The following is a 143,861-nucleotide window of genomic DNA, read 5'->3' as shown; positions in this document are numbered from 1 at the left end:
CAACTACCTCAGAAAATACTGGGGACAACACCAAAAATTAAATGCTCCAATCGAAAATGGCACCCGAAATCACGTGCGTTAACCATTAGACTACATGAGAACACTAACAGCAATTAAAAATCAAAGAAACTATGGCAAATAGTAAAAACGATTACGCTCTTGAAGTTTAAATTTCATCCGGTAGATCCCAAAAGCTGGAGGATGAACTGCGATGTGTACCTTCTACTCCCTTTGTTTCAATAGCTACTTTAAAGTCATCGTTATCCGTTAAGAAGTTAACTGATCGACTCCATTAATGAACTCAGACAAGTTATCTATAGCAATAAACGATTTCAAAAATTCTCTTTCGTTCAACAATTTTCATGTGGAGTAATGCACGAACTGACAACACAATATTACCAGTCTCATTTGTGTGATCCTAATAAAAGTAACATTAGAGGCAAGAAAAATTATCCATGTTATATTCACATCTTATCTTTCTTGTGCGAAAAAATTGAGAAAATTAATGGACAAACTCTTCAAATATGTGAGGAACCTTCCCAGTATGTATATATCAAGCACCTTCTAGAAAAATCATGAAATACTTTCACGATATGCCTCATTGAAGAGCAGTTATTCGCCTAACCTTAAGATTCGTGCTGATATTTTAAATTATTACATTTAGTGAGGACCTGAACCCCAATTTTCTGCATATCGAGCGGATTCCGACATTATCGCACATTTACTAGTGCTAGATGAGAATATAATCAATAAAACTATTTTTGTATACAGTGCATCTTAAAGCACGAGCAATCGAAATAGTCATTGTAGTTAATTACATACACAAATGACAGCCACACACAAAAGACATTAGTTTATGGCCTGAGAGATAACGTATCAAAAACATAAAAACTGTATCGCTGATAGCTCAGTAGACAAAAACATAAACCCTATTCAGATTGTTTGGGAAACACGGACAGAATAGTCAATACTACTAGGGCAGGGCACGGAATTTCAGGTCTAAATCCAGCAGCCAGATCGAAGAGTTCGGTCGTCACTTTTTCCAAGCTAAACAAATTAAAGGTCAAATACACAAATGCGTGGATCAACAAAAGAGAACTTTTAACATAAGTATAAAGAAAAAGACTGAATAAGTAGATGATGAATTACGAAAAGTTGGGGAAAGAAATGTAAACTGGAAGTAATTAAGAAACAAATATTTAAGAAGAAATTGTATCTTCACAGATGTGGTCACAAGGAAGGAAAGAATATTGAAATTAACAGACTATTTCTAAATTTGCAGCGAATTATTTGCCTGTGATGGCTAAATATTTACGGTAATGACTTGTATTGAAGTATTTCAAATGAACTGATTAACAGTATTGCGATACTCTGACAAAAAATAACCAACTCAATGTTGTTCCCTTTATTACCAAAATCACCACATAATATACAGCATGCAGAAACCAAATGTATCCATGCGAGGAAAAGGGTTTTTGGTGTACCTACCTGAGTTTGAAAGTGGGTCAAGATTTTCCTACGAGCCTCCAGTACAGCGTTCTGTTTACCTGTCACAAGGAAAGTTAGTGACTGATCCTTGGAGGAAGAAATTTCAATGTGTGCCCCGGTCTCTTTCATGATGTCCAAGCAGGTTCTCATGGAATCACCTTCTCCAAATTTATCACTATGATCGAATTTTCGCTCTTCGAATGGGACTCGGAAAACCTTGCGTAAACAGAATACATCATATGTTAACCTACTACAACGATATAACCAAATTAAAAATACATAAGCACGTTCCCACACAATAGATACTTCAGGAATTTACATTACACACGCAGAGAGAGATGTTTGGTCCATACAACTTCAGTTGAAGTTATCTTGCAAGCTTGATAATGATTATTATGTAAATTACTTGCTGTGCTTACACTATATGGTTACGGATAAATGAAGTAAGACTACGTTAACAATTTCTCAGAATGTAAATATTATCAATAGTGTCTTCAATATTTCGGCTGAAAATCGTCAGCTATGACCATGAAGAAAGAATGAGTTCAATATCCTTAAAAAAAAAAAAAAAATCGAAAATGTTTAATACAAAAAGGAATACAAAAACACAGTTCATTTAACTCTCCATGTTCGATACATCTTTTCTTTGTAATCAAGGCTGTAGACACGCAGACGAGATATTGAAGACACTGTACTTAAAATACAAAAGATACAAGGAAAACACGTAAATTGTGATCAGTAGAATATTTATTACCTTTTTGGATATTTTTTAAGTTCAACTTTCAATAATTATGCTGCAGCAAAACTGCAATAGTTTAGAGATATATGTTGCTCGTTACAGAAATATACAAGTGGTAGGTACAAGGAAATCATACAATTAATTACAAAACACCACTCAAACGTAATATAATATGCATACATTTTTCTGTTTCCAAATCTTCGATATGAACACGATAACACAAAATACGCAAGATTTATTATTCAAAAATTTCGTCTGCTGATACTGAACTCGACACTTGTTTGTCAATGAACTTTGCCTTGTATTTAAAATGTGTTCAGTGTCTTGAATTTCAACTATTACTCTTTGCTCTTAAATTCAAGAAAACGGCGGAACAGTTACACATATCAAACCCAGGACAAGAAGAACCTTTCATGCAGTGATGTTGGCTACTCCAACCTGACTACTCTGTTACTTCTGTATTCTTACTCTTAACTTCTTTTACCGAAGTTTTATGGATGTTTTTATATAAACAGAGAACGTTTGTAATTTGGTATTGCCGAACATAAATGGTACTCAGCTGAGACGTAGTTTGTTTTAAAAAGTGGGTCAACTTTTCAGCTTAGAGGCACAATTTCCATTGAGACACAAAGAATAAGAACTTCGATTTATCATGGATCATGAACCGATTTTTATTATGTATTTCGGGTCTATGAAGGTAACTGGAAAAATGACACAACCGTTCAATGTAAACGGCATAGAGTATGTACTGCATTTTTTTTTTTTAATCTTTCTATTGCAGAGACATAGTTACGCAGATGTCGACCAGGAGACAGTTTAGTCAAAGTGAGCAATATGGCTTCTACAGGCCAGAGTGTTCTGTGGGATTGATTTTTATGCAACTAAGTCCATTGTGCAAATTTAACGGCATTTCTCTGGAAAATTTACGGTATTTGTGCCGCCACTTGCTACAACTGTGGTTGAATTGCGTGAGCGCATCACTGCAGCTGTGGCCGATATCAACCCTGACATGCTACGAAGAGTTTAGAAGGAACTTGGTCACAGACTAGCTGTGTGTCTTGCAACTCATGGATCGCATATTGAACATTTATAATATGTTAGAAAAAAACTTGGAGTTGATCAATCAATGTGTGTAATCTCTGTGTACATACGTTATTAAAAGCACAAAAATAATCACTGAAATCGGGAACATCATTTTGACTCACCCTGTATATAACGACAAGGGTTTATGTGCAACGTAAAATCGAAGCTCTTAATACATAGTGGCTGTACTTACTCCTGCCCCTCGTAAGGAGTTCTGTTGTGTACAATAATTACATACGTGAATATATAAACACTCTTCATTTACTTCCTTAATCTTCTAGACAAAAGTGTATGTTGGGCTTAAAACAGTAAAATTATCAGATGAAAATAACGAAATAATCGCCACGTATGGTAATTCTAAAAAAATTAAACCTAACTGATTGATCTCAAAAAGTGCGCAAGATAAGCTGGTTAGATTCAGTTCTTACCTGTGTTACCACAGATGATCCAATTCTCATTTTCGAGTTCCATTGTCCTAAAGGATTGACGTTGGTTTGTGTAACATTGATAGATTCAGGTAATGCTGGAAAGACTTCATCGTAGCTATACGTAGGAGGTTCATAGGCAGCTTCACCTTCCGTCACTGCTTGCTGCATTTTGGGAATGTCCTTATTCGCGCCAAGTCGTTACAGTAACACTGAAATAAAATATTTCACATTTACTAAGGAAACACTACAGACAGATACAGAAATTATGCAATGGACAGGTTAATAACGACGTATTTCCGCCATTATTTTCAGCGTCATTTGTTTCCGCTGAGCTGAAAACGATATGCGGAAGTTACAATGCTCCTGTTTTACTATGATTCAATATTGTAGCGAACGGGAGGGCAATATTTTTCTTTAAATTTCCGAAACTGTAAGCAGACGAAAGATAAGTACGTAAGAAAATATAGTGGAGTCACGGGTCAAGCACTTAATACCACTGTTCCTGAATCGAAATTATTTTTCCCATTGAAATTAATGTAAATGCAATTAATCTAGAGAGCTTCTATGAAACACGGTATTTTTTTTTTTTTTTTTTTTCATTTTCAAGTACTTTTATATGATGAAGAGTGTAGAATAAAAACATAGTTATCCCTTTTATAATTAAAACTAAAATTAGAAAATAAAACACAAAAAGAATTGCAAAAAAGGAGCAAAAAGCTGTTTTTCAACTTAGCACTGTGACAGATAATCTTCACGGTAAACGCACTGCTGGGTACGAGGACTTGTGGGATACAAGCGACGTTCGTACCCCGAAATATTAGTTGTAAGCAAAGGGAAATTTTTTGCACAAAACCCGCCCGTGAACCTAGTCTACTGTATATCTACATGAAAATAAATATTAAGCACTGGTGGAAACACGTTTACGAATATGCAGTAAGAATTATGGAATCTGGCCAAAAGTTGTTATACAAGCAAGAAAAATGATATTGGTCTCAACATGGCGCTCATGGGTCATAACGAGAATGCTAATATAAGGTTTACTAAAACAACGAGTATTCACCTCCTATCACAAGCATACAATGTAGTTGTTCAAGCAGGCAGCTGGTAGAACAGATGCTGAATCTTGGTCTGGGGTATGGTCTTCTCGTTGTAGCTGATCAGTGGTCATTGTTAGATCAGAGCTGGAAATCACACAGTCCCATACGTGCTCCGAAGACCCAACAGGTTTAGGTAGAAGGTCCATACGCACTAAAGCACGCTACTTTTCTCTTACTGTACAATGAGGGATACCGTAATGAGCCCAGACCTGATTGGCGACATCGCGAAAGTGCGACGCACCAATCGTATTACATTCCTTTAATGAAGACTAGAGGCGAACGAGATGATTAGGGACTGTAACCATACCAATGCAAGGGATGGATCTTGTGTGATGAGTGCGAATAAATGCTGGATATTCCAGCTGACATGTCTACAGATACACACAAAACTCAAGTGTGCAAGACATAATTCTCATGGCACTCCACCCACCTCGCCTTAATCTCTTACACTACCGAAGACATTCTGAAGAATGCACTTCCAACAATTTACTCGATATTCAAAGCACACGATCAACTTGAGGGCGCTACCGATCACAGTCTCGCCATTTAAGGCGGCATAAACGATGTTCTGTTCTTCAAGTGCTATCCTGAGAGTTGCGGAACATATCACCTGGTGGGTTGTTATTAGTTTAGCATCTCGCTGAGTACCGAAACTACATGGTTCGAACCACAGGACCTCCCCAAAGATCTACTGCTCCAAGGTTACGCACGTTAACTATATAGCCACGAGGGAGCCAATGAACTACTGAAACATCATACCTAAGCCAGGTTGGCTCTTCGAATGTGTCATTTAAATAAGCCCAGGAGGTGTTCTAACTATAAAAGTTGTATCGCATTTGCAAACAAATATCCTGTCATTACTATTACTAACAGGCTCTAGCCACAAACTGAATGCAATCAAGTTTTCGTACGCCCTATTCGTCATGATCCTTTTCAACATCGTCCATCACACACACATATATATATAATCTCACCTTGCCTAATTTTCCTTCCATCATTTAGGTACAAACTTATCTCTCTCTCTCTCTCTAAACTATTTGTCTTTTCATTCTTTCAATCACTTCCAATATGGCCCTTCCCTCCCTAACAGTGGCAGTCTGGGACAGAGTGTTCAGGCGGTGATTAATCATGGGGACCTCTCTCTCTCTCCATTCGTTCAAGGTTGACCGGGACTTTTATTTCTTCAGAGGAAACAGATAGCACAAGAAGCATCAAACTGTCAGCTTTTCAAAGTATCCTCCGTGCGAATCGAGGCACCGTAGCCATCGTTGTGGCAGATCCCTGATTCCTTTGGCGTAGAAAGAACTTGGTTGTTGTCGCAGCCACTGGAGGACATCATTCCACAGTGCTTCATCTGTCGTGAATTTCTTCCCTCCCAGATGGTCCTTAAAGGGTGCAAATTATAACCACTGGGGGGATAAATCTGGACTTTAGGGGAGATGGGGCAGTACTTCCCAGCGCATTTCGGCCACAGTTATCACGTTGGTCGTGTGAGGGCGGGCATTGTCATGAAGATGAATGACATTTCCAGACAACATCCCAGGTCTTTTCTTGCGAATGGACTTTCGTACAGCACCACTGAACAATGTGGAGCAAAACTGTTCACAGACCGTCATGTGTGTCCACTACTGATCAAATGTCAGCTGGCGAGGAATCCACCTTGCACAGATTTTGCGGAAGCGGAAGTGGTCGTGAATGATTTTCTCAACACTCCCGACACTGATATTCACCTCGGCAGCAATATCCCGCACTGTTACTCGCCGGTTCTCAAGAATCATATGCTCAACACGTGCGATATTCACTGGTGTGACTGCATTCGGGCGAATGTGTCCATGCGCTTCATTTGTCACCAGCGCCCGTCCTTCGCGAAACTGTTCACCATATTGTGCTTGAAATCTGAAAATCTCAGCTGGTTTAACTTTCTCATTCTCAAGAAATTTGATTACACACCGCTGCTCCACAGCCACAGACACACTGCTTGCCGCCATGTTCGCTGCAAGTGCTGCGCATGCGCCAAATACATCATGTCGGGCGCTAGTTACTCGAAAAGGAATACATTACGTCACCCGCAAGTTTAATCATGATCCGACTATTTATCGATTATTTACGTACGAAAATTCGGTCAACCTTGAACGACCCTTGTATATGCAGGGGATGCACGTGCACACTAACTAAAATGAGAAGCTCTAATAGCAACACTTTCCAAAAATTTCTGCTGTCATGTGATTCTGATGCTTCTTTTGCATGACACAAGTATCCATCATTATCCAAGTGTTCATGATTAGAGAAATTTCTGAGTGGATTTTAGTTTAGCGTCCCTTTCAGCAGCGAGGCTAAATGAGACATGGACCTACTGATTAACGTGGATTCCGAACCACATGAGCTCCCACCGGGAATCAAACCCGGGTCTCCCACGCCAAAGGCGCGTACGCTAATCACTTAGCCACGAGGGAGCTCAGAAAAATTTCTGATCTAAAGAATCAAATTAATTATACCATGTAAATTATCCGGATACAAAGCGGCCATGGCTCGGTAAATTTGGGAAGGGCCCCGTAATCAGGTGCTGAGTAACTTCATACAGCTGTATTCAATATACCCAATAAATATGAAGTAATGGCAGTTCTGTCCCTTGGGATTCATTCTTTTTAAAATGGACCATTAAAATTCGCCTGCCAAATTGAAATCCTGTTATCACTGGTGCATTTCTCAGAAAAGCGTAGGCAGGCACTCGATAAAACGAATAAGGGCTCATGTGGCCATGGCCGTACCCAAGGTATCCCCATCAAGATGAAGGGAGCCTTCTTGGGTTCTTCGCCTAGAATTAGTTCTCTTCAGTGGTAGTATGTGAAAATTCTTATTATTATTATAGACTCAAGGGGGCCCAGACGGAAATCCCCGCCTTCCCGCTAGGCCAGTCCGACCCTGCTACCTAACGTCTCCAATTACTGTCTCATCTAGTTAATCCCTCTCTTAAACTAATGGATTGGACTTCACTTTAACAGTATATCTCGTAGTCTTATATAATTTCATCGTTGAAAAGGAACATTAAGCTCAAGTCATTTAATCCTTATCTCCATTTCGAAGGCCCCGAGCAGTGATTAATTTTTGCATAACACTCCGTACTGAACGACCAAACTGAATATAACACAATTTAATGTGGTGATTTAGAAAATCTTAATATATTGTCTTTCCACATTCAAACCAATTGATGAAGCTTAGGAAAGTTCACAAAACGTGTAGCCTGACTAGCGCTATTGCATTCCTTAGTGATAGATTGCCTGTTTCACTGTAGTTTTAAAGTGCTTTAATGAAACGTGGAACTTGTGCAGAGTTCTTACTTTTTCGTGACCAGTAGATCTATTACCAGGAATTGCACATTCCATACAAGACTTTTTATGCCCATATTAACAGAATATAAATGGGTCATTCCATGTGAAATCAACAAAGCCCACAACCCGACCATCTTAGATTTTTACCAAATTTTAGTATTTCATAGGGATTGTCGAGATATGGAATTGTGCAAAGTTGTAGCTTCCTGTGTGGCGAAGTTTCTGAATTATGGGGGCTCAAAAATACGAAAAAATCGTCCACTTTGGTACATACTGGGAATTTTCGGACAACACTGCTCTTGATCTAATTGGCGTAGAGAGCTGATTCTTGTTTTGTTTGAAAGGGTATAAAATGAGCTTTCCAACATTATATCACATGCCTAGTTTTGGAAGAATATCTATTCAAGGTCACCCACGGTGACCTTTTGACCTTGAACTTTTGAGGATGCATATCTTCGATTTTTCTAAAACTCGCATATAATTTACACACAAGCTTACTCTATAACATAACGGTAATAGAAGTTGGGACGGCAATGGGAACTTTCAAAAATTTATTTTTAGTAACAGTTTTTTATCATACCAGACAGAGTTTTAATGTATAAAGCAGTTTGCAACACTGTAGCATTGCACAACAGCGTGATAGATTGCGCAATCATCTGCTACAGAAAGATTTGGAAGAATTGAGAGGTGTGCATATTATGTTGATAGAAGACTGAGTTAATACGTTCGAGTGTACGATTCAGCGTGTTCACGTGCTGGTACAGACTTTGTACTTGAAAACAGAAGGTTAATTGTGGTGTCTGTTAAGTCAGTGTTCCAATGGTCAGTTTATTTAACGAATTATTATTGTCAGAATAATGTCATCGTCAAGATTTAAGAAGACAGTGTGCTGCAATCCATTTAATATAGAAGGACATGGGAATGTCAAAAGAAATTTGAGAAATGTGTTGCCGTGGATGATTTCGAAGTGTACATCGTTAGAAAGTGGGTTTAAAATTTGTGATTCCTGTCGTAAGAAACTAGCAACAACTTGTGATGCGGGTGCGACTCCTGTAGTAATGAAGAATGTGATAAGTAGCAGCACCGATGCTGAAAACAGTGAAAGTGATATTAAGCAGTGTGTCAAAGAAAGTGCGTTAGAATCTCTGAACCGCAGTCTAAAAGATATAGGAGAATCACCAGTTAAAAAGAAAAGGCTCAGTGAAACAACATATCCTGCAAAGAAAATGATTAAAATACATTCAGCTATTGGAACAAAATTATTAGACATTTCTACAGAGCCCGGGGAGGAAAATGCAGCAGAAAGTGAAATTATATCGCAGTTAAAAGAAAAATTTCAAATAGCGAATAGAAGTATGAAAGTAACAATACTAACTGTACTTCCAAAAAGTTGGACTGTAACAAAAATTCAGCAAGAATTTCACTGCACTAACTACATGGCCCGTAAAGCAAAAGAACTTGTAAAGACCAATGGAATTTTAACCACACCTCACTTAAAACCTGGAAGGACTTTACCTCCCGCAACAGTGGATGTGATAAAACAGTTCTACAATAGTGATTCAGTTAGTCGAGTTTTGCCTGGGAAAAAGGATTTTGTTTCGATGAAAGTTAGTGGAAGTAGGGTGCATGTACAGAAACGATTAATCCTGAACAACTTAAAAGAAGTTTATGTCCATTTCAAAGAGGAAAATCCAGACATGCATGTGGGATTTTCGAAGTTTGCCGAATTGCGCCCGAAAAACTGTGTACTGGCTGGAAGTAGTGGCACACACATTGTCTGCGTGTGTACAATCCACCAAAATGTAAAATTGATGTTAGACGCGTGTAAGTCAGCTGGTATTTCAAAATCTTATGAAACGTATTTAAGTGCACTAGTGTGTAACCCAGCTCAACCGAAATGTTATTTTCGTTAGTGTCGTGAATGTCCAGGACCGCAAGGCATACGTGAACACGTCACATACAAACAGTGGATTGCGACAGACAGATCAACACTTGAAACGCTTACGAAGCCTACAGCAGAAATCTTAGATATTCTAGTGGAAAAACTTGTACACCTGGTCGAACATTCTTTCATTACTCATCAACAATCTTCATATCTTAAGGATCTGAAAGAAAATCTTCTTGATAAACAGTGCATTGTTCTTTGTGATTTTGCAGAAAATTATTCATTCGTTTTGCAAGAAGCGTCACAAGGTTTCCACTGGAATAATGGTCAAGCAACTATTCATCCGTTTTGCATATACTACAGAAATCCCCAGACGTCGACAGTTATTACTGACAATGTGATCGTCATATCTGATTGTCTCAAACATGATACAACTTTAGTGCACCTACTGCAGAAAATACTTATTACCTTTCTAAAAGACAAATTCGGTTCCCAAAATTTAACAAAATTATACTATTTCTCCGATGGAGCAGCAGCTCATTACAAAAATCGCAAGAACTTCATCAATATTAGCTATCATGAAAGTGACTTCTCTGTACCTGTTGAATGGCATTTTTTTGCGACCGCACATGGAAAAAGTCCGTGTGATGGACTAGGGGGAACTTTAAAGAGACTTGCTGCAAGAGCAAGTTTGCAAAGACCTTATAGTGACCAGATAATGACACCAAGACAATTATATGATTGGGCAAGGCAAAATATAAAACATATGAACTTTAAATATGTCACTAATAAAGAATACGAAGCGGAAGCGTCACTCCTGTGTGACCGTTTTTCTAAAGCTATTCCCATTCCTGGCACCCAAAAGATTCATGCTGTCATTCCTGTTACACAAGATGTTGTACATGTGAAACGTTATTCTATGTGTAGTGAATATACAGAACACATTTTGGTGGCTCATTCGGATTCCTTACACTTTCAAGAAATAAATGGATTTGTTACGTGTGTGTACAATAAACATTGGTGGCTCGGATGTGTATGTAGTGTATCTGAAGATACAGATGATGTAGAAATTAATTTCCTTCATCCTCATGGACCATCAGGATCTTTTGTATTTCCGCAACACCCAGATATTTGTTGGGTACGAAGGTGTGATGTTCTCGCAAAACTGGATCCTTGCACTGCCACAGGAAGAACATACACATTAACTTCAGAGGAAAGTACGGTCACAATGCAGCGGCTGGATGCATGGATACCTCTGAGGACTCACTGACTTACGTGGTACGTTATTTTTCAAATAAACTAACTCTTTTCCAGCTTGGACACGATAGATATAGCTTTTTATTAGTAGTACATTAAATGCAGTGTTGCAAACTGCTTTATAAATTAAAACTCTGTCTGGTACGAAAAAAAGTGTTACTGAAAAAACAATTTTATTGAAAGTTCCCATTACCGTCCCAACTTCTGTTTCCGTTATGCTATAGAGTAAGCTTGTGTGTAAATTGTATGCGAGTTTTAGAAAAATCGAAGGTATGCATCCTCAAAAGTTCAAGGTCAAAAGGTCACCGTCGGTGACCTTGAATAGATAGTCTTCCAAAACTAGGCATGCGATATATCGTTGGAAAGCTTATTTTATGCCCTTTCAAACAAAACAAGAATCAGCTCTCTACGTCAATTAGATCAAGAGCAGTGTTGTCCGAAAATTCCCAGTATGTACCAAAGTGGACGATTTTTTCGTATTTTTGAGCCCCCATAATTCAGAAACTTTGCCACACAGGAAGCTACAACTTTGCACAATTCCATATCTCGACCATCCCTACGAAATACCAAAATTTGGTAAAAATCTAAGATGGTCGGGTCAGAAATCCCTGTTTAATTTGTTGATTTCACATGGAATGACCCAAATGCATAATTTAGCACAAATTAAAATTCCTATTTATAATACTTCTATGGCGCGGTAAAAGAATATAATGCATCCACAGTCAGCGGAAATCTCCACAACTATCCATCATAATTAATATTGCTAAAAACAACATAATTGACAGCATCCAATGCGCTGACCACGCATTACTACTGTTAAATGCGTCTGTTCAATTGATCCGCGATTTTCCCAGAATGCAGCGCGACAATGTAATCTATGATATATTTACTTGTAGACGCTACAGGATACATATTTACTGAAATTTCTCATTTCAGTATCCTCCTGAAAAGACAACTTAATGATTTAAATATTATCTGGCTGTGTATTCTACATTTTGTATAATTACAGTTCTTCATAAGTTAACACATTAGTTGTGTACTTTTCTCAGCAACTCTTTGTTGATGTACTTTCAGTCAAAATTGAGACTACTCTGGAACTCGAAAAACTAAAAAAAAATGAGCGAAACATGGTCGCTTACTCTGAAGGAAGAACGCAAAGTATTTGAGAATAAAATCCTGAGACTAATATTCGGACCCAAGAGGAAGAGGAACACTCCGTACTGAACAACCAAACTGAATATAGGGTGTCTACTAAACTTCCAAAATGAAATTCCGTAACCTTTCTTTACGACATCAAAATTTCGTAACATTTTCAAGGGTGAATTTGGGTGCTAATTAGCACGAATTTTCACCCATGCGATACAAGCGTGCTTTGCTTGCAAATTTGGTAGCGTCTTAAGCCGACCATAGACAATTTTGGTGGTGAATTTTGACGTTTTAAAGAACAAAAGCTTCCAATCTGTACTTATATTTGTACAAATACAAAAATCGTGACCGAAAAGCCAAGTTTTGTGACTTTTTCTTGACTCACGACCGTTTTCTGATTTCGTGACCGATAGACACCCTGAATAAGAAACGGCGGAAACTTTATAACGAGGAAGTGCGTAATTTATACAGTTTAGCAAACACTGTTAGGGTCATGAAGTCTAGGAGGCTTAGATGGGCAGGTCATGTAGCCAGGATGGAAGAAAGTAGGAACGCTTTCAAAGTCTTAACTAGACGACGAATCGGATAACGACTATTAGGAAGATGTAGGCGCAGATGGGAGGATAATATTAAGATGGATCTCGCAGAAATAGGACTACAAAGTAGAAACTCATTCCAGTTGGCTAAGGACAGAAGTCAATTGAGATCTTGTGAACCTCCGGGTTCCATACGCCAATGAGTTAGTACGTAAGAAGTGGTGGGTTGTGCGAGTTCTCGTTCCTTAAGGAAACCAGGATTTACTCGTTTTATTCATCCGCATGGAACCTGCAATGGATTCAGCTGGCTATGTGAAGTAGATAGTTGTGTGGCTTTGGACAATGTTTTTTGTCAAGCATCTGTGTCAGCACGCTTCTTTTTTTCCTCTTATTGAATACGTGACATTACTACTTCAGATGTCCAATATGTTACATTGCTGTACACAATGAAAACTGACAATGATAGAATGGTAAGACACTGTTTCTTCCGTATTAAAAACCTACGCTATAGTGTAATTTCCTCCTCACTAACTTCATACATGTAGACAAAAATATGTTAAACATAACTTGCTCGTTTGTGTGCTTGATAATACGTACGGAAAGTTTTGTTTTAAATAATAGTAATAATAACAGGTTATATATACACTATTTGGCAAGCGGAGGGTACTGCTTGGCGCAAGCTTACCGCATGGAAAATACATTTATGAAAATCGAACATGCTATGCACGAATTCGCCCATAAGATACCTAGTAACCACATTATACAAAGTAAAGAGAAGTATCTGAAGTTAATGTGCAAACTCACGACGCGCAACAACAAAAATGTCTTAAGAGTTAAAGGATACACATAAGAGCGAAATTTACGTTATTAATGTGTTATGTTACATATCAGGATAATACTTATAACGTCTTTAGTAACCTACAACTATATAATTCAACACGTAAGGGAAGTAATTTTATACAGTATACTGCCATATATAGTAATTTTATACAGTACAAAATACTGCCATATACAGTATTTTGCGTTATCCTCGTTTGTTCTACCTACATTGCTCGGGACCCCATGCTGCGCTCTTGCACTGACTCGTTAAATAGCATTCATGCTTTCCTAGCACACGTTGATTAGCGTCTTCTGCAGAATACTTCTCATGCATGTACATTGAAAACCCTTAGACTGACTGTACAAAACATATTAACAGGAGGTAGAAAAAATTGTAACTTCTTTTTCAAAATAAAAGTCTTTTGGTTGAAAACCTGGCGAATGACCAACTTCGGAATAGATGTCCTTGAATTAAACGCACTCTCAATTCCTCTAATACAGAAACCTTCAGTGTGATTACGTAAATCTCTTAAATCTGCATAACGTTAATGCCACACCAAGCCAAATGAAATTTATTATAGCATACTTCCAAGTGTTATAGCAAAATGAATAAAATACTACCGAATTTGCTTTGAAAGCAATCCTGGGGTTTTGTCGCAATCAATTTTCAAAATGGTGGTTGCTTTTATTTAAAAACCTAATACAGACATTTTTTTCTAGGATAGATAACGTTCTGTACAATATACACGACCATAATGCCTTTCCATCAGAAACTACCCCACTTCTCTACATCTGTTTGTTGTTTATATTAATGAAAAAAAAAAATGAGTGATTGCGTGGCCATCAAGAGCTAACTTTCTCCTCCTACCATTAGTCCTTCCACTGCTTACTTTTCCCAAATATTTTGAGATTACTCACACATGACTGAGAAAAGATATATGCTAAGTCGAAAAAAATCACTGGCCACATGACAGTTTTCTACAACTTGCGTGATTTGAAATAGGAAGAACCAACTAGTAAGACATATTAATTGGGTTAAGTTCCAAAGTTGGGCGTCCGTTTCCAGCAAAATTTTTAAAATTTACAGGAAAGATCTGGTTAATTTGATCGTTTATGTGCTTGATAATATATAAGGGTCTCGAAAAATCTCTTTATTTGTTATGTATAAGCGGTTATAAACATGGGACTATACGGCGAGTGGAGGGAACTACTTGGCGCAAGGTAACCTAACAGTTGCATTGTGGGAAAGTAACGAGCATTTATGTTATCAATATGGTGAATGTACAAGGACAATGAACTAACAGTTTTAATATTTGTGAAGCAATACGTTGATAACGAGCAAAATCTTTTAAAAGTTTGTGAAGAGCACGGATTAATGAACCTAATAACAAACTGCAGAAAATGTGGAAAGGAGATAACAGCGAAAAAACATGGCGAAAGCGGACACCCAACTTCGGAATAAATGCCTATTAATCTGATGACTTTCTTTGTTATTTCTAGATTAAGACAGGAATTTAAGAACGCAAAACGGTATATTTCCTACTAACTTAATAACTACACAACCTGTTTGCCTTCAGTGATTCACCTACATCCTTATAACCCCTTCCAGTGTAGTGAAGTGTAAATTCCATACAAGCAATTTGTTTACCTTTCACCCTAAAATGTCAATTACACCGTCCTAACGAGAAAATTTTAGATAAATTATAATCTTTTCACATGAAACTTTCATAGTAACATGATCTCATTAGCAAGAAAACAGGCAGAAGATAAGAAATTACAAGTGAAATATTCCAACCTGTCCTGCATGTTAAGAAATTACGCAAATTAGGTCAACCTTTAAAACGTCCACAATTTTGTTGTTCTACTAATAAGCGAACTATAAACGTTCATTAACTCGATCCTAATAACTTCGGCATTACATTCAAATAAAACTGCAATCAACTTCATGGAAGACGTGATACGCACTAACTTCTATTTTATGTATCTCATTATTCAACATACAACTTTGAATCTTAGACAGTTCAAATGCTAATTTGCCGATAATTATTCAAGTAGTAAATTCAGTACATATATTACATTTCTAGCTCAACATGTCATCCAACAACGCAATATCTACTTATCGTTCACTTTAACATCTTAGGCGTCGACGTGTCACTCCTTATCGTTAACGTGTACAAAATGTGGTAGCCGTATTTTGTACTTACTGTACTGTATATAGAAGATCCGTCCTAGGAAATTCTTCCACCTCTTTCCAGCTCCAGCTTGACCGAATGTCTTCACCTGCAAAATAGAATATAATTACAATCCTATTCGAAAAATTTTCCGAAAATTTATAGCTCAAATTGTAACCCTACATCACTACTTACCGACGGTCAACCACGAAATGTTACGCTTTCGCTGATTCTCAATATTGCCAGTTCTTCATATCGATAATTGATCAATGTATCAGAGGCCTGATTCGTACCAGGCATAGCAAAATTTTGCAGACCATAATGTAAAGCAAAAGTGGGACCATCAATAGCACATGCTATATCGATTATAGCAAAGTAAGACACATGATTTGTGTTTTAATTTGTGATATATCCCATTATAATTATAATTATTTATGTTATTTGCGTCGCGTTGCGATGTGCAAACATTATGGAGTAATAAAAGAATGGACCACACAATTGAATATATGTTACGTTGTTTATTATCAGCCTTCGCAAAGGTAGAAGAACGTTACGCAACGCAAACATTTCAAAAATAAATTATAACTGCTATGCCTGTTACTATAAACCAGTAGCGTAGCTAGAATATTTTTTCAGGGGGGCCAATGAAGGTCCCAAGAAAATTTTGAGGGGACCATCTCCAATTAATAAATTTTTTTCTCACAATTATATATATATATATATATATATATATATATATATATATATATATATATATATATATATATATATATATATAATGTGTGTGTGTGTGTGTGTGTGTGTGTGTGTGAATGTTTTCATCTTTGTTGTTCATAATTTCACTCTTTTCAAAACAGTGAAAATTTACTAGCTTAAACAACTAGGATCCATTAATACAATTGATTTATAATACAAGCATGTAGTTATTTAATCACGGCGTTTAAAATATGTGTGGCTGGTTGATTTAAGTGGAAGCAGAGAAATACACTTACACAAGTAAAGAAAATAACCTTTATAGGTTTATGCCTCTACTTAGAAGAGAATGATCTTTCTATTCTTGTAAGCAGCACCAAACTTATCAACAACTTCTTCAAGATCTAACGATTTTGCAATTTTCTTCTCAATGTAAAGTTACCCTAAGTTTTTCAACCTATCATCAGTCATTGGATTGATTGCGTATATGTCTTTAATCTTTTCAAACGTGTGAATCCTTTCACACGTAGAACTAGAAACTGGTAGATACCTATCTTATAAGTTTCTAGGAATGCGTTTTTGTAGACACAAAAAGATCAATGAAATTATTAGGGAATCAACTTTGGTTTTCTCTCGCCTTCGTACAACTTAATTGTGTTTGGGAAGATTTTGACTTCGCAATTGAATATTTCCAAATCATTTCCATAATGCTGGGCCATATGCTCAACAATGCTGTAATTTAAAATGTTTTCACATTTTGAATGTAACACGGCGATTGATCAAATGATTTTGCTACATGATCAAAAGCGGTTTTCCATCTCAGTGATTGCGTTATCAATAGTGGACAAAAAATCTCTTAGTATATTATCTTTAGAAAATTTGTTTTCTACCTCCATTGAAGGAAGAGATTCATCCAAAATGAATTTGTGATATTTCGATGGCGAATATCTAGTTCGTTTCCACGAGGAACCCCTATAATCTATCTGTTTCCGGCTCTGGAATTTCAAGACCATTTTCTTTGCACATCTCCAAACATTCTTGATAAATTTGTTCGAATCTTCTTCGTTGACAATCGTATTCTCCAGATCTCATCTTGGACAGCGTTTGAACCAGTGAATCCACAAGAATCAAATCTTCTGACATGTCTGCATTTATTTGAGATAAGGCGAAGCTCTAAGTTACAATATGGCAGCAGTCATCTCAATTTTTAGCAGCCCGAAGACATTTCCTCTTGTACAGTTTACACTGTACAGATCATTCTCTTGTTTCGAATTGGCCGTAGTTCAATTAGTTTTGTTTACTTTTTCCCTTGAGTTCTAAAACTGAATAATGAATTTGCCTTTTCTTCATTAAAATGATAAAGTGAACACTCTTTGAAGCAAAGAGAGGAAATATGTTTTTCTTTTCCTAATATGAAACAGTGTTAGAAGAGACATTTTAATCGGGACTTCTTATAGCACAAGAAGTATACGTAGCCTTTTTCTTCCTTTCTTTCGTTTGATATCTTCTCCAGTTTTTAGAATTTGACGTAAATTCAAATACACAAAATCTTCACATCCACACCAAATAGCAAAAGCTCAGGTGTAGAACATCGACTTCAGATTCGGAAGATGGTGTGATCGATCCCTCGTGGGTAAATATTTCGAATTAGGAGTTTACCAAGATTTTTCCTCGGTGCACTAGGAAATGTTTATGGCCAAATTCACTCATTTCCCTCATTTCTATCCTCTGAGACTCGGATGTTACAGTCTTAAAATAAATTCACTACAGAACTATTCTGTAGTCGATGCTAAATTAATATTGTTAATTTTGAGATTAGAGTTGAAGGAGGAACATTAATTAGTATATCTTGTTGAAAATGCATGTCACCATTGATTTACTGTTCTGCATAATTCCTACAACGTAATTTTCTCAGAAATGCTTAATGCTTAATTTTCTCAAAAATGCATATTTTGACGAAGAAGAAATATAAATCTGCGACAAAATTGGGTGTTCACTGACTGAACTGACTGAATGAAATATCAGTAGGCCAGTCCCACAAAATCTGGTTACTAAACATCAGACAACGGGATGACACAACCTGGTCACGGTAATAACCCACTTTTTACACAAAATAACATTACTGGCGCTACCAAGTTGTATTATCTCGGTATCATACCTGATGATTATCAGGAGATCGTAACACTGACTCTGTGATAAACTTCGGAATTTCTCTACGTAATAGCATTTTTGGGATTAAGCTACAATTGAAATCGTTTAAAAGAAAATACCTCTGAACGATTTACTTACAAAGAATCATTGATTTTTACTACATTTCCCCAGGCTTTAGTTAGTAGTATAGGTCCACCAAGCGTTGACTCCGATTTACTTGGATATCGCTAGTATCGCTTGTTAACATCGTAGCAAAAGGTTTCTACAGAGTTGACAACGGCCAAGAGGGTTAGGAAACTAGATGTACTGGAGACAAGACCAGAAGATAGTCGAGAAGGAGAATCAGTATCAGTAGCATATAGTAGGTGTTGGTAGTATTCAATATTTTATTTTTCTCAAACAATTGGGATACGAATGACAGAGAGAATGACTATTTCAGAAATAATAAAAACTTTTGCTCTCTTCTTTTACTGTATATTAAACAAGACTATTCGATATTTAGATTCTTTGATAATAATAATAATAATAATAATAATAATAATAATAATAATAATAATAATAATAATAATAATAATAATAATAATAATAATAATAATAATACCAACTTATTTAAATGATGCTATGCATTTCTTCTACGTCGCCATAATCAATGAAAATTAATTACTTAGTGTATGAATTAATTACTTTGTGTATAATAAGTACTGTACGAAGACTTCTTTCGTCCAACGCACGTGTATTGTTTTACTGCAGTGTATGCTATTTGTAAATAAGCATCTTATATTTTAGTATGACTTTTAGTTTTAACACTCAAGCGAATGAGAATGTTGAGAGTTTTTTTTTTCTGGTTCTTTGGCGGAAACAAAGGAGATAACCAGAATTTAGGATTTAGATTTCTGGGCTTTCGGCATCTAAGGGCATTTAACCCGTCATGTTTGAGGGATGACGTCCCTCGGCGAGCAACTAGAAAAAATATCCGGGGAAAGGGAAGGAAGAAAGGATTGGGGAAGGAAGGAAGAGGCCTGGAAGCTATAAGTCAGGTACCACCCCGAATTTGCCTGGTGTGAATGAGGAAAACCCAGAAAAAACTCACTCAGGGTGATTGGCCTGAAAAGGCGCTTTACACTTTTTCGACTTAGTGCCCCCTGGGAATCGAACGCGGGACCGCTCGAACAGAACACGAGAGCGTTAGCGACTGCGCTACGCAGGGCCACTGGAGATAACCAGATAAGGGACAGAGATTAAAAGGATCATTCAAGTAGGGATGGTATCGAGACGAGACGAGACGAGACTTTGTACAGTCTCGTTCTCGTCTTGGTTGATAAGTAGCGATCTCGGTCTCGATCTCGTCTCGAGTCAAAAAACGCCGTCTCGGTCTCGGTCAACAGATACTTGTCTCGATCTCGATCTCGGTCTCGAAGGCCAAGTCTCGGGTCTCGTCTCGAAAGTCTCGAAATAAATACTATGAATTAAAATTGTGAAAGTATTATTATCGTACAGTCTGTCGTTTCCGCTTCTTACTTTTTGCCTTCATTCTTGGCTTAGGATTATGGTATGATGTACCTCTTCGTAGCTAATTTGCTAGCGCTAATGATTTCCATGTGTGTGTTCCAGGTTCAATCATCAGTGGGTATAACATACTTGGAATAAACCCCTAATAGTAACTCATATTTCAATTTCAGCAATAGACTTTGTCTCAAATAGTCTCAGTACTGCATATACAATTAAGCTCTATTAAATTAACTCCAGTACTATACAGTAGTTTATATCCTTCCTCTGAATCAGAATTGTTCAATACCTCCTAACGGATAATGCAACATATAACAGCACGAATGTATTTAATCGCGCCGAAATTGAAATTTTACAATTTCTCAGTTATTATCAAAAACATTCTGCTTTGATTGCCATTTTAAAAACAGTATATACAGTATAAAGCAGAGTAATTAACAAATAGAGTAAATTATTACTACCATATAATTTGTTTCAAATTGATCAAATGCTTTATTAACGTTTCACATCTCAGTGTTTAATTGACACTTTAAAACAGGCACTTCCTTAACCTTATGGTGGGAGCTACGGCACTCATCTTTGCTATCTGTGGTCTCGAGTTTGATCACCAAACAAGTTAGATTCAAAGTCTTATGTTTTGTATAGTTCGCGTCTCACTTTAAGTACATTCTGTTTCTTATACAAGTTTATAAGGTCGTAATGTATTATATAAGGATATATCCAGTGCCATAATATAGATTAAGCTTATTCCTGAGTTCTCAGCGGTGCATGTAAGTTCTTTACTCGAGAAAACTAATCATGCGTTCATTGCGCTGAAATTTTATATTGCTTGAAAATTACTTGCGAAACATGGACATACATATTATGTAAGTATATAGGTAATTCGAGCTATATGTATCTATTTTCTCTGTCCCGGCAAAACAAGTGATTCTTAACTTTCTAGTTTTCTTTTGTATTAATTTTCGTAGTTTTGCTGCAATATGATGGATCATTTTCTTTCGCTGTACGAATTTCGTTAAATTTTGGATCTGTTTTTGCCCTACCTTATCTAGTAAAAGTTATATATACGCATGAACTTTAGAGGTAAACTATGCTAAGTCATTTTTTGGTCGAAATTGAGTTAAGAATACATTATTAATAGACCATGTTCTTTCTAGTGGTGAACAATGTAAGTCTAAAAGCATTTTATTACTTTATATTTACTTAGTATAGTTTGAAAACAGTACTATAGGTCTTACTTAAGGAACTGGTTTTTCGCTTCTCTTGTAAAATTACGAAATTATGACTTGGTTTAGTTTACCTCTGAGGTCCAGATATAATAAAATCATAGCTATAATCATAATCAACCATTGTCAAGCCACTGCTGGATGAAGGTCTTTCCAAGTCTTCTCCACAACTATCTATCTTGAGCAGTTCTTTTTCAGGTTATTCCCCAGTTGTTCTTGATTTCGTCAAACCTTCTTGTATAAAGACGTTTCCTAGGCTGTATTTATCTCGTGGTATCCTGTCTAGAATTGTTTTTGTCTATCGATCATAATTTCTTGCAATATGTCCAGCACATTTTCCAGCCCATGTTAAAAAATATTCAATTAGTACCAGTCATTAGTTGCCAAACAATTCATTTCTATATATTTGGCCTACAAATAGTTTAAATCCGCTACTTTTTGATCTTCGAATCTGGCAACACTGACTCAATGATTTAAATCAACACAATGTGAGAACCTCCATTGGTCTAGCTGCTAGCACGCCTGACTTCGGTTCGGTGGTCCCGAATTCGATTTCCGGTGTGGGTACAGTTGAACGACCGAAGTGGTTCGGATTCCATTACAATCATTAGCTCCACGTCTCGTTTAGACGCCCTAGCATAATCATGGGACGTTAAACTAAAACAAACCAACCAAAAATCAACACAATGGGCCTTATGCAGAGTCGTTCTGACGATCGATTAGTGTCATACTAAAGTGTTATACTAACATATGTTTCCTGCAGTAGTCATGCATTTAGTATGACGCTAATCATATGTCAAAAGGACTCTGCATAAGACGGAATATGTTTTACTAACTGTAAGTCCTTTATTGCATATAGCTATATGGTATGGATCGAGATTGAGGTGGTTGGTGGTCAAACTAAAACCAGTGAAATGTAACTAGGGTGTATTTAGAACTTTTAATTAAGCACGGTTTTAATGTAAAATGTAGACCAGACCTAGGGTTTAGGGGGAACAACCAATATTACTGAAAAGTTATCAGTTACATTTAATTTCAGTTACAATTTGCATTTACATGTATTGCTGGAACGAAAACTTTCATATTAACATTATAAATAGCCCAAAAACTATGAAAAACGTCATCTTTTGAAAACATTCTTGCAGCATAAAATAATTTACGAGTTATTAAAATATTTTGTAGCTTACAAGGGACATCACCCAATTGTCCGGCTCCGATTTCAATGAAATTTTTATTGCTGATAGAGGACATGTATTCACTACTTGTGATGACAGAAATTTTTGCCATGGTGCATGTTTTCTATTTTTTAATAATTTTTAAAGGTTGTGATGTGGTTAATAGAGATTACTGCAGAAGTCCCTTACTACCCTTTGTAAACAGAGTGTTAATGAAAGAACAGCCATGTAGATACGTATAGGGTCTAGGGGAAAGTCGTATGGTACGTATGACCTTGACGGCAGCCATCTTGAAACCCGCCGTTTTGAATTAAGGTTAAATTTTTTAAATGGGAATAGGGTAATATGATACATAATTTCGGGCTAGAATTTAATCAGGAAGACAATGGTGAAGTTAGTTTTAAGATGCGCCCATTTGGTGAAAAGTTACAGGCATATTAATTGTTTATACTTACTATGTGTGTAAGTCCCTTACCTCCGCTTCTAACCCACGTATTAATTATAATAAGTGAATAAAGGTTTCGGTAACACATATGCCTAGAGGGAAGTGATACGATAAGGGTATTATTGACGGGAGCCATCCTGAAATCCGCCATTTTGAATTAAAGTGAAGTTTTGAAAACTGAAAACCATAGCATGTGGCACCAAATTTTAATAGTAAATTTTCCCCAAAAGCCAATGGTATGCTTATTTTTTGTTCTCTAGTTAACCAATATGAATTTATGACTCTTCTAATATGCCCGAAACGTCCATTATTCGATCTTTCAAATTGGCAACACTCCTAATTTTCATCGCATGTTTTAAGATTCCAACTGGCAGTTTGCAATTGTTTCCATGGCTCATGTTTTCTAAATTTATTTCCTTTTTTTTAAGAGTTGCGATTTGTCAGTTCATGGATATTGTTGGAATAAGCATCCAGCAATCTTTCTGAATTTTGAAGACTTGTCATGTAATTATTAATTTCATAGGCAATGTAATTATTTATTTCCTATACCTGCCCTTCAAAAATTCGTTTTCTGACATGAATCATCGCAGAACGAAAGAACTCCAACTTTGCATTCAGGTAATACCGGAGACGTAGCTTGTAATGGATAGTAGATGAGACGAGAAATAAGTTGAAAATTCACTTCAAAAAAGGAAACGAAATATGATTGTTGTGTAAATCAATGGTCTTTTGTTTTGTTTTATATTTATTTGTTTATTGTATATTTATTTATTTATTTATTTTCTATGGAAATATTTTAGCTAGTCATACAAAAAAGTCATTCGTTTTCTAGCGATTGTTATCGATAGTTCATGTTTGTAAGATTTATAATCAGTATTGATCGGGAACTCGATTAAGTTACACCTCTTTATAAACAAGTTACCTGTTTTCATATTTTGTTCACGGTACAAATAGTGTGTTGGGAACAGTCATATTATGTCTCTTTGATATTTTCTATCATTGCTGCTGTTTCTTCAAAGTTATAAAGTCGTATTTATTAAAAAAAAACTGTTTGTCGTTTGCGCAACATGTAGGCTACATTTCATGATAATTTTGAGTTCGTGATACACCAATTTCTTATAATTTCATTTGTATTTCTTCACACCACATAGGTCCATAGGTACCTCATGTACTCTGGGTTAAAATAAATAATTGCACTGCCTAGGAAATTAATAATTACATGGCAAGTCTTCAAAATTCAGAAAGATTGCTGGATGCTTATCCCAATACTATTCATGAACTGACAAATCGCAACTCTTAAAAAAATGTAATAAATTTAGAAAACATGAGCCATGGAAACAGTTGCAAAGTGCCAGTTGGAATCTTAAAACATGCGATGAAAATTAGGAGTGTCGCCAATTTGAAAGATCGAATAATGGACGTTTCGGGCATATTAGAAGAGTCATAAATTCATATTGGTTAACTATAGAACAAAAATAAGCATACCATTGGCTTTTGGGGAAAATTTACTATTAAAACTTGGTGCCACATGCTATGGTTTTCAGTTCTCAAAACTTCACTTTAATTCAAAATGGCGGATTTCAAGATGGCTCCCGTCAATAATACCCTTATCTTATCACTTCCCTCTAGGTATAGTATGTATTACCGAAACCTTTATCCACTTATTATCATTAATACGCGGGTTAGAAGCGGAGGTAAGGGACTTACACACATAGTAAGTACAAACAATTAATATGCCTGTAACTTTTCACCAAATGGGCGCATCTTAAAATTAACTTCACCATTGTTTTCCTAATAAAATTCTAGCCCGAAATTATGTATCATATTACCCTATTCCCATTTAAAAAACTTGACCTTAATTCAAAATGGCGGATTTCAAGATGGCTGCCGTCAAGGTCATACGTACCATACGACTTTCCCCTAGACCCTATACGTATCTACATGGCTGTTCTTTCATTAACACTCCGTTTACAAAGGGTAGTAAGGGACTTCTGCAGTAATCTCTATTAACCACATCACAACCTTTAAAAATTATTAAAAAATAGAAAACATGCACCATGGCAAAAATTTCTGTCATCACAAGTAATGAATACATGTCCTGTATCAGCAACAAAAATTTCATTGAAATCGGAGCCGGACAATTGGGTGATGTCCCTTGTTAGTTACATTGTTTGCACTATATTTAGAATAATATTTAGCAGTTTATTTAAGTTGGCAACACTGCTTAAAATAATGGAACTGCGACTTGTAATTAAAACCACCAAAAATATTGTTGTAATGTTATGGAAGCAACACAAATACGTTATTTTAAGCAGTATAACAATTACTATCCATGTGTTTGGTATCTCTGAAATGGTTTGAAATAACAATTGCTGTAAATGACATCATGATGACTTAAGTCTTTTGGAAATATCTACATGATGAGACGTGATATGTCAGCACGTTTTCGAAGTAAAGTCTTTAGAAAAAGTTAAATTTTTCATTTCTTGTAACTTTGTTCCTTCATTCATTCGAAATACATTATACCATAATCATAGTATTTGACGCTAAGATACAAATCATGCGCATTGCACCGTCTATGTTATTTGAGTTATAAGAGATCTCCAAAATGTTGATGTTAGTGATACTGTATTATCCTTTGTTACACTGAATAATGTATGTGGTATTGTGTTTATATTTAATATCTAAATTAGAAATAGGTAATAAATTACATAGTGCAATTTGAGAAAATACAACTTTATTTTGCGTTGGTAACACTGCTTGTTTATATATACGCGCGGATCCAAGGGAAGGGCTATAGGAGCTATATCCCCCGTTAATGCTCAGGTATACTATACACTGAATAAAATGAGCTTCAATCTTGCTTTACACTGAATAAAGAGGCAAAGTATGGTTTAGCCCCTCCCTTGATCATATCCTGGATCCGCGCCTATATATATATATATATATATATATATATATATATATATATATATATATATATATATATATATATATATATATATATATATACAGAGAGAAAGACTATATACAATGGCAGTGGATTTTGTTTCGGGAGAGGCTTGAGGAACGGGTAACAAACATTTGTATAGTACGTGCAATGCGAAAAAATGATTACATATTTATTTCGGGAGGGGCTTGAGCCCGATACTTACCCCCTAAATACGCTACTGTACATCAGTCAACCGTTCCCATATTATCTCATGCAGCAACGAAACAAATTTTGAGTAAAGGCAAAATAACTATCAATATTCGAGACGAGACCGAGACTTTCAAGACTGACCAAGGTCTCGGTCTCGTCTCGGAATGTAAAAGTCCGTCTCGGTCTCGTCTCGGTATATAAAAGTCCGTCTCGGTCTCGGTACCATCCCTACATTCAAGTAGTGAGGTCAATGCATGCACCTTACAGATTTCGATTAATAAGATATATATGTTATATAATATAAAAGATTCAAAACTCCACAAAATTTGTTTAGCGACTTTTCACCCAAAATTGGAGTCATCTTCTATTTAGCGACTTTTTGGATCAATTTGTCAATTTGTTGGCAACACTGATCAAAAGAAAGAAGAGAGAACAATAGCAGTGGCGTCTTGAGTGGGTGTTTAGCGGTTAGACACGGGTCTACGCAAAATTTTTGAATAATGTATAAACGCTAAAAGATACAATAAAGAGTAAATATATATTCCACTATTTATATTAATTGTATATAATTATTTAACAAGTAGCATCAATCACTACTGTAAAACTAATTTCCTACTATGAGTAAGCAATCAAACGTGTATAAGTATCCATAAGCGAGGGAGTGGACCTACCCTAAAATGCTAAAGCCGTCCCTGAACACTAGATGCATCAAAATTGAATATTTTTCCTTACAAAATCAGTCGCAGTTAACGCATCGCAAACTAGAGAGCATATTTTGAGTTTTAGTGGCTATGGGCCTTATGCAGAGTCGTTTTGACATATGATTAGTGACATACTAAAGAGTTCGACTAACATATGTCTCCTGCAGTAGTCAGGCCTTTAGTATGACACTAATCATATGTCAAAACGACTCTGCATAAGGCGGTATAGGATTTGTGCCCCTTTGCATTTAGTGATTTTCTAATTTTGACCTAGCACTAACCCCTAATTGTTGGCTGGCAACTCTGTACAGGCGGTAAAGAATCGCGGACAATTGCGGTGAAATTAGGTGCTGATTTTCACTTAGAATTTTCAAGTAGTTTACAAAGAATTCAAGAATTAGTGTTATTGATATTTTTGTATTCTGGCCTTTAAATCAAGAACTGAGTGGTATATTGTAATTGTTAGTTGCGTTTGTACAACAGTATATGTAATAATGGACGACGAAATTACTAGCTCGTTTTCGTTTGCTAAACTTGGAGGGCAGCGTGTTAATGGTACTTTTTTGTCACAATATTCAGACAAGCCTGTCTTCATATTGGGGACTATATCTAAGGTATGAAAATTATATTTAGTATAGATTTATAATACAACGTAGATTTTAATAATTACTAGATTGAGTATAGCCCGCTCCTCCCAGTGATTTTTAACGAATCATAGTGATTCTAACAATTCATATTAGTTCATAATGAATCGGAATCGCATGTTATAAAGATTTAAGATGTAAATCTTGTGGTGAGGAGGCTTCAGTATAAATTGTAGTAGTAGTGGTAGTTAGTAGCAATAGTAGTAATAGTACTAGTAGTAGTAGTAGGAACGAGCGTTTCATATTAGTTCATGACTCGGAATCGCATGTTATAAAGATTTTAAGATGTACATCTTGTGGTAAGGAAGCTTCAGTTGTAGTAGCAGTAGTGGTAGTTGTAGTAGTAAAAGTAGTAGTAGGAACGGGTTTGAAGCCCTGCAGGGGTTGGTTGGATTCTGTTCCCGATATAAGTAGTAGTAGTAGTGACTCGTCCAGTTCCGGTGACAAGGAACTGGGAGGAGCGGGCTACACACAAACCGCTAGGTAAATTAAATATTCAACTTTGGTACGGAAAGGGGTAATAGTTAAGAACAGCTACTTCTCATCTCCCGTGCACGAGGATACATCTTACTGTTGCACTACCTAAACACCCTAAGTACAAGGGCAAGAACTCAGTCTATTACCTACTTTTTAACATCCTGGATAGTCAATGAATAATTCCTGAAAGTATGGCGTTTCTCGTCCTTCCCTAAATGGGAAGTACGGCTCCTTAACTATAACCCGGAAGGGAACCAACTCTAAAGCTTTTAGCCAAAAAGTAACGGACGACGAACTTCGGAATTAATGCCTAATTACAGTGTAGGATGGCATTTAGAATCTTCCCCAATTCGTTTGATGGATCCAAAACCGAGTACTTTGTTTTTGTCTAAATTTTGATAAAGATAGGAAACAAATGAGCCCTGACGGGCTTTTAACCCCCTTCGCTCGGTGAGCTGTATTTTGTGAAGTAACACTGGAGATGTGCAAGATTGAGGGAGAAAGTAAAAGATACCCCGCGTCTGGACGAATGCAATAAGACAACCACCCTGTGTTAGACGGCCACTAAAAAAGATACCCCACGTCTGGACCAATGCAATAAGAAAACCACTCTGTGCTAGACGGCCACTAGAAAAGATACCCCACGTCTGGACGAATGCAATAAGAAAACCACCCTGTGCTAGACGGCCACTAAAAAAGATACCCCACGTCTGGACGAATGCAATAAGAAAACCACTCTGTGCAGACGGCCACTAAAAAGCACGGATGCAATCTAATACAGGGTGTCTATCAGTCACGAATTTCACAAAATCAGAAAACGGTCATGAAAGTCACGAAATTTAGCTTTTGGGTGACGATTTTTTTTAACTGTATAAATGCAAGTACAGATTGGAAAATTTTGTTCCATAAAACGTAAAAATCCACCACCAAAACTGTCTATGGTCAGGTTTAGACGTTACCAAATCGCAAGCAAAGTACGTGTCTATCGCATGGATGAAAATTCGACCTAATTCGCACTCAAATTCTCTCTTGAAAATGTTAGAAAATTTTATGATTTGATAAAGAAAAGGTCACTAAAAAGTCACGAAATTTCATTTTGGAATTTTAGTAGACATACTGTAATAGGACAGAGAGGCTCGCATATATAGGGAGCAGGTGCGTCAGTAATGGAGGAAGTGTGTACAGACAAGAATGGTGGAAAGAACATTTTTATCACATTGAAACAGCGCACTTTCATGATTTCACACTTGTAACTCTGCTTGTTGACATTAAATACACGTTCCGTATATTGTGCAAAATCACTCCGCCCATGGAGACTGTGTTACAAAATCATCTTTCGAATGAACTCACTTAGATCATACTATAACATTTGTAGTGGTTTGATACTTGTAAGCTTACTTTGTTAACATTTTTTATTTATTTATTTATTTATTTTTAAGTTCTTTAGTTCTCAGACTGGGGCGCTAAACTTAGTGTTTAAATCGCGAGATAAACTTTCTTGGTTCAGGTTGTGACTGTCGATCATAGTACGTGGTGTGTAATATGTTAATTTATAAATGAGTGAAGACTAGTGTGTAGGGAATTTATATATACATTTGTCATACTTATAACTAAAGTAATGAGGTAGGAATAGCGTTAATAGTGTAAGCATGATTGTCATGTAATACGAGAAACACTACGTACCTTGCAGTTCTGCGAACAGTTGTCCACTTTATCAAGTCATTTTAGTCAGTTCACTTGCTTTAGATTGTACCGTAATACATTTTAAAATATTGTTTTCTTGGCACACGTTCAAATCGTTCTGTAGAGATCGAGATATTGCTTTTAAATTGGTATGACATAAGAAACTATCGTGCAGATCAATTTTAAGTACACCACTTGAAATAATTGCGGGGATGCAAACCAGTCAGTAAAGGTCAATATTTTTGACGAAATTGTATTTAGTTAATTTCTTAGGCTCTTTGAAACATTAAACGAAAAAATTTTCGGCATTGATTAAGGATAGACCGTCAAAAAATAGTAATTATACGATTAACATCAGCAAATGCATATGAAAGAGGATTGTATAGGATGTTAACACGATGTAGGAAGCTAGTATTTTTTTATACGTGTAATGTTACAAGTGTGAAAACATTAGAAGATCTATAGTAGCTCTATATAAAAGACGACTGTGCAACGTACTAATCGCCGCGGGGTATTTCTACAGGATGTAGAGAAACCTAGCGTATATTTTATGTTTACATATATAGGATTACAACGTTAAATCGTTACAAGTGCTCTAACCTATATGGTTTAGCAATATGAGGTGTAGTTTGCTATATTCTTGTTCATTCGCATGCACTCCATCGCTGATGCGCCTGCTCTCTTGCTAAGGTAATGCGGATACACCCCCGCGTTACCACGCGTGCCTCCTGTATCTCTCCTGCCCTGGCTCAGATAACTTTCTCGCTTTTAGTCGCCACCTGGCACATATTGGTTTGTTTTCGCACGGTCATTTTTATTAGATATGTCCGAGAGCGTATTTATATATGTAACGGAAAGTCCTCTTTAAGTGAATCTGCAGCCATGAATGCAACTCCTACCCTGGAGAAACAATTTCTAAGGCACCAGAAGTTAATTTCACGATGAAATAATTTCATATAATAGGATAGCAGGTAACGGCAAGTAATCATTTCCAGGGCGCATCAGTTTACACACGCACATTACTAATCTGTACACAATTATTTGGGCATGTGCCGCGGTAGTAATTTCACCAAATTTTCAATTAATAATCTGCAGTTTAAATGCTAGTCTCAGTCAAATGATAAAGCATAATAATGACCGGCGCTTCTTTAGGTTTTTGATAGGCCTATGTTGTCGATTTACAATTATCTAGCAATAAAACTTAAACAAGATACTCTATACAAGGCTAGGGCCAGACATACCTCTTTCTTCTTTGAAGCAGTGGTTGAACTATGGCGTTACATGCCACAACTCAAGGAACCACATGCTCATGAACACGCAATAAAACAGAAGCATATGTTGGTTGGAAAGAACAATTTGAATTAGTCCAAGTTTATTTTGTTGTAAGCTGTGTTTTACTGTGTGTCTTTTCATTTATTTGTTAACACTGAGAAACTGAGTGTACGTCTATTAAATAAAATGCCCTCTGGACATGTGTTGAAATCTGTGAGATCAACAGCGGAAGTTACAATGGAAAAGCATTATTTTTCATCGTTTCTCAAATGACCCAACTATCTGCGGTATGAACAACAAAAGTGCAAACATTAAGACAGTTCTACATTTGTCTGCTCCCTTGCCTCCCCTGCTGTCGCCACTAATTAAATGAATTGTAGCTTGCACACTAGTCAATAATATAGCTTTGCACCTCATCCTGTACTACAAAATTATTATTTCCATCCATTTTACAGCAAGAACGGAAATAATAATAACGCATTACCTCAATAAATCATAACGTAACTGATGTAGCACTTTCACTGAGAATTCGAACTCTGTTTACCAAGGTAGTTTAGTTTTACTTTTTATTTTATTTTAATTATTTGTTTATTTATCAGTGTATTACTAGAAAACCTAACTATGCCAGTAATAGAGTATTTTTCAAAACATGGTTGAAGCCCCATTAAGTAACCAGAACAGAAACAAATTTATTTGTAGCTGTTTTATTGGTTACAGACTATCCATCATGATATTGTTTATAAGCTTTGTTTGCAGCTATGTTACAGATAAACTGAATCATACCTGACGACTGAAATAATTGAAGTGTGTGAATCCAATTAAATAAGCCGCTGATGAAAGTGTGTGTCTGTATGTGGCGGGGGCTTTGGAAATTTCAGCATTATTAAGTAGGCTATTTAGGCCCATTCCTGACTCTAATCTATATTATAAAATTGAAAGTGGCTATGTTTGTGACTTGAACCCGGACCGATCTTAATCAAGTTTTCAACATAGATGAGGTTCGGGACTGGGCTTATTTTTAATCATTTTACTTTGACGGTGCAACGGAGGGGAGAGGTAGGGGGAAAGACATTTAACAGGTTGTCTATTGGTCACGAAAGTCACAAAAAAAAAGGTCACGAAATCAGAAAACGATCATGAAAGTCAAGAAATTTAACTCATAGGTCACGAATTTATTTTTATCGTACAAATATAAGTACAAACTGAAAAATTTGTTCTATAAACCGTCAAAATTCACCGCCAAAAATGTCTGTGGTCGGCGCAAGCAAAGCACACTTCTATTGCATGCATGAAAATTCAGCCTCCAAATTCGCTCTTGAGGATGTTACAAAATTTTATGGTTTGGTGTTATATATATATATATATATATATATATATATATATATATATAAATCACGAAATTTTATTTTGTAATTTTAATAGACACACTGTTTACAAATGATCGAAAATGACCGATATTAATGTCGAATCTGTAGTTTTCGGGGTCGCTGAAGTGTAGGGTTGCCAGATTTAGTAAACGAGAAACTGGGACACCAATCTCAGGCTATGGTCTATATAAGGTCAAAGTTCCTACTCGTTTGGTCAGAATGAATTAATTACCTGTCTTTTCCAGGCTACTAGTCACAATTTTCCAATTTATTCTATACACAGTTAACGCAAACGAAGTCCTACAAGAGATGTATAAAGAATGTGAAAAGGTAACATAAGAAGAGCTGCCTGACGTCCTTTGTTCTTAATTCCAATTTGTTGTGTTTAACAGGTCCTAAATATTCCGCCAATTACGACAAACCCTCCCATTTATAATTGAAGAGAGACTTTTTTTTTTCTTTCTTTGTTGTATCGTCTCCTAGTGTGAAGCACTGCCTTAAAAGAAATATAAATTTAGCATTTAACAAGAAAAATTACATTTATGCTAAATGCAGAACGACAAACAAAAAGTAAATCTCTAAAGATTTACGCAGGCTCTCCCAAAGTTTGGCAATATATATATATATATATATATATATATATATATATATATCAAAATTAAATAAGACGTGTACCTTTATGTGTTTAACTGCCACGTTTTGTGCTAGAGCAAGTTGTTTTTACGGATTTTAATCTCAAAATTACTGAAAATTTTATTAGAGAAAGAAAGAAATATAATCCAAAATTATTGAATGCGTGAACAGTGTCTTGAAAAATATTTATTCACACATGGAAAAGTATATTAAAGACAACTTTAATTATTGAAGTGGGGTTTCAAATAGAACTTGATGTAAGACTACGGATCTAAATGCAACGGACACCCGGTAAGTTTCCGTAATATTCTTACAATACTAGCAGTGAATTGTTCGAAAAATGAAGCAAATTCTTCACATCAACTGTATAAAACACAAGAGATTTTTCGGATTCTTAGATTAATTTTTGAAAGTAATATAGCGAGCAAAAGCTTTAAATACCCCTTCGCAAGAACAGGCATTTTGCTATTACACAATATTTTTCCACTGGTGTAAATTTCTACTGGCAAAAATTATGGTTTTATTATTAAGATGTTCTAAATTCCCTTCCCTTGCTAAGGTAATGTTCGCGAAGTTCTTGAACTCTTTTTCCATTAGGTCGTGATGTGTGTGTGTATATACAGGCGTAGCTAGTATGATTTCCAAAACAAAAGTTCTGAAACTAACAATAGATTTTGTTACTGTAAGCCCTGCTTGAATATAATAATAAACTGGAAAAGTAAAAATAAAAGTGGAAATTTAAAACCAGGAGTCGGCATCTCTTTCAAGCTCGCCTTATAAGAAATGCTTGATGTAGTAGAACGGAGGTTTAAAACAATACGTTCAGTGAAGCTAAAATCGTCTTCTCTTAGGCCAATACCTTGACTTTTCCAGCTTCATACACTCTTTGTTTATATATATGGTAATACTGTCCACTATGTTATAAGAAACGCATGTATATGAGTTTTATTTTCAATCTAAAGAACGAAAACCGGGACGTCTGGTAACCGTACTGAGATGATCGATGACACTCCGATGCTGTTTAAATGCAAATTCAGTCCCGTAACTTTGGGGAGGAGGAAGATTCATTAAAATGATCAAAAATGACTAATATTAATGGCGAATCCATAGTTTTCAGGGTAGCTGAGATGAACAGTGGCACCTCTTATCCCGTTTAAATCCAAATTCAGTCCCGCAAATTGGAGGAGAGGGAAAGATATATAAAAATGATCGAAAGTGACAAATATCAGTGCCGAATCCATAGTTTTCAGGGTAACTGAGATGAGTAGCGACACTTCCGATGCCGTGCCCCGCAACATAGGGGAGGGGAGGGAAATATATATATATGGTATCGAAAATCCGTCTCTTTTAGCCTAGCCGGCATAACTGTGGAACGTAAAACTTAATTTAATTTTGATAATATCGAAAATGACCAATATTAGTGCCGAATCAATAGTTTTCGGGATCGCTGTGAAGAATAGTGACATTTCCGATGCTGGTTAAATCCACACTCAGGCATACAACAGTGGAGGAGGGGGGAGAAATATGAAAATAACCGATATCAGAGGCCACTTTACTAATAGTTAAAAGTGCTGACTAACGGAACATGTTACTATTTCTTTCTTAATTTAACCCAGCGAAACCGGTAATGGACGCTAGTTTAATATAAAATTCCATGTGGTTGATCGCATCATTTTGAATGGAGAGGGGAAAACTACGTTTTATTTGCTTAGTAATTATTATTTAATCATATGAAGTAAGAAAATCAATCATTTTTCTTTACGTCTTGTCTTCCGAAAGTGTAATTGCAATGGAAACTCAAAGTAATAAAAATTATGCTGTATCGTTCCCAAAGAAACCGCTTTTTATCCCTTACTTTTTTGCCTTGATACCTGTCGACAGAGGCACAAATGGACATAATCGTTCAATAAGACTTTTGATTATGTACAGGAACTAAATATCTAGAGTTAGGAACGGTAGTATTGTGGAAAGAGTTCTGATTTTTTTTCCCTCCCAATAGGTTGATCCCTCTGGCATGTCATTTGAGATGGTTACTACAGACAACAAGACTATAACTGTGAAACTAGAAGAACCAGCAAGTGAGCCATTAGGTGGGATGATTAAAGTTATTGGAGTAGCCAAAGGGAAGACAGTCATCTGCAAAGAATACTTGTTGCTGTCATCAGACATCACCGAAAATTTTGGTAAGATTAAATTTAATACAATAACATCTCTCGAGAAATCGGTTATTTTACTTTTATTTATTTATTTTATTTTTTTATTTTTCAAGTGGAATAGCATTACTCAGCTGATGTAAGCTAAGTTACAGTGTAGAATACTTAATTAAGCAAAGAATTAGTTATTTTTATTATAAAATGAAGTCGCCTGAGTTGTGTTCTATTTTTATTTTTAGTTGTTTAAATTTCGACAACTTTTCAGTTAGCCGTCTTCATCAAAGCCCTTAGAAAAGATGGGTTAGGAAGCTCAAGGTATTAAAAGGTAAAAAGAAATGAATAAAAAAACTTTGTTCCTCCTACGACTACAAGTGCTCCGTTTCAATCCTTTTTTGGCTTTTCTGTACTCTATTTATTTGATTATAAGTGCAGATATAAATGTATCCGAGCGTTGGTACACTCATGTCCAAAATGATTGTAGGATATCTATAACTGCCTTGTAAGAATATAATTTGATAATGATTGTGCAGAATACTTTTATAATACTGATACTATGTGTATAATCGGAAATGTATATTTGTGGTAAATTCCGTAGGAAGAGAATTATATTTAAAACACAGTTCCGACCAGAACAAAATTAATTATATTAATAACTATACTTTTTTTGTTACAGTTTCAAGGACCTAACGTCCTCTTCATCAGACATTTAGAAAAGACAGATGACAGCAAATCTTATATCTTGTATCTTTTCTAAATGTCTGATGAAGAGGACGTTAGGTCCTTGAAACTGTAACAAAAAAAGTATAGTTATTAATATAATTCATTGTGTTCTAGTCAGAACTGTGTTTTAAATGTTATTGTGATTATCCAGAACCATGGAGTTTGTTTATTAAGAGAATTATAAATACGAAAATTAGAATGAGTAAAACAAAATGTTGCTAAATGGACAAGACAGTTTTATTTTCGTTTTTTTGTTCTTATTTACTACTCTTTTGACATGAAATTTGCCACATACATGTCGTTGCCGATTATACACATACTAACATTATAAGAAATACCGGGTGAATTTGTTATCAAATTATATTCCTACAACAACGTATTTATAGACGTGTGACAATAATTTTGAACATGAGTGTACATTTACTATTGGCTTAAGCGCTACTGCAAAGATCCCAACTTGGAGGTCATTTTATTTTATTTTTTTTATGACTCCATGAACGGATATGTTTTTAAAAATATATATTGAATTCATCGTCCTCAAATTAGCATAAACAGCAAAATTAGATATTTATCCTAGTGTGGGAACTTTTTACTCGTGACATCATCATTACTTCTTTATTGATGAAGCAGAAAACGCATAAAAGAATAAATTTTCTCGTATTTCATTGTTTAGTCAGTCGGCAATATTAGATGCTTCAAATTCGTTACTTTATTCTTCATTGCCTTCGTACAGAGCATCGTTTTCTGTCCCCTCACGCTTTACACGTCCCCTAGACGTCAGCGTTCTACGTAGTCTTACCATGAATCCTGTTCTAAAGTTTTAAGTACATTGACAAAAGATGGTTAGATTTATTTTAATATTCTAATAACGTGAGAGTTACATGGATGCATTATGAACTAATTCAATTATTCAAAATTGCCACCATTAGCATGCACGCGGTCCTTAAGATTTTGTAACCACTTATCAATTGCATTATGCAACACATCAACAGGAAAATCTGCAGCTGCCTTTCCGAAGAGATCGCATTAAACTTCTTGGAAACCATCTGCTAAAGCTTGGACCACAATTTGTAGTCCAAAGGGTTTAGGTTCGGACTTGCAGAAGGCCAATCTAAAGTAGAAATGAAGTTCGGAACTTTTGCCTCCAGTCACTGTTGGGTTGTTCGTGCCTTGTGTGCTGGGGCTGAGTCCTGCTGGAAGCTCTAGTTCGGTCCATGGAAGAGGGTGTTGGTGTGATTCTTGACTACTCTCTCAAGCACTGTCTCGTAATACACTTTGGCTGACTTTTTGATTAGGGATGGCCACAAAGTTCCGGTTCCGGACTTGGATCCGAAATCCCGGTTCCAGACCTGGATCCGAAAAACCGGTCCCAAACCTGTTCTGGCCAACCCTAGTTTTGATCCTTTTTTCGCATCCGTTGTGCCCTCGTAGCTCACACCCCACCACTCCATGAGTGATGCAGGATGCTGACCTCTCTGAATCTTTGAAGTCTTTTCACCAGCTTCTTTAGAGGATGTGGTATATATCGTGTCATTTTGGACACTGAAAATCTTTTCATCAGTGAAAAGGATTCGACATTTGCTGCGTAACGCTTAAGTAAGCGCTTTGCTTTTACGAGCCTCTGGTCCTTCAGTTCATTTGTCAGATGTCATTTGCGTTGTTTGTAAGCAAGGAGTCCTATGTCACTGCTTAACATGCGAGATATAAATATATTTTATATTTTGATCTCACGAGCCATAATTGACTGTTTCTTAAGTGGATTTCGTCGGACATACGCCGCCACTGTTTTTTGAAAATTTCCCCTGGTGATTTGCGTACCGGTGCAATGCTATCACGGCCACACAGTTTTCATACTCACCCTATTCCATCTTGGAACACTTACAACTGACACCTTTATACTTCGGCTCATCCAGCAACAGGATTGGCTTGTTTAAACCAGCTGGATTTTTTAAAGAAAAAGTTTAAACAAACAAAACGAAAGATGTTTTAAATCGTGTGAACTACGTAGTGACGTTTCCACATATTAAACCATCTGTATTAGTTTTATCTGTTTTTCAGTTGTTAATCAAGGCATCCTATGTTCAATTCTTGGTCGAATCACAACCTTGTTTCAAGTGTAAACCAGGTAGTGGTTCGGATGTCACTTTAAGCGAAAGTCGTCTTCTTGGTAATCTCGGTATTACGTAATGTTAAGTCTAAACCTACGAAATGAAACCAAATTGTATATTTCTGCTTATATGAATGCCTGTTTTATAAAGAAGCAAAGGTTGCTTAAATATGTTAATAGAAATTGGCAAAATTTATCGACTGCCTACGTTGCTTCCAACATTAGCTTGGATTGGACTTTCAGTTTTAATTTTATTGAATGATATCTACATAGTGAACTTGTAATTTAATACCTCAGTTTTAGCGTAATGATTATGATACGTTTGACCGGAATTTTACATGCAAAGCAATAACGGGATTCTTCCGTTATTGTTTGCATTTAAAGTAATAACTGGATTTTCCTGGTGGTTAAGGCGAGAGTTTCCCGATTTAAGAAATTTACTGACTGGACCACCCAACTTTATAATAAAACGGGACAATCCTGATTTCCGAATAAGGGAATATCCTATTGATGTTGGAATGAAGTGGGTGGAGCTTCCATTCTGCTGTTCTAAGTCCAAAAAGGAGGACAAGTTCTCTCTAATATAAACCGAGAAGCGGTTTGAATTCCGCGTTAACCTTATGTGACTCCTTCCAGCACAACCCCGTTGTTGCGTAATAACACTAAGGCAAAACAAACTTATTTCTGTCCATGTGTAACATAAATACACAGAGCGAATTAATTAAACCAAAAAAAAAAAAAACTTTCTTTTTGTATTTTTTAAATGAAAACCTGTCCAGCAACGAGTCGTTTCACGATACCTCTCTTGATTCGCTTGTACGGGCGGAAGTACAACCACACTCAAAAATTGGGACAGTATTTATGGTAAGACTAGGTGTATCCTCTATGGTGAGCAAGTCTCTGTATATTTTCTTCTTGATGTTGATTGATTAGTTTGTGTTTAGCTTCAGTTTTAGCATCCTGTCTACATGAGACGTGCGTCTACAGTTCAACGTGGGATCCGAACCACATAAACTCTCACAGGGAACTGGAACTGCCTGGAATTACAGCCAAAATATCTGTTCAAATATGAAAAATATAAAACTTGTATTTCTTTCTTGATAAAAGTTATAATTAAATTCCGCTATAATTACAAAGAGATCTACTAATTTAACAGCACCGACTTTACATGATACTGGTAACGGCTGCTGGCGATTTTTTTTTTTTTTTTTAACTGAACTCCTATTGTGTCGTCTACTGTACCCGTTATTTCATTGCACTAACTCTAAGCCGAGGATCGCTTTTGAACTAAGAAAAAAATAGAATAAAAATATCAGTTTACAATCGGGCAAATACAAGGTTGACTCATAAGTTTCGAAATATTCCGGGGCACAACATACCTGTATTTATTACAGTTAACATTCTAAGTATAAGTTAGGACTATCTGCAGCCACCTTTCTACCAGTTCGAGGCAGAGAAGTTAGTCACTGCTGTTCCCATCTCCTGCAGGTTGGTGAATTATCGTGATTTCAGGAAGTGCACTATGAACCGAAACAGGTATAATCCGAAGGGGCAGGGTTAGGACTACATGCCAGGTGTGGCATCAGTTCGATTCCATCCAGTAATTGAATTTTTTGTTGACGGCTTTCGAACCGTGTTTGGTTTAATCTTAGGTTCCAACACGACGCTCTTTCGGTTCATTGATGCAGGATACTTTTGGGGCAGTGCAGCGTACATCCGCTCCAACTACTCTGTTCGGAATAAAGGTCAGCATTGATAATACGACCGTTAGAAACGAACTCGAAGTATATTACCCTCTCGTAGTTCCACCACACTTCTGTTGCTTGAAACGGCCCTGTTTGACGACCGGTTCTGAAAGGTGGATCTTGCTCAACTATTGTTTATGCGCATACCGATTTCAAAATAACACCCACTGACATTTCGTTTCAGAAAACACATATGATGCCGATTTTGCAGCAGTTGTCGGCACACATGTAATCTCTTCTGGGTGTGAGCCGGTGTCGACTCATTTGTTATAATGCTGCAGTTCCTGGTGGTTTTTACAAATTCAAGGTTACGCAGTACAGTGGGCTGGAACATGCCGAGTTGATTTGACACTTGTGTCCTGACGAATGGATTTTCTTCAATGGCGTGTCGTATGACCTCAGACTTCGGTACCCAAAGGCGGCTGGACCTTGGCTGATCTTTGACTTTACAACCTGCACGAAATTTAGAGCTCCTCCGTAGCTAACTGGTTAGCGTACGCGCCTTTGGCGTGGGAGATCCGGGTTCGATTCCCAGCGGGAGCTCATGTGGTTCGGATTCCACGTTAATCAGTAGGTCCTGTCTCCTATAGCCTCGCTGCTGAAAGGACGTTAAACTCAAAATCAACTCAACCTGCACGAAATTTCTGGAACGAGCTAGTTACCGTGCTTTGGTTTACTGCACCTTACCCGTTGGCATAACAAATGTTTTGGGTTGCTTCCGCAGCAATATGCTCGAGTTTGGACTCATACAGGCCTGAACACATATACACCTTTTACTACGTCTAAAATTGAGTTGTCCTTTGAGAATATAACAAGACGATATGTTAGTTTAAAGTAGAATCTGAATCACGGCGCGTTCGATACTCTTACAGAAAATCGTACCCAGGACACCGTATACCGAAAGTACACGCGTTAGTGATTAGACCAAGGAGAGGGACGGATACCTTGTTTTGAACGTTTAATTACAATACTGCTGAAGGAGTTGTTAAACTAGAAATTAAACAAGAAACGCGTACAACTTGTTGCATTTATGGGATTACTTAATTGTGAGTGAGTGAAATTAAGGTCATCAGATATATCGTGACCAAAAAGAATATATTGACATACATCAAGAGGAAAATGGAGACATTGGTTTCTTCATAACGAGAGAGTCTGTTAAGTCAGAGAAAACTGTTCATGATCTGAATGAAATGTTGAGCCAGGGTTTCTTCTAAAAAGATTCATTCACTGTTATCACCAAATGTGATTAATAATAATTTCTGAGGGTTTTAAAATATATATATGACAGTTCATTTTGATGTAACACACAGAAAGTATATAAAGCAACAATATTGGCGATTTAAAAAATACAGAGTATGTAAACCTCCAAAAGAGTATAATATTTTAAGAAGAGTAAATTTGATCGCCTCAGTAGAATACAGCTTTATATTTTAATTGTGGCAGCTATTTAGAATTCGATGTTGCAAAATTTTACATTCAGCTGTGGATCGAGTATAGCCTCCTGTTTTGTCTGATGTTTCTTCAGAAAGTGTAATGGCAGAGTAACTTATTTCGTAATGTGCTTATGTTCTTCCTTTCTGTCTTTCAGACTCTGCTTTATATAATGAGGTGATAAATCTCGTGAACACTGTTCCGAATCCATGGAGAATGGACTGATGAGTACGGCATAGGAGAAATTTACGAATAAAACCCAATAATTACTATGAAATTAAGGTGAGAGGATGTAGATTGAATTAGCACTAATATGTACTATTCAATGTAGAATAACTAAATACTATGTTTGATATTAAAATACTTAAATAATGTTATCAGTTGCATTGTCCTGTTCTAGATAATCTGTAATGTGATACTTCTTGTTTGAATTAGGAAATATTTTTCCTTTTATAATGCTTTTAATCTTCCTATGGCAGTGTAGTTCATAAATTATTCTTCCTTATAATTTGAAATTCAGTTTCGATTATCTAGTTTGTTTCTGGATAGTGTGTAGAGACATACTGTATAGTCAGATGATGATGTGAGATAACCTCCCTCTTTCTTTATTTATTATTTCTTTAACTTTCGTGTTATTATTCAGTTCAAAATCTTTTATCGTCGCGAATTCTGTCGATGAATTTAAAGCTTGTTGAATATAAAACGATTATCGTTCCTGTTGTGTTGTATGGTTGTGAAAGATGGTCGCTTACTCTAAAGGAAGAACGGAGACTGAATGTGTTTGAGAACAAGATCCTAAGACGAATATTCGGACCCAGGAGGAACGGAAATGGTGGAAACTTCATAACGAGGAACTGTATGATTTATACGGTTTACCAAACATAATTAGGGTCGTCAAGTGTAGGAGGCTCAGGCGGGCAGGTCATGTAGCCAGAATGGAAGAAAAGTAGGAACACTTTCAAAGTCTTAACTGGGATCCCAATCGGAAAACAACCGTTAGGAAGACCTAGGTGCAAATGGAAAAATAATATTAAGATGGATCTCGGCGAAATAGGAATGCAAAGTAGAAACTAGATCCAGTTGTCTAAGAATAGAAGACAATGGAGAGATTTTGTGAACGTGGCATTGAACCTCCGGGTTCCATAAGCCATAGAATTAGTTAGTTTTTAATTTTCGAGCGACGTAGGAGAGAAAAAAGTATAGTTATCGCGAAAAGACCGAATTCAAGATTTCAACGAATTTACACATTTCATGCCCTGTACGTACTGAAAAAGTGATTTTTTCGATGTCTGTCTGTTCGTCCGTCCGTTCGTGCAATGTAAATGTGTCCACACACCTAGGGAACATACCGCTGAACATATTTGCACCAAATTTTGAATTTATTGTTTTTTATAAGATTTCCTAGGAGCGTTTTCCGAATTTTTTTCCTACTCCCAAAATTAATGTTAGTTTCCCGAAGGGTAAAAATTGAAAATAGCTGTTTCCTCAAAAACAACTTAAACGATTTTGTCTAAATATCATACATCAATATTTCACTAATAATCTCATACTGTTGTATAAAACATTTCTCTGGAGAAAATCCAGAAAAGATAGTTTACTCTTAGAGGTTTTTTCTTTCTTTCTTTTTAAAGATGGTTTTTATATCAATTTGACTTGGGGGGGGGGGGGGAGATATTTAAAAATGATCGATATTAGTGTCAAATCCATAGTTTTCGGGGTCGCTGAGATGAACAGTGATCCTTCCGATGTCGTTTAAATCCATGTCAGTAAAAACAAAAATAATATATTTCACGGATACCAGCCACGTGTGATAAAGTGTTGCGCATTTAAAATTTTTATTTTAAACCAGCGAAGCGGCTAATCGTTGCTAGTACTTCATAAATACATATTTCGTTAGTAAACTGACAGTATGGCGTAGCTTATTTGTCCCGAAAATATAGTCAAGGGATAGGTTACTTTAGGGGGTGAATTTCTGAAAAACGACTCAGTCGATTTTATTCATATTTCATTAATAAATTCATAACGTGGCATAACTCATTTCTCCTGGAAAACTACACAAGTGGTAATTTATTCGTATGACATAGTGTGTTCTTTGAATGATTTTCTGAAATGCAACTCAGGCAATTTTATTCATACTTTGTAAATACATATTTCGCTAATAACCTGTTAATGTGAAATAACTAAATTCTCCCCACCCTTTTTTTTTTAAAAAAAAAAGGTAGTTTACTGGTAAGGTTGTTTTTTTTTTTTCGAGTGATTTTTTTCACAAACGTCTGTTAGTAATGTTCACATTTATTAAGTAAGTGTTTCGTTAATAACCTTACAATACACGATATATGACTTCTCATGAAACAATGAACAAGAGTAGTTTACTCTTTGCGAGTCAGTTTTTCATATTGGACGTTTCTATCAAAAATGAAGCAGACTATTTTCTTGATATTTTATAAGCAAATATTTCATTAATAACCTATAATGTTGGGTAAATGATTTCTTATGAAAATATCCAAAAGGGGCAGCATACTTTTGGGGATGAGTTTTTTTTCGGTCAAAGTTTCTTTCGAAAACTCCTATAATTTTCTTTGAATTTCACTAATAAATGTCTCATAAGTAAAGCGTTCAAATGGATAAATCGAGTTTTGGGATGAGACATAGTGCGCATGATAGAGGATGTAAAAATATGTATATGTGCAAAGTTATAGCGGCTGAACTCAATAAGAAACGGGGGGAGGGGATCAAAGTTGTGGGAGAAGGGCTATGATGTGTTATTGAAATTCAAATAAATTGTTGAATCGTCAAAATAGTGAAAGACAGACAATGCCAACGGTGGTAGTTTCACATATTAGCAAAACGAGAATGGGCAGAGTAGATCACGACATCCGCCGCCATTTTGAAATCTGTGATATGTTTTTAAATAAAAAGGTAGTCATGTTATATATCAGTTAGAGCCAGCATGTTCTCCAAAAGTCAATTAAGAACTTTAGTGATCGTCGTCTGTACTTATTTTGAAGATTTAGGATCATCTTTATAGTTATTTACGAAAATCTAGGAGACTGAGACCCGTATGTTGAAAGTTTGGATTATAACGAAAATACATGTAAGTTACAAATATCCACAAGCCAAGAAAACTAACCGTCAAATTTAATATCCAAGTTATATATAATTACATTATTATTAAATTTCATTGTTAGTTTTCTTGACTTGTGGATATATGTAACTTACATGTGTTTTCATGATAATCCAAACTTCCAACATACGGGTATCAGTCCCCTAGATTTTCGTAAATAACTATAAATATGATCTTCCAAATGAGTACAAATAACGATTACTAAAGTTCATAATTGACTTTTTGAGAACATGCTGTCCCTAATTGATATATTACATGTCTCACAGATTTCAAAATGGCGAATTTCAAGATGGTGGCGGAGGTTCGTGATCTACTCTGTCCATTCTTGTTTGGCCAATATGTGAAATTATCTCCATTGGCATTGTCAATCTTTAACTATTTTCACGATTCAACAGTTCATTTGATGTATTTTGAAAACAGCATAGCCCTTCTCCCACCAACTTTGATCCCTTCCCTCTACGTTTCTTATGGGGCTCAGCCACTATAACTTTGCACATATACATATTTTCACATCCTCTATCAGGCGCACCATGTCTCATCCCGAAACTCGATTCATCCAGTTGGACCCTTTACTTGTCAGCATAAATGTCATTAATGCAGCATAACGTGCTTTAGTTTAAGAATTCGGAGTGAAAAAAATTTAGTGCGGTAGTCCGTACTTTTTATTTGCTGATGAGTGCTATAGAATTAATATAAAATGAGTAAATAATTACCTATCCCTTGTATCTCACGAATTTCTTGTTAACCTGGGTGCATAATTCCGGACTTTGCTGAGTCCATTTTTAACATGTGCTACGGTTGTAAACCTGATTTATTTACATTATTGAATTTTCGTGTAGCATGTCCAAAATACTCAGACCTTAGAGAACGTTTAGGATACCTTTAAAAAAATCAAGTTTTGAGGTATAATGTGCTTCTCACTTTTATTCATGAGATAAGAATAGCCAAGTTTCTTTTTAAATTTCTTGTAATGTTTTTGTATTTTGTTATTTATTTGTTTACTCTTTATGAGTCTCCTCTTTTATTTTTTATCACTTATTTTATTGAATTTATACTTCGATTTTTTAGAAGTTTTATTTTCAATTTTTAATATGCATCCTGTGTCGGCCATTGCCCTTATTGTGACGGAGACAAATAGCCTCGCTGCTGACATCCTCATTAAACTCTCAGTAATCAATCAGTCAATGCTGACGTCTCCATTAAAATCTCAGAAATCAGCCAGTCTATGCTGGCGTCCCTATTAAACTCTCAGTAATCATGCAGCGCTGACGTCCCCATTAAAATCGCAGTAATTAATCTGTCAGTGCTGATGTCTTCATTAAACTCAGTAATCAGTCAGGCAGCGCTGACGTCCCCATTAAACTCTGTTATCAATCAATCAATGTTGACACCCTATTAAACTCTCAGTAATTAGTCAATGCTGACGTCCCCATTAAACTCTCAGTAATCAATCTCAATGCTGATGCCCCATTAAACTCTCAGTAATCAATCTCAATGCTGATGCCCCATTAAACTCTTAGCAATCAATTTGTCAATGATGACGTCCCTATTAAACATCAGAAATCAATCAGTCAGTGCTGACGTCCCCATTAAAATCTCAAAAATCAGTCAGTCAATGCTGACGTCTCCATTAAACTCAGTAATCAATCAGTCAGCACTGACGTCCCCATTAAACTAAAGTATCAATTAGTCAATTAAAGAACAATCTTGTGCGTGTCATAACAACTTAAAAATATCTTATGCCGCCACTACTTGAACTTTTGCTACGTCTTATTGCTGCCGCACTTACATCGTGCTATTTGGATTATTTTATATTTTTAAATTTTCATTACATATTTCGTTTGCAACAATCTCTGATTTATTTTTCTGTCTTTCCAGATTCAGTTACCATTGCATAGACGTCAATCAATGAACAAGAAGAAGAGGTCTTATGTTTTACGTATACTTCATGTCATAGTGAATACTTAATTTATGTAGAACCTTTTATACGATTTTGTGTTCTCTTAGATCATTGGTGCTAAGAAGAATTAATCGTGGCAATACATCGTAAGCGTTTCAGCTGTATTACAGCAATATAATGATTTTCACAAGTATTTGAACTGTAGAATTTGGTTGTTTGCTCATACTAGTTGTAAGAAAGAAAAAAAAAACATTAAAAGAACAATCTAGTAACAACTCAGTTCTACGTATGTACATATATTTTTATAATAACTGGAAATAAACATTCTTTTGTTTAAATGTAGCGAATTGTGATTTTAGCTTCCTAATTACCTTGAAATTCATTTTAACTGGATCAAACTTCAAAATGTTTAAACAACTGCTGGTCCGTTTCAAACTGTACGCGTATCTGATGGAGCCATGGAAATTCCACTTTCGGCGATAACAGAGTATTCCACACCATACTCAACATGCAAAAATGTATCTCCCGCAAAGGAACTCCGTTATACGATACTTTTTAATTTGATCAACATGTAAAACAGTTCGTAATACTGCAGTGCCTTACGAGAGGCATGCTGAAAGTCGTGAGCAACATTTTTTCACAACCGTAATCTTTATTCGTAAGTGAAACCAAATATATCATCTCAATCTACAAACCTTTCTTTCACTTTTCCACATGGTCCCCGTGTTTTTGCACACATTTTTCCCAACGTTCTACAAGTTTGAAAATACCCTTGTGTTAGAATTCCGTTCCAGCTACCCGTAGGCACTGACGAACTGCAGGCCGAATATTTTCCAGTGTCTCGTACCGATGGCCTTGCATCTGGAGGATGCCATGTCGGGGATGTAGAGAGGATGTGGAAGTGTTTCAATCCAAATCTGATCTGCTCCATACTGGCACGTGCAGTATGCGAACGCGCATATCCTATTGAAGGATGATCTTTCCAGGACGTTTATCACGCAAGGCACGATGGAGCTTCAAACGTGTCTGGATGTAGCAGGCAGAATTGATGGTTTGTCCAGGCTCAAGACAGTCAACCAGATGCAAGCCTGTATATCCCAGAAGATGCTGTCCATAATTTTCCCTGCCGATTGCACTGTCTTCGCTTTCTTCGGTGGCGAATTCAAGTGGTGCCATTTCATACTCTGTCGTTTTGTTTCAGATTCATAATGATAGAACCAGCTTTCTTCTCCAGTCACAATACTGGTTGAAAAGTCATTACCTTTATGTCGAAATCTCTGAAGAAGGGTTTTGGACAATTAGTCTCTGACGTTTGTGGTCCTCAGTTAATAAACGTGTGACCCAACGTGCACAAACCTTCCGATAACCTAAGCTGTGAATCATTTCTTGCAGGGCACTATGTCCAGCACCAAGTTTTGCAGCGATATCATTTACAGTGATACGCCTCTCTCCCCTAATCAGCTCTCATTGATCCTTACCTTGTTGCGTTCCGTGGAGGCAATTGGAGAGCGCCCGCTGCGAGGCTCATCTTCGAAATTCGTGTTTTCATCCTTAAAATGTTTCACCCTACTCTTTATACTGCTGGCACCCATACACACATCTCCATAGGCACGCTGCAGTCTGCGATGAATTTCGAAAGCAGGTTAGTTTTCCTTAAGCAATCACAGCACGCTGTGGAAAGGAAACATCGGTGCCCGCCATTTTGGAAATCTTGCCTGTGGTTACGTGCTAGCAACAAACAGCTTCAACGTCTGGAAAGAAAGAAAGGTCTGTAGATTGAGATGATATACTTGGTTTCAATTACAACTAAAGATTACGGTTGTGAAAACATGTTGCTCACGACTTTCAGTATACCCTCGTTAAATGTCACACGTAATGGACTGATTTGATCATCCAATGATATATTCGAAACTAAATTGCATTTAAATAAATTTTCTTGCAATCGTTTGATAAGTATATTTTATTTCATCTACACTATTATGTTTACTGTATAAATTATGAATTAAAACTAGCTTTGTTGTGTTTTTTGCTGATGTGCTTCTCTTAGCTGAACAGTAGATCTGCATAAATATCTTCTACATTCCCAGTTCGTATGAATCATCAAGCGGCTTCTAAATCTGGAAAGAAAAAAAGGAAAGAGTTGTAATAGACTAGAAAAGTACGACTACATGGTGGTAAGGTTTTGCTGTACGATACGTGCCAAATGGAATAAATACGACAGTGGGGTATACTGACTTGATGGCTTGGGCTACCACTAACCTTTATAACATCTGTACATATTATTATTATTATTATTATTGGAGTCTAGTTTTCTACGTTATTATACAGTCTTTAAAAAAGAATAAACCCTTACAACACATTTTCCTTTTATCAAGTACATAGATATGATTTTCTCTCCACTAACAAGACTTATACGGAACAACGATCGTACATTTCTGCTTTTTATGTTCCGTAAAGTAACCATACATTTGGCTTTGCATATGGGTAACCCTATTCACCAGAGAAAATGGAAGAACTAATAAAGAACTCTGAAATAGGCGATTAGCCAACGAAGGAGCTTTGGTAACGAAACTCCAGTAATGAATAACGAAACAAGTATTGTAACAGCTATGCCAACTTCCGCAAAACTCTGTTAAAAAAAAAAAAAAAAAAAAAATGTGCGTTGACGCTAATCGCTACTGAACAAGGCTCAAGATATCCGAGACCTCCAAAATGCCTCATCATTCCTCGTGTAATTTCTCTTCGCTCACACCCAAGAAACCGATTTCTCTAGAGGTAACTGGTGTTACCTGGCAGCCTGTTCGCACGCCATGGGAGGAAGTGGAGCGAACGGGAATGCGCCAATACAATTCTCGCTGTAGTAGCTGGAGAGTGGTTACTGCTGCGTTGTCATATCAAAGATCTCTTAAGTTAGCGAAACAGCTGCGTGCGAAGAATTTAGTGGATCTTTCTAAATACATACAGAAACTTGTATCATTGAAAGAAGATACTAAAGTGTAAAATTAACAGTATAATTTAGTTTATATTATACAGAAACTTGTATCATTGAAAGAAGATAATGAAGTGTAAAATTAACAGTATAATTTAGTTTATATTAGAATAACTTTATTTTGTAATATTCTAGGGCTACCCCCGGTAGCCCACAAAATACGCCCTGAAATATAGGGTGGCCCAAAAGCAGGTATATATTCCTGGATTGATCAAGTATAACATTCCAGTTTATAGATTTATTTGCTTCGGCTCTTCCGAGCTTAAGATATAAGTAAAATACATTAAGAACAAATAATAAAGAAACTAAGCCTATCTGATGGATTACAATAAGAAATTATATAAAATGCAATGAGCTGATCAGTACGGTACTGTATGCCTACTTTTGGGCCACTGAAGCAAAAATGATACGTTATAATTCGAGGATGTAAGTATATACGTAATATTGTTTTGTTATAATTACCTTAAGTGGGTTTTAGTTTTAATCGATGTATCAACTTCTAATTATGCTGCAATGTTCGTGATAGAGTAGAGCAATTTGAGTTTTTTCTTTCGAAACAATTAACTCAAACGAAGACTTCAGCACTATTGGAACTGTCGGTTAAAGACTAAATAAAACGCACTTAAGGTAAAAATAAAAGTTTAATAATACATACTAGTGTGTGCAATCAATACGAAAGCTTTATCGTTTTATGAGAGGATATACATTATTATTTTCCTTATAAATAAATACTCTGTCAGTTGGTACTTCCTTACCTACAACTTAACCTTCTTGAGAATAGACACCTCGAGACTGGATGCAATAACTTTACATCAAATTTCCATTCTTACCATGCCATAGAATCCCTATTTTAAGCCTTGGTAATTCTTACAACACCTTTTAAAAAAATCTCATTGGCAGTATTTACTAAAAGCGGATGTTCTTTTTTCTACATAAAGGAATCGTAGGAGAATAATCCGTCAGAAAATCGTCCATTCGTAATTTCACATTACCATAAAGCCTCTTTTTCTTTAAGAAAACTCATGAACCTCTATTTTTACGAAGTGTGTTCAAATAGTATCGAATCTTTGATCGGCAAAAATTCATTTATTCACATATCGTACAGTGACTGATCTTCAAAGTAATCCAGTCGGGAATGCACACAGTTATTTCAACAGTACTGCAATTATTGGAAACGTTTCTGGATTGCATCTTTCGGAATGGTGTTGAGCTGGGCCATCGTATCCCTTATAATATCTTCTCTAGATTTACATTGGATCTTTTTGAATAGCATTTTCACCTTTGGGAAGAACCAGAAGTCACATGTCGGGGAGCCTGAAGAACTACGGAAAGGATGTGTTTATCCAAGAAACCTTGAATCAAGTGCGGACTTCTTGATTCGTGATGGCTCATGGCATCATCCGCTAATATCTGTTGAATCTTGCGAATTGTCTTCATTTAGGTATCGCGAAGCTTCTGGCAAAACTTAATGCATACCTGCTGCTCAAGTCGTTCCGTCATTTGATACAGCTTGCAAATCCGATTAGCGCTTACTACACCCTCGTACTCTCAAAGGCTCGTGAATGACACCGTCTGCGAGCAAGGAAGATTCTACAAACTCCCACATGAATGTCCTTACACATCATCAACAAACCGCGCCCGTATTTCATTTGTTTAAGCGAGAAGAAATAAGGTTCGATAATTTTAGAACACTACTCGTATATTAAACATACTTCACCTGAAACACAAACATACTTTAGTACTCGTTATAAAATTGTTTATTTGAAATTATTTTACCGACTAAAGCAGAAACTGTGAAGGCCTCGTCTTAATTTCGAAAATGTATTATTATTGTGTGTGTTGTATTGGCATATTTTATTTTTACATTACTCCAATTTTTAAAATTCTATAAGAATCATACATAGCTTTCAAAACTTCTATTAACCTTTACTGAAATACACAGAAGAGCCAAAACATTGATTTCTACCTAATATTTGGTATGTCCAACTTTGGCTCGAAGACACCGGCAATGCTGTTTAGCATGGAGGCAATGAGGCCTTGGTAGGTAGCTAAAAACATAAGACACGAAATCTGCATACTCATGTCACTTAATTCCTGTAAATTCCCCGATGAGCTCGGACTTGACGTTCAATGATATCCCAAAGACATTTAATTGGGTTAAAAGGGGTGAGTTTGGCGACCATTGCAACAATTGAACTCACCAGTGCACGTCGAGCCACTGTAGCACAACGTTAGCCTTGTGACCAGAAAAGTTGTCTTGCTTAAAGACGACATTGCCAGTTGGAAACATGAGCGATATGAGTGGGTGTACATGCTCGGAAATGACCTGCCAATAGTTAGGAGTCCTCCACATGCACCATTTGGCCCATAGATGATCATGTGAAGGTTCTCCAAACGATAATGGAATCGTATTCTGACCCTGCCATCGATGTGATGAAGGCACTATCGTGATATATCGGACCTTGCAACGTTGTGCCATTGCTCTGCGGTCCAGTGACGATGAGCACATTCACACTCCAGTCGTAATCGACAATGCCGTGCGGTAAACATCGGCACCCGTGTTAGGCGTCGGCTGTAGATGCCCATATCTAACAGTGTACAGTGAAGTGTGTGTTCAGACACACTCGTGCTTTGTACACTGTTAATTGGGCCACGATTTGCACTCTATGATGTCTTGACTTGTTTAATGTAGTGTTGTCTACCGATGCTGAATTTACGTATAAACTAAATAAGCCATAGCTTAGGGCCCCAAATATTTAAAGAAATAACTGAATATACTTTTTTCAAAAATAAGATGAAATAAATAAAATAAAATCTACATTCCGAACAGTGTGTTTCTATGATGTAAGTAGTGGGGCTCCTGCTAGCCTGCTCCCTAAAATATCAATTGAGAAAGGACAGTTGGACATACAAAAGGCCCGATACCTTCAACAACGTAGAGCCTCATCAAATTTAAAGCCGGCTCTGTGGTCGACCCATGACTTGTGGTTTGGCGCTGATCACACAGTCCGTTTCCCATCTTTGGAAGACAATAATCACTGAATCTCCCGAATATCCGACAAGTTGCGCAGTTTCCAAGATTTTATCTGGCCATCCCAATCTGGAGCCTATAAAACTCAGGTATATCGCCGGTTTTCATCATTCTATGCATAACATCACACTGATTGATCGAATGTGATTCCCGACACTGTCTGGCGACCGATTCTGTTGCCCTCCGTGACTTTTACCTCAGCCCAATGACCTCGTTAAAAAAGAAAAAAAGGTACCGGATAATCAATGTTTCGGTTGTTGACTGTATATTGGAACAATGTTTTTTCATGTTACGGAATGACAAACTTTCGTTGTTTTTTTTTTTTCTTTTTCATTTCATTTTACAATATCGTTGCAAGACGCAGACAAGAATTAGAAACATAATTACTAGGATTTTGTGTTGCAAGATAAATATATGGTTGTCTTATGGATTGATGTTTACATACCTGTCGCTCAGAGCATTTTGTGTGGAATTCAGTGGTTATCCGCTTTTAAGCTTTTCTGAAACAAAATAAGTGATACAGATGAATATTTAATAATTGTAGTAAATAATTCAACAAAATAATTAACTCTGTTCGTAGGAAGGATTGTATAGTGACTAAGTACTACGTATTTCCGTCATGACCTACTAACAGTTAGGCCGCTCAGATAATGTTTTTGTTAATGTAAACATACTTGCGTATACATACCTTCTGTAAATATTGTACACAAACAAAAATTCGGGTATTCCACAAAAATGAAGTCAAATATTTGGGTACATCGCTTTCTCAAAGTTTACAAAATTGTATCACAAAACTAGGATTTAATAGTCAACTGCACTTTGTCCATAAAATTGGTATCCAAAATTGGAGGGTTCCAATAAACATTCGTTAGATAAATGGAACAAAAAGCTCTAAACATACACAAAAAATAAGAAAAACAAATATAAATAAATGGGTCCTCTTGCCTTTGTTTTTAGAATGACCTCGAAATCACCAGATTGTATTTAAAAAAATAATAACAACAATAAGAAAGTCAAAGCATAGACGCAAAGGTCAGCGTTGGCATTTACGAGGTGAAATGTACTTACGTAGATGCAAAGACAAGAAATAAGTGGAATAAAAGGACCAGGTAGTTTCAGAACTATCAAAGCACACAAGTGAATCTAAGCATGCCATAAAACAAACCAACGTTATGCACAGGACTTCTCTCAATTAAAATGAAATGACGTGAAATCTTTTAAGTTTTACGTTCCACGTTTATGCCGGCTATACTAAAGGAGACGGTGATGATGAGTAAAGAATGAAATGGTGGGATGAAGAAAGTAGGAGGAAACGGGACAACCCCGAGCAAAACCACGCACACTGTGTTTGTCCACCAACAAAGTTCACGGCGCGAGCTGGGATCGAACCAAGGACCCCTTGAACCAGATGTGAGAGCTCTACGGCCCCTCACTTCTCTCAATTATAGACATGTATACTCATGAGGATCAAAGCTAGATAAAGATAGTAAGACAACCAGTGGGGCTACGTCAGAAATTACAACACACAAGAAAATGTTATACCTACTACTAGTGCACCAACATTTTCATAGCCTTCGAGTTACTAAACTTGACAAAGTATCCATCTGGTTCAATGTTAATGAATTTTCTTAAAAGGGTGATGTTCATTGTGAAGCGTTCTGTTTACAATTGATCAATTCTGGGAAAAGGAAAGGCGTACTGATCTACTTAATAGTGTTGAGATTGTCATTTTTTATGTGTTATACAAGAAGAGAAATACTGAATATATAGCGGTTCAAGAAATCCAGAAAAAAAATACTTGTTGGAAAAAACAGACTGAAGTTTATGAAATACTACAGCAAAATATAATCATGACACACTGAATTGAAATATTGTGCAAATGTCAGAAAGAAAGATTTAACTTTAAAAAAATAATCATACCTAAACTTCCTCTTAAGAAGAAGAATTTTAGGAATGATAAAAAAAATGGATCAAAAGATTGCGATCTTAGGCCAATAATTAGTTTTTGGATCAGGGGCCACAAAATTTTTGAACAGTCTCTAAATGGAGTTTTCGTATTTTCTACAGAATAAGCACATCATACTGAGTTAAGTGATAGTTTGGGTTTGGCTACACTGTATGTACTTCTCCAGATATACGAGAAATTTTCTTTGAATGAAATATGTTGGATTTTTTTTTATCCAAAAATAGTTGTGAAGACGCTGTATGTTCCTGAAACGTAGATACGTACATAATAGTATGCGTTTTTGTGTACAGTATATATATTTTTAAAAATATTGTTTCTAGACCCCTGAGGGTTGGCAAGGTATTTTCTAAAAATACATTTCACACTTTTCGGAGTGCGCAACTGAAAGAACTCTGTTTCAAATTACCTTTTATTTTTATATAATCATGTTATTAAACCACTGATACGTATGTTTACGCTGTTTCGAGGAGCTTGAGCAACTCTTAAAACACATGAGAACGTACTGTCTAGCTGTGAGGTTGATAATTTAGTTAACCATGCGTCTCTTTAAAGGTAGCAAAGCAAATACTTAAGAAAGAAAAGCTCCATATTATTTATTTTTAGTCCTTTTCATTTATGCATTTAACAATCTTTTAAATACAAGTTATGAGGCATTTACACTGGAATAAGAAATAATAAGGAATAGGAAGTCAATCAGAGACCATCATCCCGGCATTCACTTTGTGTAATTGAAGGGGAAAACTTCAATTCGGATGACTAACGCAGAACTTCTCAAATAGGGATGCGCACGAGACAAGATTTGAGGCTGTCTCGTCTCGAAAATGTGCTGTAAAACTGATGTCTCCACTCGAAAAACGTATATTTTTCTATTGGAAGAGCTGTGTCTCGACTCGACTCGCGCGCATTCCTATTCTCAAATACAAGCACTGGCTCTCCCTGTTGGTCTTGTGGTGAGCTCAGGCGTTTGATGTACGGGATCCTTGACTCGATTTCCAGCTAGAAGTGTTTAGCTCCTTGGAGTACAGTGGTTTCACATTAAACTCCACGTCTCATATAGCCTTGATCAAGAGATGCTAAACTTCAATAAACAAAGAAACGAGACACGAACGCTAACTAGTAGTCTATGCCTTTTATGTAGGTATGAAGTTGTCATGTGAGAAAATTCAAAGATAGCAAAGGGTGGCCACAAAGTTCCGTTACCTCTGAAAATAAGTAACACAAACCACTAAACGTACGTAAATAACTACACGGAAAGAACTGAATGACATGAAACAACAATGCTTTCGAGAAGTCTTATTGAGATAGGAAACATTAAGGGCGGTATTCAGAGAGAATTCGTTAATGAAGGGTTAGTCATGGACTAGTTAGTGGCATACTAGCTCTATACTAAGTAATGTGTACTTTTTGGTATTCAGAGTTTTCTTTGAATACAACTAAATAGTTGATTTGGGTATGATTAACTAATATAACCTCAATGCATCGGGTGAGAAAAATAAATGTGGCAACTACGGAAAAGAAGATGTGCGCATGCGTAGTCTGTAAACATGAAAATACATGAAATCCGAAATGTGTTGCACAAGCTAAACCGAGGCTAAAAGGGTACCCTCTGCCCTAGATTAATTAGTCACATGTGATTAACGTCGTCGACTACTACGTCCTAATCAGAGACTCTGAATACACTTTTGATAACCATCCGTTAGTCAAGCCCGTAGTAGGTCATTAATCAGAGTTCAAAACGAGTCTACATAAGGCCCAATGTGTCCAAAGGTTCAGTCTGTCGACCATCAGTCAGATGAGAAAGGATAATACGCCGCCAGGTTCTGTGGTATAACTTGAATGAAAGCTTGTTTCAAAGCTTCTGTCAGTTTGGCAATGGTATTGTAACGGTTTTGTGCAACGATGCCCTTTATGAACCCCTACAGTGCATTATAACACGTGGTGAAGTCTGGGCTTCATGGTGGCCAGAAAGTGGTGTGCGCAGATCCGGATTACTACGACCAATCCAACGCCCGGGAAACACTTCCGTAAGATATTCGCGTACGGCGAGAACATAATGGGCAGATTATTCATCATGCTGAAACCAACAATTTTCTTTCATTCCGTGCCCCTCCAAGAGAACAAACCAGTTCTGCAACATGTCCAGGTATTGCTGTGATTCACAACACCGTCGAAAAATAACGGTTCAAACACACGTCTGTTGTCCACGCCTACCCATATCATCACATGCGGGGATTCTGTTCGAACTCTTCATAAAAACGTGGATTATCCTTACACCAAAAGATCACACTTGGTGCGCGAGAACTCTAAATTGCACGTCTGAAGAAGTGCCGCACATGCCTCCACCAATCTCCGATCCATGTCTGCGTCAAATAATTCTTGCACGGGGGTACATTAGTATTTATCAAGGGGGAACGAGACTTTGTGGCCATCCTGTATGTGTGTGACAGAGGCGGTTCTTGAGGGAAGTCACATGACAGAAATTAATATTTCATCGCTATAAGCTAAGGAAAGAAAGCGTTAAAAATATGTTAATGTTGTATACAGCTTGTGTGGATAAAATATTATTAGGAGTATGTTTAGTACAAGGGGTCCAGCAGCACGTAAAAAACACAAAATTTACAGGAGAAATGAAGGATGCAAGTACTTAGACGTAACATAGCGTAACCAAATCTAAACTAACCTAAGCTAACCTGAACTAACGTAAACTTACCTAATACTATAGAAATAAACGAAATTCTATCATTTTTTGGAAAATTATGCGGGACCCCTACACTAATTTAACATAAACTAACCTAACCTAAACTAAACTAAACTAACCTAAGCTAGCCTAAACTAACCTAACCTACTCTAAACTAACCGAATGTCAACAGAAATTACCAAAATTGTAACATTTTTTAGAGAAAAGAGCTGGACTCCTTCTGCTAAACATAGACCTATTATTATTATTATTATTATTATTATTATTATTATTATTATTATTATTATTATTATTATTATTATTATTATTATTATTATTATTATTATTACCATTATCTATATGACTATTATTTTTACCTTTGGCAGTTCTAGTGTTAAAGTGGGTTTACAAACTAAAGAAAACAGGATTTGACAATTGTATAGCTGATTGTTTTTACCTTTCCGCGTGATGATCTGTGCAAGTTGAATGAAAGGGGCTTCAACAGTGATGTGAAGTACAGTTGCGGCTATTATCGTTCGAATGGTGTCTGGCAGGAACATCTCCATCTGAAACAGGATATTTAATACAAGTATAATTACTTATTTGCCTTACAACTTAATCAAATATTAGTATATGACTATGATGAGGCGATCCTTATGTGTATTTGATACTAACCATTGTTTGTGAGCTCATGTGCAGTGGAACTTGAAGAGTTTGTAATCGTTGTATGAGAATCGGTACGTTAATTAAGTAAAATGAATATGCAAGGCGTCCCAATAATACAAATCCTCGCCATGATAAGAATTCGTTCAGCCGACCTGAAAATATAGAACAAAAATTCTTACAGAGACTATTATTTATGGAAGTTATTAATCTTAGAATAATATGTTAACTAGGGGGAATTAAGCAAATATGTATTTAAAGACTTACTAGTAATTTCCTGCTCAGAGAATAACCATCAGATCGTCAAACATTACGGAATACAGTTTATTAGTTTCAATGGGCCGTATGATTACATTATGAACAGTCATTTTGACGTATGATTAGCGTCATACTAAGGGCCTGACTACTGCAGGAAACATGTTAGTCGAGTTCTTTAGTATGGGACTAATAACGCGTCAGAACGACTCTGCATAACACCCCATATCTCTTACTACACAGTAATACCTGTCATGCGATAAAAGTGTTTACAATGCAGAAGAAAGTGTTACGAATAATGCCATCAGTTCCGTTTCATACACCAAGTAGATCAGAGTTTCAGAAACTAAAAATATTACCATTGTCATGTATATACATTCTCGAAACATCATCATTCATAATGATTAAAAGAAACTTCCAACTTAATTCGGACCTACACCAATACAACACTAGAATAACCATCATAAGATTTCCGTTTAACAAAAACTCAAAATTCGTTAAACTCCTTGGTTAGACTACATAGGAATAAAACTATATAATAAATTGCCAGATTGTTTCAAACAAATGCCAAACTTGCGGTTTAAAAGACACCTCAAGTTGCTGTTACATGAACATCTTTTGTATAGTTTAAAGGAATCCTTCAGTTTGATGTTTCTGTATAAAAGCAATATTAAGATTTACTTGACCGTCGAAATATAGAAAACAAGGTAGTACAATTAATATTTTTTTAAATACACATATTTTTTGAATGTATAATATTTATACTATTAGTTGTAATAATGTATCTCTTGACGAAGCCATGAATGCGGAGTTCTTAAGGCAGAAAATGAAATAAATAAATAAATTGGTAGGAGCAAACCAGTCAAGTTGATCTGGAATCTAACTCTGGCCAGCATTCTGGCAATCTACCAACAGCTACCAGCAACGTGGGGTCTATTCTGTAACGGTTTGTATCAACGGAACGCAAATTCTGCACTTTAATAGACATACCATTTGCGATAATAGGCATAATACTTATAATTGGTTTCTGCATGTTTTCCATTGCTTTATTCCCCCAATTTTTGCCAAGGCTGATAGGGAATAAGGCCCATATGGCCACCTTTGTATTTGTTGCTTCCAGTGTAAATCTGTAACAAAATAGTTCCTAGAACCGTCCCGCTTAGTTTAACGTTAAATTATCAAGAACGTAAATCATGCTGTCATTGAGCCATCAACTTAGCATAACAAATAACTGAGTTCGACTCGTCAGAATCCAGCTGTCTTTTTCTTTTCTTTCTTTTTTTCTTCTTCACCACCATCGGTGTAATTAAAAAGCATCAGCTTACGCCAAGTATGCTATAAATGCGATTAATTTGAAAAGTTTGTATTGTTTTTGTAACTGATCGTGCAAATGGCGGAAGCCGCCATTTGCATTTTTTTGTTGTTGTTGTTGGGCGACTTACTAGTCGTTTTCCTGTAACATATAGTATTAAGTGTATTTTAAGAATAAATTGTTCGTTAGTTAAATTATTCGTTAGTTAAGATAAGGTATATAAAGAAACAATCAAAGTCGAGTAATAACTGTAATGTCATAGTCGGGTAAAATGATGTCAAAATCGGGAAGGAGTTCCAGCGGGAAGAAGAGGGCCAGTTACCCAGATGATCGGGGTGAAAATGTTGAATAAAGTTAAAAATAAATTATATGAGTACGTGTAGATTAATTGTAATTGTGTGTAAATGTTTTCATGATCTAATGTAATGAGTGTAAATGGTGTATGATGAAAATTTTTCACTTTAAACACTTCCTCTTCAGCAGCTCACTATCCGAGATGTTTACCCAGCGTTCATTTTGTAACCACTATTACATTTTACTCAATGTTATGAAATCTTGAAACGTGCATTATCATCGTTGTCGCTGATAATTTCAGCAACTTGCGTTGTTGTCTTTGTCATGGTTATGAATGGTAATTAATGGTTTAGGAAATTTCAGGCACAAAATATTGTCCAATAAATAAGAAATAACGTGTTCTATGCATACAATCACAAATTCTATTCAATTAACTTCGTTTATATGTGCGTTAGCTGGGAAAACACAACCATGTTTGAAAGGTGAGAATGAAACGAAACGAACAGAAAGGGATTTATTTACATCTGGTGGGGTATCTGGTATACTCCAGCAATAATATGAAAAACAATGGCAGAGTTCGTGAAATTTTATTCATTCGGTCTCGATGAATATAATATCAAATGAAATTAAAATGGCAAAGCGGCTGAAACAACGTATAATAATTAGACTTCTAACAGCAAGAGAAATGTTTCTAGTGAAATTCATCGCCATTTCGATCATTTGAGGTGGATTTTTCTCATTGTTCATCCTCAATTGTCCCTTCTGCGTTTTCCCGATGCACCGACTCTTGCTGGCCACCATGCTTCAGAGCTATTTTAATCAGAAAATGTAAAAGATAAGGAACAAATCTGGGCGATATAGTGATCAATATTTTATAAGGTGTGTTAGAAACATTTTATTGAATCAAATTCATCGTATTGTATACTAAAATGTATTTTGTGAAGAGTATTACTTATAACTTCATCCATCTTGACTCTGGAACTATTTCTTAAAATATATATATATATATATATATATATATATATATATATATAACGGTTTCAATAACTGAAAATAACGTAACACTTTCAATAATATAACGTTGTCTTCATTGAGACGTGAATTACTTTAATTTAAGTATATACTTTGGTTAGAAAAGTTTTAATTATTTAAGTATTACTTACCGCCATATCCTGATACACAAGCAAAGATCATCCACGCTATAGCGAGAGACCAAAGTATTCTGTGTAAGGCTGTGTATAAACTTACGAATACGAGATTAAATTTGTGGTCTGATCGGTTGTAGATACATACATAGGCAGTGATACAGAAGCAAATGCTGAATGCTAGAATCCATCCTAAAGCAACCAAAGCCTGGAACCAAAATAGTAATTAAAGAAACATTATATTATCCATGTTAGTAATTTGATAATCCTATATATATTTGCTAAATTGAAATTTTCTTATCGACAAGGAAAAATGTAAAGATGAAACGCACTGTGAATAATTTTAGTGAAGACTAATTTTCTGACCTTTCCATGAATTTTGTATACAGGGTAACCACTGAAGAAAAATTGAATTTTTGTAAATGTAAAACTATTCTATTCATGCTATCAGAAAAGAACTTTTATACTGCTTTATAAAGTAAATCTTTAAGTTTAGTTTTGATAATACGTTAGAGTTGATAACTTGTACAATACCAGTGCCAAGGAATTCGAAAAACGCCTATGAAACCTAATATCTGTGAAGTTGTTCATTGTTTTCAATTTAGGATTTTTTTGATTCCTAAAAAAATCTAAGGATAAAAGCGAGTTTAGCATTTGTTGAGTCATATCTACATATACATAAATTTTCCAAAACCCTTGTGATGTTCATGCCATTTATACCTTGTCGTACACAAATACTTCATTAAATAAAAGAAACTAAACATGACGTGAGATTGAAATTCCTCACAAGTAGACCTCACCACTTCGCCGTTGCGTTAGCAAAAGGAAACAACTACTGTCCTAGAGTAGGGTTGAATATAAGATATTGGCAAAAATTTTAGCTGCTAATGAGCACTAAAAATATGGGAAAACGAAATAGAAACACGAATGTGGGAAAGCCATCTACAATATAATTTGATAGTTGCAAGACCGATATTTTTTCGAAATAGATGGAGTAACAATAGTTATGACTTCAACTATGTAAATCGAGTTAGGAGGGATGTCTTTATGGCATTCCAAATCATGGCCGCCATCTTGAAAATCCGCCATATTGGATCGACGTCAACTTTTTCAAATGGAAAGAGGGCCATGTGAGGTATCAAACAACAATGATTTTTTCCACTCAATCTCATACACTAATTAGTTTTTCCATATCTAGAACGGTTTACAACTTACAGTTCTTTGAATGTTGAAAAATTCGTTGTTTGTAGCAGATAACAGATAACTATAGTGACAATGAATATAGCTCCAGAGATAGCATTCTTACTGGACAAAATTACGGCAATGCAAGAAATGCAAGTCCTCAGCATTCATAAAATGGTCAACATAGAATTTTGAAGAGTACCATGAGCACCTAATAAAAAATGAAGCATCACAAATATCACAAAAGTTAATGCTGGGAATATTGAAAGCGTGCTTCTTCGGCACTTCGAACCATTCGATCGGCTCATCAATATATAATGACTTACAAAATGCCTAGTGAATCATTCCTGTGAAATGAGGAGACTGAAATTGATTGTACACAAGGGAATGCAGAGTGACAATAGTATCTCTGTCATGCAGTTTTGAATGGGAATGTTCGTCCTTTATTGCATAATCACATATAGTACGCCAATGTTTTGTATTGTCTAAAAAAATGCATTTAAAGGTTGAAATATGCCAGTGGTACCTTTTGGAATTTGTCACACTTCCACTGATTTCCGAGGTGGAGCTATTGTTCTTCGCATCTCTTCATTATTAAATAATTCTCAGGTATCCAGCATAAGTGAATTCCTGCTCCCTGTATTCGACCAATAGCAATTCACATACCATTCCGTTTCCACACTAGCTTCTTGATTGTTTATCTTATGATGTGCCACCTCTAGAATATCCAGAGTGTATTCCATTTCGAATACCAATTCTTCATCCGCTAGGAATCTAATTATGTCATCTGCGATTACTCTTTCCTGCTCTGATATATTTGTTGCATTGTGCTTGAACCGTAATGTCTGGAACTGCTGCAGGAAGTACACAGCAATGTTTGTCTTATTTAACGCCATGGTGTGTCGTTTTTTAGTCTATTATTGTTGCCTGCACACACTCTCCCTAACACACACACACGCACGCACCCCTCAGAATTACAGGCTTAATGCAATAAACGAAATAACTATTTCTCAAACACTTCCAAGTTCACGGGTAGAACTCACAGTGAGAATAATATATTTCCTGCACTTGTCTCCTTACAAAGAGTTTGTCGCTGTAGAATGGTACACGATGCACGTAAGCTTCTACCTTATACCGTAGCAGCTATGACCAGGAATGCCATTGGCAACCAATATTGCAGTAGTAATGGCCTGACTTGGCCTAACTTTGGACTTTGACCCCGACCTTTATGACGTCATAGGTCAAAGGTCAATGACCTTGGCCCGGGTTCAATGACCTAGGGGTACCATGGCCCACCCCCTCTAAATTTTGGCAGGGGTACCATGGCCCACCCCCTAAATTTTGGCAGGGGTACATAGGACCACCCCCCTAAATTTTGGAAATTGCCAAATCTAAAAATTTGGTGTTGTAGCCCAGGACCATAGTATGTACCTCTATTAGTATTGGGGGTCTATGTCGTTCCCTTTCATGGGTAAAAAATTGCCAAAAATTCAAATTTCGGGGGTTTTTGACCTAATTTATCCCCTTTGATGAGGTGTTATTACCTTATATAGTTATATAGGCGTATACAGGGGTCTATTACCTTTCATAAGACAGGGGTATATTTGTGCACCCCTTGAAAAATTTGGGAGGGGTACCTTAGCCCACCCCTTAAATTTTGGAAATTGACCAATTTAAACATTGGGTATTATAGTACAGGACCCTGATATGTATTATGATAAATTTGGGTGGTCCACCTTGTTCCCTTTTAGGGGTACAAAATTGCCAAAATATAAACGTAAGCAATACGTTATACCACGTGTTTGGTTTTTGACCTAATTTATCTCCTTGGATGAGGTCCTATTACCTTATATAGTTATATGATCATGTATAGGGGTCTATTACCTATCATAAGACATAGGTACATTTGTGCACCCCTTTAAATTTTTGGGAGGGGTACCTTGGCCCACCCCTTAAATTTAAGAAATTGACCGAATTAAACATTTGGTATTATAGTATAGGACACTAATATAGATCACTATAAATTTGGATGGTTCACATCGTTCCCTTTTAGGGGTACAAAATTGCCAAATTTTAGTACAACCACGTGTTTGGATTTTGGCCCAATTTATCCCCCTTTGATGAGGTCCTATTATCTTATATAGTTATATGGTCATGTATAGGGGTCCATTATCTATCATAAGACATAGGTACATTGGTGCACCCGGGAAGGGCACCTTGGCCCACCCCCTAAATTTTGGAAATTGCCCAATTTAAACATTTGGTATTATAATATAGGACCTCAATATGTATCATGATAAATTTGGATGGTCCACTTCGTTCCCTTTTAGGGGTACAAAAATTGCCAAAATATAAACGTAACAAATACGTTGTACTACGTGTTTGGTTTTTTGGTCCATTTTATTCCCTTGGATGAGATCCTATTACCTTATGTGATTACAGGGGTCCATTTCCTATCATAAGACATGGGTATATTGATGCACCCTTCTTAAAATTTGGCAAGGGGGTCCACTGAAATTGTCCAATTTAAGCATAATACAGGACTTCAATATGTTTCGGTGGTCCTATTGCCAAATTTTTTTAGTACAACCACGTGTTTGGTTATTGACTCAATGTATCCTATTTGATAAGGTATGGACGGGTATCCCCTTTCAATTTGGTATAACCCCTCGGGTGTAGTACGGTCACGTGATCGATGATTTGGTTTTGATGCGCGACGAGGTCTCTGGTCAATGTTCTCTAGGAATTAGGTGGAAACTTTGAAAGGGAAGATTCATGGCATCTAATTTTTTTTGCAACTTTCAAACTAAAAAAAATCAAACCAAAGTTTTTCAAAAACAAAAATTGAAACGAAAACTTTTAAACGAAAATCTTGAAACTAAAAAATTTTCAAAACAAAAATTTGAAACGAAAAATTTTCAAAAATTTTCAAACAAAAAAATTTCAAACAAAGTTTTCAAACAAAAATTTTGAAACGAAAAATTTTCAACCAAAAATTTTGAAACGAATTTTTTTTCAAACTAAAGAATTTTGAAAAAAAAAGTTTGAAGGAATATTTTTTTTGAAACGAAAAAATTTTCAAACTAAAAATTTGAAACAAAAATTTTGAAACAAAAAATTTTCAACCAAAAATTTTGAAACGAAAATTTTTTTTTCAAACTAAAGAATTTTGAAAACAAAAAAGTTTGAAGCAATATTTTTTTGAAACGAAAAAATTTTCAAACTAAAAATTTGAAACAAAAATTTTGAAACAAAAAATTTTCAAACAAAATTTTTGAAACGAAAATTTCAAAACAAATTTCAAACGAAAAATTTTTCAATTAGAATTTAAATCAAACAATGATCCACTTTCACGGTTAACCGTTAAACTGTATCCGGTTTTTAACTATTCGATTAACAAATAAACGGTTTTCAACTATTCAATTAACAAATAAACGGTTTTCAACTATTCAATAAACAGATGAACGGATTTTTCCTTTTCACACCAATGAGTGTAAGAATTGTTGTACTCGCTTTAAATACGCATCATTTTTGAAACAAGGTGTTAGTGTTCATCATGGATACACAGTGGAAACATCCATTTACCTGTATTCTCGCAGGGCCTATTGGGTGTGGAAAAACGTATTTTGTGAAGCGATTACTGTCACATCTCCCAACAATGATCAATGCAAAATTTCGTAAGATATACTGGTATTATGCTGAATGGTATTATGTATACTGGTATTATGTATGCAACAATGCCGGTTCCAGTAGAATTTCACGAAGGACTTCCACGAATGAAAGATTTTCAGCCTCAAGATGGACCACATTTGATTATTATTGATGACCATATGCGAGAAGTGAATAGTGATACTGTTGATATGTTCACAAAACGATCACATCATCGAAATATGAGTGTGATTTTTATAACACAAAATATATTTCATCAAAGTAAAGCAAATAGAAATATGAGTTTAAATTGTTCGTATTTGGTGTTGTTTAAAAACCCACGTGACAAGTCACAAATCAAGCATATGAGTTATCAAATCATGCCTGAGCATCCACTGTTTCTACAAGAAAGTTATGCAGACGCAACAAGAAATCCACATGGCTATTTACTGATGGATCTTAAACAAGATACACCCGATGAAATGCGATTTCGTACAAATATTTTTCCCGACGATTTGCATCATTATGTTTACGTACCAACAAAACATGTTTAAATTATTGTGCATGTGAAAAGAATGACTTAGTCTGTCACGATGTCTCCTACAGTGAAACACGCTGATCTGCTACGTGCTCTGCACAAAGCTAAACCAAGATTGCGTAAAGCTATTATTGCCAATGCAGACGCTTCATTAATTCATAGTATTTGTGAATGTTGTTATAATGTCTTAAAAGGCAATGTTCCACTGACAAGTGCGCAGAAGTCAAGATTAAAGCGTTACAAGAACACGCTCCGCTATCTCGTAGACAATGCAAAATCATTGGATAAAAAGAAGAAACATTTAGCCGTACAACAAGGAGGATTCTTACCTGCATTACTTGCACCCATTGTAGGAAGTGTGTTATCCAGTATTTTGTTTAAACAATAAACATCATGGAACATAGCAAGAAGATGGTTTTAGTGCCACCAGAAATGCTTCAACGAATGCATGCATCATCATCCCGTGTGAGTGAAAATCGAGAATCTAATCTCGATCGTGAAATGCAATCTATATTGAATACATCGTATTCAAGTGATGAAGAAAAATGGAATCAGTACAATAGAATATTACAGAAATATCTTTATGTGATACGTAAACAAGAAGAACCAATACCACTTACAATTACATCAATGAAACCTGATGGTGACGTCCCGAATGTTGACGAGAGCACGAAACAAGAAATTTTAGCCGCAATACCACAAATGTATCGTAAGAAAGCCGAACTACTATTCCGTCGTTTAAAACAAGATGACGCAATTACGTGGGATCATAAAGGAACAGTGTACATCAACGACAATAAACTACATGGATCCAATATTGTAGATTTAATGTGCGATGTGACTCGACCGAGGAAACATTCTAATCCTCAAGGCTGGGAATTGTTTTGCAACTACCTTGCATCGTCAAACATACCTCAAGAATTGATTGGTAATCCACGGAGATTAAACTATATTGTCAAGCATAATAGTACAACAGCATCTGAAGGATCTGCACCACCAAAACCGGCACCTGAATTATTTTCTTCCGGAGAAGAAGAAGAAGAAGATGATGATGATGATGTTTTAGAAGTCCGACCAAAAAGAAAACGTATCATTCCACAATGGTCAACGTACAAACCATGAACAAAAAGTTGAAATCCATTTATTACAATCCAGCACACCCTGCATCATTTTCTACTGCAAAGAAATTATGGCAAGCCACAGGAAAATCTATACCTCTAGCCAAAATAAAACATTGGTTAAACAAACAACCTACCTACACGTTACATCGTCCTGTACGTCGTCGTTTCCGTAGAGATTTTTATCTTGTTAACAATATCGATGATCAATGGGAATGTGATTTAAATGATTTACAATCACTTCAAAACTATAATGACAATTACCGCTATATTCTTACAGTGATTGATGTGTTTAGTCGGTACGGATGGGTTGTACCACTAAAATCAAAAAGTGCCGAGGATATAGTGAATGCATTTGAAATGATTTTCCAGGACAGGAAACCAATTGTGCTACGTAGTGATCAAGGAACTGAATTTACCAACAAGACAGTACAAAAGTTTCTCAGGAAACACAACGTGCAACATGTTACAACAAAGGATCCAGATATTAAAGCCAGCATCGCAGAAAGATTTAATCAGACATTGAAACATCGTATGTGGAAATACTTTACCAAATATCAAACATACAATTACATCAAAGTATTGCCTTTACTTGTAAAAGCATACAATGAAAGTCGGCATTCCAGTATTAAAATGGCACCTGCAAACGTTTCTCAGGACAATTTACTGGAGGTGTGGCATAACTTATACGACAAAAAGCTACAACGTTCAAAACAAGATACGGATTTATCTGTTGGTGATACTGTTCGTATAAGTAAAACAAAACGTATCTTTGACAAGGGTTACCTCGAGAACTGGACTTGGGAAATATTCAGAGTAAAAGCCATTGTACCAAGAAACCCACCAGTGTATCGACTAGAGGATTTAAATCATCAACTCATCGATGGTGTTTTCTACAGAAAAGAATTACAACCAGTACCGCTCCCTTCGACGTTCCTCATCGATAAAATATTACGTACAAGAACAAAAGGTCGCAGAAAGGAGTATCTCGTCCAGTGGAAAGGATATCCTTCCTCATTCAATTCGTGGATCACAGCAACTTCATTGAAGAAGAAGAATGGAACCTGATCAAGATTTTTACGTTACACTTCCCAGTAATAGTTCCATGGATTATTTTCCAGAAAATACATTGACTTATATATTACGAAATTACAACGACGTGTAGAGTTTCGCCAGAAATGGGATGTGGCAATTGTAGAGATTCATTATCCACATTCTTTGCTGAACATTAACAGTAAAAACAATAAAATATATTACAAATCATCAAGTAGTAATGATCAAGAACCGTGGAAGGTTGTAACGATCCCTGTACGCTATTATAACAATATACGGGATCTTATTCATGCAATTAATATACATCATAAAGAAACCAATTTATTTATATCTCATGACGCAACTAATAATATATGCCTCATAAGACATCCCAAAAAGGAAATCCATACTTCTGTACAAATCTCACCAAGTGTTAGTTTAATGCTTGGATTTGAACCGAAAAAGTGACTTAAAAGATATGGAAAAGGGACAATATACACCGGATGTACGATTAGGCTTACCATCACAAATGTACGTCTATTGTGACATTATTGAATCTGTCATTGTTGGAGATACAATGGTACCCTTGCTACGAATTGTCAACATAGATCCTGTGAATCATACTTTTGGAAGTCATGCAGTACAAATCTTTAATCCTGCACATTATGTTCCGGTGGAAAAAATGAATTTTGAGTAAATACAAATCGATATAAGGGATAGCACAGGTCATCGTATGCCATTCACCTTTGGAACGGTGTGTACAAAACTACATTTCCGTCGTCGTCGTCATGACTGATCCGTATTTGCAATACTACCAAAAACAAGCGTTATCCGGTATCGGCAACGTCTATGTGGGAAGTCTCTATCAAGCAGGACATGGCATTGGAAGTTTCCTTGGTGGCTTATTTCGTTCAGTGTTACCACTTGTGAAGCAAGGAGCTAAAACTGTGGGAAAAGAATTATTAAAATCAGGTGCCAATATGTTTAATGATGTTGTGATCTCGAATCAACCGCTGGAAGAATCGTTTCATCAACGTATGCAAGAGGCAAAATCAAATTTACAAGAAAAAGCTAAAAATAAGTTGAAAACTATGCTGGGAAGTGGATATCATAAACGAAAATGGGATGACTGCTCTCAGTTTGAGGTTGACCTTCCAACGATCAACAACATCATCAATCCTACAAAGAGACGTAAATTATCACATAAGAAGAAGAAGAGATCATTGGCATCGTCACCAGATATTTTTGATTAATTCAACGATGGCTTTCTTACATCATCAATCCTATGAATGTGTAAAAAGTGAATTGGACATTTTTTCAACATTAACCACGCAAACCAGTGTTCTGGACAATCGTATTATTGGCTACAAACCAATTAGTTCAATAGTTGAAAATTCACCAATAGAATTTGTAGTGAGTGGTAGCAGTGATGAATACATTGATTTGCCACAAACCTTATTATACATCCAAGCACAAATTGTGAAACCAGATGATTCATCCTTCATCAATACGGATAAAGCAATTGCAACTGTCAATGATTTTCTAAATGCTATGATTAGTGAAGTACAAATCTACTTGAACAATAAACTGATTTCATTTCCGTCACATAATCATCCATATCGTTCGTACCTGGAAAAACTACTCAATTATAGTGATGGAGCTAAAAATACACATTTACAAACAGCAATGTGGTTTCAAGATACGGCTGGTCATATGAACGCAACCACAAGTGAGAACGAAGGATTTCAACAACGCTATGAACTGACAAAACAAAGTATGAAATTCGATATGATTGGACATCTTCATTGTGACATTTTTAATCAAGATAAATTTTTAATTCATGGAGTGGAATTACGTGTGAAACTTATTCCTGCAAAGCCAAACTTTTGTCTCATGGCCGGTGAACGTGGTGTCAATGCAAAAATCAATATTCTAGATGCATCGTTGCAGGTGAAAAAAGTCAGCATCAGCCCTAGTGTCAAATTGGCACACATTAAAATTTTACAATCTACACCGGCAAAGTATCCTCTGACAAGGGTTCAAATGAAATCATTTACCATCCCGAAGGATATACAATCCAAAACTATTGATAACCTGTTTATGGGAACATTGCCAAATCGTATTATTGTAGGATTTACATCGAATGAAGCACCCAGTGGAACTATTACCACCAATCCATTTGAATTTCAACATCTAAACATTAATTTCTTTACATTGTATGTGGATGGAAAAGCTGTACCTTCAAAACCATTGCAACAAAACTTTGAAGAAAATCTCTACATTTCATCGTACCACACATTGTTCTCAGGCTCTGGCATACATTTTACCAATACTGGAAATACAATTTCAAGAGCCGACTACAAGAATGGATATACACTGTTTGTATTTGACCTAACTCCCGATTCTTCTGCTGGAGATTGTCACTATTGGAATTTACAACGACATGGCGCCATCCGATTGGAAGTTCATTTCCAAGAGAAATTAGCAGCACCTGTAAACTGTATTGTATATGGGGAGTTTTCCTCACTCCTAGAGATCGACCACCAGCGCAACATTATCCTGGACTTTTAAATTACAAGGTACGTATACATTATGTATCATTTCCATTCACGATGTTGAATACATTACAATTAGCTAGTGCTTTAAACGGTAGTCCATTATTCAGAAATCATTTTACCGGGGTATTTGCAAGCGATGAGTTGCCCACACGGTTTTCTCTTCCTCTGGCAATCATTGTAAATACAGATCCATCCACAAAACTAGGAAGCCATTGGATTGCAATTTATATTGATCATCGCGGTGTTGGAGAATATTTTGACAGCTATGGCCTTCCTCCTTATGTACCACAACATGTTGCATTCTTAAAACTTCATTGTATGTACTATAAATATAATAATAGCCAAAGGCAAAGTCTTGGTTCATCCGTATGTGGCTATTATGCTTATTTTTATTTGTGCTGTAAAGCCCAAGGAAAATCTCTGCGTGAAATTCAATATTTGTTCACAACAGTACCCACGGTTAATGATCGTAGACTGCTGCAATATACCTTCCAGGTAATTTTATCTTATTTATCATTGAAAGTGTATTTGTTTTATCATCATCTATTTCTATACTAATCATCTTTTTCCTCGTTCTTTTTACAGAATTCACAATACGAAGTTTTGCAAACGGGTGCTATGCTGCAAAACATGGAAACAAATCATCACAATCAAGAAGAGGAGGCGGTCTAATGAAGAAACCCAGCTCAATATACAAACATTGTCAATAAGAAAGAAAAAGAAGAAACCAGAAAAATGAATAAAATACAATTTATACTTATTTATGTGTTTTTATTGTCCATTCCACATACAACGTTATCAGATTCTCCTAAAGAACTGTGCGATATAAGACGAGAACCCTGGGCAAAGTTTCCACCTAATTCCTAGAGAACATTGACCAGGGACCTCGTCGCGCATCAAAACCAAAATCATTGATCACGTGACTGTACTACACCCGAAGGGTCCTACCAAATTGAAAGGGGATACCCGTCCATACCTTATCAAATAGGATAAATTGAGTCAGTAACCGAACACGTGGTTGTACTTAAAATTTTGACAATAGGACCACCGAAACATATTGAGGTCCTGTACTATGCTTAAATTGGACAATTTCAGTGGACCCCCCATTGCCAAAATTTAAAAAGGATGCAACAATATACCCACGTCTTATGGTAGGAAATAGACCCCTGTAATCATAGAATCTCATCAAAGGGGATAAAATGGACCAAAAACCAAACACGTGGTACAACGTCTATATTTTGGAAATTTTGTACCCCTAAAAGGGAACAATGTGGACCATCCAATTTTATCATGATACATATTGAGGTCCTGTACTATAATACCAAATGTTTAAATTGAGCATTTTCCAAAATTTAAGGGGTGGGCCAAGGTACCCCTCCCGGAGTGTGCCAATGTACCCATGTCTTATGATAGATAATGGACTCCTATACATGACCATATAACCATATAAGGTAATAGGACCTCATCAAAGGGGGATAAAATGTACCAAATACCAAACACGTGGTTGTACTAAAATTTTGGCAACTTTGTACCCCTAAAAGGGAACGCGGTGGACCACCCAAATTTATCATGATACATGTTAAGGTCCAGTACTATAATACCCAATGTTGAAATTGGGCAATTTCCAAAATTTAAGGGGTGGGCCAAGGTACCCCTCCCAAATTTTTAAAGGGGTGCACAAATTACCCATATCTTATGAAAGGGAATGGACCCCTATACATGACCATATAACTATATAGGATAATAACACGTCATCAAAGGGGATAAAATCGACCAAAAACCAAACACGTGGTATAACGTAATGCTTACGTTTATATTTTTGGCAGTTTTGTACCCCTAGAAGGGAATGAGGTGGACCACCCAAATTTATGATAATACATATTAGGGTCCTGTACTATAATACCCAATGTTGAAATTGGACAATTTCCAAAATTTAAGGGGTGGGCCAAGGTACCCCTCCCAAATTTTTCAAGGGGTGCACAAATATACCCATGTCTTGTGAAAGGTAATGGACCCCTGTATACGCCTATATAACTATATAAGGTAATAACATCTCATCAAAGGGGATAAATTAGGTCAAAAAACCCCCGAAATTTGAAATTTTGGCAATTTTTTACCCATGAAAGGGAACGACATAGACACCCAATCTAATAGAGGTACATACTATGGTCCTAGGCTACCACACCAAATTTTTAGATTTGGCAATTTCCAAAATTTAAGGGGGTGGTCCTATGTACCAGTGCCAAAATTTAGGGGGTGGGCCATGGTACCCCTGCCGAAATTTAGAGGGGGTGGTCCTAGGTACCCCTAGGTCATTGAACCCGGGCCAAGGTCATTGACCTTTGACCTATGACGTCATAAAGGTCGGGGTCAAAGTCCAAAGTTAGGCCAAGTCAGGCCATTACTACTATTGCTATTCTCTTCATCGTGCTGCCCCAACTGCTTATAGTTTCAGTTTGAGTCTACAAACGCACACACGAAGTGGCGAGATCAGAACCACTTTATGAATGCTGAGGACTTTCATTTCTTGCATTGCCGTAATTTTGTTCTGTAAGAATGCTGTCTCTGGAGCTATGTTCATTGTCACTATAGTTATCTGTTATCTGCTACAAACAACGAATTTTTCAACATTCAAAGAACTGTAAGTTGTAAACCGTTCTAGATATGGAAAAACTAATTAGTGTATGAGATTGAGTGGAAAAAATCATTGTTGTTTGATACCTCACATGGCCCTCTTTCCATTTGAAAAAGTTGACGTCGATCCAATATGGCGGATTTCAAGATGGCGGCCATGATCTGGAATGCCATAAAAACATCCCTCCTAACTCGATTTACATAGTTGAAGTCATAACTATTGTTCCTCCATCTACTTCGAAAAAATATCGGTCTTGCAACTATCAAATTATATTGTACTTGACTTTCCCACACTCATGTTTCTATTTCGTTTTTCCCATATTTCTAGTGCTCATTAGCAGCTAAAATTTTTGCCAATATCTTATATTCAACCCTACTCTAGGACAGTAGTTGTTTCCTTTTGCTAACGCAACGGCGAAGTGGTGAGGTCTACTTGTCAGTTATTGTCTGTTTTGGCAAAGATTATAAAGTTACCGGGTTTAGGAAAGCCCTTTGCAAAGCCAATCAAGTGTTTGCCAACGCAGTCAGTTTCAGTTTCAGTTTCAGTTATCTCCCTTTCGGAAGATTTATAAAGGAAGTCCCAGCCGTAGAGCCTTGTGGACTATTTCACTAAATTTGTTTTAAATCAAATTTGTTTGAAGTAAGCATATGTATTAAAATGGCACGAGCCAAAATGGCAGAAATTGCCTGTTTGAAATATAGTTTTTCACACTGTTATTGTAACAATAAAGGATAAGCGGTGCATGAGTATATTAAAATTGAAATACAGTGTTATAAGATTGTCACAAATAGAATAATTGTCCAAAGTAATGAATTATAAATAATAAAAATTGAATAAACATTGAGAGCAAAGCTCATCAATTCTTATTGTTTGCAGCACCATCTCTTATTCTCCAACGCAGTCATGTGTTAAGGTAATTTTCTGCAGTCAGCTGCAGTAGTACCAGTTATCTCATTAAATTTTCACAGTATATCATATAATGTCGGTTTTGTATATTGAATATACAGGTTTAATGGTCCTGTATGCATCTCGAAAATGACTTTATTTTTGTGTCAATACGTACCTTTGATAATTGTAAAGGTTTCTGTTTATTTCGATAGAGGTAGTAGCCCAGCATAATTCCAATTAAATAAGAAGCCACTCTTGTGTGTGTTGGACAGTAAATGCAATTCTTGAAACGCTGCTTTGTTTCCTCACTGAAATAATAATAATATATTTTATGTGAGAGATACTAAACAAAATACACGATGATATTTGTTCGTGTTCGATACAATTGAATCTTCTTCACGTAAGTTTTATATCATATTGTGGAATATACATTGTGGTGCAGAGAAACCCTAAATTTTGTAGTAACGTAATTTGCACGAACAAACACAGGAAAACATGTTTTATTGACGAAAGTGCATGTATACAGTATCCCATTTGTGTTTTCATTACGAAATGTCACAAACTATCTCTTCTTAAAGATCACATCGGAAAGATGTGCTCCCTTTCGGCGTTCACATTAGCCTCTTATGGAAACTCTGGAATACTCGGTGTAGCATGTCTCGGGAAATGGCAGTGATTTTCTTTTCAATCTTCTGTTTCAGTTCATGAATAGTTGCAGGATGTGTGCGGTACATTTTGCCTTTAAGATGTCACCACAGGAAGAAATCGCACATACTAAGAGCAGGGGATCTCGCAGGCCATGGAATATCACACTATCACACTGTTTGTAAAACACTCTCAGAGCTACAGCACACTCTCTCTCCAATCATGCATGCTTACTAAATGGCAACGCGTTCACACGAGGCTGGCGAGGCTTTCTCGTCAGCCTCGCGTTCACAGCACTTACGCATCGGTTTCGAATAATGCCGACACTGCAATGTTGCCAACAATAACGTTCAAAATTTCCCGTTTCCCTGCGCCTCCCTATATTAGGGAGTCACACGTCCCTGCTGACTCCTCGTTGGGATGAACATGTTAAAATACTGCTTAGAATGAAAAATTAGCACTTCGATAGAAATGTTTGTGTTGTTTAGAATTCACGCTACACTTTGATCAATTTAGTGCTAACTGAATAAGAACATGACTTATAATTCCGCAACATTATTAGTTTTTAACGGAAGAAAGAAATTGTCCGAAAATCAGTCAGTACCAATCAATAGGCCTTACTGAGCTGAACAAAATGGTATACATTAGTGTAAATCCTCATGTGTAACTTTCGGGGGGGGGGGGGGATTAGAGAAATCTATTTGTGAATTTAAAAAAAGATATGCTACAGGAGAATTATGCCACTTATTGAGATGAAACTGGTACTGAATTATAACGATAATTAACGATTATAATTCAGTACCAGTTTCATCTCAATAAGTGGCATAGTTCTCCTGCAGCATATTTTTTTTTTATTATTTTCATCCATCTTGACTCTGGAATTACTACAAGTTTACTAGTGCGCACCTTTAATTTCTTGTTTCATATGTACAAAGGCTGTGAAGACTGCACATTTTAGACATACTAGCTAAACTCTTATAATATTAAAAGGAACCTCATGAATAAATGCTTACGTAAACACGAAAATGTATGTCATCTGTATCAATTACCAACAAGTACCTGCGTGCTGCCATCTGTAGAGCATAATTTAGACTTATAAAGAATTGTAAGTGAAGGTAAGAGTAGGACCTTCAAGTCTAAGCATTGAAAAGTCTCAATAAACTATTATTTCACTGGATAGACAGGGAGAAGAGGAAGGCAGTACCCAGGGAATATTACCTGCTTGTAATTAGCCCCCCCTCATCTTAAATTTAAAATTATTTTTATGTCAATCGTTTGATCAGGTATGATTTACAATTTTTAACGTTTGATCAGCTTTACTAACATAAATATAAGCGATATTTAGTAGAGGGCTAACTACACGCTAGCCCCCCATCACGCCAGATTCGAACTTTTTCGATGTCAATCGTCTGATCAGGTTTGATCAACAATTTTCAACGTTTCAGCAACTTTACTTACAGAGATATAAGGGTTAGAAAATGGGGGCCAGCCCCCCGCTTACACCTCCGTTTCGATGTTTTCTTATATCAGTTGTTTGATCTATGTTTATTCAGGTTTGAACAACAACTGCCAACGTTTGATTAACTTTATTGCAGAGATTTGTGACACTGCTAGAAATAAATAATAGGGCCTAATTAAGTGTATTTTAGTTCTTTCCAAACAATGAAACAAGAATGTATAATAAAACCGAAAGATTTATATAAATACTTATTGGCTGAAATGCTGGACTTGGCATGGGAAGAATAATATTTATGCAAAATCTTTAAAAATAAAGAAATGCATGACATATATAATCGAATTAATTTTTTTTTACATTGCTAGCTAAGGCTAGCTACCTCTGAGAGGGTTACGCCCTCTTTTAGGGAAGCGATTTGAAAGGATTGTTGGTTGTTAGGTCGGTGGTTGGTCTAAGTGCTTTATTTATTTATTGCATAGTAGTAATGGTCATAAGGAACTTTGCGTTCCTTAACATTAGGTGGTGAGATAAACATAAATACATATATTCAACATAAAACATACATACATAGCTGTTAGGAATGTAGATGAACAATGATCTACAAAATATTAAATGAGGAACACTAAACAATATACAATAAACACGATCAGGAGAATAGAAGATAAGTGAGAGGAATGTAGTAGTACAGTTACATAATTGATGAGGATGAAGTATGAGATGAGGTGCAATCACAGGACAATACATAGGAAAATGTTAGCGGACGAATGCAGTTATCTTCTTGCCTAGGGGGACTCTAGGCTATAATGAGAGACATGATGAACCCAGGTTAGTATGAGAATATTACTGTGCATGAAATGATGGAAAAATGAGAGGTAAATGAGCATGAGTGACGTAATCGTTCAGAAGCAAGAGTGAGGGATCATCAGGAGGAAGAGTGTAATGGTATAAGGTAAACAAGAGAGATAATGGAGTGTGAAGATAACGGGTTGGTGTAGGATTTAGTGCTAAATAGTGCATTGTATCGAAAAGTAGTGGATGTTGGATTTGAAATCGGCGGCGTATGTATGAGAGTCGGAGGGATTCAAGATGGTACTGTAGGGCGGGAAAAGTAATGCGCTGATATAATTCTCGTGTGGGGCTAGGTAATTTGATGCGATAAGCAATTCGGAAGGCATGGCGTTCGAGAATGAGAAGTTTGTGGTAGAATTTTTCTGATGCGGCAATCCAAGCTGTGAAACCATAGGTGAGAGTAGAGCGAAGAAAAACTTTGTAGGTGTTCAAGACTGTGTGTGATTTGAGACCCCAGGTCGTTCCTGCGAGACGTTTAAGCAGGTTGAGACGATTGTAAGCTTTACTTGAAATTGTTTTAAGGTGTTGCATCCAGGTGAGGTGTGTGTCAAACGTGATGCCTAAGTATGTGACTGCTTTTGTAGCTTGCAGAGGAACCTGGTCTACGTGGAGAGATAGGCAAGATCGATTTCTGCGGACTTTGGTTGTTTTCTTTGGTGGAATGAAAATGATAGCCTGCGTTTTTGTAGCATTGATGGTGAGTTTCCAGTGGCGGCACCAAAGGCAGAAGTCAGAGATGGCGGTTTGTAAGATCTTATTTATATGCTGGATGGATGTTCCTAGAGCGAGAAAAGCAGTATCATCTGCATACTGGAAAGAATAAATGTTGTCGGGAAGGCGTGGCATGTCAGCAACAAACAGAATGTATAACAAAGGTGAAAGGGCAGAACCCTGTGGAACTCCTGACAGTAAGAAGATGGGATGAGATAAATGTTCGTTAATGGCAACATAGGTGATACGACCTGAGAGGAAGTTAAAGATAAGTCGTATGTATGCTGGAGGAAGTTGGAGTCTAATCAGTTTATAAATAAGACCGAGATGCCACACTTTATCGAAAGCTTTCTCGAGATCAAATAAGACTAAACAGGATGGTTTCACTCTATTATAATGCGTAGTGATAAGGCTTGTGAGACGTAAGAGTTGATCGTTTATGGAGAAACAAGGACGGATGCCTGCTTGACTGAGAGGAATGATATTTCTGGTGTTGAGGTAAGTATGAAGCCGTTTAACGAGAATGCGTTCGAGAATTTTGCTAAATGTGCTTGTGAGCTGTATTGGCCTGTAAGAAGAGATCTCATGGGGAGGCTTATGTGGTTTTGGAAACATAAGAGTTTTAGATGTTTTCCATGGTAGAGGAAAGTAACCTGTACGCAGTACGAAGGTGAAGAGATTGGCGATAAGAACAAGTAATGTAGGTGGACACTCTCTGATCTGGCGATAGGTAATATTATCAAAGCCAGGCGCTGTGTTTCGTTTACGTTTGACAGTATCTGTTACCTCTTCAACAGTGATAGGTGAAGTAATAGCCTGGTTTACACTGAGTTCATGCATGGTGTTTGGTTGCAAGAATGGAGAGGTGTCAGCACTGTCTGCAACATGGGGTGTAGTTTCAGGTGGCGGTGGGGTGAAGATGTTCTGCAGATGGTCTGCGAAAGCATTTGCCTTCTCCCTATCTGTTTGAGCAGCAGAATTGCCGATCAGAATTGGATACGGTGTTTTTGTGTACTTGCCGCACAAAGCGTTAAACTTTTTCCAGAATTTGGTAGGATGACTGGTTGTGGACAGGGTATTGCAGGTTTTAACCCAACTACGAAGTTTATATGCCTGGATGTAGTTGCGCACAGTTCTTTGCAATTGTTGATGATGGAGTAGGGCGTCAGGATTTCTGGTGCGAATGTAATCTCGATAGAGTTGACGAGAGCGTGAGATCATAGTCAGATAATGTGGGGGCAGTCGAGGTTGATATGGGATATTTTTGCTAGTGGGAATGAAGAGAGTGCTAGCTTCCTGTATGGTTTGAGTAAGTGTATCAACCGTGGTGTATAGATCGTCTTCTGTAGTGGGGGATGACAGGTGCTCAGTGCATTGAGTGAGGTAAGAGCGATAGCTGATCCAGTTTGCTTTATCAAATCGAAAACAGGTACGGGAAGGCATTTGCGAGCGAGATGATGCAGTAGAATGGAAGTTTATGGTGAGTTTAACAGGAGCGTGATCACTACCTAGTGTATCGAGTACTGCAATGTTGCTATGAGTTAGGAGATTGCTGGATGTTATAATGATGTCAGGTGTGGTATTTGACTCTGGGCGAGTAGGTTTGGGCAACTGATGAATGATTCCAGTGGTGTGTGTGGTGATAAAAGCTGCAAAATTGGTACGATCTAGATCTGAGCGACTATGCATATTTAAATCTGCCATGATGATGTAATGGCGATAGGTGTTTGAAATGTGCTGTATAAATTGTAGCGGAAGGGGATGCCTAGGCCGGATGTAGACAGTTGCAACAGTAATGATAATAGATTTGAAATACACAGTGGTAATGATGTATTCAGGTAACGGTGTAAGAGCACAGTAGAACTGGCGATAAGGCAAATGAGATGAAAACCCAACCGCTACACCCCCATTAGCTCGCTGTGCAGGCAGGAGATTATCAGCGCGTAGAATTGTATATCCCGGTAGGTGACATGGAGTTGATTTGGTTAGAAATGTTTCATTGAGGAGAAAAACTGAGATATGTTCCTCTAGTAACAGAGTTTCAAACAGTAATTTGTTCTTTGAAAAGGATCTGATGTTCAAATATAGAAAGTTAAGTGCCATGATGAAATGAAATTTAACTGGTTGGAGTTGTTGGAGATGCATGAAAATGTACTGAAGTCCCAGAATATGTTGCGGTGAAGTGAATGTGAAATGTTGCCTTGGCTGCAAGTGTGATTTGCTGTAAAATGTGTGGACGGATGAAAGGATGGATATTCTGTAGCGCAAGGGTTAGAAAGGTGAGCAGTTGATTTACGGTAACTGGAGTATCTACTGTAGGCGTGGTGGGGGGAGTAATGGACGTTACACGTAATGGGACAACCAATTCAGGATGTTGCGGCGTTGGTTCCGGTTTCGCTTTACATTTGTAACTATATGTAGGGTGGTTGTCTGGACATGTAGCGCATTTCGCCGGCTGATGCAAATTAGTACATAGGCGTGTAGAATGTGGTCCTGCACAGTAGCCACATTTGAAATCATTCTTACATTCAGCTGTACTATGGGTGTTATATGCCTGACAACGTTCGCAACGTACTGGTAATGGTGCCATTGAACGTGATGGTTCGACTCTGTTTCCGATTGTATATGTAAGCTCCATGAGCAAGCAGGTCGTCTATTGTCTCCTGATGGGGGGTAAGAATGCGAACCATGAAAGTTGGCCCACGGTCATTGCGGATTCTAAGAACTTTGGAAATGGTGAAACCATCCAGTTTGAGTTCATCATGAACTTCCTCGTCCGTGTAAGACGGGTCGACTCCGCGGATGACAACTGAAAGTTGGGACGGCCTCCGAGGTGGAGGGGGCTGCTTTCGAGTCGAAGTGTTAAGATGAGTGATTTCGGCTTGTGCCCCGAAGGTATCGATAGGAACTTTGTTCCGGATCGTGTTGTAGAGATCGGGATCAGATGTTTTAAGGATGTAGCCGTTTCTGGTGTGCACGATTTCCTTGATGGAAGCACGTGGAAGGTATTTCCTGAGCTGAAGAGCAACAAATTTCTCATTTGAGAACTTGGGATCATAATTACGAAGAAGGATGGAAAATGTTGTTGGAACAGCTGGAAGAGTAGAAGCTGCTGGTGCGTTTCCTGTATCCATGGTGTCATTATCAGAGTATTCCGTGTGATGCTTTTTCTTTGGAGGTGAGTCTTAGACTCGGGCGGCATAGCTACTCTTGGTTTGACGTGACCTGGATCGAACTGAAGCGGAAGATGCAACAGATGTGCCGGAAGTTTGAGAGTCTCTCCGTTGGCGAGAGCTTGAAGTGCTTTGTTGTGATTTTGACGGTCCCTTCCGTGGCCCCACCTTCGTGGGACAAACGGATGGTCCATCAACAACAGAAGGTAAATTTTGATGTCGACCGTTTGTTCGTTTGCCAGGTTTCGTGAAAGAGTCCGCCATAGTGAGATCTATCCAGTGAGCTAAGGCCCAGAAAACAAAGACAATACGATAGTGTGGATATGATGAGATGAGATGTGATGTAATGTAATGTAATGATCTGATAGCAAGGTTGGACTACCCGTTTGGATAGTAGTCCAGGTAAGACAGTTCTCCTATTAATGCAGTGACACTGTACACCCTTGGCTGAGATAAGTCTGATGAACAGTGTCCTGAAAAAACGCGGAGAAAAGCCCAGGAATAGGAGTAGGAAGGATTGTTTCAAAAATCGTCACCGTTCTAAGTAGGTGGCGCTTCAGAGGCAAACCTCTGGAAAAGTATGTCGAATTAAATACATAAACACTATATTAAACGTTTAATAAAGGTCCGTCAACTTGGAGTGCGGAATCGGCAAATCACATATGAAACATGTTCATAATTTTGATCATATTTTGTACACTTTTGTACATCTTTTTTTTTTTTTAATGTACATCCCTGTGTTTCCAGAAATTTGCGATCAAAATTCCGCATTCCAAGTTGACCATTGAGTGCAGAATCACCAGATCCGAGATTTAGGTAGCTAAAAATGATATGCGAATTCGTACAATTTTGTACACCTTTAAAATAATTTTGTACACATCTGTGTTTCGAGAAAATTACCGTCTAAGTTTCGAACTCAACGATCAAGTTGGAGTACGGAATTTTCATATCGAAGACTTAAGTAGACAAAAATAATCTACGAATTTTGTACACTTTTAATAATCTAATCTACACTTTTGTATACCTTTTTTAAAAAATTGTACACCCTTGTATTTCGAAAAAAAATGGCAAAGTTACGGTTTCTGCCATAAGGAAACCATAAACTTGGAGTGCTGATTGTCAATATTAGACATATACTACGCGAATATGATTGTACATGTCCCATAGAATTTTGCTCACCTCCCGTAGAATTTTGTACAGCATTCAAATAATTTTGTTCACCCCTGTGTTTCCAGAAAATTAGCTTTAAAATTTCGAACTCAACCATCAACTTGGAGCGCGGAATCTTCATGACGATAATCTACGAATTTTGTACACTTTTGTACACCTTAAAAAAAATTGCACACCCTTGTATTTCGAGAAAATTAGAATTAAACTTACGGATTCTGCCATAAGAAAACCGCCAAGCTGGAGTGCCGATTAGCAATATCAGACATATACTTAGCGGATATGATTGCACATGTCCCGTCGAATTTTTTATACCATTCAAATAATTTTGTACACCCTTGTGCTTCGAGAATATTAGCTCCAACATTTCAAACTCAATCATCAACTTGGAGGGCAGGCTCATCATATCGAAGACTTAAGTAGATAAAAATAATCTACGAATTTTGTACAATTTTGTACTCCTTTAAAAAAAAGTTTGTACATCCCTGTATTTCGAGAAAATTGCCTTTAAACTTACGGATTCTACTATAAGCAAACCATCAAGTTGGAGTTCCGATTAGCAATATCAGACATATAATTAGTGGATATGATTGAACATGTCCCGTACAATGTTGTACACCTCCCGTAGAATTTTGTACACCATTCAAAATAATTTCGTACCACCTTGTGTTTCGAGAAAATTAGCTCCAAAATTTCGAGCTCAACCTTACAACTTGGAGTGCGAAATCTTAATATCGATGACTTAAGTAGACAAAAGTAATGTATGAATTTTGTACACTTTTGCACAACTTTTTTTTTTTTTTTAAATTGTACCCTCCCTGTATTTCGAGAATATTGGCCTTAAACTTACGCAATCTACCATGAACAAACCATCAACTTACGTGTCTGATGTTGGCCCCTTACCTCTCCCAAATTACACCAAACGTCGCCCATCGGAATTACATCGTTAGTGTACATTAGTGCACTAAGAACTAACGTTACTGCTATCAGAGTTTACGAGCTATTGAAGACTTTTGGTGGAGGTTCTTTCTTCATATGAAGTTTGCTCGCCACCCGTCTTTATGCAGATTTTCACCAAAGTTATCATATCATTAGTGCATTATTAGTGCACTAAAACGCACTAAGCATTAAGGTTAGTATTACCCTATTGTGAAACTTATTCATCATTTTTGGTGGTAGGTCCAACTTCAGAAATATCAAATTGACGTACATAGGCTACATGGGGCTAACGGCAATCGTAAGTGCATCGTTAGTTCTGTTAAACGCACTGAGCACTAACGTTAGCGTTACTATATTTTGGGATTTATTCAAGATTTTTGGTGGGGGGACAATTTCAGCAATATCAAATTCCATACAAACTGTTATTTTTTCTAATGATGCACTAACGAATGGCGCAATTTTTTTTCGTTAGTGCTTGAAGTGTGGGGAAGTTCACCCTGAACCCAATGATATTTTACTTGTAGCACCTACACTAATGGAGCACTAACGTTAGGGGTTGTTGCACTAAGGACAAGTAACGATGCACCAATGATTTTGTGATAGTGTTCCAGATTCAATTACAAAGCATTCATCGACTTACGCGAAATTATTGCATTCTACAAGTGGAAATTTGTATTTATTATTATTATTTTAATGAAGATAAAAGAAAACCGGTTCTAGATGTTTGTATCTCTGACACACTGCTGATCTTTGTTTCATCCACCTGGGTCAAAGTGACTAGCATAAAAAAGGGTGTGAGAAACCCCCTGCTTGGGTGCCATGACAGTGAGAACTGCTTGGATTGTTTTTTCTCTCTTCTAATAAGTAACGTTAGCTTTTACGACCCGCTCGGGAGAGTAATACTCCCGGAAGTACGTTTTTTCGCGCGCTACTCTAGCCAGCTGTTTTACGCGCTATCCTAGTCAATTGTTTTAAGTTGGTCACAAAATCTATATCATTTAGTACAAGGAAACAAAACGAGCCTTATATCATGGAGTACAAGGGCAACAAAACGAGCCCTGCGGGGCTTCTAACCCGTTCCTACTACTACTACTTATCTGCACAAGAGTAAGTAAATCACATTTTTGAGTATTATTTTCGTATTATTTTTAATTTAAAAAGTTTTATAAAAATGTAAAAAAAATGTTTAAAAACAATTTCCTCGGGCCGGGTTTGAACTCACGCCAAAAGATATTTTCGTTATTAGCATATAGAGCTAGCCCACTTTTTTCCCACTTTTTTTTAACTTCCTGACTTATTTTCTACTTCAACTACTTTTTCAGGACTACTAGACACGACAGGGACACGAGCACAGAAACATCGAGGAGAGTTAAAATTCCACCCTTGCTACTACAGAGGGACTCGAACCCCCAATGGGCTTCACCTCACGATCATCAGCCTAACGCCTCAGACCGCTCGGCTACACCCACCGGCTACCACTCGGCCACGAGAACCGACAACAACAATCGTCTGAATTCTGCTATTTGAATGCAACGTTGCAAGACATAAATAACGCCAACCAATCAGAACTGTGTTTTTCGTCTACTTCCGGGAGCATTACTATCCTGAGCTAGTAATTAGCTTTTGCCTTCGAAAAATGTTAATCATATACGTATATGTTAACAATTGCTTACAGGGGAGCTTGCGGCTGCTTTGTACAGTACATCATGGCAGTCACTGGTGTCCTTATCAAAGAAAATGGCGTCGGACGAATACCGTTACAAATAAATAACAATTAAATGTTTCAGTTCTTTCCAAGCAATGTCAACAATGTTCTAGGCAGAGCAGAAAGTAAAATTGATTTTTGCACTTGCCACATTTAACATAGTGTATAAATTATAATACACTATATACCGTACCAGAGATGAAGTGGGTCAGTGGGTCGGTGGGTCAGTGGGTCAAGTTTTCTTGGTGGGTCAGTGGGTCGTGGGTCAACAGCATGTGACCCACTATGACCCACCACCCACCGTGACCCACTGTGACCCACCGACTCAGTATGATCTACCGACCCTCTCTGCTTACTGCATTGTAGACAGTATCTTCTGAGGACTGGTAACTTTGTCTCCGTTTTACTTTCAAGACCTTCATTTCCCTTTCTTTTCCACTTGTTTTTGTCTACTTACCTAAGGTGAGTATATCTAACCAAGTGAAAAAAGAACTTCAGGCACTTTTGGATATTCATATTTTAAATTGTAATAATAGCAATAGGACTTACACTACTACTTGGCTTTCGAGACCAGAGAGTTTTTAGAGCTAACTACTGGAAAAAATACATTTTTGAATCAATGTAATATATAAATTATTATATAAAAAAAATTGAATGTAACTATGTGTGCCTGATCATCACAGTCAAATTGCAAAGTCAAATGAAATTACTTTTGGTATATAGTTAGGCCTTAATCAGTGGCGTAGCACACTTTTGCGGGCCCCCCCGCAAAGTATAGAGAAGGGGCCCCACTTGTAAAGCCGACACAAGTAAGGTGGAAGTTCTACTTCTTTAAAACTTTATTCATCGCAAGACTTCGGGGCCCCATACATCGGGGCCCCCCCGCACTGCGGGGGTTGCGGGGGCAGCTGCTACGCCACTGGCCTTAATCCAAATTGGGTTGTTATATTGCTTTGATTATAATGCATAATATCCTAAGGAGGTAGTGAGGATCCGAATTTTTGCAAAAAAAAAAAAAAAGTATCTCGCAAGCCGTTAAACTTACGGAGCTGAAATTCAGTGTATTAACTCTTTATTGAAAATAAACAGAATGTGTCCTAGCATTTTTTTAAATTCACCTTTATGTGGGGGGGGGGCACTTTCTATATATGGAAAATTGGTAGTGAGTTGGTTTGTAAAAATGATCGAAAACGATCGATGTTATTTAAGAAAAAAATTAGAAACAAAAAATACAGTCATTGGCTTCATATATCCATTGCTTTCTACTATAATAATTGCTGAAGCTTATGTTTATTATATGGAGCGCTTACAGCACAGGGCAATCAACCCTAAAGTTGTGAGAAAAATAGGCATAAAATTTGTACTGTAAGCTTAATTACACGGAAATTTGAAGTTTGAATTGTACGCATAATTGTATGGAAAATTTTACACTTTTTCTCTCTTTACGTAGGTCTACTGCTTTGATTTGGAACTTTGAAATTTCATCCTTTTTTCCACTGAAAAGTATTGATAATTCAACAAGGAAATAATTATACTATGATAATTTAATTGAAATTATACTATGAATAATTTAATTTGGCACATGGCAATCAGCAGTGTGGTAATTGAAGTTGAAGAAGGAGGGAAATACCCATTCACCTCTGAACACTTTCCAGGAACCTCGTTCCCTTTCGCTTTCTAGACGGGGGAAGGAAGTTGGTAATGGTATCAAACCTTCATGTGTAATTACAAAAATTAAATTTATAAACAAATAAGAAATCATCAGTTTATCAGGCTTTAATTGATAATTTATTCACAAGATTCCCTATCAAAGGCGTGGTAGATGAAGTTTCTGTTCTACATGGGTCGACATTGCCAACTGACATGGTCGATATGGAAAAATGTTGTATGGTGATAGAGAGATTATGCTTCTTGCTGAGTATTTGAAACCTGACCAAGAAAAATCGTTATCAGACTTAAGTCTAACAAGTAGATTGTCGATGAGAAGTTGGTGAAACCGGGTAGAAATATTATCAATTTCCACGACAGAGTGCGAACGGGGATTTCCACTTATGAATTTACAGATGACTGATATTAGAAATAGACTAAGTGCTCAAACATTGTCTAACTTGTTGTTCATCAATGTTAATGGCCCACCGCTAGACAAGCTCAAAGTAGACGAGCTAGTTATTTCTTGGCTGAAGGATGGACATCATTCCACTGAGGATGATTTACCGCCAAAAAGTTACCAACAGGAAATAAATCTGATTTCAGATTTATTTTAAGGTGGAAAATTACGAGTTACGGAAAATGTATACTTGTATTACTAATGGCTTATTTGTGTTATTCAACTTTGTACCTAATTTTTAGTAAGTCTCTTTTTTGCTTTAGGTAAACTACTTTGAATAAATATTCATAATAATTGCAATTATGCATGTTTGTAACTTAAATTTAACGTGGTGTTTTACTGATTACACAAATTACAATTATGAGCATACTTCATGGAGATGCTCTCACAGAGGGTACCCGAGCACCTTTATACCCTATGAACAACTGATTTTTCAAGTCTTTTGTGAGAAAAATACTGTGAACTGAGAAACCATAACCTTTTCCATATTGTACAGGGGTATTTTCCTGCGAATAGAAGTTTCTTTTGGAATGCGTTCAGAAATTAACACTTGAAAGAATACTCTCTTAGTACAAGTATATTTTAGGCACACACTAATTTCCCCCCACCTCGAACTGTTTCAATTTCCTCACTGACAAACACTTTACCATTTTATATCGTAAAGGTCAGATCCACTGTTATTGTAACAGAGTGGTGCTTGAGCGATTGACTAGAAATCCAAACTCCGATTAGTGACAATTTCACAGTCTTGTTTTATTACAAGTGTAAACTCTTTAGTCAGTTCAAAAGAGGCCGTGGATCGTGTTCAGAGTTGATGACGATGGATTTTGGTGAGTCAGAGTAGGTCAAAGTGGATCATGGTGGGTGGTGGGTCACGGTGGGTGGTGGGTCATGGTGAGTCACAGTGGGTCATAGTGTTGGTGGGTCATAGTGGGTCACGGTGGGTGGTGGGTCGTGGGTCAGAGTGGGTCATGTTGGGTGGTGGGTCAGTGGGTCGTGGGTCACGTTGGGTGGTGGGTCAGTGGGTCGTGGGTCAAGTTTTCATTGACCCACGCCAACTCTGTACCGTACCTGTGGCAAGAATTAGTATGTGGGTGTGGAGAAGAATGGGAAGAATTAGTTGGATCGAGCGGGAAACGAATGAGAGAGTGTTAGAAATGGTGGGTGAGAAAAGAACACTTTTAGATATTACTAGGAAGAGGAAGAGAAACTGGTTGGGACATTGCCTAAGAAGAGATTGTATCATGAAGGACGTCCTAGAGGGTATGGTGGCGGGAAAGAGAGGGAGGGGGCGGAGGAGACTACAATTAATGGATGATATTAAAACAGAAAGATCATACGCGAAGACGAAAAGGTTAGCAGAGGACCGTGGAGCATGGAAGCTTCTCAGCTGCGGCAAGTGACCTGCCAATAAAGGCAGAATACCTGTGATGATGATGATGATATACCGTACCTATATATATTGGTAGAAGTACTTGGCTTAGCATGAGAAGAATAATGTTTATGCAAAATCTTTAGAAGTAAAAAATGCATAAAAATATAGCCTATAACTCTGAATAACGCCTTCGGCATTGCTTTTGTATTGCAGTAATGCAATCTAATATAAATTACATACATCAATATGAAAGTTAAGTTTTGAAATAAAATAGCAAATAGTGTTGTAAATAGAAAAAAAACTGTTCGTATTTTTTCAGAAATGTACGTTTTTTTAAAAAAAACATTGCCTCTCGTTTTTTTTTCTAAATTTCGTTTTTTTTTTCAAATAGTCATTTGTAATGCATCTTAGGTCTATTTAAGTATGAAATATTTTTATATACGTGTAATCACCGTAAAATGCAACAAAAATTAAACGCTAGATACTGATACGCTACAAATATTTTACAATTTATATGAATAGCATACCTACTAACAATTCGGGTTTCAGCAGTTTTCATCAATATCAACTAAGAAATAAAAGTAGAAATGAAATTTTGTTTTTCCGTGAAAGCAGGCCTTTAATAAGTACGAAAATAATGTCACGAACAGTATAAAATTCAAATAACATGTCTAAAGGTAAAAACTAATACTAATTTCCTATTAGTATTTTTCTAAATATCATATATATATACAATTTGTCGTCTAGATATATATAATATGCAGAGCCGGCTCTACCATATATGCATCACGTGCATTTGCATGGAGCGGCAAGTTTGGAAGGTACGGCAAAATCTGTCATAAGTATATTATTTAAATTAAATATTTCTTGTTGGAAACAGACTTCATGATGATGGTAGTTACATTTACTAAGCTGACCTATTTGAATACTACATTCATAAATTATGTTAAGGTTGCATTAGTTTAAGGTCACATGGACAATACCAAAGCAAATGGTCGAATAAATCCGATCACGAATTGCTCCATTGTTGTCAAATGCAAAAATTCAATTCTCGAATAGTAGCGAATATCTGTTCGATTTAGTAAGTTATCACAGTTTTGATATAACAACCAGTCTTGCTTTTGTCAGAAACAAGTTCCTTATCATTACAGATAGAAACAAGTTTTTTTTTTTAATGTTAACAGATGTAGAAGAAAAATAAAGAAATAAAGATAAAAGAGCTAGTTGCACTGGAATTGCAAACTAATACATTGAGATTGAAGCTCGATATCGAATTCTATAAAAAGGATTACCATCTTTCCTCTGCAGGTGTGTTTGCTTTATCTTTCACTATCATAATAGATTAATATTTAAAGAAAAAAAGAGACACAACTGTATTGTATTTTTAGAAAGTATTTAAGCCTTTCTGAGTGCGACTGCACTTACCCTCCCTTCGTTGTTCATGCTGGAGTAGCATACTTAAAATCATGACTTTTAAGATTTGTTCTTTCTGGAGAAAGGGCGAGGCGGCAAATTATGCGATTGCACGGGGTGAAAAATTGCCTAGGGCCGGCCCTGATGATAAGTATATACAAGACATGAATATAGGACGACACAATTTGAAGTAATGGAGGGTGTTTCAAAATTAACATTAAGATTTTGAAACTTCGTAGTATCTATTACAATTAACTTACAATTATAAATATATGAAATGAAGCAATTCAAACAGTTTTGTACGCACGCATGCACATGCATTGTCTCTTCTGTTTGCTATTAGAAAGAGCAAGTAGCAAAGATGGAGACTAGAGAGCAGAAATCTTTTTGTGTTTTAATAAAGACAGAATCTGTAGTTACAGTGCTACCGTCTGTGTGAGGAATATTAAGGAGACGCTTGCAACTACGTCCTTATCATTTGCAGTTGCTACAGATCTAAAGCCTACAGACTACGGTTTACGTTCCAATTTCGCAAGTGGAATATTGCTGCATAACAATGAAGATTTTCTGCATCGTGTCGTCTTCAGTGATAAATCGACAATTCACCTAACAGCTAATGTAAACACTCATAACGTTTGCATCTGGCCGTCAGCAAATCCTCAGGAGATATTACAATTGAAACGAGACTCCCCTAAATTGAATGTGTTTTGTGCCATATGGCGGAAAGTTTATGGGCCTTTCTCGCCTATCGACTAGATGTGTGCCGTGTGACGAATGAATCACACATCGAACACTTGTAGCAAAGACAGTTTGAGGTGCTCTTTTACTCGATGTATTGTTTATAATTGTATGTAAAATGTAATAAGCACTACGAAGACTTAAAACCCCGATATCAATTTTGAAACACCCTGCATTTCTCACCAACAGTGTTGGAACTAAGATGTAAAAAGGAGAGAAAATTTTCCTATAAGGTTATTGTTTACGACAACGATATTATTATTAGTCGAGACTATACCTACTACAACAACACGGGTTAGTAGTCAAAAAATGTAATCAAATGTACACTCGTAACCCTTTCGGACCCAGGTGGCAAAAGTGGCATACACGGGTGTGACACTTTTTTAATCTGATCCTGTGTGGACACTAATTAAGTTATCGGGATATTTATTTTTGCCAAATATGGTTGGACCATAGTTTATCATATTAATTTATTTTCCTCCTGGTGTCAAATTCCCTTCTCAAATTTCACCCCAGTCAAAAATTCGAGAATTTTCTAATTTCGAATTTCCTTGACTTCTTTTTTCCCTGTAGCTACCTTCGTTGTAGAGACCTCCTTAAGACTTGTCAGGTAGATACCTCGGATGGATACCTAACTGTTGACATCAATTGGACGGGCCTGTGTGCAATGTTGCCAATCAGGGAAATTAAAATTTCCCTAAATTTGGGCAAAGAATTCGAAATTTTTGTTTATAAATCCATACCTATACGTCCGAGTGCAAGTCAGCTTACGCCAATCGAACATTTGTTCTTACTGAACAAACGCGGGTACCGATCGTTGCAATCAATGGAGTAATTAGGGGACGCACGAAAAATTGTATTTAAGATCTAACCCTTGATTTTTCGTTTTTCCCTATTTTTCTGTTTATGGTAATATATTTTTGGTAATTAGAAGCTTTGTTCCTTAAATAACACCACAATACTTGTAGGATATATTAGTGGTATACCAATGTTTAATTTAAGATGGTTTGCGTCTGTCTGGTAGCAGAGTTGCCAGCTACAGAAAATTTTAATTCCAGATTTTAAGGGGAAATTTTGGGGAAATTATCTGTTTGGTCTCTATTATTTCCATCTTGTTGGCTACATTAGAACAAACGTACCAGTGCCTAAAAGCTTCGTCCTTAGCCTATACAGCGCACCATTAAAAGTCTCACTAGAATAATTAGGCGAAGTACAGTTGAGGTTTATAATAAACCATGTTCTGTAAATGGTAAGAAAATGGTGAATTTCAGAGGAAGAATGAGCTATTTCTTTTATTTTATGCTCACTTTGTTAGATATCGCCATGATACTTGTAGGATATATTCTTGAGGTACTAAGGTTTATTTTCAGATAGTTTTCGTCTATCTGATGACAGTGTTTCCAGATAAACAAGTAATTCCCGATTTTAGGTGAAAAATTCGGAAAATTTCCCTTTTCCCCTCTATTATTACCTTCTTGCTGGTTACATTGAAACAAACGTACCACTAGCTGAAAGCTTCCTCTTTGCCCTACAGAACGCACCATAAAGAGTTTCAATACGATAATTAGAGAAGCTGTAGCCCCGGCATGTCTGTTGATTTTTGTTTGTAAGGCGTAAAAAGTGTCAAAATTTCATGTGTATGATGACAGAGAATTTTTTCTTTCCCTCTTTGAATGGAAGCCAGCGACTTCAGGATTTCACTGTAGCTTGTCAACATACCAAAGAATTTTTTAGGTGACTTGAACCCATATGGCAGCAGTGGTACTAGATACAAAAAAAATTAAAATTCGGTTAGGTAATTTTTTGTAAATTTTCACCCCTACATTTCCCTCAAGAATTTCCCCCCGTTGGCAACACTGCAATACAACTTACACCAAAAAATAGCCACATCCATTTTCTAAAAAACAAGGCCTTAACCATATCAATCGAATAAATGGTTTTTGAGCAATAAGTCACTAACTGAAAATTTATGAAAACGCCAAAACTGACCTGGGTCCGAAAGGAATAATCATAGAATCTTGCTCGTATAGGTATAAAGAAACAAACGATTTATAGGTTACGAGGACTTCGACTCAAGTTCTGTTGATTACTTCAATAATCTGCAACATAAATCAATAAATAATAGTTGCCAGAAAAAAAAACAGACATTTGAAAAAAAACATGAAAAAGAACGATGTTTTTTATTGAAAAAAAAACTTCACAGAAAAAAACCGTTCTTTTACAACACTAATAGCAAAGATAATAACATGTATTTTTGTATATAATTTCCAATGTTTGTAGAAACTTGCAAACATAATTAGTAACAGATACTAAGAAAGGAGTAAGTTTCGTCTACGTGAAGGCACCCAAAGGGGGGAAGCGATGCCGAAATATTTGTCGCCTAAGGTTTCGAGATGTCTACGTTCTTGGGCACACGAGTACCTAAACATTTAAAGTTTGTTAGCAGTCCACACAAGGAAATTATACAGAAATAAGTAAGAAGTAAGCACGAGTAGATGTACACTCAGAAACAATATTAAGTATAGGTTGGAGCTATTATTTCTCATACCTCCACCCAGTGGCGTATTTACGATTTTGTTTCGGGGGGCTTTGCTAACTTTCGGGGGAGTTCGCCTGAAAATGTGAAAATTCTGCAAGATATTTCATATACTTTACTATAGTAAGTAAGATTTCGGGGGGGGGGCTTAGGCCCGGAAGCCCCCTAAATACGCCACTGCCTCCACCTATACTTATTATTGTTTCTGACTATACAAGAAAGATAACAATACGGTACTTACCGTAAATTGATGCATGAAGATGCTTCAACTGCTATTTGATGTTGCTGATTCAGCAGTTTCTTCAGCTACTCCATAGTCCAAGAAAGTTAAAAAAAAAAAAAAATCTTTTCATGTTAGTTTTAGATACCTATCTTTACTCCCTTTTGTCTAATTATTGTGAAACAAAGCACTATTTGAATCACTTGAAACGAAAAGAATTGGTACTCTCCAACTTTCTGCACTCATTTTCCCTCAGGGAAGAGATTCTTGTAAGTCCAACCTCTTAGCATACAGATTTCAGATTTATTTTAATTTTTTGCATAGGTAAATATACTGGCGCAAATCCGGGAGGATGAGGGAAACATGTCCCCTCCAATCTTGGAACTGAGGGGGATTGTCCCCCCAATAACTCAATTTGAAATGTGTTTTTGGAAAAATGTTATTATTTGTGTCAGATTGCCACAAAGGAAAGTAAGAAGAAATTTATATCCTCTCAGAATAGCCTCAAATCTGCCTGTCTCCAAATGCTGAAGACAACTCTACTTCCCTGATCCTCCACAGCATTGTTTTTCTACTTCATCGATATTTTAAACCGCTTAAAAAAATGCGAACGTCTTATCCGTCCCTCCTAATCTTGAAGACAGATTTGCACCGCCGGGTAGATAACCGAATGTTTCCCCAGGTGAAATAGGTGGCAATTTATCATTGTTTCTTTCTCAACCTTATATCATTTTTATAGCTTTGTTAGTAAAGTTGATCAAACGTTAAAAATTTTTGATCATACCTTATCAAATGAAGATCAAACGATTGACATAAGAAAACATCGAATCGGAGGTGTAGAGGGGGGGCGGCCCCCATTTTGTAACCCTTATATCTCTGTTAGTATAGTTGATCAAACGTTGAAAATTCTTGATCAAACTGACCAAACGATGATAAAACGATTGGCATCGCAAAATTTTAAATCTGACGTGAAGGGGGGCTAGCGTGTAGTTAGCCCCCTACTAAAAATAGCTTATATTTATGTTAGTAACGCTGATCAAACGTTAAAAATTGTTTATCATATCTGATCAAACGATTGGCATAGGAAAAGATCGAATCGGAGGTGAAGGGGGGCTGGCCCCTCATTTTGTAACCCTTAATTCTCTGTTAGTATAGTTGATCAAACGTTGAAAATTGTTGATAAAACCTGATCAAACGATGATCAAACGATTGGTATCGAAAAATTTCGAATGTGACGTGAAGAGGGGCTAGCGTCTAGTTAGCCCCCTACTAAAAATAGCTTATATTTATGTTACTAACGCTGATCAAACGTTATTGTTGATCATACCTGATCAAACGATTTACATAAAAATAATTTTCAATTTACCTCGAGGGGGGCTAACTGCATGCCGGTGCTAAAAGGTGGTGGAATAAACGGTAATAACGGTGACAAATGATACAGTGACGTCCATCGCACGTCTAATAGTTTTATCAACACAAGGAAATAGAAAGATCTTAACTCGAATGTCTTCATGTAACTCACACGCTTTTGATGTTGCATGAATATGCTGAGGGTTGTTTCTTCTAGTCGTCCCACTTCTTCCTTAGGGAACTTGGCTTCAGATTTAAATCTCGGATCCCGATACGGGAATCTCCTCCTTGTCTCTGGTCTTTCGTCGGTAATCGAACCCTGGTATTTTGTTCCGCTTAAAGTTGCAAGCCACATAACTGAAATCCTCGTTTCGTAACGATTTAATATACAATTTATTTCACTCATATAGAACATGTAGAGACAAACAGAAACATGCGCCACTACCACGTTATTGTTTCCTTCTTCATTAGAATAACAAGAATTTTGAAAACGATCGTTAGCAAAGTGAATATATATACATATGTGTAGAGTTTGCATGTGTGAGCAATATCGACACCCGAATGAATTTCCTACAAGGTACCACGTTTCAGTTACTTAGCCATGCATTTGGCTAAGCAATTCACTCAGGGGCGGATTCAGGACCGACTTCTGGGGGGGGATGGGTTGTCATAATGCTACTTTTAAGGGCTACAAACTCTGGGGTGGATTTTATTTATATATATATAAAACAAGAAAGTTTCCTCTTCTGAGGGGGGGGGGCGATTGCCCCGATCGCCCCCACCTGGATGTACCCCTGACTTAACTACAATTTTTAAAAAAGTGTGGAATGTGTGTGTGTGTGTTATTGTTATGTGTTTGTCTTCTATTGACGCGAAGTTCGAACTGACTTCTCCCGAGTGTTGTTTCTTTTTCAATGTTTCTTCTTTTATTTTAAAAGTACAGCCTCGTTGTTGTATTGATGGCTTGTCTCCTCTTTCCAAAAGTCCGTTGGAAGGATAGTGTTGTTTCGACTAGATGACAGATAGCCTAGTTCTGGAGACCACTGTCCACTTTTTTGCTTTTTTGGGTATGCTTTTTTTGTAGCCAAAGTGCGAAGGAACGTTTTTGGCTTTTTTTAAGTGATGTAGGTGGTCTATGCAACCAAGAAAAAGGAATAGAATACAACCAACCATCTTTTCTAGATACCCACTGCCAAACGGTTCTCGGAGATTACTCGTAAAAAAATACTTTACCTTTCCCAAATAAACATTTATTATATAAACTGATTTCAATGTTCTTTAAAAAAAAAATACAGAATAATAATTGAAGACTTTGGGGCAGAAACCCGTTAAGTCCAAAAAGTGAAAGTGTAAAGGAGATAGCTTCACAAGAGTTTCTCGTCGTCCGATTTTCTTCAAACTTAGCACATATATACTAGACCGAAAATAAATCGACATGTATTTTTTTTGTTTGTTTCCAAAAAATAGGTTAAAGGGGGGGCAAAGAGCCCCTTTTCTAAAAAGGCCCCCCTTGACTAGAAGGACTACATTAAAGAAACGAAACTCTCCCGATGCAAAGATGACTTCAAAGTAGGAAATACGGGTTTTGTCGTTTTTGCGAGAAAAGAGTTTCAGGGATCAATGGCTCCCTTCGAAATGACAAAGGACCCCGCACAATCCTTACGGAAATTAGAATTCGGTGGAATTGTTTGAACTCGTAATATGTTGTAGATATTGTGTACCTGAGAAAAAGTTTCAATGGGCACAACCAAAAATCACTGACCGTTGGGCCACTTTTTTGAAAACAGCCGAAGATTACGATATTCCGGATTTCAGTAAAAATGACTGAAACCGTAATATGTTGTAGATATTTTGATCCTGAGAAAAATTCTTAATGGACATAACCACCAATCACTGGTCGTCTGGGCACTACAGGGCCTCTTTTTGGAAAGCAGCCGAAGATATTGATATTCTGTATTTCGATGAAAATGACTGAAACTGTGATTTGTTGTAGATATTGTGATCCTGAGAAAAAGTCCTAATTTATACAACCATCCATCACTGACCGTTTGGCCACTATAGGGTCACTTTTTTACAGGACGGATAGGGATTTTTCAAGAAAATCGTAGACCTTTACGTTGACGGCCCTAGCACCCTTTCTAATAGTTACAGGGACATGAACTATACCTCGTTTTAAAGGTTATAGAACGAAGATTTCAACGAGCTAACTTTTGTGCCCCTCGTGCCAAACTTGTTGAAGAAGTAGAAGACGAAAGTTTTGAAGAAAATGAGATTTTTTGTTTTGGGAAATTTGTCAGAAGCTGGCAACACGTTACTTGTCGTACGCAGGAAAAATATTTTCACGTGTACGCCAGACATTGGTTACAATCATGTAAAAAAGTGAAGGGCTAAAGTTCAATACCAAGTGAGAAAAAATTCCGAAACGTGTTTCCTACGAGAATCACCCTGTCCTGTACATATTTTTCGAAATATTTTGGTCTACTCTGACGTCCCTATTTTGCACAGAGATATAAGCCATACCTCATTTGAAAGATCGTGACACACAGATTTCATCGAGGTAACTTTTGTGCCCCTCGTGCCCAACCCGTCAAAGAAGTTGAAAATGAAATTCAAAACAATTGAAATAAAAAATATATTTTCTCGAAGTTGGCAACACTGTTTTGTCATGCTCAAGAATGGCCATACACAGGGTATTATTAGTTAGGATGTTTATTTATCTTTATTGATACACCTTTGTGCTTGCAGCTCCTTTGGAGGGAGAGTCTCCCTCCCCGAAATGCTGAGGGGAAGTGGAAACTTGTACATCCAACTTCTACTCCTACCCTTCCGCTGCTGGACTCCCGATGTAGACGAAGTGCACACCGTTGGAAAGTTTGATCCTTCCTAAAGAGATAGACACCTAAATCATTTCTTTAGGTTAATTAGGAGCGAAGTGATGGAGGTTTAAACTGCTGGCTCACCCCGTGAGCCGTTCGTCCTGTAAAGGTTAAATGAGCAGAAGGTAATGTATTCTGGATTTCGGTGTAATTCCTTGAAACTGTGATATGTTGCTGACCGTTTGGCCACTACGAGGCCACTTTTTTTGGAAACAGTAGAAGGTAACTGTATTCTGAATTTCGGTGAAATTGCTTGAAGCCATAATATGTTGATAATATTGGATCCTGAGAAAAATTCCAATGGGCACAACCACCCACCACTGGCCGTTTGACCATTTAAGGACCACGTTTTTTGACAACAGCAGAAGGTACTAGGTCTGGATTTCGGTGGAATTGTTTGAAACTGTGATATATTGTATATATTGTGATCCTGAGAAAACGTCTCAATGGACACAACCACAAATCACTGACCATTTGGCAACTATGGGACCACATTTTTAAAATAGCAGAAGGTAAGGATGTTCTGGAATTTTGGTGGATAGGGATGCGCTCGAGTCGAGACATGTCTCGAATCTCGACTCGACTCGACTCGAATTCGAGTCGAGATTCGAGTCGAGACACACTTTGCAAAATTCGAGACGAGTCGAGACAAACTTATTTCTCGACTCGAATTTTCGAGTCAAGACACGAGTCGAGTCGAGACGGCTCTTAAAAATCTCGACTCGACTCGAATGTCTCGAAAATCTTTCTATAATTTTTAATATTATTTTGAAGAAAGTACTCACTCAGAAACAGCCTTGAAACCAATTCCAGCTTTTATTCCTTTAGAAAAGTACAGAACGCATAAAATTAATACAGTAGTTAATCTTTAAAGATCAAGATTTAATTTTTAGCTCAATTCAGTTAATTAGAACTAATAGTTAATGTCGTTGTATTTGGTTGTACTGCAAATATAATGATAATAATAATAATAATTGTTTATCTAGTTTGTATAAAACTATTATCCGTAGTCTAAATCTAGTTTGTATAAAACTATTGCGATAGAGTGAACTTCATAAATTCTCTGAATGAGCAGTTGGTAGTCTATAGTAATTTAGCATAGTTATAATTATTGTGTTTTACGTTCCATGAACGCAATAGGGTTACGTAACTTCTGGATTATTAGCTTGCCCAACTATTCTGAGGCTTTAATATGTTGCAGCATATCACGAGCTACGGATAATATATAATGTAACATTTGTTGTACATCACATATTATGATACGAGACTATTTTACATAGTATATCTTATCTAATATAAATAAAATAAAGAGTTTGTTTGTGTGTTTGTCTGTCTGTCTGTGCGATCTGGGGACCAGACGAGTGGACCGAGAGTTCCCAAAATTTGGTCACGGGTACCTTAGTCCAGACCCCAGATCAAGACGAAGCGTTTTTTTTTAAATTTCGAACCAGGGGGGGTCTCGGGTGGGACGTTTACTGGGACCGACCTGGGGACCAGACAAGTTGACCGAGAGTTACCAAATTTTGGTCACGGATACCTTGGTCCAGGTCCCAGTCTAAGGCGAAGCGTTTTTGTCAAAATTGGAACCAGGGGGTCTCAGGGGGGCGTTTAGCGAGACATGTAGTAAAAGTAATCCAAATTGATCGACATTAGTGTCAAATCCATAGTTTTCACGGTCGCTGAGATCAATAGTGACACTTCCATCAGCGATGACTTGTAAATTCAGCTACTACTGTATGCGGGCCGGGTGTCAGCGGGTGAGGAATACCGAGACATGTATAAATAGCCCATATTGATTGATACTAGTGTCAAATCCATAGTTTTCGCGGTCACTGAAATGAATGGTGATACTTCCACAGGTGTTGACTTCCAAATACAGCCCCCATGCGAAGAATGGGTATATTAAGCTAGTATTACAATAAATGGACTGCTTGGATGCCAAGAACTAGTACAGATAAGTACCATCCACTTCTATGAATAGGTATTTTTTAAAAGGATTTTTGTAAACACTAAGTTATAAAACAATGAACTACATACAGTAGTTATGGTTTTGGTTCCCAACATAAAAGAAATATGGATTGTTCATGAGATATTGAACTTCAACTTTCACTCCTGGAAAATTTCAATTTCGGAGTTAGGCCACTTGGCATAAAAGCAGTTCACTGTAAGATAAATACATTCCGCACATTAGTAACATAGTTGTTCAGGGGACTTCGATTTCCATCCTCTCAAATGAAAGCTGAACGATTACTTGATACATGCTGACTATATAGGAGAAATAGTGTATTAAGTTTTCGAGCTTTGGTGCGTATCCGTATTTACACTCTGATATAACTTTAAGTTCACACTCAAATCGAGCTAATTGTTTAATGCATTTCGAAAGCTTTTGTTTTTATGCAGCTCATTAAGGAAAATCTATTTCATAATCGTAACATTTATGTACTAAGAAACTATGAACGTAAAGTGGACTCGACCTAGCCCCGTGGCCGCTGTGACTCAGTGGCACAGCTCTTACCCTTGGTGTGTGAGGACTCTGATTCTGTGTGTGTGTGTGAACTCCGCGGCTAGTGTATGCGTCTTTTCCGTGGAAGACTCGGGTTCAATTCCCGGCGCGAGCTCATGTAGTTCGGATTCCACATTAATCAGTAGGTCTACATTTCATATATCCTCGCTGCTGAAAGAGACGGTAAAGTCAAAATCAACTCAACAATATATATATGTGTGTGTTTATGTGAATTTCCTCGTGGCTGTATGGTTAACACATACGCCTTGATCGCGGGAGACTCTGGTTCGATTTACGGTGGAAGCTCATGAAGTTGTTACCGGTATTCCACTTTAAACTGTAGATCCATGCCTCATATAACCATAGATATAATATATATGCCTTTGATACACTTATTTTTCGACTTGGAAGCCATCGAAAATTTCCGGACACAGAGTCCCGTGGACCGAAAATGAGAAACATGGGCACAGAGTAAAACAGCCGTAGAAATTTAAGCTTTTTAGGCTAACTTAATCCTTACATATAATACAACTAGCTTGGCCAAGTTATAATGGAGGAAATGCTATCATTGCAACACTCTGAGAATAGAAAATGTTCGTCAGGTATTACTATCCCCCCTCTCCTGCAGAATAAAAACCCTGACTAAAACTCAATATATATATATATATATATATATATATATATATATATATATATATATATATATATATATATATATATATATATATATATATATATAACTTAACAAATAAAACAGAGTTCTGACCAGAGCAGAATGAAATATATTAAAAACTATACTTACAATGTGTTACAGTTTCAAGGACCTAACGTCCTCTTCATCAGAGTGTTTCTGTCTGATGAAGAGGACGTTAGGTCCTTGAAACTGTAACAAATTGTAAGTATAGTTTTTAATATATTTCATTCTGCTCTGGTCAGAACTGTGTTTTATTTGTTAAGCTACTTATCCAGAGACATGGAGTTTGTTCAATATATATATAACTATTTTGTGTAATGTAACAAACAGTGGCGGATAGTATTCATGTTTCCTTGCAGAGGTCCTTACGAGGGTTCGCTTCCATCTTCGTCTCCCCAAGAACTAAAATAAATTAAAAAATTGCTATTACTTGTTAATCTTGTACAAAGGACGCAATTAAAGTCCCAGTGTAACACCCCTTCACATTTAGATTTTTCCCCTGGAAGAAAACCAGTTATTATTGTTTCTTGATTTCTCAGTCTCACCTACATAAACATACGAATAGAATTACAAGATAGGACATGTTTAGAGTGCTTGCACATGACATCTAACTATATTTCTCATCAAATGTGTCACAGATGAAAATTTCCGTTTGTACTGCCTCTATTTTCTGGTACATATGTTTCATTTATGTTATGTAGATAAAGTTCGTTAGGAAACAAGTACAGACTGCGCCTGTGTGCCTGACAAAACGTAAATGTACTGGATAATTATTTCTTCACTTTCTTCCAGAAAAAAAGTAACCCATCTCATGTGGGCTAACAAAAGGAGGTAGCAGACCAAAGATAGCCGTTGTTTACCTAAGATCGTTACACAGCAGTGGTTTCATTCAGTCAGAGGGAAAAGAAAAAATAATTTAAGGTTTCAAAAATTTGTTTTGAACTGCAATATACTTCTTTCTTTTATTTTAAGAACCATTTCCTTCTCATTTGTCTGCATCAGAAAAAAATGCAAAAAATCACTAGAATGTGCCTATTTATCCAAAGTACGTACTAGATCACTAGTTCAATAGTAAAATCACTAAATCTAGTACGAAATCATAAATGTGGCATCCCTGGGTTGGAGCGAAAGTAATGGTTGGAGTAAAAACTAGTCCGTATTTCTACAGCGTTCTGTTGTTGAATTCACAGAAATGTTCAAAAATAAATTCAAGAAGTAAAACACGAGACTGTTTACTTGCTTACTGGTTTTAGTATTGTGAACTGAAACTCAAGTGCGCAGCCATGTTGAATACTTCTGTCCGTTTCTACTTTACAACTTGAGGTGGGATGAGGGTCAGGATAGATCTAGTGATATACCGCTAAAGGAAGTGCTTCAGTACAGAGTCGGAAGCGGTATGTATTGTTTATACTACTTACAACGTTACCCCCCACATAAAATATAAATTCACCCTTTCTCCCTTCCCTTTTTCGAATACAATGAACCGACTCTTTTGCTGAAAAAAGATGCTAAAAGAAAATTGAAACATCTGTGTCTAAACTTTCTTTGAAGCGCAGTCTTTTGTATTTGTAAAGTTTTGCGAGTGTTTTCGAGATAGCCAAATCTTTTACTATGGACTCCTGCTGCGAACTGACCGTGAGTAAACACCCGATCTCGCTGTGCTCAATTTCTCTCGCACACGTGAAATGGGTTTGTTGTTTCCAAAACAAATAGGAAGTTATCTTGTGTTTTTGCATTTCTGCACCATTGCTATGTTTTAATGATCAGAAGAAATATCAAAACCATCCGATATATATGATACGAAACAGCTAACAGAGGGAGGCAAAGATTATAGTATACCAAGTTTTCCGCGTGGTACCATTATGGAGAATAAATATTTGATAAAGTCACGTAGATGCGCTTAAACCTATTCCATCTGTCCTTATAATTTTTCTGGTCTCATCAATTTCTCAGGAGAATACGTACAACATATGTCCAAATTCCATATATACTCTTTCTAAACTAATGAGTAAACTCATTAAGAACACCAACTGATATCAATAAACAGGAAAGAAAACAATACTTTATACTTCTATCATTTGTTACACATCTCTATGAACCACAGCTTGTTTCTTTTTGAAATAGCTCCTTCGTGTCACAGCTGTGGTTAGTTTTGTTTTGTGTTAGGATGAAAGAGAGAAATGCAACATTTGCTTCGCGGTGAAGTTATATATATTATTAAGATGTGCGGTGATAAGCGAGGTTTAACAAAGAGTGCCTTTCGAATGCACAATTTAACGGGTAGTTGCAGTCCGTGTTGAGAATCGAACCAAAGCTATGTAAGACATGTTAATATTGAGCTCTTTTGTGGTAAAAGTGAACTTCAGAAACACACAAAAGACTTGAAATATCAAGCTAATGTAAAGCAATTGAAAAATAGCCTACCTATCGCTACATCTTTTCTGTGGCTAGGAACATGCAGTGTGTAGCAACAAGAATCGTGTTAAGGACTTTTTTTTCGAACATAACATTCCCTTCCACACCATAAAAGACAATATAATGTTTGTTAAAAGAAAGTGCACATAATATTTTTAAATTTTGTTTGTGATCCTATCATGCATAATTATAAATAATGCCTTTCATACTACGAGAATGAGTTCAACTATACGTCATGGCCCCTCTAAAGCGGGGCCGCGGTGGCTCAGTGGTAGATCGTTCACCTCTGGTGCTTGGGGACCCTGGTTCGATCCCAGCTCGCACCAAGTGAACTTTGTGGTGGACAAATACCGTGTGCGTGGGTTTCCTCGGGGTTCTTTCGTTCCTCTCACTTTCTTCATTCCACGATTTCACTAATTTCTCATCATCACCCCTCTCCTTTTACCTAACCGGCACAACCGTGGGACGTAAAATTCAAAGATTTCACTTCATTTTTCCCTCGAAAGCGATATCTTTCAAAATTATTTATTGTTAGATATTGTAAATTTACGGTATCTATTTTAGTGGACGGGAAATTTTGCATCTAATCGGATAATTTCATGGCTTCTAACAGGAATTCGCAGTTACGAAATTTGCATCACTGTCTTTTGAAAGAATGCCTAGAAAAAATACTACTAGAAAATAACTGAAAACACAAAATGGATTTAATAGCCAAATTCACGTCATCTTGGTGCGTCATCATTTTTCTTTAAATATTTGTATTTAGTATTAGATTAGAGTTTAGTGTCCCTTTCAGCATCAAGGCTATATGAGACGTGAACTTACAAATTAGCGTGGGTTCAGAACCACAGGAGTTCCCATCGGAAATCGAACCTAGGTCTCCCGCACCAAAGACGCGTACGCTAATCATATGGACAAGGGTGTTCGATATTTAGTAATGTGTACATAAAGTTGTGAAATTGCGCTTGTATAATAGAATGCAATTCCTTCTACTGACATAAACCTTCACAATACTTAGCTGGACAAAGTATCTTTAAAAAGAAAATGTCACTCTTTATGTTTTAGTTCCTGGTTCGACTGAAGGATGGAACAAATTGCAATGAGCGTTTTTGGATCCTACTTTGTGTAGTTGATTCATCATAAACTTGGTATTTGATACGGATATGAACTATTACACTTATTTGGTGTTTATTTCTAAATAATAAGTCCTAATACAATTTCATAAAGTTGTAATTCTTCTTTAGTTTGTATCACTTTACACAATGAAAAATCCAAAAGGTGTGTTGTATCGGTGCAGTACCAGTTTTTCACGTTTTTCAAAATGTTCCAAAACCCAAAGAATAATCTTTAATTTCTGATATTTTAGTCGTTACAAATTACAATTTTATAATGTAGTCAATGTGTATAATTACTGGGCAGTTGAGCGTTTAAACTAATGACATCATAATAAAGTCAAAACCATAATTTTGAGTTTAATTGATTCTGAGTTTAACATCCCGTTCAGCAGCGAGGCTATGTGAGACGTGGACCTACTGATTAACGTGGAATCCGAACCTCATGAACTCCCACCGGGAATCAAGCCCAGGTTTCCCACGCCAAAGGCAAGTATGCTAACCGTTAGCCACGAAGGAGCTCCACCATAATTTTAGTGGGCGATAAGAAATATCTCGCCAGTGGTTTTACAATAAATATAATTTTATAAGTATTAAAGAATAGTGGTAAGAGATTTTATAATAGCTCTTTTATTTATGAGATATGAGTATTTAAAAAAAAAACAACTAAAGAATAGGTTGGCGGAACCACAAAAGACTCGTAAAATAAACTTTATTATAAATACATACGCACCTTACTCACCTTTTATAATTGCTATGCTTACGTTCTCCATAAAAACAGAAATTCTCTTTTAGTGATACTTTACACAAGATCATGAAGTGGGTTCAAATTTAATTAAAGGCAAAATACAATACAATAATCCACAAATATTGCCTCAAGCGAGTTTAAAGATTTCTAAACACTAGTGCGAAACCGGGCTCTGCCGTTGCGATCGATTTACAGGTCTTGAGACGAAAGTAAGAAGGGACTTACGCACACAGTAAGTAAAAACGATTAATATGCCGGTAACTTTCCCCCAAATGGGTGTATCTTAAAACTAACCTCACCATTATTTTTCTAATTAAATTCTAGCCCGAAATTATGTATCATATTACCCTATTCCTATTTTGAAAACTTGACCTTAATTCAAAATAGCGGATTTCAAGATGGCTGCCATCAAGGTCATATCTACCATACGACTTTCCCCCAGGACTTATATGTATCCACATGGTTTTTCTTCACTTTTCTTCATTAACGCTCCGTTTACAAAGGGTAGTAAGGGACTTCTGTAGTAATCTCTAATAACCACATCACAACTCTTAAAAGTTATTTAAAAAAATAGAAAACATGCACCATGCCAAAAATTTGTCATCGCAAGTAATGATGCATACATGCCTTCTATCAGCAAAAAAAAGTTTCATTGAAATTGGAGCCGGACATTTGAGTGATGTCCCTTGTGGGATGTGATTGAACGTGACGTCAGAACACATCGCCCCCCTTCCCGGAATTTACGGGAATTAGGTGACCTGAGTGAGCACATGTGGTGCCAGCTCTCTCCAGCGACCTATCAAGGATCATTGCGTGTATGCCAAGACGTGTCGCCGTTTTTATCCATGCCAAAAGTCGACATACTGACAACTAGGTAGGTAGTCATGATGGTCTGACTGATGTGTGCGTATATTTTAACTCGTACATTTTGTCTCGACTCGAATTTCGAGACGTCTCGACTCGAATTCGAGTCGAGTCGAGACAGAGACTGTCGAGTCGAGACACGAGTCGAGACAACATTTTCTCGAGACGAGTCGAGACAGGCTTAAATCTCGACTCGACTCGACTCGAATGCATCCCTAGAATTGTATGAAGCCACGAAAAGTCCTATCCAACAACCCGGAAAAGGGATGGGGAGAGTAGCGGCTAACATCATTTAAGCATAGACAACATTCCGATGTTCATCTTGAGGGACAAAGGAAAATCCTGGAAAGCACTAGATAATTTTTCTCAGGTTCATGACATCTACAACATATCGCAGTTTCATTCATTTACACCGTAATCAAAAATATCGTTATACACAACTGTTTTAAAAAATCTGGACCTATAGTGGCCATACGGTCAAGAATTGATGGTTATGTCCATTAAGACTTTCTCTCACGATGAGAAGATCTACAACATATCACCAATTTACTCATTCTTACAGAAATCCAGAACATCGTTATACTTGGCTGTTTTCAAGAAAGTAATCCTATGGTGACCAAACGATTAGTGTTTTGTGGTTGTGTCCATTAAGACTTTTTCTCAGGATGTCAATATCTACAACATATCACGGTTTCTGTCATTTTGACCGAAATCCAGCATATCACTAACTTTGGGTCGGCTGCTTTCAAAAAGTGGCCTTGTAGTGGCCAAACGGTCAGTGATTGGTGGCTGTACCTATTGACTTTTTCTCAGGATCACAATATCTACAACACATCACAGTTTCAGTCATTTTCATCAAAATCCAGAATTTCACTATCTTCGGCTGCTTTCAAAAAAGTGGCCCTGTAGTGGCCAAACGGTCAGTTATTGCTAGTTATTTCCGTTAAGATTTTTTTCAAGATCAAAATATCTACAATATATCACGGTTTCAGTCATTTTTACTGAAATCAGAATATCGTTATCTTCGTCTGTTTTCAAAAAAGTGGCCCTGTAGTGGCCAAACGGTCAGTGATTTTTGGTTGTGCCCATTGAGACTTTTTCTCAGGTACATAATATCTACAACATATCACGATTTTAAGCAATTCCACCGAAATCTAATTTCCGTAAGGATTGTGCGGGGTCCTTTGTCATTTCGAATGGAGCCATTGATCCCTGATATACTATAAACAAAACTCGTATTTCCTACTTTGAAGTCATCTTCGCATCGGGAGAGTTTCGTTTCTTTAATGTAGTCCTTTTAGTCAAGGGAACCCTTTTTTGAAAAGTGGTCCTTTGCCCCCTTAACCTATTTTTGGAAAGAAACAAAAAACAAAAATACGTGTCGATTCATTTTCGGTCTAACATTTATGTGCTAAGTTTGAAGAAAATCGGACGACGAGAAACCCTTGTGAAGCTATCTCCTTTAGACTTTCACTTTTTGGACTTAACGGGTTTCTGCCCCAAAGTCTTCAATTGCTCACTGGAGTGACTGTTGCTAGTAGTTTTCGAAAAAATCGTCCAAAACTAATTTTATGCTGTTAAAAAGTATGTCGTTCATTTCAATAACTATTTAGTTTTTATTCCGTTAAAGCTTATTTCTATTGCTTGTTTCTTCTAGCTATGACACGGTCCTAATACCCACACAGATTAGGCCTAAAATGACATATCACTTTTTATTATTGATTTTCCTGAGAAGCTGTAATGCAAAAGAGTCCGAATTCAAAGGTAAATTAATTGTTGCCCATATCTATCTATCGGCAATGTCTCAACGCTTCAGAAGAAGTATTAAAAATGATTTGCGTTAAAAAAATGTACTAGGGTAAAATGGCATACTAATAATTGTTACAGCCAAAGATATGAAATATACAATTAAAAACATTTGTATTTGAATTCTAAACTTCCCTGAACAATATTAACTTTTCTAAATAATGTGCTGCAACTCAATAAATAATATGAGCTCTAAAAGTTTCATATTAAGGTATAATCTAGTGGAAATCATTTTACGATAGATATGAGAAAAGTCAAAAGCATTTAAAACAATGGTTAATTGAATACATTATTTTAAACGAGTTACATCAGCTTCACCCAACATTACACAGTTCAGAAACGTAAACTTTTGTCTTTTTTAACAGTCCATCACAGTTTGCGTGAGCCCACTTCGGACAGGTCATGCATTGAAGCCAGTCTTCTTCTGGCGAAACAATGAATACAGGTTGTCACAATATATAAAGGAGAATCATCATCATCATCGCTTAACACCAGTCCTTTACATTCATCTTCCACATCAAAAGTTAATGTTTTCTTAATTTTATAGATGTTTTCCGGAGATTCATTTTATTTTCTTCGGCTTCTTCTTTCTATCATTTAAATAGGGGCTTTCGGCAAGAAGAGTGAATTGTTCTGTTCCCTTTATTCTCTGTTTCGTTGTCTGGCGAGAAGCACTTAGAATTGCAGAGATCTGATCTATAGATCTGGTCATACTATGCCATTTTGCCCAGAGCGAACTATGTCATTTTACCCTTGGCGCCATATTTACATTTTATTCATTTTCACTTGGTACTCAAGACGTATTTGTTGGTTTTTACTTTAACATTTTCTTTGTAAATATATCGTTACTTGTAGCAGTAGTTTGCATATTGCTACAACACGATCTCTTAAAGAAAGAAACTGTTATATCAAGGGAAAAAAATCAACCACTTACCTTTCAAAATGATTGTCCCTTTATGCAGTGGACAATTCTATCGCGTTGCCATTTACAGTGCTCAGTGCTGCCACAATAGCTTTCAGCGCACGTGTTCTCAGAATTGCCAAATGTACAATTCCGCTTGAATCCATCCTATGCCATTTTAGGCACAATTACTCTACTCCTTTCTGTTACACACAAACTACTTCTAATAATATCAGAAAGAAACAACTGCAGTACTTCGATATAAATGTTTTTTGAGAATATTAACATACACACTTTTTGAGTTTTATAGTATTATATAGGAGATAATCTATTACTAACGATCTTTATTACTAACTTCTACCTTCATATTTACTAACTAATATGTATTTCTTACTAATTACTGTTAAATGAACTGACAAATGAATAACTAACTGTTAAAATTAACCAAATTAAGTTTTCTTACCTCACTAATCCTAAATCTAGTGCTGGAAGTTTTTGGAAATAGGAGATACGAAAAGAAGCTACTGTGCTACACATCATGATGATGGCAATTCCAGAAAAGCCAGCCTTGGGCCATTTCCACAGAGGGTACAGAATCAGTGGAGAAAGCCAAAACAGCTGCATGTCTACAGCTAACGACCACGTATGAGCAAGGCACTGGAAGGACATAAAACATATTAAAGTCCAAACAAGTGATTAAATTTTCATTAACCGTTTCCCATTTATTATGTAAGTAATATATAACAAATTATAGTTTGAATGACTCTGTATTAGGGTGCATCGAATTTCCACTTTTTTTGAAATCAGCTTACCCTTAGTGATATTTTTTTGCGAAATGGCCTCCATATAACGTGTAAAAAATTGCAAGTCAATTGGTCAATATCTTTAGGTGCCACCAACGGCCAAAAGTTTTAAAAGTTTGTTAAAAAATAAATGTTATTTTAAAAAATGTAAAATATCTAGTTTTATGAAATATGGTTATCCTATGTAATTTTGTTTCTGTAAAAGGACAATATTTTACGTGAAAAAAATTTCAGCTTGATGAGTCAAGTCATTCAGGGCCACCTTTGGCTTAAAATATGGCCAAATGTGTCCCTATTTTTTCATTTTTTAAAATTAAGTTGCATTGTTTGTGATTCATCTGGATTGTTAATTAGATAAGAAAGATTTTGTTTTACATCTGCAGCTATTTGCTTATTTCCAAACGTTAATGATGGAAATAACCCAGAACTCACCATGAGGAGGTGGCTGTAGTTCGAGTTCCGCCCACCCGTATATACTAATGTTGCATATGGTAGTGCAAGTCATATTGTTACTCTTTTACCTCAAACTGTTTCTCTTTTCTTTTTTGTATTACCTTCTGGTATGTTTTTTCTTGATTGTAGTGTTGGTAGGACAAATCTATGTCGTGCTTCATGCCCACATACCGTTGATGCCGCTTCTGTCCCCAACTTCACCATTCTTTCTACCGCGCGAGTGTGACAAGGTAAGGATGTAATATATTCATTAGCCCTTGGAGCCGTCTTTACATTTTCTCTTAGCTTCTGCACGCTCAAGTGTTTTGTCAGTGGTGGCTCCGTCAGCGTCATGTTGACCAATTAATCATATCAACATAGTTTGTCGCTTCTAAGTTGATTTCAGGGATAACGAATTCTCGTACCGGTACGCGATCACCAGATTGGGTCATTTGTCTTGCTTTTAGGACTCGCCTCCAGCTGAGCTCTCGTACGTTAGCATCTTGGTCAGTCAACATTGATAGAAGTAGGTTCTCAGGATGACCGTACCACGCATTTCTACGGACACTGGATCAATTATTTTTCTGTATTTCGCTTCCATGTGGCGAGAAGTCGTGATGAGTTGCCACAAATGACGAGCTTCTTCTGCACACGATGTATTACGGATCACAGCAAACCAGAGTGGCGCGTAGACCATCATGATGTACTGGACGATGGTTTTAAGTTCATTCGTGGGTTCTTTCGTTCCTACACACAAACTTAAGACTCTATTTGCTGTAATTACCCATCTGGCTTGATGAATTTTACCAGGCTTCATGTGAGCTAACTCAATGGGCCATTCTTCTGAAGAAACCGCTTGGCAGATATTCAGCACATACTTTTGATCCGTGTTTAATGAATCCTCAGTGAAGTTGAGATCCCAGTCTACTGGAACGGGCTGAAAAATCTGGAGTGACAACTCTTCGCAGATTGGAAGTGCTGATCCTATTGGTCCTTTAAATGTATTTGGTCCAGTAGACTTGCCGTCTATAAATTCAATCAAATGTCGAAATGGGAGCTCATTCGTGTGTATGATGATTAATTGGTGATATGATTAATTGGTCAACATGACGCTGGCGGAGCCACCACTGACAAAACACTTGAGCGTGCAGAAGCTAAGAGAAAATGTAAAGACGGCTCCAAGGGCTAATGAATATATTACATCCTTACCTTGTCACACTCGCGCGGTAGAAAGAATGGTGAAGTTGGGGACAGAAGCGGCATCAACGGTATGTGGGCATGAAGCACGACATAGATTTGTCCTACCAACACTACAATCAAGAAAAAATATACCAGAAGGTAATACAAAAAAGAAAAGAGAAACAGTTTGAGGTAAAAGAGTAACAATATGACTTGCACTACCATATGCAACATTAGTATATACGGGTGGGCGGAACTCGAACTACAGCCACCTCCTCATGGTGAGTTCTGGGTTATTTCCATCATTAACGTTTGGAAATAAGCAAATAGCTGCAGATGTAAAACAAAATCTTTCTTATCTAATTAACAATCCAGATGAATCACAAACAATGCAACTTAATTTTAAAAAATGAAAAAGTAGGGACACATTTGGCCATATTTTAAGCCAAAGGTGGCACCTGCATGACTTGACTCATCAAGCTGAAATTTTTTTCACGTAAAATATTGTCCTTTTACAGAAACAAAATTACATAGGATAACCATATTTCATAAAACTAGATATTTTACATTTTTTAAAATAACATTTATTTTTTAACAAACTTTTAAAACTTTTGGCCGTTGGTGGCACCTAAAGATATTGACCAATTGACTTGCAATTTTTTACACGTTATATGGAGGCCATTTCGCAAAAAAATATCACTAAGGGTAAGCTGATTTCAAAAAAAGTGGAAATTCGATGCACCCTACTCTGTATGCATTAGAAATGTTCCTATTGTAAGTAAAAGTATAAATTACAAAGTCATTTATGAAACTATGTATAGAGGTGACCTGCAAAGTTTCCACAAAAATATTTGGTACAAAAATATATTAGCATACAGGTGAATGGAGCAAGATACATAACGTATAAATTTGCCTAGGTATGTGTCGCCGAATATTATACGGATAATAAAATGGACACAATGTATAATAGAATATTTTAGCTTCAAGAAAATTGTAATACATCTAGTTATACATCTTGTGCACTAATATGTGCCAATTTATATATACTTCTAATTTATTCACTATACATATTGAATTCTACTATACTTCAACATATTCAAGAAACCACTTTCATTAAAAAAAAAAGGACTTGACAAACATAAATACACTACTAGCCAATAAAGTTGCAACACTAGAAAGAAAAGTGCCAACGCCTAGTAAGGCAGACCGAGATGATATGCAACAGTGAAGTGGTCACACTTGACGCGACGTGCAACGAGCCTTTCAGGAGCCATTATGTCTGGTGTGACACGACAAGGCATAGAGAGGAAAAGTCTTTGACTGTTCTTTAGGAATCTAATGCATGTAGTTTAGACATATTAACAACTGGATTTCGGGTGTGCGATTATTGACCAAGGAAATTTGTCGAACAAGGAGTGTCGTGCTGTTCAGCTCATACTGAGCGATATTCTCACCACCATTCCAGACGTGGTGTGGAAATATAGGAATGTGCACCCTAAAAATAACTGAAATTCTCATAATAACGTAGAACTACGTGCAGACACCGGCCGTGGTACAACATGCCCAAATAAGTGTGTCAGTATTTGTGATATAGGTGTGCGACCAGAAATAGCTATGCAGATATTTTCTCACAGTTCTTGGTGTAGCAGGTTTATTGAAATCTTTGATGTCAGCATGTCTTTCTCCTTCCTAAGGCACAGATTATATATTTTCATCGCTAGGGTACAGCTGTACAACACACGCCTGTTTAGTAGAAAAATAACCGGCAATCGTCACATGCCAAATTCTTCCGCAATGAAAGATGGAAAACGCCTGGTATGACTCTCGCATTCGTTGACGAGACATATTTCAACCATCGAAATTATACTTTCAATACTGTCTGTCCTTCACTTGCTTGTGCAACGGAACAGTGCCGTTAACAGTCTTGGGTAAGTTACTTGTAAAAATGTAACGCGTTACAAGTTACTTTACTTTCCCTTTAAATGTAACGCGCTACTAACGCGTTACTTACCCAAGAAAAGTAACTGTTACCCTACTTCGAAAGTAACGCGTAACTTTCGCGTTACTTTCAGGTCCGAAACTTTGAATATGTATTTTTTAAAAAAATATTTTTATTATTTCAATTTTCCATACTACAACAACTACTAGTACTACTACAACTATTATTATTATTTTATTATTATTATTATTATTATTATTATTATTATTATTATTATTATTATTATTGCACATTCTAATTTTCCCCAATCATCGTAAATGTTTACAACTGTAGGTTGATAATAGTAGCGTTGCTATATCCTTTCATGCGGACAGTTACTTTATTGGAAATTAGATGCGCTTCGCTGAATTTATAAACGTAATATTGCACGTTCTGAATCAATTTATGTAGATTGAAGAACAAATTCTTACTTGACAGTTATCTGTATGAATATTTTCTCATAATGTAACACTAAAATTCCATACTAAGTTAGAAAAGAATGGCTGCTTATTATTATTCTGTTAAATTAGTTATATAATAATAATAATAATAATAATAATAATAATAATAATAATAATAATAATAATAATAATAATAATAATAATAATAATAATAATAATAAAGTTATGCAACATTAAAATACAGAATATAGAAAAGTATTACACTCATGGACGGAGCTATGGAGGTGCACATCAACTTTTTGACAAAAAATAAAAATGCCACCAATAAGATGGCCACCTACCAAGACATGTCAAAATTTGCTTGACCGACAAAAATGTCTGATCCCTCAGCAGACAATTCCTAACTCCAAAATGAGAACACTTGAAATGGAGGTGAAGCAAAACTTACCAGTAACTCTAAAATTGATACATGTCTTTTGAAACTAGTTGTTCTAAATTCTATAACCAACGGAACACTTGGATTCGCGAACTGATCTGAAAGAATTCCAATAACACAAACCATCGACAAATGTTTGAACGGTAAAATATTTTCGTTCTCCATCTTTATAGAAACAAAATTAACGAAAGTAAACTAAACTTCGATTGCACTCGCAGTGCACTCACTGAATGGATTGATTTTGACCTGTCAAAATCTATGACAAAATCTTCCAGGTGCTTGCAATCATTACACGTGATTTCCCTGAGGCTGTACTCATCTTCCAAAAACAACAAGCGGCACTAAGATCTTCTCTGTTTCACAGTTTGTCGGTTACCGAGTGTTGGTCACTGATATAGTTCATGTTCCATTGCTTCATTCTGAGAAATTCTTTTACGAGAAAGAAAGATTTGATTCCGACAAAATATACATATATTGTAGTTACTCATTCGAAATGTAACGCAAACTAGGTACGCTACTTAAAAATTTGTAACGCATTACCATTAGTTACCTTGGAAAAATTGTAACGCATTACTAGGAAACGTTACTTAAAAAGTAATGCGTTATTTCCGTTACGTTACTTCCCAAGACTGGCCGTTAATTATGTCACTTGTTCTCTGCTCTGAAAGTATCGGGTCAATAAACTGCCTCCTTAGTGCCTTTTGATTTTAATGGGCTGCAGTGTATATCAGAACAGTTGCTTACAGCCTTAGCAGCAAACTTGGTAGGCCCTATATAGGCTAAATGGTCGCCATATGGTTAAGAACTGGTATTTGCAAACATTAAGTTGAAAAAACATTTTGACCCAATGTTCCTCATAGTGTGTGTTGGCTAATAAATAATCTGCAGTTATTTATTCAACAAGTTTCGACCTTGTACTCCCAATCACATTTTTACTTCTTTCGTAGGGATTACATTGGTAAGTGCTCAGAAAAGCCATCAATGACAATGTGGGGTCAATATTGGCAGTTTACTTTCCAAGTGTTGGGCCCACAGTGTTACTAGGGAGTAAGGGCCCCATTCCGTAACGGTTTGCATTAATGCGACGAAAAATTTGATATAATCGGCATATTAGTTATAATAGACTGAAATAGTGTGATGTCACATCCTTCTCATTGCCATGGTGATCGCAGTTTTATTTTCTAAACAACATGACCTAAGAACGTAATTACAAAGCAAAAACAGTGACGTATTAACTTCTGGATTGCAAACATTAGATTAAAAGGAATACTTGTATATGTAAAAGATTTCCAATGAATGGAACTACGAAAAGATAGGAAAAGCAAGCAATTTGGTAAATAATATGGTAAAATATGACAAGCGTTGAAAGTGAAATGTTTCCTTTGATAGCGTAGATTTTGTATATTTATCTATACATTTGGAGGTTACATTAAGTGTCAAAATACTTAACTTGTTTATTATCGGATACAGGGGTGTAGCCACGGGGGGCCCATCGGGGCCTGGCCCCCCCAAATGAGTTCTTGGCCCCCCAAATGACCAGCTTATAAAACATCATCGTAAGATTACCTCGCTTCAGTCATTTAAAAATAACAAAGTTTACATATAATTAATAATTTTCGGTAAAATAGTATGGAAAATACAATTTTACCTACCGATCGAAAAATAGTGTGGTATCCAGGGGCGTCGTTAAGGGGGTAAGGGTAGAGCTCCTCCCCAAAAGTTCTTAATTTCTTAACAAGTTGGCAAATTAAAATACCTAGTTGGCAATTTGAAGAATGCCGCTTTGTGCTGCAAATCATTATCAGTTCTTTTATAGACTTGTCATAAATTTTGTGTAGTTTCCTATTTTGAAATAAATTGATATATTCGTTGAAAGCTTCTTTACTTGTTGCAAGTGATCAGTGCCGGATTTACTTACAAGCTAAACAAGCTATAGCTTAGGGCCCCACTGTCTTGTGGACCCCGGAAACCTGAAGAAAACTGGATATCCATTTCCAATGTATAAGAAAATCAATCAATAAAATAAAATTTACATATACGTAGGACGTAGCAACAGTGCTTACTGTTGTGTGGGCTACTATGATGTAAGTAATGGTGCCCCTTCTGCTAGCCTGCTTCCTAAAATATCATTAGTTTATCCATTTCTGTATATAGGGTGCCTACGTTCACCTGGACACGTAAAGGGCCCCATTACCTTCAACAGCTGAGGGCCCCACTAAACCTAAATTGGACTCTGCAAGTGATCACACTTCACTTTTGTTCATTTGATATTCCTAAACATTTTGAAGAATCTTAATGAAAAATCGGGAAACTATAGGCCTATCACTGACAAAAGCTGAATAGACGTGGCGTGCAAAATTAAAACAAAGACAGACAGAAGAAGCGTTTCGGTTTTAGGTAGAGCATTGGACGCAAAAGCATTTGATACAAGAGCGTATACAAGACAACACGCAGATTGTAGAGATTAATAAGAGAATAATAAGAATTAATAGGCCTATTAATAAAATAAGAACAAGTCAGTGACTGGTTAGTATAAACTTTTTACTATGTATAGTATGTAAATTTGACAAATTTAAGAGTTTTTTCCCAATAGTAATAGTAAAATATCAAAGGGAACTAGATTTTGATACCAGAGTGAATATATTGTGTAACCGTGTCTGCTTTGTGTGTGAATAGACCTTTCCCTTTGAACAAAAAGTGATCACATTAATACGGAGGAAAACAATAGATTATTTCAGTTGTTTTGCAGTAAGACTCTATTTACAGGGCTTTTCGAGTAGAGAGAATTGAACAAAATGTTTTGGGAATAGTGTCACAGTAGATTTCTGGGTGTGTTGTTCGGTAGAGAGAAAAGCTACAATGGATGTCAAGCAGTGCCGTGCCTTGGGGTGGGGCGACCGCCCCGGGTGCAGATGTAAAGGGGCACGAACTTCGGGAGAAAAATGCATGTGCGTACACATTATAAAATGCAAGGAAAAAAGTAATTAAAAGTGCTCAAAATCAAGAGAAAGCAGGGTTTAATTTTGAAAATTTTCTACCGCTTCGCGCCAAGCATGGTGGCGCTTCGCGGCTGGTCTGTCCATCTCACCCATATGTACGGAGGCACCGTCGTATACTCTCTCCCCGGGCGCTGACTTACCACGGCACGGCACTGGAGTCGAGTCATTTCGTCACTTCCACTGTGAACCTAAGTGCAAGATTTCAAAAGTCACATTTTCGGATTCAAAACGACTGTTGGGTGAAAAAAATAGACCGGTGTGTGTTTCAGTTCATTTTCATACAAATATGTTGCCTTTCCTACCTTATTTTTAATCCCGTAATTGCTTCTTTCGAAAGTAAAACAAAAATTGCAATTCTTGCTTTCTTAAGTCAAAGCATTACATATACCGCTGTATGTTACTTATGTAGCTCACAAGGCCCAACTATGGGGGAGGAAGCGAGGCGCGTGGTTGGAGGGGCGCCTAAAAGGGAGGTTATATATTAGTATTTTTTCTGCCGGTATTTAATATATTTCATCAGAGTGCAAAATCATGAAATCGAAGTGGGAGGAGACGAGGACTGAAGAGTTAAAAAAAAGAAGAGAAAAAACTTTGCGCACTTTTATGCTTCAAAGTTTCGATATGGAAAGTTCACGTATTTGGGTATCCAGAAGTAGTAAATTATACAAAGTTAGGAATTACTAGTATAGTATACCGCTGATCACTAGTTCATCTAATAATTAAATATAAAATAGACGTTGATTACATATGAATTACTTTGGAAACTTCTGACGTTATTTCAGTGTATTATCCCCCCAGCAAGGGAATTTTGTCCAAAAATATTCAGTGGGGGGAATTCCCCTGTTCCTCAATGATTTCGCACCCTGTTTTTCACAAATAAATTTCACTATTTCAATTCAATAATAAATCTCATATTATAATATGAATTATAGTGCATTTTCATCTTCTCTAATTACCTACATTATTCATTTTGGTAGAAAATCATTCTACAAAGACATTCTCTCAGGCTTTCTCCCACTTCTCTGCCAGAGCCTTTTTCCGCACCCTACCCAACAAGATCCGGCGTTTTAGCAAACGTCCTTAAAATATGAAGTAGATGTGTTAAGGAGGTATTTGTGTGCAGGTTAGCCTAGTCTCTCACTGAACCCCTCAATTGAATGTTTATGTAAATTATATGTCCCTATATCACAAGCAGTAAATATAGCCTCCCTTATTCTAAGTTTTTAAATGCATTTCTACAACAGATTATAGCTTTAGAGATTCTCGTGAGGATTGGGTGACGCGGATTATCTAACCTAGCCATAAGTTGTCAAATTAGTAGTTGTGCATTGTGCATGGTAATAATAGTCCTGAGTTGAGGTGTAAAATTGCACTCCAAAGTGGAACAAGGGCTGTTCGTATTCGTATCTCAGACGAGGCATGGAATGGGACGAATATGAAAATAAAGTTGCTGTAATAGATTTCCACAAAGTTGGTACAAGTGAGACTAAGATTTTCAAAACACTTTTCATTTTTTAATAAGACTTGGCAATTTTTAAAATCAAGACTTGGCAATGTCAAGTTTCACCTCCCCCCCCCCCAAATCTTGTAATGCTCGTTACGTCTCTGATGGTATCTCTTCCTTATACCGATCGGAAAGTAGCATGGTATACTTTTTTTGTGACAGCAGATTACACAATTTACTGCGATTTATATTTGACAGTTTGATGACAAACGTTTTAACAAGGTACTATAAATACTACCATAAAACATTGGTACTAAATTAATTTGTAAGTACAGTACATTATATTTTTATATCCTCTATCTCGTGTTTTATAAAACATATTTTTTATCATATGGAAAATTTGGTGAAAAACAAAGTTTTTATTCAATTTTTCAGTCTGGATTTCATTCGCTTTTTAAAAAATGCTGTTTGGTGTAAAGCAGGAAGTAAGATATAGCTGTTAATAAAATAAATGTTTGTTTAGTCACGAATAATAAATAAATATTTTTGTTAGGAAATCTTTAAGAAATTAAGTGCAATTTCAAAGAAAATCAATCTTATGTAGATAGGTTCTGTGTACAAAGGCTTAAACTGAAATAGTTACGCACAAAGGTATAATATTTCGTCCGGGACAGTAGTTCTGGGTTAAATATAATAAAAACTATCTGGAATATAATTTATGGAGAAAAAGTAAAATAATAATAATAATAATAATAATAATAATAATAATAATAATAATAATAATAATAATAATAATAATAATAATAATCTTAAAAAGCAGTGCTTTTAGTTTTCCGAGAGGAAACGAAAATTTTCCGGTTTTTTCAGGCCTCAAAAACACTAGCTACAACACTTTTTTTGGCTTGGCCCCCCTTCAAAAACGACGGGCCCCCCTACATTAACCTGCTGGCTACACTCCTGATCGGATATTAAACTTAAATAACTCTGGAAAATTTTTATTTAGTACTATCAGTATCACACATTACATTGCATATGCGTATGGCTACAGAATTAGTGTTTAAAACTTAACCGATCAGAAATCGATCCAGACTAAAAATTCTCAGCACGTATATGGCTACAAGCCTAGTGTTTTTTTTTTTTTTTTTTAATGGTTTGTTTTATTATTTCGTAGCCACTGTAACTATGCACTCATATTTTAAAGCGTGGGTGTAAGAAATCTGAATGCGCCAGTATAATTAACATTATTTTCAAAGCAGACAGTGATTTTTCCTTGTAGACAAATCGTATATTTGTTCTAGTTTCATTGTGCCGACAGCTTGTCAGTCTCTACCTTAGAGTTTCTACATTGCGTATAATTGCTTTTGTTCATTGCGTATAATTACTAGCGTTTCTTATGCTATTTCTATCTTATCATTTTACGTAGAAATATGGTCCCTGTAGAAGTTTCCTTAGATGTTACTTCATGAATTACTGAGTTTCACTCGTAAATTTTCTAAATAGTGTCCCATATTCTTAATCTGCACTTTTTTTTACTAACTTTACTTTGTCTTCAAAATATTTTACAATTGCCTAATTGTGATTATTAAGAGCAGACTTAACAGCATTCCTTTCGATTCATGTATTTGTTTAGAAAAAAACATGGCGATCACCATGGTAACTAGGAGGAAATGACGACATCACTATTTTAGTCTATTGGTTTTTCTACGTTTTACGTTGTGCTTAGCAAATTTTAAGATCATTACAAAATGTGGCCCTAGGTTAGCTATTGTGTGTAAAAGAAGAAAAAGGAGAAAGAAAATTATAGTTATACCTTTTCAAAGTCCGATTTGTAAACGTAGTTATTTGTATACAAGATATGTTTCCACCAGTTTTCTCTACAATCTGAGATAGAGTCATGCACTAAGTGAACACCGAAAGGTCCGCTGGACATCTCTCGTAGACTAGATAACAGCAGAACTACAGTCGCTAGTGGAGATATTCTGAAAATAAAATACATAATATTTGTTGAAATCAAAGTGGAATAGGAATTTCTTGTACTTATGTTTTGGCTGGGCTTGGCCGATTATTTATTTATTTATTTTTAATTTTTAACAGTATGTCGTTAAGTGGATTCGAAGCGATCAGAAAGCAGTTAGTAACATCAAATTTTGCTTCAAATAGCAAATATACGTATGTTCACATCAAGAGGAGTGTGAATAATGTATTTCAAGGTCCCCGAATCCGGGGATGCTCTTGTGCTCTAGAAACCCTAGAATTTTTGTGAGGCTGCTCATCACCCATACAAAAAAGAGAAGAAAAAAGAAGAAAATAAAACAAAGAGGGGGAAAAGTCTAATACAAAGATGTTATAAAATAGAGGATCTGCCCATACGTATCTTCATCATATGAACTCAATGAAGCCAAAAAAACAACCGAGCATCGTCTGATTGGCTACTCTCGTTTCCACCATGATTGTTGGCTCGAAACATTGCGATCTTGGTGGCGCGGAGTGGGCAGAGTAGGTGTGGCGAAGCTGTGACGTATGGCTTCACGATTTTCTTGTATGGGCAGATCCTCTATTTTATAACATCCTTGGTCAAATATTTTACTCATAGCTTATATGATAGTATGGCCCAATATTTTCATAGAGTGGGAATAGATGAGGATATGGCAGACTTAACCATGTGTGAAAAAAGTTAAAATTTCGGAATTGTGGCGCTGAGGATTTTTTTTTTTAAATTGACAAATTGAACGAGCACTTCTCTGTTCTATTTTCGGCTAAAATCGTTCACATTTTTTGGATCAAAAGATCCAATCTATTTCAATCAAAAATTTTCTTGTAGGCCTTATATCTGGAAAACTACATACAATGTAGCCAAACCCAAACTATCACTTAACTCAGTATGATGTGCTTATTCCGTAGAAAATACGAAAACTCGATTTAGGAGCCGTTCATAAAGTTTGTGTTCTCTGATCCAAAAACTAATTCTTGACCGAGATCGCAATCTTTTGATCTTTTTTTTTTTTTTTTTTTTTATCCTTCCTAAAATTCTTATTAACACAAGTGCTCGGCGTTCAGAATGGCATGACGAGAACTTAGGTCGAGGGTTAGAATGTTGGAACCCTAGAACATCTCTGATTACTCCGCCATACTCTCACTCAGTAATAGTATACATACACTGTGTAAAAAAGAAAAGAAAAACAAACGAAAAAAAATTGGACCTTCCGCTAAGCCTGAGTTCCATTTCATATCCCGAGACAGGACTATAGTCAAGGGTATACGTCGGTATATGTCGTACGCCTTCTGCTTAATGTTACTTCTTAAGAGTAGATCTTTTATTTCTAGGTGTGTAATATACCACTCTCTTCTTTTGTTTTGTTTATATTTATTTATTTAATTGGATATGACTCATGCCTAATGTATCCTGTCTTATGGAAGAGATGCAACCCCTGTTTTCGACCATTTATCCATATGATGTAATAAAGCCTCATCAAACAGCGTTCTTTTTACCTAGAGAAGAGAATATGTAGGGAAAATGTACAGAAGAATATATTTGAGTCTTAGAGAACATTGACCAAATTTCATTTTTTGACAGTTCCTAAATTTAAGGGCTAAATTATTGTATCCGTCCCAAAATTTAAGAATGGGCAATAATGTAGCCTATCTTATTATTATGGAAACGCAAAGGATTTAATCAAAATTATTAACTTATAATTTAACAAATTTATCATCACAATACCATGATATTTTATCACATTACTCGTGATATTATAAAAGAGAATGAACTCCTATACTCAATTATATAACCATATAACTATATAAGAAAGAAAGATAAATTATCTCAAAAATCTCTAAACTTTGAATTTTTGGCAATTTCTTAATCAAGAAATGGAATGAAATGGACTACTCGAACCTACAGAAATATATTACATAGTCTTGTACAACAAATTTCGTTTTCGCACTTTCCGAAATTTAAGAAGTGGTCATATATAGCTCTCTCCAAATGAAGGGAAGACAACACCCGAATTGCCAATATTTAGAGGGGATTTTCTTAGCTACCCCTGGGCTGGGGACCATGGGTCCTGAGCCAGTAACTGAGGAGCAAAAAGAGACCAAGCGCCCCATTAAACCTTTGTTTATTTTCGTCACTTCCGGTTCTAACAGAAAGTTTAGTGTGCAGATGGAAAATATCCTTGGGATGATTAACTGATTACAGAAAACCATTTTTCGTCATCTTTTCTATAAATATTAACGATAAAACCAATAGTTTTTTTTTTTTCACTTCTGATTTTGGTAGAGAGATTTAATGAACATAGAGTATAATTTTGGGATGTTTATTTCACTGCAGAAAACAGCTTCTCGTTATACACCGACGTTTTTACTCAGTAAGAACAACATTAAAAACCTGAGTTGGTTATTTCTACCACTTCTGCATTGAATAAAGTGTTAAAAGAGATTTTTAGGGTGCTAAATCGATTCCGAAAACCCGCTTCTCATTATCTCTTATCTTTTTTATTATTATTATTATGTTTTTTATTGAAACCAAAAGTTGTAATGGATTCCTTATATGCCACGGCAACCTCTTAAAGGTTCCTTTAGGGACAGTTATCAGTCTCTCTTCAGAGATTAAAGGAAACTGACGAAAACTTTCGGGGATCATTCTGTATCGGTCTTCGCAAACTTTGTAAATCACAACGCAACACAAATAATGCAATTAGCAATTACCATTACTATACCGATTATCGCAAAGTAAAACGCTAAATTAGGGTTTCGTTGACACTAACAGTTACGGAATGAGGCCCCTTTTCATAAAAGGGATCATTTTACTTTAGCTTATGACTACGTTAGTGTTGGACATCAAACATAATATTCATTTTTCATAAAATTATAAAAATGGCACGTATTTCGTTTCTATAATACTGTGCATTTGATATATTTAGTATGGACATCTCTACCAATTGGAAGCTTTATAAGTAAATATAAGTAGAGAACTTGGACTATTACCTGAAGTAACGATTTAAATAAAATCTCCATAAATCCACTCGGCCATCTTCAGCCATTTTTTTCATAAAGTTGTAAGTAACAAGCAAACCACTCATCACAAAGAAGGTATCCGTTGATGTTGATGTTAAACTGTGACATGCTGAAACACTCGCACTAACAGAGTTCTGAAAATAAATAAACAAATAAATAATAAAGACACTTTTTCCTTACATAGGTTCTTGGAAAATAGTATTGTTGGATTGTAAGCTAATAGCCAATTTGGAAAAAGCAAGCCTCACTGAAAATATTTTCTCTTATTTTCACTCAAAGCAGGCTTTCTTCCAGATTCTTTTTTCGGGGTAGAAGGGTGGGCAGATCAGATAGATAGTGCAGCTGCAGGCGCCGATTTTTCTGTAAATTTGGGGGACCCATTCAGATGTTGAAGTCATATATGAGGATTTTAAGACAAGTTTCATTCAATTATGCCAAATATTGTACATTCATAAATACAATGAGGGGGGCCCACATGAGCTTTGGGGGGGCGTGCCCCTCGTCCCAGGATCGGCACCGTTGCTGCAGCTGCACTAGACATTGGTTTGGTTGTGTACAGTAATAGAAAAATTAACAGAAACTCCACGTAATTTTATGTAATTGAAAGAATTCGTAAGAAGCTTCTATATTCATACCTGCAAACATATATACCATCAATTTAAGTTAAATTTTATGCAGAATGCATATCAAACTGTAGAAGTTACGTGTAGGCCTACTACATGTAATAGTAGATGATATTTGACAAAAGTAGTAGGCCTATACATTGTAACTGAAATGATACTTAGCTAGGTACAAAAATGACTTTGCCTTAGTGCACGCTATTTGACAACTTTATGGCGTCGATTTAAGATGAATTTGCTGCGTCTCTAATAAAACGCAGTGTTGCCAGACGTCCTTTATTGCTTTAATTAATTCAATCCTTGTTGTTGGCTTTCTTGAAAGATGAAATCTTTTAGTTCAACGCCCCATGATTATGCTTCTTAGGTAACTGAGACGGGTGATTTAAGGAAAGTGAATGATGATGGAATAATTAATGGAATGAGTATGTAGGAGGAAACGGAAGTATTCGAGAAAACCCATGGACATGATGTTGTCCACTACAAACTTGCTTGGCCAGGGCTCGAACCAGGGTCTCCACGCACCGAAAGTAAGCACTCTATCATTAAGTCACTGTGCTCCCTTTCTTTAACTCAATTTCACAGACTTCCAATGGCACTTAATTTATAGGATCCAACTTTTAATAATAATAATAATAATAATAATAATAATAATAATAATAATAATAATAATAATAATAATAATAATAATAATTTTATACGAGAATCATCAAGGGCGCTCATCAGGAGGGCAAGGTGGGGCGCTCGCCCCCCTAAGAGGAAATTGTACTTGGGAATATTGAAAACCAAATAGAATTTTTACATTAGTTACAGCAAAATTTGAAACTTTATTTGAAACGTCGCTTATACTTGCCCCCCCCCCTTGGAAAACACAACATGGACGCCCTTGAGAATCATTATTTGTTTTCAATTTAACGTCCCATACTTACGTACCGAAGCTAAGGAAGACGGTGATGATGAGGTGGATGATAATGAAAGTAATCATGTGATGGGAATTCGGGAGAATTTCGAGAAAACCTATGCACACGCTGTTTGTCCGCAGCCACGATGACCTCTATATTAGGATGTCAAAAGATGATATGCCACTTTAAGGCTATTTTCGATTTTTCACTCTGCTAGTTGGTCACAGTGACATCTATATGTTGGAAAAGTTAATAATGGCTTAACGTTTCCTATTTAACCAGGGGTGCCCAGAAGGGGGGGCTATGACGCAAACTGCGTCATTGAAATATTGGGGGGGGTTAAAAATCTATATAAATATGTTTGGCGGGGGGGGGGTAAAATTAATCGAAAAGATTTTTTTTCATGGAAGAATACCTATGGATTGACAATTGCGGGGGGGTGCGTCATGGACATAAGGGGGGGTGGGCACCACTGATTTAACAGTACATATTTCGTTTTCACCAATAAAATAAAAAGTAATATACATTTAATTGAAAAGTTTGCAATGTTATCTCCTATAAAAAAATGTTGATATCATGTTTTGTCATATTCGTACAGGTAATTATAATGTCCTTGATTTTTGAGAAAAAATAAATGAAGCAAGAACATTAATTGACGTTGTCTGTTACAAGCAAGGATGTTATAAAATAGAGGATCTGCCCATACGTATCTTCATCATATGAACTCAATGAAGCCAAAAAAAAAAAAAAAAAAAACGAGCATCGTTTGAACCGGCACGTTTGATTGGCTACTCTCGTTTCCGTCATGATTGTTGGCTTAGAAAATTGCGACCTTAGTGGCTCGGAGTGCGCAAAGTAGGTGTGGCGAAGCTGTGACGTATGGCTTCACGATTTTGCTTTATGGGCAAATCCTCTATTTTATAACATCCTTGGTTACGACATAACGGAGAAACGGCTGAACCATTTTAAATAAATTACTGAACACAGTTTTAGTAGCTATCTTTATAATTCAGTTTGATTAAAATACATATTCTAAGGAAGGGAGATGGAGTTCAATATTTCTATATGAGAATGACCAAGCTTGACATGTTAACTTTTACAGAAGAGTACATTAGAACCTTTTGAATTAAATTTAAGATATTTTAATTCACTGCTGAATGTGAAATATATACTACTAAACGGGGATTTTTTTTTAAATTAAGTCATTCTCCACTTTTTCCAATTTTTTCCAACATAAGAAATCTCATTGTGACCAACTACCGGAGATATTAAAATCAGAAAATGGGGAAAAAGTGACATATTTTGCCATCATCGTATAGATTTAATTCATAAAGCTAAAATTTGCTTTTCTGTTAAAGTGACACATCATATTTTGCATCCTTGAATAGAATTATTATATCCCTTTTAAAAAATGAGACATGGTTTTACAGGAGAGTATGATGTTAAGATATAGTTTTGAGAAGTGAATACTATATTTACTGCTGATAAATGAAAGGAAACTTACTTGAAGATTGTCCAGATAGTTGATAGCAGGAACAAAATGCGAGATGGCGTACACTTCATGAATAAATGCGACGAAAACCATATTTGTTACTCTTATACCGTTTAAGCATTCCATGTATTGGGGTGTAACATCTGTGTCTACCAGCTTTCGCCATGCTCTCAGTGTTGAAAATGAGAGAATAACTTCTTCACGTACACCTGAAAGATTGTTTAAAAAAATGAAAAGAGTTAATATCACTCAATATGACTTTTCACATTAAGGACCAAAGTGAGATCATTTTCCCGCCTAGAGTTCCTTCGTGGCTAAGCGGTTAGCGTACACACCTTTGGCGTGGGACACCCGGGTTCTATTTCCAGTGGGAACTCATGTGGTTCGGATTCCACGTTAATTAGTAGCTTCCGTCTCATATAGCCTCGCTGCTGAAAGGACGTTAAACTCAAAATCAACTCAACTCAATTTTCTCGCCGTAGTAGAAAATATATTTTCTTCTCCAAATAATTTGACTTTTAACAAGACAGCTTTATTTAAATTAAATACTAAATTCAAATTACATCAGCTATCATCAGAGTTGTAAGTTCTAAGACGCAGTATTTTCTTCTAAGACGCCGTTCTGTGATGCACCTAATACAGCACTGGTTGATTCTTGGCAGTTTAGTGAAGCAGTACAGTTGTGTGACTTTCAACTCTCGAACTGAGCCAGTCGGAGGTAGATAGTTGTAACAGATGGAACATGCATTAAGTTTCTGCAACAGATAGACCATGAAAACCGTTCCGTGCAATGATAGTTCAGAGGCTCCAGAAATCAGCCCTGGCAACTGTCGCTCCATTCTGATAAAGGAATTGCAAATTGCGCAAACGCTGATAAGGTGGGTTCCTCATGGCAACACAAACAGGCGACCAACGGTAGATACAATTGACCATCTTTGAGGGTTTAGTTGGCAACGTGGACAATCATCTAACATCTCTAAATCATATCATAATAGGTGATCAATGATAGTGGTTCCTATTCGATCCTATTCGATATAGTTGAAGCTTCAATCTACAACCTGGAAGTCACCAACGTCCTCACACTTAAAAAGCGAATTCTGTTATAACTAGGGAACGGAACTTCATGTGCTAAAAATCTCAGAAATATTTATTTATTTATGTGCTATAAATTTTGAAAATATGTGATAAAATTAGAAAAATATGTGACAAAAATAAAAATATTTGGCAACAGAAACTTAAATATTACGTGTATTGTGAACATCTTAAATTCAGTTTTGAAATGTTTACATTCTAGCAAGCTATTCTTTAGACTACCATAATTTTCTCCAAGTTCTCCTTTGTAAATTTGTGATGATTATCCCTAAAAAGCACCTTATATTGCGAGAAAGATCGCTCCACGTCACAATAAACAATTCTTGCATATTTGAAATACGAAATTTCACTAACTCTGAAATTGGCCACATCTTCCTTCACCATTTCCCCTTCCAAAACACGTGCAATTTTACACAATGTTTGAAAACCTAGGTTTCTTTCAAAAATGCCTGTAAATTTAGACATTGGCACTTGTCCGTTAGCAACAGGAAGTTCTATCAGTTTCGTTTCTATTATGTAGACTTCACCCACTGAAGCTGACAGTACTTTCGATGAAGATTCAAGCTTTTCTATACAACGAGAAAGAAAGGACAGGTTTGTTGAAATGAATGCTAACTCGAGTTTTCCGGATGGATCTTTTAGCAGTTATTGTAGAATTTCTATGGACGATGGAAATCACTTACGAAAAATACGAATTGTTCAAAATTTTGGGCATAATATTCAACGGCATTAAACCAAGTGCCCCATAGTGTAAGTACAGGAGCGGTTGGAAGAGGAATCCCAGAATAGTTTTGATTAAAAATGTCTATTCGTTTAGATAACTTGGTAAAAATTTTCTTTCCATTTGAAATTAGTCCATCGACCTAGGGACTCGTATCTTTTCACATATTCAATGCAACGCATGAGCCACACAGGTAGCATGCGCCCTTTTGGGGTAGCTAACGGCAAGGCCTACTGCAGCTTTCTTCATGTAAGCTGCAGCATCTGTAACAAGAAGAACATTGTCAAATTTTATGCCTTCTGGCCATAAGTTGCATTGCTTCGTTGAAAAGCCTTGCTATTGTTACATGTGCAGCAGCAGATAGCTCTTTTCACACTAGCAAATAATTTTTCGTCAACACAGTTTCGTCACCATTACTTAGCACTCCTACGCTGCCGTGTCGTGACAAAACGCTGTAACTTTGGCGAAGAAGTTTTGCGAAAATGAGCCTTCAAGTTTTCATCCAAAAATGTGATCTGTATCGTGTAGAACCAGTGTATCTTGCTTTGGAAACACGTGGTTACATGTAATGTTACGTAAATGCATGTTGTGTGATTAAATTTGGTGAAAATTGATTGGTTGACCATTATTGCCTAGTTACACTGGTTCTACACGATACAGATCACATTTTCAGATGAAAACTTTAAGGCTCATTTTCGCAAAACTTCTTCGCCAAAGTTACAGCGTTTTGTCACGACACGGCAGTACGGTCACGTTTCCTTTTTTTATATCACTGGAGTCTGTAGTTTCGTCCATACATACCCAAATATTTTGATGCGCACATTCCGAGCGAATATGTTGTAAAGTTTGCTCGTAACACCTGTGCAGATAAGTTTTTCGCAATGTTGATTCGTCAGGCGGTTCGAAGTGCGTATATTTCACGAGAAACTTTCGTAATTCATGGTTCTTTAATTTGAACAGTGGAATATCTACGGATACAAAAGCTCTGCACAAATCTATTGAAAAAGCGGACAATTTTGACGGTTTACCAGAATTAGGCACAATTGGTTGACAGATAAATGCCTGTCTCTTGCTCAAACGTGAAGCAGCAACAATATGGTTTTTGCTCTCCAAATGCTGCTTAATTTGTGAACGTTGGTCAGCCGCGACAGATTTACCACACGGTTGGCAAAATAGCACTTTGTCATCAGTAGAAAATTCATCTTTATATTCATCACGGAACTTCTGCAAACGAGATGAAACACTTGCTTTTATTTTAGGTACTTTACAGTAAGGAAATACATACACTGTGCTGAAGCACCACATAGAATGGAATAAACGAAAAGACACGTAGTGGATTCAAAATCCTGCAGTGTTGTAACTGGCTTGTGGCTGGGTAGAATTCCCTCAACAGGACCTTATGTGTAGATTAAATAAAGTAAGGACCAGAAGTCTGCCAGTCAACGTGCTCAAAGACAAAACAAACCTGACACACGATATTAAAAAATTGTGAAAAAATAAGCATTTTTTCTTTCGAAGATTTCGATGTAGCAGTCCTCAATGAGTGATTTTATGTTTTTAAACGAAAACTCTTAAAATATGTATTTACATACGGAAAATTGGAAAATATGTGTTTTTATGTAAAATAAAATTTGCTAAGGTGGCATAAAAGGATATGATCAGCATTTTGGCAAAAGAATGGGCCTCTATCTCACAGCAGAAAAAACATTTATTTAAATAAAGTTCCGTTCCCTAGTTATAACAACAGATTAAAATGTAAAGTAATGTTGAAAGTATTCCTCAGTGCCAAGAGAATCGTACGAAGAAATTCATTCCTGTCGTAGCGACAGTTGTCAAAGTACGGTATGTGAATATCGTGCGTTTTCTGTGCGATTCTATCGTCAGGATACGTCCGAACATGTAGAAAACCAATAATAGGCTCCCTTCACGATAAAACTCCTGTGCAATGGTTCGTTCTTATGCAATCTGAATTTGCGAATCATGCAATGTGGTCTTGCCCCATCCTGTATAGCTGTACTCTTCTGACCTCAGCCAATGTGTCTTTTTCTGTTCAGCCTATAAAATAACAACCGTGTGGGAGATGTTTCACGTCAGAGGAAGGGATTATTGTAATCCTAGGTCGATTCCAGGTTCACGCGGAGTCCTTGCAGCAGTTGTATGGGCTCTAACATTACTATAGGATATTATACGAAAATGAATGTGCATTACATGAATGTGATACCTATTATGAGTTCGACGAACATGCAACCTTAAAACTTATAGGCCCTAGTTGTATACAGGTACAGTATATAACTGAAATTTGCAAGTTTTCTAGAGAGCGAAAAAAAGGCTTTGGATACAACAGTGACGCTACTATTGAAATTGTTGATTCTTTAGGACATTTTCTGCCATCAGTTAAATCTTATTTCTGCCAAGGAGGTTTATGGATCTTTACATTTTATCATTCATTTGACATTCTTCGGTTATAATCACAAACAGTGACTATGCAAAGTGGGATTCTGCTCTTTTCAACAAGATATTACGGAAAAAATAAACAATTACTGTATTAAGATATGTACACAGAAATCACGCTTAGCTTAGGTGCCTGAATTTCCCTTTATGCAATTCTATCTGCGCTACTTGCTACAGGCATTACCTTAGTATCGCTAATCTGAGTATATAGTTGAAAATAATTGTACAGAGGAACCTAGAGACGATCCTGTGTACATTTTATGAATATTTAAATAGCGAAATGACGTTGACATCAGACATCATGCAAATTTATACAGGATTGCTCCATCTTAAGTTTCCTCGTAAGTTTTAGATTTTTTCTGGCAGGATCTACGTTAAATGTTCTTGTCTCTTGTAAAAATCCTTCTAACAATTTCGCAAAATGTTTCACACATAACTTCAACATAGATGAACCGATGTTTATTATTATTATTATTATTATTATTATTATTATTATTATTATTATTATTATTATTATTATTATTATTATTATTATTATTATTTTCAGTTTCAAGAAATATACTTTATTGCAGGTTCCACGTAAATTTTATTAGTATCTGATGGAAGTCTTAGGAACAATATCATGGTGCTCCTCAATATATTCATATATAATTCAATAACGCGTAGAGCAGTTCAAAAAGATATATTTGTTCATGCACCTTTCGTAGGGCGACCCATTTTATAGGAAGTTAGTATCCTACGTTTTATTTAGGTACTTTACTAAGCTACTGGGGTTACGAAAAAAGTGAAAAAAATAAACAAACTTGAAAGAAAAAGACTCGACTTCAAAAGCGCACTAAAAGGCAATAAAATGAAACTTAAAAAAAATAGAATTTAACCGCCTTCAACTAAAGTACTAAAAAACAGAAAATAATAATAAGCTCTTGAAAGCAGACAATAATTCATTACTATTATCTGCATAAAAAAATAAAGTCTGTGCGAAACGAAACAAATTAATCTATATATATAAAAGAGAACGTACAAATCCTTTGTTCCCTCATCACGCTAATACGGCTGAACCAATTTCTTTTATTTTTGGGGGGTTATTAGGATTTGGACCCTAGATGGTTTTTATCATATCACTTTAATTTTTAATTACCAGTGTCTTGAGATAATTGACCATTCAAGTGTCCATAACGTACAAATCCTTTGTTAGATCATCATAGGTAAAAATAAACGTATTTATATGCAACCCGCATGACCGTGTCACTCGGCGGGTTAACATAAATGACAGGCGCTATAATGTTAACATTTACTGCAATCACTTGAAAGCGAAAAAGTAAAAATTATCTAAGTAACAAAGTTTATTGCGTTCCGGGGTGACCGCAGCGAAGCGGGGCGGGTTAACATAAATGACAGGCGATATAATGTTAACATTTAATGCAATCTTCTATGGTTTTTATCATATCACTTGAAAGCGAAAAAGTAAAAATTATCCAAGTAACAACGTTTATTGCGTTCCGGGGTGACCGCAGCGAAGCGGGGTGAACGCTGCTAGTGCCTAATATAAAATCAGTTTTGATGGTAATTTTATGATGTATTAATTTGTTAGCTTGGTACAGACTTCAACATTTTTTATAAATAACAAAAATGAATTATTTTATGCTTTTAAGTGGTTTCTATTATTATTGTTTTTTTTTTTTTTTTGCTTTTTAGCGATTTAGTTGAAGTTTGTTAATATTGTTTTTTTTAAAGAACGTCTTATTATTGTATTTTATAATAACATTGTTTGTATTTTATTAAGGAAAATCTTTCGTTATTATCTATATGAACACACCAATACATCGCACGTCTCTAACGGGAATTTCTACCAAAGAGATCTCTTAGGGTGTAAATTATGATTGCATAAATTATTGGGATATTTAGGTATTATAATTACGAAATTCGTGCTAATTCTGTAATTCTTACAACGTAACAAAAATCAATAATATTCTTAAATTTAATATATGTATACATACAGTATTTAAGGTATTTATCCATTGTCCGTAGTTTGAGGGAATTTTTTTCCTAGGTAAATTTAGCAAAAAAGGAAAAGGGATTTTTTCGATAAAACGTGAAAACCCAGAGAAACTCTCGCGCTGACTGATTGACTAACATAAATGCTTAAATTTTTCTTTATTCTTCACAAATAAACCGATACAATAGCAATAGTGTGTCTGTTCAAAGTAGCATAATTAGAACCAATTGTTGGTTAGGTGTATTTAAAAAAAAAACAAGTAAAAAAAATATAAGCAAAAAAATGTGGTTAACACTTAATTTAATAATAGCTAAATTAATCTTATCACATAACTTCTGTCATAGGGATTGGGCACTCAACAATCTAGGGGAAATTTGATATGAAGAGGGGGAAACTTTTGTGTGAGTCGAGGGAAATTTTCTTAAGGAAACCTATGAACATTGTGTTGATGAAGATAGAATGAATTGAGTTGAGATGATTTTAGTTTAGCGTCCCGTTCAGCAGCGAGACTATATGAGACGTGGGTCTACTGATTAACGTGGAATCCGAACCACATGAGCTCCCGCCGGGAATCGAACCCGGGTCTCCCACGCCAAAGGCGCGTACGCTAACCGCTTAGCCACGAGGGAGCTCGAAAATAGAATGAAACAATATAATTGGAAATATAGTAAAATATAAAATTACCTTGTTTTGTGCTTCTGTAAGATTTTGAATAAATATCATATAATGTTGCACTTAGGAGCAAAACTGCATACAACATTAAACAATATCTGTAAAAGAAAATATAAAAGCTTAATTTAATACGGTTTATTTAATATACTTAATAATTATTATTATACAGTAAAATATATCAGCATATTTTAAAAAAAGTCCCAAGATAAAACATATATTACTTTGTGGATCTTATAGCTGAAAAATGACAGCGTGAGAGTAAACCCCATGAGTAGTTTTTGAGAAAAATGACCAAAAAAACTTTTATGGGGTTGAATAAATATACCAATAATAACAGGCTCAATAACACACCACCGATTAATGTGAAGCTAATACAGAAACATACCCTATCGAACTTTTAATTATGACGTTAGCAACCGAATAGTGCGCTTTAAGGTTAATGAGATAGAGGAAGGTTACCAAAGAGCACGCACTTAATATTCATTTTCAAATAGTTCCGAAAGTAATGAAGCAAAAATTATATAAATTGTACAAAATTTTAATTGAAGTTTAGGCCACATTGTAAGAAATAGAAAAGTTTACTACTAGATGTAGAAATGGAGATATACGTTAAAAAGTTAAAAAAACTCAAATGCGTACTCTTAAGGACCAGTGTCCCAAAGAGTGCGTTTTGTGGTCCCTAAGAGGGCGCACTCAACACCTATCATACTTGAAACCTAAACCCCTTCGTAAACTTTAATTTACCCTAAAGTTTGCTTCCAATTGTTCGTATACAGGCAATTCTAAACTATTTTGCTTCCAGCAATTTCTTCATTACACGTCCATGTGGTTTTAAAGAATTTATTACGAACGTACAAGAAATTTAAAACATTAGAGAAAATCTTCGTTTAGTTTCACCCACAAATTATGATTTTTATGAGTAAAATTAATGATGATTTTTTAAATTCTTAGTTCGTGGTTTCATCACATTATTCCACCAACTGGAAAAAAATCCTGAACAACACCTTATGTATGTCTTTTTTAATTCTTAGTTTGTGGTTTCATTACAATAGTAATCGAAGCCATATTTCACTCAGCATCTTCCTCCAGAACACTTCCAGAATCTTTATTTTGATCATTTCCTCACTACTTAGGACGACATCATCATACCATGAAAGACAATGGCAGACTACCATGGACCAAACGCCTACCTTCGGACAGAACACCACATCATCATTGTAATTTAAGAAATTTTGTGAATTTAAAATACTTCTTATATATGATTTACAGTTGGTGCTTGAATCGAAGACAAACAATTACAAATAATTCTACAATCCATTCAAACATCATATTACACTCCGAGAGTAACTGATGAGAATAACCATAGTCTGTAATATGAATGCCGCTACCCACACACGCTATCAAAGAAATTCTCCCAAAGAGTACGTGCGCGTTCTTTGGTAACTCACTAACGCGCACTCTTTGGGAAACAGCAGTCAACTCGAGTAAAATTCATCCATGTGGCTGCATATGCAAGACCCCCGAAACAAAGCCATGGTAAACAATTCTATCTGCATTCATGTTTCCTACCATGCAACAAGAGTACTGTAGTTAGCTGCTATATCAGAATAATTTCTTAACTAAGAGTATTAAAATATTACATCAAGAATTCAAAAAAGTTATTTTTGCCTGTATTTTCTGTTTGCAGCGATCCGTTAACTTCCCTTTTCTTCGTATCAACTCTCACACAAAGACGCATCAAACAGCGTAGCAATAACAATTCTGTGTGTTACCACTTCAGCGTAATTGGCACTGCGCGCTCTTAGGGCGTGCGTACTCTTTGGTAACCCTCCTATATAATAACTTAAAATTATCATTAACTCTTAAGAGGCCCCATCACGGCAAAATTAAAATACCGCTAATTTTACAGTAATTATACGATATTTTCAAATAGATGAAAGATAATAGAAAAGTGGAACAAGAGCTTTCTAGACAATATTATTTTACATGAGATACCGTTATCACGACTCAATTATCTGCTTTCGATTTCGAGCATTTATTTTCACGTTTCTAAATAGCTGCAAACGGAAAGCTACTAGGTGACTAATGATAACGGTACCTCATGCAAAATAATATTGTCTAGGGCGCTCTTGTTCCACATTTCGATTATATTTCATCTATTTGAAGATATCATATGATGACTGTAAAATTAGTGGTATTTTAATTTCGCAGTGATTAGGCCTTTTAAGCTTTAATCTTAAATATATTTCAATTAATATTATTATAGTTGTAGATATTAATTGTATTATTATTATTATTATTATTATTATTATTATTATTATTATTATTATTATTATTATTATTATTATTATTATTATTATTATTATTATTATTATTATGTCACTGTAGAAAAGTCTCCTTTTTTCAAAAATGTTTTATTTTCAAGAGTAAACCCAACTGCTTTTCGTAGACACTAGTTTTTCTAACATAAGGATGTCAATCTACACTAGAAAATACTAATTCCACAGATTACACTACATGCTGGACGCATAGTGTTTCACAATACTTTTCAAGATGCCTCTTTTTAATGTGTTTGAAATTTCGTAAGGATTAACTATTTAGTCATATTTATAAATCAGTGAAATAAAATTATTTTTTTTAGTTTTACGTCCCACGATTATGCCCTTTAGGCTAAAGAGAACACATGATTAATGAAAATGAATAATTATAAAATAATTATCAGAATGAGAATGGGGAAGGAAACGGGAGACCCACGACTAAACCCACGAACACGATGTTGTCCAACATTAACTGGTATATTTATAGGCAAAGATCTTATTGGTAATGCGATTGATTTTTGTGAAAAATGGAGATATGCCCTTTCTAAAATGATCATCTTATTTGTTAAAATTCTCATGGTTCCTGAAGCGTAAGTTAAATATCATTTTAAGAAAACATTACCACATATAGATTGTGATTTCCAATACAATTTAAGAAATGGCAACACAAAAGTACACGCAATAATGTTCGTTAGAGAAAAAAAGATGCTATGCTTTGTACGTACGTAATAATGATGTTAAGTGTATCAAATTTATTTGTATCTGTTGTAGTGCAGTAAGATTCTTTCACTTGGGCGTGTGCGTTGATTCCAAGAGAAGCAAACGGTTCTCTCAATTCGTCTTCCAGAGCGGTTTGAAGGTCGTCAGCTGTGCACGTCGATGGAATACAAAAGGACCAAAACACTTGGCGATCATGGTAAAGGTAGGTTGGGTCTTCTCTCTCATCCCGCTGAAAGTATATCAATGGATACCGAAAAAAAGAGAACAAATATATTAAAATAAAGGTGAAACCTGGCTACCCTGTTAAAATGTCTTCCTAGTTTAGAAAAGCTTCAGCAAAATTTTCGAGTAAGTCTGGTAACCTAATCTAGGAATTGGTTTGCAAGCTTCTGATATAGCTTGCAAGCAATTAAAACAGCAAATAATCCTAACATGTTGAGAATATTTTAAGTTACTTTTTAAAAAATAAATTAAGCAAATACAGTAGAGCGTCGATTATCCGAAGTAATTGGGGGACATGGGTGTTCGGAAAACTGGTTTGTTCGGATAATCGAACTGTACATGTTTATTTGCCAAAAAGAAGTACTGTACAGTAAATTTATTCATAAAAAGAAGTGTGCTGATTGTTGAAACACAGCGACTGGCGGCTTGGCCGGTCAGCAGCGCCTTATGAAGGCCCCATTAGAAGCAATGTTCCGCCAGCGGTGGCTCAGTGCGGCGACTACTGTGGGAAACTTGGTTTGGGAGTGAGGGGGATGATGGACGGTAGGGTGGGAGAGTAACAGGTGCGAGCGAGTACACAGTTCGGTTGACCGACGTTCGGATAATCGACGCTCTACTGTAATGTTATAGCTCACCACATAAGCTATGTTGACGTAAAATTGAATCGGTGAGTGGAAGAAGAGTACAAGTCCAAAATCGAATTTCATGAATATTCCAATAAGAAATTTCTTATGCCGATCTACATATGAAGTTAATTTTTATTTAAATTACCTAATAAGTTGAAAGCTATTATGCCAATCTATAAGAATGCGTTGTTGTATACATTCAATACAAACAAGTACAGTATAATGGCTTGTTTTTGACTTGTACTGTTTTTCCACTCTAATGTGCTACAAGTGACATTTATTTTAACAATAAGTCGGACCCACTAATTTCATCCTTAGCCATAATGGTATCAATAAATAAGTCAAAAGATACCTTAAGTCAAAGCAAAATTCCAAGAACAAAGCAAAGCTAATTAAAAAAAAAAAAAAAAAAAAAAAAAAACGAAAGTACACTAGCAATTCTCTACCGTGTATAACCAAACACACCAAACAGGAAATATTAAAGAAACAAGACAGCAACTTCAAGCTACAAATAACAAAAATTTGTCCCAAGGTTTCGGTACCAGATATAATTGAATCATGTTGAGGGTAGACTGGTTTCGATCCCATGATGTTTTACAGAATGATAACCAGGTTTGATTTCCCAGCTGGTACTTAACCTGATTCAGAGTTTTACAAGTAAATATAAAACACTGACACAAGTACAAATTTGGAATGGTGCCGATTGTTCTAACTTGGAGTACGTTATTCGGAGACAAACGAAATATACATTTTCATGACTAAAAGAATTAATCAGGCATAAACATCACTATCTCAATATAATGCTAAGCAAACAGCCGTGGAAGGCTTCCTAATTTACTTTTCATTCTAAGCTATAGATTCGATTTTGATTTGAGCGTTGTTTTCAGCAGCGAGGCTATATGAGATGTGCACTTACAGCTTAACATGGGCTCTGAACCACATGAGCTCCCGCCAGAAATCGAACTTGAGTTTCCGACACCAAAGGCGCGTACGGTAACCGCTTAGCCACGAGGGAGCTCTTTAAGCTATAGAAAAATAATATATAAGGGAGGGGGCCCAAATTTCGTCCCCTAGTCATGTTTTCGTAGCTTGAGGCTGCAGGATATAGGTTAGGAGAGCCAAACTTGCACATTATCTATAGTGACTATTCCTTTATTGGGTAGCCAAGATGAGTTGCGTGTATCAGCATTTAGTTTTATTTTTACAATATGATTTCAAAAGTATTGCAATCTGTCCAAAATCAAAAACGTGGTCCTAACTCCGTCCCCCATTAAAATTTCAAAAGAAAGTACAACGTTAAGGTTTCTTTCGTAATAAGCAGTTTTATTTAACTAGTTACAAAAAAATAGGCAGAAAAGTGAACATGTGTAGCTGACTATGATGGTGTACTTTTAACTTTTACGTGTAACGAAGCAAACTACAAACAAATGAACTAAGGAAAATACAAGTAAAACAAGTGCAAATAGAATTATAGAAAAACTGGTTATCAGGATAAGATGAGGATTTAACCATTTAAACAATCCCGGCAAATGAATGTAGCACGGCGTTCAGCACCACAACAACCTTCATGAAGCCATGTAAGGCATTGCGAGCAGCGGATCCACGTTTCACCATGTCTATCTGTAGAATATTTCTCCCCACAAATTGTACATTGAGCATCAGCATCATCCTCACTAAAGCTGTCAGACGAGTCGGCATATGGAATGTCAAAGCTGGAATCACTGTCGCTTGTCGTGTGCGGAAGGATGGTTTCCCGCACTTTTGTTTGGCACTAGTAGGTTGAACACGTGTCTTCGAATGTTTCGAGCGATTTTTTGCCATAGCTTCTTCAATTTTTCTCTTATGGGGAGAGCTGGTGATAACAGTTGCTGTACCTTGTCTCGTAGATGTTGATGGTTGGATCACTGGAACATTCCTAATGTTTTGAGGAGTAACTGCTGACTGCTGGGTTTGAAACTGCTTGCTGGTGGATGTTTGGTCAGAAGGACGGATCATATCATCGGGATTATTAGTTCCATCCTGATGTTTGATGTCAGACTGTGGGTGGCCAAGAAAATCCGCTTCACTAAAAATATTCGGATTGTATGGAATAATGCCCGTTTTGCGAAATCCGTTGACAGCTGTTTGTACGACTGCAGCACGCTCATATGCTTCACGGAACAAACCAGCTACCTGAAGATTGCCAACTGTGCGACCAGGATGGTTACTCAACCAACTTTCAATGGCTTGACCGTAATACGTCTTAAAGGGAAACATGAAAGCAACATCAAGCGGTTGCAGTTTCGATGTAGAATGAGGAGGCAAGCAAACTATTGACACTCCATGTTCGCGAGCAGCATCTATTACATTGATGTTACGCGTGTGCGAATAATGTCTGTCTACAATTAACACAACGGGGTCTTCTTTTGAAGGTTTTGTGATCAACAAGAAATGTTGAAACCACTTCTCAAACAGATCGGCCGTTATCCATCGAGACGGGTGAACCGCTCCGATACTTCCTGGTGGTGCCCCATCCATCAGTTCACTTTTCATTAGTTGTCTTGGGAAAATCATCATGGGGGGCACAAATTGCCCAGCAGCAGACATGCACATCACCACAGTGATTAACGAACCGCGCTCAGCAGAGGACACTTTATTCACCTCGCGTTTTCCTTTCATGGCCACAATTCGCGCAGGTTTGTGTTGCACGATCGAAATGCCCGTCTCATCAACGTTGAACACTTTGACCGGGTTAAATTGCACTTTTTCCAGTTCTGGCTTTAACAGATCAAAAAACTGTTCAACACTTTGAGGGGTGAATCCTTGAATCCGAGCAAGTGACAGAGATTGAGGTTTTCGAATTGACATTTCGGGATGTCTTTTGAAGAATAGACGCATCCACTTACGTCCAGCTGTTTTATTTTCTACTGAAAACGGGTGTGGAATATTGTTCCGAATAGCAAGTTGATAGGCCATGCGTCGTAAATCTTTCAGTGTTACACCGTAAATGTGCTTCTCCATGACCATGCAGTATTCAACAAGTTGTCTCTCCAAGTCGGGGGTCAGCACTGGTTTCCTGCCAATTGTCTTCGTTACCAATTCTTCTCTACTTAAATGTCCACCTTTTTTTACATATTCTTTCAATGTCGCCCTAGGAACATTATACATCTTACTGGCTGCTTTGTATCCCAACCCTTTCTTCCGCACTGAAGCAATCGCAGTCCTCATAGCATCTTTATTCCATTGTTTCCGGGGACCCATCTGAAACAAATGGAATGCATGTGTGAGTTCCTAATTTCGTCCCCTGGGAATAAGGGGACGAAATAAGGAACAACTTTCACGCTCACATGGCTCCTCCTACCTTCCTCTAACAAAAATACCTTGTGACACTTAAACACATACAAATATTGCTATTGTCATCTACTTACACCACTGACATGTGGACAGTACCAAACCAATACTTCCAACAAATACAATAGAATAATATGAACAACACTGCAAGAACTCACCTTCGCAAAAATCACACGTTTCCTCGTCAAACAACAGCACACGCGTCCTTCACCGCCACACTCTCACAACTGCCCCCGCTTGCCTTCCCCTGCACAAATGTTGCTGCACCGACAGCGCTCCTACCATCAACAACGTGAAACTGAAGGGGACGAAATTAGGCACGTGGACGAAATTTGGGCCCCCTACCTTACTTAATAATATTAATATACATATGTATGTAATAATTACCTTGTCATGCTTGTCGACAATTTTCTGAATCTCCTGCCGTCTGAGAACATAATCCAAGAAAATGTTGATGTCTTCAAAGTTGGAGGCGTTTTGATCAACGTAGAAACTTAATGTTGCAACGCAATGTTTTCCTGTGAAGACACCCTCTTCCAAAACTGCTTCCACCCTTAAGCATTGCTCCATGTTTCCACCGTCCATGGAACCTCGCATATTGTAAGTGATTGGGGTTTTAAGCGTTGATGATTCGTACACTAAAGAATAAGAAGAATAGTTTTTTTTAAGCTATGGGAGACAAGCAACTAGCCATTTGGAAAGAACAAATAAGATTAACCAATGAGGACAGAGGAAACACAAAGTAATTCAACGTTCCGTCTCTAGTTCAATTCTGGTGATCGCTGAAGTTTTATTTGTCCTCATGATATTGGTCTGTGCTTAAAAGTTTAAGTTGGAAAGATATGCTTAGTTGGAATCCTGTTCGAACTTCGTAAAGTTTATTGAACCACTAAAAATTGAAATATAAGCATTTATTATTTATTTAATTCTATTTTTACATAATATTCATATTAACCTCTAAAATCATCTTATTCTGACAACAATTACTAATGATTGATGTAAAAGAACTTGGTCGCTGGATTCAGACCCGATATCTTCTTATTGGGAAGTCAATTTCACAATTGAATATTGAAGTGTTTGCATTTAAGCGAAAAAGAAAATCAAATTAACTTTCTCTAATTTATTTTGTACAAATTTCAAAATAAGGTTGAACGTTTCAGTATACAATACTATAGTCCCACTTTTTTTTAAAAAAGCGTACTATCTCTGAAAAGTGTCGTTCCGGGTCTTAAAAGGATACGCTGCTCCTAGGCAAGAAAGATAATAGCCATAGTGATTGAAACGAAGCAGTCGGTGTCAAATATATTTATAGAAATAGGAGGGGGGAATAGAACATGTGACTAGTTTTCGACATCTGGGTAGTATTATTAGTGATGATATGAAATGTGAACGTGAAATAGAAGCGAAGATAGGGATGGGGAAAGACGCCTTTAGAACGAAGAAAACTATTTTGTTTCAACTCTGAATAAAGAGCTGAAAAAAAAAAAAGATGCATAAAAGTCTTCGTGTGGAGTATGGTACTGTAGGGGTCAGAAACGTGAATATTACGAAAAAGTTATGGAAAAGTACTGGAAGCTTTCGAAATGTCGGTGTGGAGAAAAATGGAGATAATTAGCTGGGTCAAGGAGAAAACGAATGAAAGGGTGTTAGAAATGGTGAGGAGAAAATAACAATTTTAGATATTGAGAAGAGGACGGGAACTGGTTGGGACATTGGCTAAGAATGAACTGTGTTATGAGTGGTTGGAAAGAGGAGGGGATGAAGGGGGCTACAATTGATGAGCGATATCAAAACTGAAAAATCATACGTGAAGACGAAGAGATTAGTGGAATACTGTAGAGCAGTGTTTCTCAAATTGCGGGTCGCGACCCATTGCTGGATCGCGGGCCGTTTTTTTGGTGGGTCGCCAGAAGTTTATCTTTTTAATTATGAAAATTTTATTTTGATGCGGAAACAGATGTTGTAAATTACTATTCAGAAAATAAAAATTGGAAACGCTTGTTAATGAGGTGAAGAGGATGTGGTTACTCAGAGCCCTGCCCTGTTGTACAGTGAGTAGGAATGCTGGGTTAAGATGGAAAGAGTGAGTGAGTCAAAATCTGTCACAGGATAGGGAATTGAGTCGGGAGTAGTTTTAACTCTGCGTTACCTTTCTATGGAAAAATTAGATATGATTTACAAAATTTAATTGCTTTGAAATACATCACCATTACGCAGAATGTCAATGTGTATTTGAATACAAGTAGGTGGGCCACAAAATACTTTTCAATATTTAATGTGGGTCACGGTAACAACAAGTTTGAAAACCACTGCCGTAGAGCATAGAAGCTTCTCAGTTGCGGCAAACGACCTGCCGTAATGACAGAAAAGCTGTGATGATGATGATGGTGATGACTCTTAGGCAAAAATGTAAAATAAACATTCTGTATTTATACATTTATTTATTTATTTATCCTTTTCTTTTCTTTCTTTTTTCTTTTAATAATCACCGTCGTTGTAGGAACACTTGTAGGAAAGTAGAGTAGTGAACATTAATAATGCAATACCAAGAAAGAAGAGCACATCGCAACATTTGCAGAATGTGTAGAGCACGAGTATCAAAGTCAGTATCTCAAGTGGGCTAAATAGTCATCTGGACACAATAATGCAAGCCGCCAAAACAAAATCCATTTTCATAGTTAATGATACACATATTTAAAGAGTGAGTAAATACGAGAAATCTTATCTAATACTGTAGTTCTTTAAAAAGTAGAACGAACTGAGGGTAGTAGATAGATACCTATTGTTTCTTTCCCGGTATCTGATATCTTTTGCCTGCAACCAGCTTTCAGATGTCTGGAGATGCTACTCGTGCTAACTATTTTCAGAACAGAGGCCAGATATGTTAATAGATCTTGCTGGGGCGTGTTCATTTTCTTAAGTGAAATAAAATTATTCACACTAGTACTTTCTATAGAACATGGAAATCACGTCCGATGCAAATTTGCGGGAGTTGGGAACCGTGTAAACAAGTACAGTCCGCAGAAAAAACCTGCAACATGAGCATGTAAGTTTATTGTGAAACTACGTCTAACAGCCCAGGGAATCAACATAAGATCTAAGTGGCACAAATCGCGCCAGGGAAACCTCGGTATCCTCCTCTGTACACTTATTTGGGAGCAAAAGACGGTCATTTCACAATAAACTTACATGCTCATGTTGCAGGTTTTTTGCTGCGGACTGTACAAGTATGTGTAAAATTCGAGAATTCCCACTTCACTGAAGTTTTGCTTCACTGAAGACTTGAGTAGCATTGAATTTCTACTAATTCCATCTGGATATATAATTATTGTTATTCTCTTTTTATTATTACTATTACTATTTATCTCGAGGCCGAAGAAAGATGTGTCAAGGGCCGCAAATTTGACATGGTTGGTGTAGAGGGAGGAAGGCACGCAAAATGATTAGGAATATGTCTGCCCCAAGCCACGTTCTCTGAAAACAGTTAACAGGGGGGAAGCCAAAGAGCTA

General features: G+C 36.5%; 3 protein-coding genes across 3 annotated transcripts; 1 reads left to right on the top strand and 2 right to left on the bottom strand.

Annotated features, from left to right (window-relative positions):
- Positions 1-1,488: 1,488 nt before the first annotated feature.
- On the bottom strand, positions 1,489-16,243 carry Dp1 (satellite-binding protein 1 Dp1; the record flags this gene model as incomplete). Its single annotated transcript, XM_081747556.1, has 4 exons — positions 16,174-16,243; positions 16,012-16,087; positions 3,739-3,947; positions 1,489-1,704 (listed from the first exon to the last, which is right to left on the bottom strand). Coding segments are annotated over exons 3-4 (384 nt in total), but the record flags the coding sequence as incomplete, so codon positions are not given.
- An 11,080-nt stretch (positions 16,244-27,323) lies between these two features.
- On the top strand, positions 27,324-46,615 carry LOC145676747 (replication protein A 14 kDa subunit-like). The gene is made up of 4 exons (XM_081747558.1): positions 27,324-27,631; positions 35,093-35,276; positions 41,407-41,531; positions 46,252-46,615. The coding sequence occupies exons 1-3, from the start codon at positions 27,512-27,514 to the stop codon at positions 41,472-41,474; spliced, it is 372 nt and encodes a 123-aa protein (XP_081603684.1). The 5' UTR covers positions 27,324-27,511; the 3' UTR covers positions 41,475-41,531; positions 46,252-46,615.
- Positions 46,616-46,760: 145 nt separating this feature from the next.
- On the bottom strand, positions 46,761-141,024 carry LOC145676746 (nose resistant to fluoxetine protein 6-like). The gene is made up of 13 exons (XM_081747557.1): positions 140,739-141,024; positions 136,179-136,402; positions 133,148-133,233; positions 126,216-126,412; positions 123,163-123,326; positions 119,990-120,158; positions 108,971-109,164; positions 74,380-74,512; positions 60,624-60,813; positions 57,612-57,754; positions 57,394-57,502; positions 52,739-52,793; positions 46,761-48,390 (listed from the first exon to the last, which is right to left on the bottom strand). The coding sequence occupies exons 1-12, from the start codon at positions 140,946-140,948 to the stop codon at positions 52,774-52,776; spliced, it is 1,839 nt and encodes a 612-aa protein (XP_081603683.1). The 5' UTR covers positions 140,949-141,024; the 3' UTR covers positions 46,761-48,390; positions 52,739-52,773.
- Between the last annotated feature and the right edge of the window lie 2,837 nt (positions 141,025-143,861).

The sequence above is a fragment of the Thermobia domestica genome, unplaced genomic scaffold, assembly GCF_964235325.1.
Source record: "Thermobia domestica unplaced genomic scaffold, izTheDome1.hap1.1 HAP1_SCAFFOLD_330, whole genome shotgun sequence".
NCBI classification, from domain to species: Eukaryota; Metazoa; Arthropoda; class Insecta; order Zygentoma; family Lepismatidae; genus Thermobia; species Thermobia domestica.
Note: the sequence above shows the minus strand (reverse complement) of the source record. Positions and strands in the feature narration are given on the sequence as shown.

Bases quoted from the DNA above. Each gene is read 5' to 3' on its own strand.
- LOC145676747 (XM_081747558.1), top strand. From the start codon at position 27,512: ATGGACGACGAAATTACTAGCTCGTTTTCGTTTGCTAAACTTGGAGGG. The intron at 27,632-35,092 runs GTATGAAAATTA...CCCTCCCAATAG, and splicing joins TATTGGGGACTATATCTAAG to GTTGATCCCTCTGGCATGTC. The intron at 35,277-41,406 runs GTAAGATTAAAT...TCTGTCTTTCAG, and splicing joins AGACATCACCGAAAATTTTG to ACTCTGCTTTATATAATGAG.
- LOC145676746 (XM_081747557.1), bottom strand. From the start codon at position 140,948: ATGCGAGGTTCCATGGACGGTGGAAACATGGAGCAATGCTTAAGGGTG. The intron at 136,403-140,738 runs GTAATTATTACA...ATATACTTTCAG, and splicing joins TTGTCGACAAGCATGACAAG to CGGGATGAGAGAGAAGACCC. The intron at 57,503-57,611 runs GTTAGTATCAAA...ATCCTGTTTCAG, and splicing joins ACATGAGCTCACAAACAATG to ATGGAGATGTTCCTGCCAGA.